The sequence below is a fragment of the Peromyscus leucopus genome, chromosome 13 (assembly GCF_004664715.2).
Source record: "Peromyscus leucopus breed LL Stock chromosome 13, UCI_PerLeu_2.1, whole genome shotgun sequence".
Taxonomy (NCBI): Eukaryota; Metazoa; Chordata; class Mammalia; order Rodentia; family Cricetidae; genus Peromyscus; species Peromyscus leucopus.
Window position 1 is genome coordinate 27197868 of NC_051074.1, and position 144179 is coordinate 27342046.

The 144179-nt window shown below is 44.9% G+C and overlaps 2 protein-coding genes and 1 non-coding gene across 10 annotated transcripts in view; 1 reads left to right on the top strand and 2 right to left on the bottom strand.

Annotated features, from left to right (window-relative positions):
• Positions 1-650: 650 nt before the first annotated feature.
• LOC114696442 lies at positions 651-743 on the bottom strand. Its single transcript, XR_003735024.1, has one exon. It is a non-coding gene; the product is annotated as a small nucleolar RNA SNORA24 (small nucleolar RNA).
• Positions 744-2797: 2054 nt separating this feature from the next.
• Positions 2798-76875, top strand: Lpin2 (lipin 2). 8 transcript variants are annotated; one of them, XM_028874079.2, is made up of 18 exons: positions 2798-2957; positions 9640-9785; positions 47571-47771; positions 54813-54908; positions 59498-59799; positions 62847-62954; positions 63811-63934; positions 64801-65143; positions 65830-65929; positions 69235-69422; positions 70561-70654; positions 71050-71119; positions 71900-71989; positions 72721-72803; positions 73729-73888; positions 74676-74824; positions 75337-75423; positions 76404-76874. In XM_028874079.2, exons 3-18 carry the CDS (start codon positions 47580-47582, stop codon positions 76558-76560), a joined length of 2343 nt encoding a protein of 780 aa, XP_028729912.1. In that variant the 5' UTR covers positions 2798-2957; positions 9640-9785; positions 47571-47579; the 3' UTR covers positions 76561-76874. The 8 variants fall into 8 exon arrangements, with proteins under 8 accessions (XP_028729912.1, XP_037066087.1, XP_037066089.1 ...); XM_037210192.1 differs by lacking the exon at positions 2798-2957 and adding an exon at positions 3270-3358; XM_037210194.1 differs by lacking the exons at positions 2798-2957; positions 9640-9785 and adding an exon at positions 27674-28222.
• An 8236-nt stretch (positions 76876-85111) lies between these two features.
• Positions 85112-144179, bottom strand: part of Emilin2 (elastin microfibril interfacer 2) — a 60467-nt gene continuing 1399 nt past the window's right edge. The window contains exons 3-9 of the mRNA XM_028874065.2: positions 117485-117660; positions 108326-110251; positions 91525-91896; positions 90498-90530; positions 89752-89880; positions 87660-87692; positions 85112-85443 (exon numbers count right to left, since the gene is read on the bottom strand). Coding sequence (XP_028729898.1) covers positions 85112-85443; positions 87660-87692; positions 89752-89880; positions 90498-90530; positions 91525-91896; positions 108326-110251; positions 117485-117660 — 3001 coding nt within the window. The remainder of the gene's footprint in view (positions 85444-87659; positions 87693-89751; positions 89881-90497; positions 90531-91524; positions 91897-108325; positions 110252-117484; positions 117661-144179) is intronic.

A 144179-nucleotide genomic window follows, 5' to 3' on the forward strand; every position in this document is an offset into this window, starting at 1 on the left:
CGAACTCACAGAGATCCGCCTGGTTCTGCCTCCCGAGTGCTGGGATTAAAGGCGTGCTCCACCACCGCCCGGCGACAAGTTAATCTTACATGAAAGATAGCTGATATACATTAGAGCTCCAGATGTTCTATTAGACTGAAACACATCTTGGTGGAAATTACGCCTAATTAAAGTTGGAGGTGCCCTTGCGTGAGCAGTTTACATGCATGTTGATGTCCACTATTTGAGGTCAGTAACTCACATGTGGGGCACAGGCAAGTTCAGGAGCACAATGAGGAGTAAGGGGGAGTTCACTGAAGATGGGATTGGAGAAGAGGCCCACTATTTTTTTCTTTTTAAAACTTTGTCACTTCCTGATCAGGAACCAGATCTTATTTCACACGAGAAAACATCTTTTATAAATATTAGCTGAAATAAAATTCAGATTTATATTGAAAACCGTGGCCTATTAATATTCAAGACACCCATTTTCCAAGATTTAAAGTGAAGAGCATGCAATACTTTAGCCGCTATCATTTTGGGTTTCTTGATACACTGTGTTTTGTTTTGTTTTGTTTTTCATCATGTAACAGCAACAAGCTTAGATATTACCTAGAAACAGTTTATTAATAGTTTAGCGAAGCACGCCTATTCTATTTCTTAACCCTGAAGAATATTATTTGGGCAAATAAACAGGCACCAAATAAATGGAGACAGCTTTGCCAATAAATAAGAATATGCTGTTCCATAGCTTGTAATGGGAGGCTGCCATAGCCAACAAGTTGATGTCCCTTCTTTTTCTTTCGTTCTTTCCTCCTCCTCTTCCAAGATAGGGTTTCTCTGTGTAGCCCTGGCTGTCTTGGAACTCACTCTGTAGACCAGGCTGGACTTGAACTCACAGAGATCCTCCTGCCTCTGCCTCCCAAGTGCTGGGATTAGAGGTGTGCACCACCACTGCCTGGAGAGATGTCCATTCTTAAACCAAACATCGAAATAGCACAAAGCACAAGCCCCAATGGCCAAACATCTTGTACCAAACCACATAAGGGACAACAAGGCCTCCTTCCTTTGAAACAGCGGAAGAAGACTGATTAAAAACAAAACAAAAGACTGAAGAGATGGCTCAGTGGTTAAGAGCACTGGCTGTTCTTCCAGAGGACCCAGGTTCAATTCCCAGCACCCACATAGCAGCTCACAACTGTCTCTAACTCCTATTCCAGGGGATCCCACACCCTCATACAGGCAAAATACCAACATATATAAAAATAAATAAAAATAAAAAATAAATAAACAAAAATCAAAGCTGAGCTACATCTAGACTAGGGACAATTGGTGGGGAAAGACTCCTGGCTATGAAACCAGCAGGTGGTAGGGTCAGAAGGTGAGGTGAGGTACAGGAAAGTTGAGGGACATTCAACAATATTCAGTTCGTCCCTACTCTGCCTCGGGGGCAGTATAAGCCAGGCAGCCACCAGAGAATGAGGAACACACTAGAAACGTGAACCAATCCTTCTGAGTATGTGGGTCAAACCCAGAGGGGGCGGGGGCAGAGGAAGGGCGGCTTGACCAGGGCTTCCTGGATGATGAAAGGAAGGAAGCTTGAGAATATTCCTCTCCCAAGGTAGGAGGTAATAAGGCTAGCCCGAGAGAAACAGGAAAAATCAAGTTGGAGAAGGAAAGGCTAGGAAACAAACCGTAGCAGCGCATTCTACAGTCCATGCTGAAAGTCACCTCTGCCCCTCCACGGGAATCAAGTGTAATACTCAAAGCGCCTGGGTCAGGAAGGTGTCACTGTTCCCAGTGTATTGACTTGGAAATTGAGAACTGGGTTCTTTTTCTGGTTTTAATTGCACTTCTCCATAGTGGAGTAAGATCCTTCGAACAGTTACTGGAAAGTTTAAATCTTTTTAAAAAATTTCTTTCGCCAGTGAATCAGATGAAAAGCCGCCTTGAAGCGAATATTCCTAGTAGGTTAGGGCGTCTCTGTCGGACCTTAGTTACCCGTGATTGAATCGCACACCACGGTTCTTGAACGGAATGGTTGCCTGTGGAGAGAACTGGCTTCCTGGACCCCAGCATAGCCTATGCCCATCATGCTTCCCTGTTATAAAGAAACTGCTGTGTCCAGGGCCCACCCCGGAGAGAGTTTGCATAAACAAATGCATGTTTCTACGGCCCCGAGACTGTATGAATGTTCACGCTCGCTGTGCACACGGAGAAATGAGCAGCCATTTAGAAGTGAAGCCGTGGGCTTCCATCTCTACTTCCCACGACAAGAACCGGCTGCAGAAAAAAAACAAAACAAACAAACAAAAAAAAAAAAAATAGCGGACACCCCTAACACTCACAGTGGCAGCCGTTTCTTAAAGTGTGCTTTTTAAACAGGCGATCTTATAACTGAGCTTGAAGGAGAAATAAGCAAAGACCACGGGTTCTGCCGTGATCAGATCCGCGGCGTGCACTCGTGTTACACGGGCATGACGTTTTCACACCATCATGCAACGGACCGCCTTGCACGCGTTTTTTTGGTTTTTTTTTGGCAGCTGGGCTCTGAACCCCTCCGCGCAGCGCCGCAAGGTTGCCATGGGGACCGGAGGAAACTTTTTAAAAAACGCTCTCTGGAGGCTCCACGTCGCGGGCGGGCGGGCGAGCAGCTCTCTCCTAGCAGGGCCCAGGGCCCGCGGCGCACGGCCCGCGGCGGAGGGGGGGGGCGGGGCGGCTGGGGGAAGGGGGAGGAGTCCGCGTCACGTGGCCGGGGCGGGGCGGGGCGTGCGCGCAGCCCATCGCCAGCTCGGCCGCCGCCGCCGCTGCCGCCGCCGCCGCCGCCGCGTCTCATTCATGAGGCCCGGCGGGCTCGGCTGTGGCCCGCGGCTCCCGAGGCGGCGGCCCCGCCCCCTGCTCGCCCGCTTCTCGCCGCAGCCCGCCCGGGGCCGCGGGGACGTCCGCCGCCGAGTGAGGGCCGCGCGCGGTGCCCGCAGGTAAGCGGGCCGTGGTGGGGCTCTCGGGGTGTGTGTGTGGGGGAGCGGGCTGCTTCCCCGCTCGCGGCCTCGCCTCGCGTGGGCCACGTAGCCGCGGCAGCGCCGCCCGAGGACGCGCGGGCGTCCGAGGGGACCCTCCCTCCCCCGCCACCACCTCAGCCGCGGTCCTCGGGGGGCCCGGCGCGGCGCGGCGCGGTGCGGCAGGGGGATGGCCGCCGAGGCCGTGTCTGCGCCGCCCCCCCCCCCCGCGCCCCCGTCCACGCTCCGGGCCTGGGGGAGGGGGCGCCGGCGCGCGGTCGCGGCCATCCCCCTGCCGGGGCTGGCGAGGTGCTGTTATTCCCTCAGGCCGTTCGTTGGCTGCCCCGCCGCTGCCTCCTGCAGGCCGTGGACCGGTTTCAGATGTGAGTTAGCCTTGCTGCCGTCGACCCTCGGGGGGCGGCGGGGGGGGGGGACGACCCTGGAGAAAGGTCTTGATTGGTGTGGGAGCCGGAGCTCCACGGCCCAGTTTTGAACGCCGCGGATCCACCCCTCCTAGCATAAGAAAATTATTTTCATTCAAATTTAGGATGGCGTTTCCAAGACGTAATTATGCAAAGCAAGACTAGGAACTAGATCGCCCTCGCTTTCAGAAAGTACTGGAACGCTGGGATACTTGGAGAGGCTCTGGGATTACCGAACAAGCGGCCGCGCGTATTTTTTTTTTGTTTTTAAATGCATTTTTTGAGACTTCAAAAAAATTGAAAATGGAAACCGAGTCTCTTGCTTCGGTGCTAAAGCTATTTTGCCCAGCAGTAGGGATGCAGGTTAAGTTGTTACTGAACCTCGGCTCACTAATGTATAGTCTTGTGATAACATACGGTCAATTTTGAAATCGATTTTGGGATTATTGGCCGGTTATTTAGTTTATGTGTTGATCGTCGTGACGTTGATTGTTTTCACTGGCGTAAAACCGAGGAGTGTGGCAGGTGGCTGGGTTAGCACAGCCAGCCACCAGGTGTAGGAGGAGACAGGTGTTTTTTAGCCCTAGTTGGGCTGCCCTGCCCACTGAGCACGGTCGGTCGGTTCGGTCGAGCAACCACTCGCCGGCCAGACCCAGGCAGACTAGAACAGAACAAAGCCGGGCACTGTGGGTGGCTTCTTCCTTCCAGTTAAATGTGTTCTTGATTGTGTGTTATCGGACCCGAGGATCTTCATGTTGAGGCGGTGGTAGAGATAGCTGTAGACCGCCAGGAATGAAATGGCTGGTTCTACTTTCGTATTTGGCACACCGGTTGAGATTCAACAGAGAAGTTCTATACTTAGAGGCTCTGGAGCCTTTGAAAACCCCTGAACGCAGAGTGCAGTTAAGTGGATAGCAGGGTGCCTGGGGCTTTGTTTCTCGTCTTGCCGTACGCTGATTCCCGTCACTTGGCATTGTGAATCTTGGTTCATTGACTGGACTGTATCCTGCACTGGGCACAGAATCCCTGCAGGCAAGAAGACCTCAGTAGCAGAGCATTCCCAGGCTCAGGGGCTGGCTTTTAGAAGAGGTTTGGTTGGTGCTGATTGAATGAACTTAGAAAGCAGCAAGCAGATTGTCCTTGTAGGTCACTGGGAGCCGGTGATCTTCCTTAAATTTTCTTGTATGGCATGCCATGGATGGATAATCTTGGTGCTGCCACAGGTCAGAGGTGGTCAAAGGTTAAGTTAGGCCAATGAACATTACCATGGACATTTTGTAGTGTTGTAAGTATTAATATTCAACTTAAATATAGCATGAATCACTGTGTGAACAGCTATTCTCTTTTGTATTGTATGCATAATATACATCAGACCTGAAACATTGAATGGAATCATTCTTGCTGGGAGGTAGACTGGGCTGCTGCCTCCCTTGGGTGCATACCAGCCTGTTGTCAAGTTTTTAAGTCTAAGTTAAGTCTTGGCGTCTTTTAATTTAAACCCTTTGTACTGACTGCGGGGACTGTCACTTTGTGTGTGTTTGGGAGTAGTGGTTCTCGGATGTGTACCTGTTCTTTTCGGTTGGTAGGCAGTGTTGTAGGAGTTTATTTGGAGCTTTGCTTTGGCTGTCTCTGCCTGCCTTCATTGCTAAATCAGTTAATACTTTTGGCTTAGATGCAGGGTCTTTGGCCCTATCACTTGCCTTCATGGTGAAATAGCTCATAGGTTTGTAGTCAGGGCTGAAGTTGCCTGAATTCTATAAAAATTATGTTTCGTTAAACATGGGAAGAGCTTGAAGATACAGTGTGGAGTGAGAACTCTCTGGTGATGTCTTGATGATAATAGTTTTTGTTGTCTGGGGACAGTCTCATACAGGTAGCTCAGGCCTTGAACTTTGCATTGTATGCTACCACAGTTGGTTCAGGAGGTTCTGGGACTTGAACCCAGGGCTTTGTGCATACTAGGTAACTACTTTACCAACTGAGCTATATCACAAACCTCTTGTAATAAAGTATTTGAATACATTTTCTTATTCACTTTGTTAACAGCTAACCAATTTTGGGATCTACCTCCCCTACCATTACCATAAGTGAATGTGTGCACTTGTGTGCATATAAACAGAGAAATGAGTCAGGTGTCCTCCTCTGTTCCCTTATATCATATTCTTTTGGGACAGGGTCTCTCCTTGGAGGTCATGTATTTAGTTACACTGGTGAGCCAGCAAGTCTGTCTCCACTTGCCCCCCAGTGCTAGGGTAATAGGTGTGTGAGAGACCAGTGGTGCTGGAATCTGAACCCTGGTCTTCATGGTTGTACAGCAAGTTTTTTGTTTGTTGTTTGTTTTTTTAAGCTACGGAGCCATTTCTCCAGCCCCAGCAGTATACTTCAATAACTAAACACTTTACACGTTTAGGTCCTATATTTTTCAAGATGAACATATGAGGGAAAAAAGTCACTCACTCTTGGGGACCACACGCAATCAGTAGGGATCCCCAACTGTTGGTAGCAACCTGTATGTAGTGGTGGGATGGCCAGAATGCTGCCCTGGCCATTCTAATCTGTTAGCCTCACCTTTGCCCCAGGTGTTTATTTATGGCAGGAAGCTTGAGTTGATGATCTCCTCACAATCTGGAAGGAGATAAGAGGGAAGAAAAAAGAAAAGAAAAAAAAAAAAAAAGAAGAAGACAAAGCCTGATTCTGAGGCAGGAGCACCAGTCCCAGGCTCAGCTAGCCTGGGATACACAGTGAGACCTTATCTCAAAATAAACAAACCAAGAATGTGTTAGGAGATGAACTGTTACACTGTAAGGTACATACCTTGTGATGTGACTTAGAGCAACATGAACACTTTTCTAATTTGATCATGGACTACGGTTGAGTCTTGTTTTAAACAACCTTTTACGTTTGTTTTTTTGTGTACTGTACTTCTGAAGCCAGTGTTAATCCACCATGTGGGGTTCTAGGGACCAAACTCAGGTTGTCAAGCTTGCTGGTAAGGGTTTTGCTGACCATCTCACAGGCCTTGAGTCCGTTGCCCTGAAAGCCTTTGGATATTAGCTTTCAGTGATGGTTACGTGTGGACTTAGATGTTAATGATGTTACTAAGAAATGGGGAAAGAAGGTGGATTCTAACTTGCATAGCCTGTCGAAATGATTGGTTATATTGTGAGCTCTTTCCACCTCCATTTTACCTCTGCACAAAGCCAAAGTAGTATTTGATTGCTAATTCTTTTAGAATTCTTTTCGGATTGTTTGGGTCACAACTGAGCAAGGTGGTGTGGTGGGGGAGAACAGCCCTGGAAACAGGAGCTTTTATAAATCTGTTTGTAGGGTGGCACTTTTTCTTACTCTTGGAGCTTAGAATTGTGTGATTTGGTACTTACCTGTAGTGACACACACTTTCAATACGAACCGTCCGGTGTAGGTTTTGTCTCTTTGCTGAGTAGACACTGGCTTCCAGAAGAGCAGACCTGGTGGGGATTGGCAGCCACTGGATTCCTTTTCTCACCCAACCTTGATCCAGTTTCTTCAAAAGCCTTTACTTCTCTAGTAAATTTTATTAGCTATAACGGAACACTAAATTAAATATCACTTGACTGTCTCATGTCATGTCTTCCCTTGCTTCTTGTACCAAATCCCTTAACTTCATGTATTTGCTTAGTAATATGTGTATTGTCTCAACTCTTCATTTTTACCAACCAGAAGTATAGTTAAAGTGTTAAGTGGTGGTTTATAAATTTTTAGTTGTTTTCAAGTCTTATCTTCCCTGTTCTAAAATATGCAGTGATTGATTCCTGGTTTTCATCTTAGTTCTCAGAGTTTTTGGTTTTTCCTCCCCAGATACTAGTACCCCACCTTCCTGTATTTTGATTAACTTCAGCTTTAGGCATTAAACCCCTTCACATAAGATGACTTATGTTACTTTGTGCACCGTGCTTCTTTGGGATTTCTCTGGAATCAGCTGTGGATTCCTCACAGGTTTTAGTCATTATTAGGGTAACTTGGTTGTCTTAACCTTTCTGACATTCTGCTCTCTGTAGACATTGACCTAAAGGGAGCAGTAACATTGAGTCCATATCTTGGGACGGTAGTCCTTGGGTTACAGCATAGTCTAGTGAGAAAGTAGGAGTTTTGGATTGGTGGTAAGTTGGGCTGACCCCTGTGTTGTGGGTGTATTGAGATAGGGTGTGTCAATTGCACATGCTTCTGAAGGGAGAAGAGGAGACCTCAGGTGGATGGACGGGGAATGCTAGCAGGGAGCAGAGGCGTTTGCAGAGACGTGTTACTTCAGTGCATTGGGGTGCTTTTCAAGGGTTGGAGTATTCTCGCATTATTTTTGGAGCAGTAGTTAGTTGAAATATCAGTAGCATTTAGTGGGAACCTGAAGAGACAAGAGTTGTGAAGTTTAAGAAACATGATTAAAGAGCAGTATTTCAACAAGAAGACTCTAGAGTGAAGAACTATTGGATCTGAGTGGTTACATTAGTCGTCTTTATTAAAGAAGAGGAGTTATAGGTGGGAAAAGTGTCCTTCAGAAGTGCCAAGATTGGTCCAGGAAGAGAAGGTAGGTATGTGGTGCTACCAAGTAGCTTCTTTAGTGGCCGGTTGAATCTTTGCTTTTACCTATGTCTGAAATGTAATGGAAGCAAGAGTTGATACGAGAATATTTACTTAAATACCTGTTTTTAAATTTTTTTTTTTTCTTTTTTGGAAACTGGGTCTTATGCAGTACAGACTGGCCTTAGACTCCTGATTTTCCTACTTCACCTCCCATGTGCTCCACCATGCCTTTTTTTTTTTTTTTTTTAAATAAAAAGTTAACAAAATTTTAAACAAAAAGTTCATTGACAAGGATGGAACAAACAGAATTGTCTGATGATTTGATTACATGATTTTTGAGCTGTCACCACTATGCAGGTAGTTAATATGAATTTGAGCCTTGGGTTGGAGCTCCTTGACTTTTGTTACGATATTTTCCCCAGGGGTTGAGTGTGTAAACTTGGGTGCTTCTATTAGGAGTGACTGTAAGTCAAGACTGTCTGGGCTTTGTGAAGCTTCTGTGGAAATAAACTTTTAAAGTGATGGGGCTGGCCTTTATTTTCCTTTTTAAACATACCAAAACATCTATCTGCATAGTAAGTTTCCTTAAAATCTCTTGCCCTTGTTTTCAGTGAATAGAGGCACCTATTTGACATTATAGCCAGAGCATCCAATTAAATATAAAGAATGGCTTAAAAGAGAGAAACTCAATTTACAATGTATATTGGACAAATGCTTATTAGGAAGGATTGATTTTTCAGTTATAGGATTTTCTCATGGCTTATGGCTTACCTAGTTCAAAGTAGCCTACCTAGCCAGCGTGACCTGAAAGGTAGAACCTTGGAATTTGAGGTTTCAGTATGTTCTGTCCACTGGCCTCCTCCATCAGGTGGTACAGATGCCTGCTACTTAGTCTCTTCTAAGGCTGTGCCTTGGTGTCTGTAAAAGCTGTGCTTGCTACTGTAGTCTCTTGATTGAGCACCTTCTTTGGGCAGGCATTGTGCTAAGAGCTTTACACTAATTATGTCTAAAGAGTCACAACAATCCTGCTAGGCAGAGATAATAGCCCTGTTTCCTATGTGAGAATACTGAAGCTAAGAGGTTTCTGGAAGGGCAGGCAATTCCCCATGGTAATAGCCACTCTCCATTGCCCTTGCCTTCCTGGCCGCACTGCCCAAGGATTCACAATTCATATGCATTTATTTGACATCCCTAAATCAACTTTAGGAATCTGTTTTTACTTGACTCGATAGAATAAAGAAACTCCTTAATGCCGGCATTTATGAGTAATCGAAATAGTGCACCTGCTGTGGAGCCTTGGGTTTCTCTAAAGCGTTTCTGTGTGCAAGGCTGATTGAGCCAGGGAGAGAGAGCCAGCTGGGAAAGCAGTGGAGTTGAAGAGGCCCACCATGCCTGCTGGGTACCTGCTCTGGAATGAGTTGAACATCGTTCAGCTCATGTTCCCTGCCTACCTACCCCTCTGCTGAGACTGGGTCAAATGACAGCTATTTTTCAAGAAATGGGACTCTAAATTCAAACATGGAAGATGGTTCTGTGTCGGTATTGGGAAGGAGGAAATGGTTGCTGGACTGCTCTGAGTAGCCACTGCGCTGCCACCTTAAAGGATTCCTTTTGTGAATCTTTCTTTTGTGAATAATTGTGACTGTTGCTGACTTAGGGTGTATGCTCTCCCCCTCGTTTTGTAGGACTGCACTTGCAGGAGGAGTATGAGCGTGCCCGCACTGGATGGAGTGCCCAGCCTTTCCTGTGTTCAGAGTCTTTGTTCCATCACAGTGGTGCACAGCTGAAACCTCAATCAAACCAGTAGAGCGCGTGAATTGTTTCTAAACAGGTTTGTCCTTTAACTTGTAATTTTTCACTGTATCGTTTGACTTGCTCAGTGCCTACATATGCAGATAAGGTCCCTGTGATGGAATTCTACTCTATGTAATAGAATAAGTGAATGACCTAAGAACCTTTCATTAAAGAGAAATATATTCAGAACTATGAATACACTTCAAATGTATTAGCATATGTTAGTTGTGCAAAACAACTGATTTCAGTGTGGCATTTTTTTCTTGCATCCTTTTGGTACCTAGTTGACTCAGTTGTTTCTTTGGAGAGCCACCTGCCTGCTTGGCTAGTTCCAATAGTCGATGAGGGTATGTTAGACCACACCTACCTAGAAGTTGAGAGGCCAGGCTGCAGGCTGAGGACTCCAGCTAGACTAGATGCCAGGGTTGAGAGTCACAGGACAAGGGGAAGTGTTGCTCTTGTCTGAAAGTAGCTTGTAGTGTTGTTGGGGAATGAACTAGTCATCTTAGATAAAAAGCAGAGTTCTCTAAACTGAGTATCGAGGATCAGGAATGGGATTCAGTTTAGGAGATTGAAAGTGAGCAGCAAAACAAATATCTTGGAGAGTGTACTGTGTTTATATTTTTAATGTGCAAATGTTTATTTGAAGGAGTTTTTTTTATATTAAAAAAAAAACATTTGTGTATGTGCTTTCATAGAATTTTTCCCTGGACTCTTAACCTTCCTAGTGTCGGTGTGAGTAGTTTTGTTGCTGTCCGTTGTTAAAGTCACAAATTAGCAATTCTAATTCATCTTAATAAAATTGTGAAATAATTAAAATAATTTTATCCTGTATATTGAAAAACACTAACCTGCGTAACAGTTTTGTCAACTTGATACAACCAGCCTGGGCAAAGCATCTCCATGAAGGATTATCTGCGTCAGGTTGGCCTGTACAGGGGCATGCCTGGGGGGGATTGTCTCTGTTGCTTTAATTGATGTGGGAAGACCCAACCTGGAAGTGGGCTTCACATTCCCTGGTTTGGGGCCCTGAACTGTAAGAGTGATACAAGTTGCCTTGTGATAACTTCTCAGTGAAACTATCTAATATTTTCTCAATTTCCACTGCTTATATTTTCATAACTAAATGTTGTTCAGAACTACGCATGTGCAGTGATTTTACTTTGTACTACACATTATTTTTCCTTTGGTGTGAACAGTGTATGCTGGCTTTAATTCTGGGCACCAGTCATGACTAGGCTCACGTTATCCGACTGGTGATGCAGTGTCTGCCTAGTCCTGAGTATCGGTCATCCCTCCTCTGTTGGCTCACTTGTCCCAATTCTTCACTCATTTTCCCTCTACTTTTTGGAATTGTTACTTTTGAGAAGTCAACTCTTTTTTTTTTTTTTAATGAAAAAAAAAACCTTTTTGTGTTTCTCTTTTCTCCTTCTGATTCTTTCTTCCTCTTCCTCCTTCATCCCTTTTTAAAGTGTGTCTCTTAACTTTATTATTGAAGTGCCTTGGTTTATGACTTGGTGTCTGTGTCCTCAGACCATACAGGGCTAGGAACTAACACCTGGGAAATACCTGCCTTACTCATGGCCTTGTTTTGTTCTCACACATGAACAGGAAGCAGATATGTCGCCAGAGTCTGAGGCCAGAGGCATGAAAACACCAGAGAATCCAGGTGCCTGTTAGTTCCCGAGGCTTCTCCCTACATGGAGAATCATCTGTTCCTGTCCTCATGAAGTTGAGGAGGTGGCTGGCTGGCCCTGGGTTCTGCTCCTCTGATTGGGAACATGTAGCCCTGTCTACATGGGATTCCTGAGGCAGTTGGCACTTTTCTATTATGATTGCCTTTGGTGGAACCCTCAGTGGTGTGGGTATCACTTCATCCTTTGATTCTGGGGTTCTGTGGAGACTTTCCATTTTCAAGGACCTTGACAGTTTCAGTGTATTGTTACTGTTGTGGAGATGAGGACTTGGTGATGTGTGTATGGGGGGGGAGGCGCTCTCACTGTGTTCAAGACCAAAGGGCTTCAGGGATCTTCCTGCGAGCAGCTGGGGCTGCAGGAGTGCACCACCACACCCAGCTGGCCTCAGCACTTCGAGAGAACGAGGCCACATTTTGTAGGACGCTTCACTGTGAGAATTTACCGTACAGTTTTCTTATGCTAAGACTAGGTTATGACTCTTCCTCTTAATGGAGGGTAGATTACCATAATTTGACTCAATGATCACCAGGCTGAGGTTGTGGTTATCAGATTTTTCCCCACTGAAAATCTAATCTGTATTTTTTATAAGATTTTTTTTATTTTATTTTATGTGTATGTGTGTTTTGTCTGCGTGTGTGTGTGTGTGTGTGTGTGTGTACATCATGTGTGTGCTTGGTGCCTGTGAAAGTCAGAAGAGGGTGTTGGATTCCCTGGAACTGGAGTTAGGAATGTTTGTGAGATACCATGTGGGTTCTGAGAACTGAACTCGGGTCCTTTGCAAGAACAACAAGTTGTCTTAACTTCTGAGAGCCAGCTCTCCAGCCGCTGTCTGTCTGTCTGTCATTAATTTATTTACTTGGGAGGATGCATCTCAGTGAGTGGGTGGAGGTCAAAGGACAACTTCCTAGGATTGGTTCTTTTCTGACAATCGTTAGGGATGGGTCTCTTGTTTTTGTTCCTGTGCTGGGTATCAGCCTCCCCCATCTCAGTTCCCTTACCTCTACCTTCTGTCTCCCGTGGGAGTGTTACTCCAGGCCGTCCTCTTGGCCCCTAGTCTGTGTTCTTTAGAAATTACCCTCCCAGCCTGCATCTGAAGGGTGGGGAGTTACTCATTCCATATGTGTTTATAATTTTACATGAGAAATAAGCATCTCACCCCAGTTGATTAGTTCAAGTTATATGCTTACATTGGAATAGACTCATACATAGTCCCTAATGCTGTGGGTTATGATCTCATACTATGTGTGTGTAGTTTGTGAGGGCTAAGTAACCAAGTGTGGGCCGGGTAGCTTGAGCTACCCAATGGAAATGCGTTGTCTTTTATAATTTTTTTTTTAATTTTATGTGTATGTATGTTTTGTCTGCATGTATGTGCGTGCACTATGTGTGTGCTTGGTGCCTGTGGAAGTCAGAAGAGGGTGTTGGATTCCCTGGCAGTATAGTATCATTTTATCTGGATTAGCTATGAAAGTCTTTTTATTGAGTTACGGTCACATTCTGAAGAACTAGAACTTAGAGCTTAGATTTCCTGTTTTGGGGGGCACACTCAACCCCTAATAGGATCAGGAAAGGGTAGATATGCTGTTGTGTGGGCTTAGCAGAGTGTCTAGTTACAGTAATATTTTAAAAGGTGCTTTTAGGCACTGTCTATAATCTTCAAAGAAGATCAGAAAGAAAGCCCTTAGGAAATAATTCTCAGATTATAACTGAAGATTTTTGTTCAGTCTTGTGTAACTGCTAACATTTCTGCTGATTCTCAGATATTTAACAGCTGAGCAGTAGAGTCACCTCATTCTTCATTCTTGCTTTCTTTCTGAAGTAATTCAAAGGTTGGCCAGAGTGAGGAACACAGCATCAGAGCCTAGTGCAACAGAATTAATCTTGTCTCTTTTACAAGATAGTCATGTGACCATAGTCAGCTCATCCCTGTGCTTCCCTTGGGTCTTTATATTGTATTTTCAGGTGGCAACCCTCCCAGAGTTCTGCTTTAAAAATACCCCGCCATACATTTTCTTATTGTGGTCTTTCCTCAAGTAGCCTCCTCCCTCCCTCTTTCTTTCCTCTCTCCCTCTCTCTCTCCCTCTCTCCCTCCCTCCTCCCGTCTTCCCACTCTCCGTCTCCCTCGCCCATTTCCCTTTTTCTAGCTGTCCTAGCATAAGACTTGTTCTTGTTGCCCTCCCTTCTATTAGCATAAAAGCACAGTGCGTGCAGGTGGCTTGTCCTCCAGGTTCACTGTCTGATCCCAGCCTGCAGAAAAGTGTGTGTGGAACCAGTCGGGGAACCACTTGAAGGCCTTTAAGTTGCTACATCCCTGGTGCTTTACTGACTTGGGTTGCTCTTGGACCTGCTGCTCCCTTGTTGAAGTCACTCGGTGTGAGGACCCACCGTTGACAACCCACTCTTAGAGCTGCATCTGGAGTGAGGAGGGGTAGCAGACTTTCCTCTTGGAAGCTGGGGGATAGCTTCTGAGATCCAAAGGCAGAAGAAGTTAGAGATATTTGGAGAAAGGAAATGAGTGTGTGTCAGGGGACACAGAGTTTTGGTTGCTTCTGTGCTAGCAGCCAAGCAAACTGGTGACTCGGTGCCTATTTTGTGCCTAAAAATGACTGTGCTTCTAACAATCCCTGAAGGTCTTCTCCCCCTCCAGGAGTCATTAAGTGATGGCTGATGCCATGTGTGAAGCCACCTTTTTACTAGAGCTACACATGTCTGGATTTTATCATGGCAAACTTCAGGGTGACTGGTACAATGGCTAGGCATTAGGATGCTATCTCAAAGGGGAGTGCTATAGCTTTGACCTCACTAGTGTTCCGTTGTATTTGAGTAAGGTCTTGGAGAAATACAAGCCTCCAAAAATGAAGTGTACACACTTATAAAGTATTGTCAATGACACCTGCTGTTGAAAAGCTTTTGGAGTTTGTAGCAGGTGCAGAGACGTTGGTGGCTGAGGGAAGGTCTTTAGAGAACCAAGTAATACTTGGTGGTGGGGGGTATTGTTCTGTTTGGGGATATATATGTAAATATGTATGTGGGGGAGCGTACACTGTCCTAGGATGTAAGAAAATATCAGTTCTTTCTGCACCTTCTCTACCTGTTGAAATGGGGTATTGATAGCCGTTGCAGATAACATGTAATACTATTAATCTAAACCTCACCTGTGTATCAAATTACTTCAGGTTTTTAGTATTACCCTTTATTTTACACGTGGTAGAAGGAAACTGCCGGTACTATTAATAAAAATGTAATTGTGAAGGAGGATGATTAAAAACAGCCAAATACACAAAGACTGTTATGGTTTTCGTGTGTGTGTGTGTGTGTGTGTGTGTGTGTGTGTGTGTGTGTGTGTGTGTGTATGTGTGTGTAGCGTGTATATCAAACCTTGGGCATGCTAGGCAAACATTCCACCACTGAGTGACACACCTGGCCCCTACTTTGCCCATGTTGTCACCAATATATACATTTCAATTATATTGTCATTCTGGTAAACACCTCTCACTACATCAGTGGTAGAATAAATTTTTGCCCTTTGAGGCAGGTTAAATTTTCAGAAATAGCTAAAAAGTTGTTCACCAGGGCAGTAGTAGCACATGCCTTTAATCCTAGCACTCAGGAGGCAGAGGCAGAGACATCTCTGAGTTGGAGGCCAGCCTGGTCTACAGCGTCAGTCCCAGGACAGCCAAGGCTACACAGAGAAACCCTGTCTCAAAAAACCAAAAAAAAAAAAAAAAAAAGACAGTTAATCATGCGTATAAGAGTAATGAATTAATTTTTGGCTCATAAATATTGTATACCATGTAAATGAAATTGAGGGAGCACTTGTAGGCATTAGATGGCTCAGTGGTTTAGAGTGCTCAGTGCTCTTTTCAGAGCCACATTGGGTTCCCAGTACTCCTGTCAGACGGCTCACAAGCACCTTTAGCCTCAGCTCCAGGGGAATCCAATGCCTCTGACCTCCACAAGCACCTGTACTCATACTCACTACATATTCAGAACTTTAAAATGATAAAAACAAATCTTTAAAAAAAGAAAGAATTCTTTCAGTATGGAAGAGGAGCCAGTAATGTACTAGATGATGATATATTGATTTATCACAACTTTAAGAGGTGACTCAAACATAGCATTCATGTTAAATAGGCTTTGCTTAGATATAAATGTGATTAAAGAGTGTTGCATTTGCTGGGAATTTGCTAGGGAGGGTGCCTTGCTTGGCTAAATACAGGCCTGGGAGAGCTCAGGCTGTTAGTTTCACCTTTACATTGTAGGGGTCTTCTGACCCATTTCAGTCCTTTCTGCCGATTTGTGGCTGGAATGTGAATTAGATCTATCCTGTTGTACGATGAGCTGAAGAGTGGAATTCCATCGATTGAGCTCTTTGGAATGGGAAAATGATTAGTAAAGCTAAAACAGACTCAAAGAACTGTTGATGTCAGTGAGAATTTAGATTTAGTTATTTGTGTGCTTTCCTGTGTCCCTCTCTGAATGGCAGGGGTCTGACCCCAACAGTTACTGGTTAATCACTGACTGTGCATGGGTCTTGGGACTATTTGGCTGATAGTTTTATCCTTCTAGTAGTGTCTGGGCACCACCTCACAGAATCCCGACCACAGTCCTACCTGAAAAGTATTCCTGCCTATTAGGAATATAACTGAGAATGGTTATTTGCTGAGGGTAAGTGGGAGAGCTGTGATGTAAACCATCTTATACCCGCATTTCTAAGGACCTTGTCAGAACAGTCATAAATAAGGTGCTCCATATCATTCATCTAAATGGGTGGTTCTTGTGTTGGGTATGATGGCATACAGCTGTAATCGGATGACTAAGGCAGGAGGAGCATCATGAGCTTGAGGCCAGCCTAGGCTGCCTAGAGAATTCTGCCAGTGCTGAATTGTGAAAGCCTATCTCAAAGCTAACCAACCAACAACACAAACAGAGCTAACTAAATACATAAATGAACAATGCTGGTGATTCCCAAAGAGGAGTAGTTTTGCTGATAGAGGACATTCAAAAGTGACCAGATGTTTTTTGATTGTCACAATTTAGGAGAGGGTGCTGCTGACATCTAGTGGTTGGAGGCCTGGGCCCCTGCATGTCTTTTCATTCCCAGAGAATTATCTGACCCCACATGCAAAGGTGGGAACACCCAGACTTAAAATATTAAAAGCTGCAGATCCAGTCACTCCCATGGCCTGGCCTCCATTCCCACTGACTACCCCACCCCTACCCCACTGCTCTCCTGTTCATCTCCAGCTGTCTTTCTGGTGAGGCAGTCTGACTGATGCTGACCATCAGTTCTCTTAGGTACATTGATGATGTGTTTTAAAACGCTCCTAAAAGTCTGGAAAGAGAAAAGCAAAGTTTGTATTTCAGATGCTCTGATGTTATAGCGCCTTCTAGAGTGCAGGGACCAGGGTTAGAGGCAATAGCCTGTAGTAGGAACTGTTTGGTTAGTGAGTATTTTATTTCCATATCCACATCTTTGAGTGATAAGTTTGCATGTGTGCACATCCTGTGCTGTTTTACTTTAAGAACTGTTGTCATATATGTAAAGCCAGGTTGAACATATGTGATGGCTGTTCTTGTTGTCAACTTGACTACATCTGGACTTAACTAAGACCCTTGTGAGGGATGTTTTTCTTAATTAAGTTATTTGAAGTGGGAAGACTCACTTTTAATCCAGGTCATCTGAGATGAGAAGATCCACCTTTAACCTGGGCCACACCTTCTGCTGGCAGCCTATATAAGGACATGGAAGAAGGGCGCTTGCTCTCCTCTCACTGGCATTAGAACCTACTTCTTTGGAATTCTGGCATATACTGAAGACCAGCTGAGATATTCAGCCTCATAGACTGAACAGCTAACTGGATTCTTGGACCTTTTGTTGGTAAACAGCTTTTGTTGGATTAGCTGGACCACAACCTGTAAGCTGTTATGGAATAATCTTTTTGTACACTGTGAAGATGTGTCTTTGCAAAGGTACCTTCTGATTGGTTTAAAAAGAGCTGAATGGCCAATAGCTAGGCAAGAAGAGGTTAGGTGGGACTTCCGGGCAGAGAGAGAGAGGAAGAGGAGAGATGCCAGAGGACATAGAGAGAAAATAGGAGGTGCAAGATGGAAGAGGGATAAAAAGTCACGAGGCAAAACATAGATTAATAATATAAATGAGTTAAATTAAGTTATAAGAGCTAGTGGAACAAACCTAAGCTATAGGCCAAGGTTTCATAATAATAAGTCTGTGTCATGATTTGGGGGCTGGCGGTCTAAGAAAGCCTGCTACAGTAAGCCATTCTAATAACCCTTTCTATACATATATAGATTTATTCTATAAATTCTGTTCATTTCAAGAACCTTCACTGATAAAACAAATTTTATCTACTTTGCCTCGGGAATGCTTGAACATTTTTCTGCACCTGCATCTTGTTTTGCAGGTAGCAGTTAAATTAGAATCGGAGGTTCTGGAGTTAGGGTGATGGCTCCGTGAGTAAATGCTTACCCTGCAAGCAAAGGACCTTAGTTGAATCTCGACAACTCTACTGTGCAGCTAGACACAGTAGCAGTTGTCTGGAATCTGGTGCTTCTGAGGCAATAGGGGAGGCTGAGACAGGAGATTTGCTTCTGTCCCCATTAGCTGGTCTATGCAACAGTGGACAGTCGAGACCCTGTGACAAACGGTGGAAGGCAGGGACCCAAGGTTGTCCTCTGGCCTCCCTGTTCACACACACGAACATATGAGTACACATATATCAACCGCTACCCCCCACCCTGCAAAGTCACAGATTCGTTCTTAGAATCTACATAAAAGTTAAAGAAGGGCTCTGGGAAAGCTTTGGCCACGAAACACTGTAGTGTGAATATGGACATAACGCTGTCGGTGAGCAAGCACACTGTGAAGAGGGTACATTCCAGAGCTTGCTTGGTTAGGCTTTGAAAAATGAGATTTGTATACCATTGAACTCTGTTCTCCCTGGCTACATAATAGATGCTTAGATATTGGTGAAATTATTAAGGCAACTCCACGTAGTTAAAAGGGAGGTTTATTTTGTGGGGTAACTTACAAGTGAAGGGGTAGGTAACAGGGTCTGGGAAAGGTGTAGTGCCGTCCGGCGGTGTTCTCTGGAGAACTCTGCTCCGTCTACTTCCAGTGTCCAGGGTCCAGGAACCAAGAGAGCTCCCCCATCTGGATTTCGGGTCTTCAGGGGTCCTCTCAGCTCTGCCGGCGTGACAGTTACTGAAGCCTCAAAGTGGGTGGTATTTCCAGGTCACAGCTGGACCGGCTGCCCACTACACTTAGAAGCCTGGTTTAAGGGCTGCAGAGATGGTTCAGTGGGTTAAGAGCACTTATGCTCTTCCAGAGGACAAGAGTTTGATTCACAGCTTCCTGTAACTCCAGCTCCATGGGGATCCAAGTGACCTCTTCTGGCCTTGACAGGCACCCATGCTTGTGTGGTGCGGGCACATACAGACATTCACTTTTAAAAATGCCTAGTGTAAGAATTTGATATCTGTGGGGTGTTTACCCACCAACCCCACAGTTCCCCAGAGTTTTCTTGAGTGTGAGCAGCAGGAAATATTAGATAGAAGGATTTATTGTGGAGATAAACAGATAGAAAATAAAGGATAGCCTCAAGAGGGCCTGGAACCTTTTCCAACGGGCCCTGTCTCTGCCCCAGGGTATTTATAGAGACTCTAAGGGGGTGGAGCAAAAGACCTCCCCCCAGCACAGTCAAGTGCAGACCATCTCAGACACCTGCACTCAGGCCCGTGGTCCTAATCATCCTCTCTATGCAGACCTGCTGGGTAAAGCCACGAGGATCCTGAAAATGGGCTCCCACAGATATCAAAAGTAGGTATGTTTGGTATAGTGTAATTTTTTGTTTATGCGTTTTATTTCTTGAGACAGGGTTTCTCTGTGTAGCTCTGGATGTCATGTAAATCATTTTGTAGACCAGGCTGGCCTGGAACTGACAGAGATCCACCTGCCTCTGCCTCCTTAGTGCTTGGATTAAAGGCATGGGTTACCACACCTGGCCACTCTGTTTTGACTGGAGAAAGAAACTTGTATATAAGTGCACAGGAAACAAAAGGTATATTGTACATTCACCATGTTGGTAATAAATATGAAGTTGTAGGCAATGCTTAGACGCTTTCTGTTTAGTGAAGTTTAATGCTTAGAAAACTTAATTCTTTACAGGGTCAATTTTTTAAAAAAATTTTAAACATAGAAGGGTGCATAGCAATTACTTAGAAGTTCATTTTTAAACAAGGAACCTGAAGGCTAGGGTATTTGGTGTTTGGCTCAAATGACATGGTAAAATAGCAATTCTGTGGCAATAGGTTATACTTTAAGACAGAGTCTTGTTGGTTGCTCAGACTGGCCTTGAACAGATTAGCCCCCTGTCCTTCCCTCCTGGGAGCTGGGGTTACAGGGGTATGCTACTATGCAAAGCCCTGAGGACCATACTTATAGTTAAGAACTAATGTATTCTTTTTTGTTGTTTTGAGACAAAGTTTAGTTGTGTGTGGTGGTTTGAATGAGAATGGCCCCCATAGGCTCCTATATTTGAATGCTTGTTCCCTAGTTGGTGGAACTGTTTGGGAAGGATTAGAAGGTGTAACTTTTTTGGAGGAGGTGTGTAACTGTGGGTGGGCTTTGAGGTTTCAAAAGCTCATGCCATTCCCAGTTTCTCTTCATTTGCTTCCTGCTTGGGGACCAGATGTAAGCTCTCAGCTTCTGCTCCAGCATCATGCCTGCCTGCTGCCTACTAACACACTTCCCACCATGGTGGTGTGGACTCACCCTCTGAAACTGCAAGCAAGCTCCCATTTAAATGCTTTCTTTTGTAAGTAATCTTGGTCATAGTATCTCTTCACAGCACTAGAAGTAACTAAGATAGACTATAGCCAAGAACTAAGATACTCTTTTTATTTTGAAACAAAGTGTTATTGTGTTACCCAGACTCATCTCAACTTGTGTCCTATCACAGCCTGTGCTAGGATTACAGGTGTGCTCCACTAGGCCTAACCCTTGATTGATTTTTAATTCTAGATCATATTAACTAATTACTGGAGCCTCCTCCTCAAGGGTCTCATTTTTAGCTCAGGATGATCCATCAAGCCCATTTGATATTGTTTGAAGTTTTGATTAACATTTCATTGCATTTTCCTTCTTCTTACTTGCTTTCAAGTATACAATTTAGTAGTGATAATTTTTTTGAAAATGCTTTGCAGCCTTTTGCTCTTATTTTTAAAACATTTTTGTGAACCCCAACAAACTCAGTTAAACAGTAACTCTCTATTCCCCTTCTCCTAGTGAAATCTGTACTCTTCGTTTACCTTTTCTTTGTTTGATATATGGTCTTCCTTTGTTGTCCAGGCTAGTCTCAAGCACCTGGGTTCATATCATCCTCCTACCTCACCCTTTTGAGTGGCTGGAACTACAGACTTATATGCACACCCAGCTGTAATCTAGCTTATTAATTTGCCTTTCCTAGATTTTTTTGTTTGACTAAAATAGTTTCATTTAGCATGCTTCAAGGAATGGCCATGTTTACAGCATATATCAGAACTTCATTTGTTTTTGTAGCTAAAAAATAATATACATTTTTAATACATTCCACATTTTTCCTCTATCTGTTAATGGAATGTTGTGGGTTTTCCCTCTAGCCCTTTCAGTATTATGAATAATACTTCAATGAATATATTCTGGATATTAAACTGTCATCAAAGATTTGTTAAAGATTTTCCTGTATCCTTAGGTTATCTTTTTCATGATAATACCCCTTGATATAAAATAATTTCAGTGAGAGAGAGCTAATTTATCTGTGTATTTTACTCACATTCATTCATGTCATTGCAAAAATGTTTTGGTAATAGAGGCCAGAAGAGGGCATCAGATCCTCCCAGAGGTGAAGTTGCTAGCAGTTGTAAATTGCCTTGTGGGTGTTAGAAACCAAACCTGTGTCCTCCAGAAGAACAGCCAGTGCTCTTAACCACTGAGCCATCATTCCAGCTCCTGTGACATCCCTTACTTTGTAATCTGTGAGGCATAGGAGTAAGCAAATTTATTTTTCATCCAGATTCTAGGGATCAGAGATGAATACGTACCAAGGATTAACCCTAGGATATGATTCATTAAGTACTAGATGTCAGGCAGGGGACTGAAGAGATGGCTCAGTGGTTAAGAGCATGTATTGCTCTTCCAGAGGACCTTGGTTCAATTCCCAGCACCCACATGGCAGCTCACAGCTGTCTATAAATAACTCTTAAGTCCAGGGATCTAAGGTCCTCATGTGCCTGCTGTGGGCACCCAGCACACACACTACACATACTTATTTACATGCAAGCAAAGCACTCATATATAAAAATAATAAATCTTAAATGATGTCAGGCAGCTAGGCACGGCAATACATTCTGATAAAATACTTCTTTCAGTCTAAGAGACTAGAACTTTTGCTAGTCCTCAAAGTCAGAGTAAGCACTACGTCTTGAGGTCATTTAAGTCTGCGATTCTACTGTGTACTCAGCCTGTTTGTTTAACCTGACTTTAAGAAAACACTGTAAAAAACAACCTTACTTGCCTTACCCATGTAAACAACTTTTACAACCTAAGCTAGCACATAGCTGTGATCTTAGTCATTTATCATTCCATACCCCTGACCTAGGAGTAATGCATGTGTGTTACAATAATCATTTGCTGAAATCAGGAAATAAGGTTGAAAGTAATCTTGTAAAATGAATACCCGTAATGTTGTATGCAGTGTACAGATGGTTGCTGGTTTATTTGTTACCTGAGTCAATTGGGTCTGGTGGGGTCAGTGACTTAATCCCTTGTAAACCTCTGTTAAAAATTTCTGTAAAGTATCCCTCATTTCTTCTCCGTGTGCTGCTCTCTGTGCTCTTCAATAAATACAAAGCAGAAGCCCTTTGTTAGGGAGAGCAAAATAAAGAGTTCTCTGGGCTCACTCTCAGTCAGAAACCAAGGAGAGGTGTATTATTGATTTCCTCCCTTCAAGAACACCGATGCATCATTGTTAACTCCTGAGTTTATTTTTAATGTGTTCAAACTGATGCAGCCAGGATTGTTTGTTTTAATAATGCATACACATACATACACACATCATATACATATACCCATGTGTATGGTTTGCTATATATTTTAATAAACATTTAACTTAAATTATCTTGTATGCGTAGTCTCTCATATTAAGAAGTTTTTTATAAGCCGGGCGGTGGTGGCGCACGCCTTTAATCCCAGCACTCGGGAGGCAGAGCCAGGCGGATCTCTGTGAGTTCGAGGCCAGCCTGGGCTACCAAGTGAGTTCCAGGAAAGGCGCAAAGCTACACAGAGAAACCCTGTCTCGAAAAAACCAAAAAAAAAAAAAAAAAAAAAAGTTTTTTATAAAAATTTTTCTGAAGAAACAGGCTTGGCTTGTTGGAACGACTGCATTATCCGAGGCTGTACCTCTCAGTGAGGTGTGTAGTTCTTCCTGCCATCTAGATTTTATTTGTCCTCATATATATAATTATTATCTTTTGTGTATAAAACTGAAAATTAAAGCCAAGCAGTGACATCTCAAGGCAGGAAAATTGACAGTTTCAGGCCAGCCTGCGCTGTACTGCAAGGCCTTGTATCATGGAAAAAAAAAAATCCATTATTAATGCTACCCTTTTTTTTTTTCTTAGATATCTTAGACAGTGAGTTTTGGTGGTATTTATTTATTTATGCTTGTTTTGGGGTTTTGCAATGTTGGGAATTGAAGGCAAAGCCTCATGTATCCCAGGCAAGTACTCTAGCACTAAACTTTATCCTTTTAGACAAACTTTTAATTGAAACAGATTCAACTTCTGAAAGAACCAGTTTTAGAGTTCTGATTATTTTCTTTTAATTTAAATTTCACTGATTATATAAAATCATTACGTGGTAGCAAACTTAAACATGATGTTGGCGTTTTCAAATGAGCTGGACATGGTAGTGCATACTAGTAGTACCAGCACTTGGAAGGTGGAGACAAGAGGATCAGGAGGAATTTGAGGCCAACCTGGGCTACTTGAAACTCTTTCTCAGCAAACTAAAAAAAGAAAAATATATAAACATCGTACAAGTAAATATCTTTTTGCCACCTTTTCTCCTAATTATTTCCTGAAGAAGAGATGAAACTGCATGCGAGAGTATGAAATGGGAAGTAGTGGTGATGGGATGCAGTGAGAGAATGAATGTCTTGGGAAGTTGAAAAAAGAAAGGAGCAGAAAGGGCTGACCACCGAACAAGTGTGGTTGCCAGGTCCTGTTGGCCCATTTAAGACAGCAGATCAATGACTATGTTACCATAAAGGAACGGCACTTCCTGGCTGCACTCCTGAGTGTCGCTTTTCAAAGCCTGCTAATACAATGCAGAGCAAACTGTTGGTTGAATATCAGCAGTGTGGTTGAAAACAGAGGCTCTGCAGTCAGCCTGATGTTACCCCGGGCTTCTTGCTCACCAACTGCAGCTAGCACCAGTACTTTCTCACGGTAGTACATAGTTATGTTTATCAGTTGTTTGTATCCTTCACAACTTTATGTTTTGAGTCCCTAGTGTGTTTACTGTTTGAATGAACTTTATATCTGAAAGAATTATTACACTCCTTCCCGAGAGACCACAAACCTGAAAAATATTAATGGGATTTCCAGATTCTAAGTTTGTAGTCTACACTACAGCAGCCTCCGTTTCCCTAGGTGAAAGGAGGAGGGTGCCTGCTAACTACTAATAGTTCTTAAATTTTAAAAAATTGTTTGAAAATGGTGGGAAAAGTCCAGAGAATCTCTTGGTGGCAGTGTTGTGGAGAACCAGTCAAAGAAGGGGAGAGTCCTCTCAGGAGTCCAGGAGTGTAAGTCGGACTGACACCTTCACTGTTTGTTGCAGTTTTCTTTGGAAGTTTTGAGTCACTTCAGTTTGATGGAGGGGGTGAAGTGGGGGGAAAGCATGACACTTAACATGGTTTCCTCCTGTTGTGGCCCCAGTGCTGTTGCTTCTAGAAAATAACACGCCTCTGGAATGATTGAGCCACCACACTTTTAAAATTACATTTTAAAATTTGACAATGAGACTTGTATCTCAACACTTTTTTCTTCCTTTTGCCAGGACTCACTGTGTGGTCCAGGTTGGCCTATAACTCAAGTGCCCCAGTCTCTTGAATGCTGCGATCAAGGGATATGCCGTCTCACCTGTTTTCATAGAACTTGGTGTTTATGAAATGGGATGACATAGACCTTAGCATGTCATTCCTGTGCGTCAGTGTGCAGACTGAGATGATATGAAAGTTAAAGGATGTTGAAACAAAGTTTTATATAGTTAAATAAGCTGTGTCTAGGAAAGAGTCAAGGACACTCCCCCCCCACCCAACACACCCATGCATCCCCATACCCCCTACACTTCCCCATACACCCCATGCACCCCACCCACACATACACCCTCATACCCTCCACACACCTACCCTACACCCCACACCCATACCCTCCACACACCCACACCACACACATACACTACATACCACCTCCACTACCCCCCACTTCCCACATACACACCCATGTCCCTCCACTCCCCTCACATACCCCATACATGCACACCACACACACACACACACACACACACACACACACACACACACACACACACACACACACCCCTCCTAGACAGAGGCTTTCTTCACATCTTCTGGCTTTATATTATGGTAGTGTTGACCAGAAATTCTAGAGAGACCATAATTCTGATCCTTAATTGGACTACCCAGCCTCCCTCTGTTAGTAAGCAGGCATGCTTTACTGCTGCAGCCAGGCAACTCCTCAAAAGGTCAAGGAAAAGCATGACCAAGAGCATCAGTCAGGAAGGGTTAGAGTTCAGAGGTACGCAGAATTCAAACTTTTTAAACTGGGATATGGATATCTAATTTTCTAAGAATATTCCACACAACAGAAGAAGTATAATCTATTAACCTTTGATTAATGGATCAAATACTGGATTGGATGAAAATACTGAGCAGTCACTTTTTTTTATTAACCAATAGACATCAAAGCAAAAGGCAAAGCGTGCTTTATTTTGTTTTTGCCAGACTGCGCATTAAACCCAGGGCCTCATCATGCCTACCACTGTGCTACTTCCTCAGCCCCAAATGTGTTACTTTATATATAAACGAGGACCCTTGAAATAGGCTGTTTAATCTTGGGAGTCATTTAATAATCCTCCAGGAATGTAGTTTCTCTCGCAGGAATCTAATACTTGTAGAGAGTTTTCTCAGACAGCAGGTACACCAGAACTAAAGAGATGACTGCAGAAGGACATAAAGGCCAGGGGGCCTCTGGCCTTTGCTTTGTGGTCTTGGAAAGGCCTGTTTGCATCTTCTTGCTCATTCACAGCTGATGCTGTTCTCTTTAGTTTAGAGATTGAGTTAGAGTGTTAGGAAACACTGAACTTGAGTAAGCCATACAGCTGTTACCTGCTAAACAGTTAGGTGACAGAGGGTGGCTAAACCTGAAAGTGGTAGCTAGAGAATTTTCTCTTGATCTTAAATAAAGCATATCAGTCCCTTCAGGTTGTTTTAATAGTTTTGATAGTGAGTTGTAGCTAATTATAGATAGATGAAGAAACTGTATTTTAGTGTAGACAGTCTTTTCAGAATCAGGAAATCTTACTTCAGGTGAACTCTGGTTCTTTTTTCACTTTGTCATGAGTGACCTTGAAACCATATGAAGATTACAGAATTTTTTCTTTGTTCTTTTTTTAGTGATTTTCTTAACTTTGTTTTATGTGCATTGGTGTGAAGGTGTCAGATCCCCTAGAACTCAAGTTACAGAAGTTGTGAGCTGCCATGTGGGTGCTGGGAATTGAACCCGGTTCATCTGGAAGAGCAGCCAATGCTCTTAACCACTGAGCCATCTCTCCAACCTTTTTTTTTTTTGAGACGGTGTCACGATATAGTTTAGGCTAACCTCAAATTCAAGGCAGTCCTTCCGCCAGCCTCATTGTGTATATCACCACATTTGGCTTGGGATTGTGGGATTCTTTGTAATTGCCACTTAAAAATACTTTCATGATGATTTTTTTTTACTACTCAAAATGCAATATTCTCTAGTTCCTTGTTAATACAAAAGGAAAGTATTGTTGTTCCCCAGTGTGAACACTGGAGGGAGTTGCGTTGTTTTTGTTTTGAACTGAGAGGAGAAATAGCTTGTAGCCTGAAACAATTTCTATTGAGTTAACTTAACACAGTTTCCTTACCTGAAATTTGATCATTTGAAGTTTCAAATCTTTATCCTTGCTTAAGTCCATGACAGAGCAGGTGTGGTGTTGTATGCCTTTATTCCCAGCACTTGGGGAGTTAGAGGGGCAGGCAGATCTCTGTGAGTTCAAGGCTAGCCTGATCTATATAGTGAATTCCAGGACAGTCAGAGCTATATAGTGAGACCCTGTCTTTAAAAGGAGGGGCGGGGAGTAACAAGAGGAGGAGGAAGGGAAAGGAGAAGAAGAAAGAAGCCTTCTACACCTAGTTGTCCCATGTACTTCTGGGGTTAATAATGAAAAAACATCTACAAAGGATGTATGTATGTTACTTAGCATCGTTATCACTTATGGAATCTGAACAGGATTCTGATTCTCCGGACATCATTTTAAACTTTGTTTCTTGAAGCTAGATGATCTTTCGAAAAGTTAAGTCTTAGAAAGAGACTTTCTTTCCCTTCCTCTTTCCCTTTCTATCATTGAGATAGTCTCATTTTATAGCACAGGCTATTCCTAAACTTGCTGTGTGGCCAGAAACAATTTTACCCCTCCTGAATCACCCTCATGAGTGCTGGGCTTAAAGGTATGCACCACCACATCCTGCACCCTACTTTTCTTGTTCTGAAAACCACTGAAGAGCTAACATAGTAGCATTTCCCTAGATTTCCAGCACTTAAGAGGCTGAGATGGGAGTATTGCTTGATCCCAGCCTAGGCAAAATAAAGAGACCAGTCCTAGGGGTAAAAAAAAAAAATGCTATGCAAAAGTAAAGTTTTTCTCAGGATTCAGCTATTTGTATTTTAGTGGGGGCGGTCTCCTTTAGCCCATGCTGGCCTTACTAACTCCCTATGTACCTGAGGATGACATTGGACTTCCTGATTTCCTTCCCTTCCCCTTCTGAGTGTTGAAACTACAGGCATGCACCATCACAGACTACTTTCTCGGCATTGAATCCAGGGCTTCCTGAGGGGTTAGGTAAGCATTCCTACCAAATTGGTATTTCCCCAGCCCTCGGAGTATACTTTTATATTAGCCTGAACAGAAAAGGTTGATGCTTTTATTTGAAAATCGTGGAGCTGAATGAGAGCCATTGGCTTTGATTTTACTGTGTCTTGGGCATGGTGGAAAGTGTCAGCAGGTCAATCTTGGGGGAAACGGTAGGTGTGTGTGCCTGGTGGTGTCATAGCTCATCTCTGATGGGTCCATGGTACATGCTCCTTTGCAGGCAGGACGTTCTGTGAGTTATTCATCAAACAATGACACAACACTGAGGTGGGCAGGAAACCCAACGGCTGCTCTGTTATGTAAGAGGACTTTGGAGGTGAACCTTGTACACAGAGTTTCTACACCCACGGTCATTGCCCTGCCGAGTCTCTGCACTCTTCATCTGTGGAGCTTTACCTCTGGGCCTTGCCAGCTGATTTCCTCCTGCCCCAGCGCATTCTCTCTGGATCTCAGCTGGGCAGAACGAAAACATAAAACCAAATAAAGAACTGGAGAGTTGTAGGGGGTTCTGTGCCTTCTTAAGTGAGTGACCTCTTTTGGGGCCTTCGCTTTTTCATATTTAAAATAGATGATTTTTCTCTTTTCCATCTCTTTTCCCTCCTGCTTAGTTTCTGCTTTTCTGCTTCCTCTCTACATATTTTCTTACCCATATTTTATTTCCTCTGCCTCTGACTTTTCATCTTCTTAGGTGATTTCTCCTCACTCCCCTGTTCTGTTTTCTCCCATTCTTCTTCCCTGGCCTCTCATTTCTTCCAGGCCTCAGAGGGAGGTTTTATTACTCCTGTCCAGTGCCAGGGGCCTGGAACTGCTGCAGGTCATGGAGAAAGAGATTGGAATTTTTGTACATGCCATAACATTTCAGCCATCAAAACTCTGTCACTTTTCTTGTGAAGGAGAGAAGTTGTGTACGTGATGTGTAATTAAATGACAAGTGAGTGTGGATGCATTGTTACTGGTGGCAGTTGGGGAATGAGTTGATATAAGATGGATTTTCCTATTTCTAATGTTGGTGAGATTGACTGTGTTTAATCCTTCCCCTTATTTTTTACATTTTCTTCTGTGGGTCTAGTGCCGCGGCACACATGGGAAGGTCAGAGGGCGATTTATGGAAGTTACTTCTTTCCTTCCACCACGTGAGGTCGGGCGGGGGGGTGGGGGGGTGGGGGGTGGGTAGAACTCAAGTTGTCAGGCTCAGTAAGTGCCTTTACCATGGAGATGGAGCCACCTGTCACTTAACCTTTTATTTACTGTAACTATGGTATGGATCTTGATGAAGTATCGCTGTAGTTAGTATTTCCATCCTTTCCTTGGTCAAAATTTTTGTTTTTGTGAAGTTTCAAGGTAAAAGAAAAGGTTTAGTAATGTGAAGATCAATAAATGTGTGTATCAGCTAGCTGATTAATTAATTAAATACTTGTATAGAATTGTTAGAAATCCTATCATTCAATTCCTTGTTAGGTAAAAGTTTTTGCCTGTATTCCTTTCCTCCCAATGGCATACAGCAGAAATTGAGTGTGAGCTACATATGTAATTTTAAGTTTCTTATGAGTCCCATTATAAAAAGAAGTAGAGGGGCTGGAGAGATGGCTCTTTGTGGAAGAGGGAGCCTGCTGTGCCACACAGGGTCCTGAGTTTGGGTCCCAGTGCGCGCGCGCGCGCGCGCGCACACACACACGCACACACGCTGTATGTGCATTTCTGTAGTACTAGCACTGTCAAAGGCTGTAGCAGTAGGGTCACGGGGGCTTGTTGTCAGACTAGCTCTAGGTTCAGTGACAGACCCTGTCTCAAAGAAAGAAGGAAGAGCAGAGTAATAAAGCAGGATACCTTCCTTAGTCTGTCCTCTGCATGTGTGCACATCTAAGCTTGTGCACCTGTACCACACTTAAACACACACAGTGTAGAAAAAAAAATCCACAAAATCAATCAAAATATTTAATTCAGCATATAGAATATCATTTACACACACACCACAATTTTTCATCACCTTTTTAATTTAAATATCAAATCTTCCAAATCCAGTGGCTGTCTTCACTCATAGTTTATTATACACTTAGTACTAACCTGCTTGCAAATTTAGTAGGCAATATGTGGCTGGAGGGTATTTGTAATAAACTCCAGAGTCTTAGAAAATGGCTTTAATAAAATGTTTTAACTTAAAAATCAAGTATAGTTTTTATGTCTCTGTCTATGTGTGTTAGGTGTGTTAGGTTTAGAAGAGTTTGAATGACGTTCCTTTATAGTGACATCCTGAGAGCTGGTCAGGGATACCAGAACTTAAATACTGCTTTCTCATACTCTTGAAGTCTAGTTTTGTTATTTATAGAGTGCTGAGCTGGGGAATTTTCCAGATTTGTGAGAAATATTGGGTGATACCAATATAATGGAGTAAAAATATTTAGTAGTTGGACTGTAGAAACCTGACTAAGTGGGAAACACGGTGATGCCATCCAAGCATATGTGAATCATTTCCCTTACATGATTACATGAGTTTTTCCTCCCTGTATATAGCTGTTTTTATTTCTACAAATGAAGATGTGATTGGCTTAAGGAATCATTAACTCAATCCCTGTTCTGTGTGATGGGAGCTGTAGTTGACTGTCTTGTGATTGGGCAGGACTTGGTACCTATCAGTGTAAACACATGGCACAGCCTGTCCCATGCCCCTGCTTATCTTCTCTGGAGGATGAGGCTGAGGCAGCAAATCTCATTGGTAAAGTTGTGTGTGCATTGCTTTTTTTTTTTAAAGACCTGTTTGCTTTCAGTTTTAACTATATTCTTGTCTGCAACAGTTAGCAATTGATGGTCCACAGAATAAGTTTCTGTGTGTTGGTGCCTTCACATCTGTAGAGTCATGCTTGATAAGCGTCTTCGGTTTTAAGATGTTTTACTTAGAAGATAACAGTGAAGATGAGAAGGTTCAGGAAAGCTCATTGAGTAAAACTGCAGGTGTTTATCGTGGCAAGGCCCCTGCTGGCATTCTGGTGAGTTCCATTCACCCATGCCTGCCTCTGTAGCCTTGCTTGACGCTGAATCTGGGTAGAACTGAGAAGGGACAGCACCCACTGAGTGAAAGTGGTGGATGCCCTTTGTGTGGAAGATAGGCTGTTGTGGTAACTTTCTAGCTTCTGTGTTGTGTAGGACAGAATTTTTGGCCGCCTGTTCTCGCTCCTTGCCTTTATGCTATCCTTATTCTGTTTGTTGTTGTTATTTAATAACTTTCTGCCTGGAAAAAAATGTGGTTGCTTTAAACTGAGAACTTGTTTACAAGTAGATTCCAGTTCTGTTCTTGCACCTCAGTGTGGTAGCTGAGGGATTAGAAGTCACTTAAGTTTTATGGGTTTTTTTTTTTTTCTTCCTCGCCAAATCTGTAAGGCTAAGCTACTATTTGAAACTGGCATTTTGTTTGGGTATGTGATACAAAAGACTATATAGGCTTTCCCTTTTGTGACTATAAACAAACAAAAAAAAAATGCTTGAAATGTGTGTGGGGGAAGTTAAGTTTGTCTGAATTTTTTAAGTCTAATTTTCTCTTGGTACAAGGTACAAACTAGAACATGTCTTATAAATTTGAGTTCTAGAAGTCCTCTTTAAAGAAACAAAGTCAGGTGATATAAAGATATATTATTTAACTCTGCCAATGGAACCTTAGAAAAATAATGCGTTTAAGTGCTTATTTTTAGTTTATTTAATTGTTTTGTTTTTGTTTTGTATCACGGTCCTGGTATATAGCTCAGACTGACTATTCCCATAGGTTGTCCTTGGACTTACCATCTTCCTGCTTTAGCACTCCTGAGTGTTGGGATAACACACGTGTGCCATTAAACCCGGCTTAAATCCTTAAAGTGAGTCAGGGGCTAATTAATTTTAGATTCAGATACTCAGGAGCTCCAAATGAAAGTATTGATGTTATGTTGTATTCTCTCATTTAATTTAAATTACCTTGGTTATTTTTTAAGTATAATTAAGGTTGAATATTTTATGAAAACTAGATGAAGTCAACAAAACAAAAAATAGATTATTTCTGAAATCTGTTAACCTAGTTGATTTTAGTTTTAAAGTTATAAGAATGTTGTGTCCCCTTTTAGAGGTTATACCATATTCCGTGTGATATTTGCTTCCAGATCTGAGATCACTGGTGTCCATATGCAGATTTTTCACTTACTAGTAACAGCATTATTTGAATATGAATACAAGTCAGATGCTACTGTGGGAGGCAGTTTTATTTTGAAGTCTCTGTTGTAATATAAAGGATATATGCATCTGAATTTGTGCACATTAGTCTTAAAGGTCAGAAGAAAGAATGTGAACATACTTAGTTCTCTATGAAATATTTCTAAAATCCACTTAGTCGCCAGCACACAGACTGGACTGCATTGCAGGAAAAGTTCTTGGATGTCTTGCTGCTGGTGTTTTTCAAAGGGAAGTCAAAGGTGTTTGCTTAGACTGCATTTTGTTAACAGTCCCCTTTGTCATTGATGTTCTGTGAGTCACCACCCCACCACCCCAAGAGAATTTTCTGAATGGCTAATAGCTGGCATACTAGATTTGATATCTTCTTAGTAAGCCATAATGATTATCTAGGAGTTTGACTTTGGAACGAACTTGGGTGTGTGCAGTAAAGTATCCTGGCATTTAAATGTGTTGAACCAGGCAGACGGACAGAAGGATAATAAGGCAAGAAGTCTTCTCTTTTCCTGGCTACCAGACTTATTGAGGAATGTGGCTTTGGAGTGTTCCCACTCTTCCCAGCCAGTACCTGTGATGATCTGAGGTTCCAAGACTTTCCTCCTCCACCCCTTATGTGTTAGGACTAGTGCTAGGTGTTTGCTAGCCCTGTAGAGGTCCTTGCATCTGAGAAAGTGTTGTAGAATACTTAATAAAGTGTGCCTTGAGAAAACCTCAGGCTGCTAGCTTGGTCTTAAAGGAATTAGACACAACTCTTTAAAGGGTTTAAATTAGAATATCACCCTTCTTGGGAAAGCATTTATTTTATACTGTTTATGTATTCTAGCCTAATTCTACTGGGTTACAAAATCCACTCAGTTCTGGACAAGAAAACTATAGGCTCACGTAGAGTAAAGAGTTTCCGTGTGTGATATTGCTTTTTACCTAATAGAAAACAGGGCAATTTTTGTTATTTTTCATTGTTTCATGTCTTACTCTAGAACATGTTTTTCCTTTTCCTTGAATCTTACTTTATACTATAGAGGAATTACCTGAATTTCTTATGTAAGTTATGCTGGGGAAGGGATTTTTTTCAAAAGGTGGTCAGGCAGTCCAGCTGATGTTTTGTCATGGAACATCTTAGCTCTAATGAAATATGTTTGTTACTGGGTGCCTTTGGTGGACCGTCTTAGCATTAGCTGCTATACATCTGAAAGGGAGCTTACCTAGGAATCTGGTACCAAGTATGGTAGCTCTGAGACTTGAAACACAAAAGCAGAGGATGATGAGTTTGAGGCTAGCCTGGCCTACATGGTAAAACTGTCTCAAAATGAAAAGCAAGCAAACAAAAAAGAGATTTAAAAAAAAAAAAAAAAAAAAAAGAATCCACCTAAAGTGAACCCTGGGCAAACCTGAAGAGAGTTGTGTAATCTCAGAGGTGTTATCACATGCACAAATTGACCTGAACACTTAGGAACTGAAAATAAGCAGATCTCCATTAGGTCAAGGGGCACAAGAGATGGGGCTGTAGAAGTTATCCGTCCCCTTATATTCTCTTACATGCTAACAAAGCACAGCACCAGAGCCCTACAGACGGAAATTCAGTCCTAAGATTGAAAAGAGCAAGTCTTTCAAAGACAGTGAAGCAGGAAAGAGAGCAGCAAGTGTTACCTTCGACTTTGGGAACTGGTAGCTTGCCTCTGATGACCGATTTGAAATACTCGGACATTTTTTAGTCACTTGAGGAATTTATAAGTACTGTACCTGTAGTAGGTTTGTATTCTGGTCCTAGGGACTCCTCAGGGCCTCTGATGTGCAGCAGAGCCAGAACACGGGACACGCTGAGCTCTGCTGCCCTTTCCTTGCATATATGGATTTCTCAAATAGGCAGAAGCAGGAGGGAGTCCAAGAATTGGCGTGGTTTTGTTTTTAGTACAAAGAAAGTACATTTTCTGTTTCAGAATCCCCCTGTCTGGTTGCCATGTACCCTCAGTCTCTTCCAACCTTCTTCTCTTTTCATAGCCTTCACGTTTCAGGGAAGACATGTTGTGTCCTTTGTTTTGGTTTGTCTGGTGTCATCAATGTTTTTGACAAAAAGTACCACAGAAGTGATGAATCCTTTTTAGTGAGTTATCTCTTGATTATTTGATAGTAGAGTCTACAGACCCCTGCACTATAAAACAGCTGTTTTCCCTGTTATATAAAAGTGTGGCTCGGAGACAGTAGTCAGAGAATGTTCAGGTGTTCTGCTTCCCCTTAAACCTGTTTTTAAAATACAACCAAATAAACTCAGAATTTCAGTAAAACCAAATTTGTTTTAATTCTAAGTATAGCTTTCTTTCTAAAGCAGATTACTATACTATCAGACTTACTGATAAGAAAGTCCTTAGCTTTGAGCTGTTGGGAATGCCACTGGACTCTGGGCCTGCAAGTGTTAATAGCTGCTTTGTTAGTAGAAGTGCTGTGATAGCCTTTAAACCCCATAGTTCATGTGGCTCATTGCTACCTGAGCTTTACCAAGCTGCCATCGGGTGCAGGGAAAGGGCTGTTAGCCCAGAGAATTCACACAGGTGTGCTTTCTCAGTGTCAGCTTCACTTAGCTGTAGTATTAACTAAGGCTCTTTTTAAGGGGAGGAGAGAGGGTGAGAAAATGGAAGAGAGGAAGATAAGTGAGATTTAAGATATCATTCCCTGGGCCTACAATCTATATGAATGTTAGTCTGTACCCAGGCTGAGGCTATATTTTGACTATAAAAGAGTCATATTAATTCTTGACTTGGAGGTCAGTATATAAATAGAAAAATTCCAGTAGAGAGGGATGTTTCAAAGGAAATTGTAAATTATGCTACTAGCATATTTGGTAGTCATCCCTGAGGTAGAGGGTGTGGTTTCCTGTATTAACTTTCTAAATTTGGGTAACTTTATGTGGCATCCAAAGGATTAGACTTCTGTGTTTATTTTGGAGATCTTACTGTTACTAATGATCACTGCCAAAATAGGTTGGTTGTACAATTATATTGTAGTAGAAGGTTTAAGATGGGGTGGGGGAGAAAGTTGAGAACTTGTCCCTTAAAACATGTATTTCTTTCTGGCAGTGATGGCACATGCCTTCAATCCCAGCACTAAGGAGGCAGAGGCAGGAGGATCTCTGAGTTTGAGGCCAGCCTGGTCTACAGAGTGAGTTCCAGGACTACACAGAGTTTTGTTGAACACACACACATACACACACACATTTCTGATCATAGCATTATATCTAAGTTTACTGGTAATAAAAAGTTTATTGTTTAATGCATGCTACCATGTGGAGAAATCATCATGGCCTTCTAAAGCCTTTTGAAATTTTTTCCTACATCTATCTCAGAAAGTTCCTAGATAAAGTAAAAAGAGAATGGCATGTCAGGACACTTGACTGGTCCTGTCGCTGTGTAGCTGCTTTACTTCAGGTAGAATGCCTGTCCCCTGTGGGCCCTGGTTTTCATACCTAATACAGTCCATAACATATGCCTTGTCTGATGGTGAAGGTTAAACACTCATTTGGAAAGGTGAAGTTGAAGTGCTTTGAGTCATATGTGATTTGTCGAGGATGTACGTGACTAGTGAGGAAATGAAGAATTTGGGCTTTGACCATTAGGAGCACATCTCATATAGGAGCATTAAGTACAGTTAAACAAGTAAACTCACTTTGAAAGTAATTTGAGATTTCTTTTAACAAGAAACTCCCCTGAACACCTTAAAGAAATCTTAAAAAGAGTTTTCATACCTACTTCTAAGCAGTGCAGCCCCATTCCTAAGTGTTTAACTAAATAAATCCTGTACACAGATATTTGTATTACAATTTGTAAGACAATTGCCTTGTAATTGTCGAGAAATAGGAACACCGAGGGTGCAAGGATAAACTAGAGTACATTCACACCACAGTGTGAATACTATGTAATAAAGAACAAACTACTAGCTGGGCATCCCTTTAATCCCAGCACTCCAGAGGCAGAGGCAGATGAGTCTCTCTTGTGAGTTCTAGGCCAACCTGTTCTACATAGTAAGTTTGAGGCCAGCCAAGACTATGTAGTGATATTCTGTCTCTAAAAACCAAAACAAACAAAACCCCACAACACCAACAACAAACTACTAAAGCATATAACACTGAAAACATCTTAGATGCATTGAGCTAAGTACAAGAAGTTACTACATAGTCCATGATTCTTTTTGTGTAAATTCAGACAATACTAAGGATAGAAACGTGCTGGGAAGTTTGAGGAGAGTTTACCACAGAGAGGCATTAGGTACTTAGAGGAGGGTCAATCTGATTGTCCTATATCTTGATTGCCATGATCATATAAGTGCTTACTTAAAATACACAGGATCCCAACATCCACTTAACACCTGAAACTCTCTCCTGGCCTCTGTACAACTCCATACAGACGTGTATATACATGTAAACAAATGCCTTTTTTTTTTTAAAGCACACAGAACTGTATACTACAAAATAATGAATTTTATTATATACAAAGTCTACTTTGAACAGTCCAAAGTACAGATGTTTGAAATCTTAAAATTATATTTCAGAACAGAGTCAATATAAACATGCAGCTAAAAATTTTCCTATGCAGGTATCCATCCATAGGTTGACTTAATAATAGTTCGATAGCTTTCAAAATCTTAAGACTCACTATGTTTCCTAGTGTTTACTTCTTATATTTCTCCTTATTTATCAGCCAAGTTAGATGTTCTCTGTAAGAGCATTGGTCATCTCTTAGAGTAGACGTGAAGACTGGGAATATTTTAGTTGAGAGATGAGAACTAAATTGTTGGAAAACTTCATTATAAGACATTGTTCTGCAGGTGGGAATGAGAAAAATGAAGTGAAAATATAGGTAGGGACATAATTTAATTATATGGAACTATAATGGCATCAAACATGTCTGGTCATGTCAGTGATGTGGGGACTGGGGAAAGAATTTGAGACCTACCTCTTTTATGCTGCTTGCCATGTTAGAATCTGCTCATTTTGAAATTTAAAGGTGTGTACAAGAATAAGCATTTAGTTTTTCCTGCTCTGTTCCAAATATGGTTACTGGAGTAAGTTCCCTGGTACATTGCTGAATGTTAGGCAGTTAAAACTGTAGCTCTTACCATTCTCCTTGAAGTTGTGCTCTGTAGTCATTGAAGTACATTCCTCACCTCCTTTTGAGAGAGGATCTTTTGTAGACCTGGCTAGTCTCAATCTCACAGAGATCCCACGACCTCTGCCTGCAAGTACTGGGATTAAATGAATATACCACCACACCTGACAAAGTCTCCATTTTGTACCATAACTTAAGAATTTGGAGGGTAGGCTAAATAAATCAGTATAGTGTGGTGAGTACCTGGGAGGGAGGTAGAGAAAAAAGGAATGTGAATGCCTCCCTGACCAGTGATGGGCTCTCCCTAACTGTCAGTCATGTAGCCCTTGTGTTCTGAGCAGTACCAATTCCATGATCTTGTCCACTATGCTGTTTTACTCTGCACCCCTTCTTTCTCTCTTTGCTCTTTTGGTCTTTGACTTTAATTTTTTTTAATTATTTTTCATTTGTGTATGTTTGTGTGCAATGCCTACAGACCAGAAAAGGGTGTTGAATCCTCTAGAGCTGCCTTTCGAGGCAGTTGTGTCACCTGATAGGGATCTGGCAGCTCAACTTGAGTCCTCTAGAAAAGCAGAAAGCCTCTTTAGCCCTGGAGCCTTTCTCTAACCCTATCTTTTGCTGTTTTTGAGGCTGGGTCTTATGTACCATGTTAGCCTAGAACTCATTATGTGACTGAGTATGATTTTAAACTGCTGATCCTTCTGCCTCCAGCTCCCAAATGCTAAGTATTTGCCCCAGCACCTGGTCTGGGTGTTCTTAAGATACATAGTCTGTGATGGATATACTTTCCCACTTGATCCAATTTCTTCTGTATTCAGGAGGCCTGAAACATGAATTCACTCTTTTTATAAAGTGGCAGATGGAAAAGAAAACTGGTATTGGATTTTGAAAAATTGACCTGAAAATTATTGGACAAGTGACAGTGTTAGTGTGGAGGGATAAGAGCCAAGGGTTTTTAAAGGTGGAATCAGTGACCTTTTATGGTTAACTCTTTACCTGCTGAAAAGCTGAAGCAAGCAGTGGGGCCACTACTGGGGAAAGAATGTGCATTGCTGTAGTGGCAGAGTATTTTCCCTGTATTGAACCTTACTGTCTTAGTGTTGAAGTGCTGTGAAGAGACACCATGACCAAGGCAACTATTACAAGAAAAAGCATTTAATTGGGGCTGGCTTACAGTTTAGGGATTTAGTCCATTCTCATCATGGCGGGGAGCATGGTGGCATGTGCAGGCATGGTGCTGGAGAAGTAGCTGAGAGTTCTACATCCAGATCCTCAGGCAGCAGGAAGAGAGGAACACTGGGCCTGGCTTGGGCTTTTGAAACCTAAAAGCCCACCCCTAGTGACACACTTCTTCCAACAATGCAACACCTCCTAATCCTTTTCAAGTAGTGCCTCTCCTTGATGACCAAGCATTCAAATTTATGAGCTTATGGGGGGGGGGCATTCAAACCATCACTCTTACTTAGCCAAATCTAGCTCATTTATTTTATAGATAGTAAAAGTGGTCAGTTAAAAAAAATAGAACTCAGTAGCAATGAGTTTTCTATTCCCTTAAAGAAATATGTTGTAGTGAGTGTTATGATGCATAACTGTAATTCCATCACTCTAGGCTGCAGCAGGAGAATCCCAAATTAATTTGTACCACAAACCTAGTCTGTAATAGCCCTGCCTTTTCAAACAAAAGAACATATAGGAAATATGCTTTGATGGAACCAGAATTTACCAACCTTATTTAAGGCCCTGTGTCTTTTAAAACAAACAAACAAACATGAATAGGCTGGTAGCTAGCTCAGTGGTAGATTGCTTGTCTAGCACATAAAGGACCTAGTTTCAATTTCCAACATAACTAACGTTTGAGCTTTAGTTACTTTTGAGCTGTTTGCTTGCTAGTTTTACCAGTGGTTTTTGAAGGGAGTTTGACAGAGGGTTTGAGTTAGCTGTAACAAGTGTGGGCATGTGTCTATCCTTTGTCAGACATTGGAAATAGACTACAAACAGTCCAGGCAAATTGAAATTTATGAGAGATGCTGAGAGGGCAGAAAGCTGCTACATGTGAGGCTGGAGAGACGGCTCAGCGGTTAAGAGCACTGGCTCCTCTTCCAGAGGTCCTGAGTTCAATTCCCAGCACCCACATGGTGGCTCCCAGCCATCCATAATGAGATCTGCTGCCCTCTTCTGCACTGTGCATACATGGAGGCAGAACACTGTATACATAATAACTAAATAAATCTTTTTTAAAAAGCTGCTACATGCAATCTCATTTCTAAACATATCCCAGTTCAAGTGGCACAGCCCTACCAGTGCCTGCTTCTTGTGGCTCTCTGCACACATTCAGGAATGTGTTTGACCCAATTAGAGACATATCTCCCTAGCCCCACCAGTCAGCTTATAGTAGTGCTTCTGTAGACTCAGTTATAGAGGAGCCTCATTCCTGTGTTTGAGAAGGTTCTTGTTGGGTTTTTGGGATTTGTTGTTTTGTCTTTTTAAAGTTTCTCTTATGAGTGTTTTGCCTACATGTAAGTTCGTGTACCATGTACATCCCTGGTGCCCACAGAGGCCAAAAGAGGGCATCATTTCCTCTGTAATTGGAGTTACTGATAGTTGTTTGCCATCATGTAAATGCTGGGAATTGAACCCAGGTACTCTGGAAGATCAGTACATGCTCTCAACCTATGAGCCATCCTGTAGGCAGAGTTTTTCATCAGGACTGGCAGCTCCCCAGATAACCACACAGAAACTTACTATTTAATAAGACCAGCTGATAGCTTAGGCTTGTTACTAACTAGCTCTTTCTTACAACTTAAATTAACCCATATTTCTTATCTACACTCTACCATGTGGTGGCAGTACCTTTTTTCAGGAGGCATATTCATCTCCTGCTTCCTCTGCATCTGGCTGGAGACTGCCCTTCTTCTCTGTGCCCTTTTTTTTTTTTTTTTTTTTTTTTTGCCTGCAAGTCCTACCTAACCTCTACCTGTCTAGCTATTGGCCATTTAGCTCTTTATTAAACCAATGAGAGCTACAAATATTGACAGTGTACAAAAAGGTTGTTCCACAGCACCATCCCTTCAACCCCTTGAGTTTTATATGAAGGAGGAAATCTCTGTAATCTAGGGAACCAGCCCATTTTCTCTAATTCAGCCATTGCATTGCATGCCCTTTTAAACTGTATTTCTTTTGCTGGGGAGATAGAGGTAGGTAAAATGCTTATGCCTGGCTCTCATCTCCTGTTTTACGTTGCAGTGGCTTCCCTCTTCTGGCTCAACCTCCCCATATGATCTGCTGCCAGATCACTCACAGCACCTTTGGGGTTAACTTGTCCTGGATCTGAGGTCATGTGCCATCTCACTTTTGCTTTCCAAACTCCACTTCTTTGTCACATGCTATTGTCTCTGCTGGGAGCCCCCTTTCCCACCCCCATTTAGCCCTTTAGACTTATTTCCACTTATTTCTAGAACAAGTTTGGTTTTCTTTGTTTTTTTCGTCCTGAAGCCTTCTTCACTCTCCCAAGCAGATATTTTTTCCTCTGTTCTAGTCGTCTTCTTTTTTTTTTTAACATGAAATCTAATACGTCTTTTTTTTTTAAAGATTTTATTTATTTATTATGTATACAGCATATATGACAGCAGGCCAGAAGAGGGCACCAGATCTCATTACAGATGGTTGTGAGCCACCATGTGGTTGCTGGGAATTGAACTCAGGACCTCTGGAAGAACAGTCAGTGCTCTTAACCGCTGAGCCATCTCTCCAGCCCCTGTTCTAGTCTTCTTAAAAGTCAGTAAAGGGACTGGCAGTGTGGCTCAGTGCAGAGCCTTCACATCTAATGCTCAGCTTCTAGGTTTGATCCCAGCACCGTTAAAGGAAAACAAGACCACCCCACAGCATTATCACAGGGCACTCTGTAAGCTGAGGCAGTGTCTGTCTTGTTCTCTTGGTGTGTCCAGGCCCTCTGTGTGTTGGGGGCAGGGGGTGGGGAGGAGGGAGGAGGGAGGAGGAGGGTTCTCTTTGGATCTTAAGGACTTGGCATGAAGGAGGTGCTCAGGTTTTTGACTGAATAAAAATTAGCTTCTTCCAGGAACAGGCTGGTAGAGCAGGTATTTGGTTAACGACTACAAATCTATAATTCCTAAAGGAATTACAGTTGTGTGTGATTGTTTTTAAGCTATACCTGCAGGGTTTACATAGAAGGACTTGTCCTGGATAAGGCTTCTTATAGACTTCCTTTTCCATTGTGACAGAACGGCTTGTCTTGGGAACTTTGTGTTCAGGAAGTCACTGGAAGACACTGGGTTTAACTCAGATGTGCTGTGCACAGGGAATACATGTTTCCTGTAGCAAAAGAGAGCGCCACTCAGCTGCACTGTGCTGTGCAGGCAGAACAAGAGAGCATGGGAGCAGTGGATTTTATGTGTGCGGCCTGTATTTCTTGTTCAGTCTTGCTTCCAGGAGAATAAGGGGCCTTCATGGACACCCGTTCTGTGGTGCTCCTTGGGGTAGGGTGGAGTGGTGGTAAACTTGGATCATCCTTGTGCTATCCCTGTTTCTTGTTTTATAAAATAAGGAAAATTGAAGAAACAAACTACCATTTACTGGGGGAGGAAATGACAGTGCAAAGGAGGCACTCATTTGGAGGCAGCTCCTCTCAGGAAGCCATATTCTCTGTCAAGCTCTGTTGTCTGTGGTGCTGCTTCTGTTGACTCAGACTGGGCTCCTTTCTGTCCAGTTGGTCACCTCCTTCCTCCTTTGCTGTCCTTACCACACCAGCTAAGTGTACTGTGAACACTTTATGAAACATCTTCACTCAAGTCCCTACAAGATGTGGGCAAGGCCCTGGGGATTTGATTCCTGCCAGTCCTGGAGAGGCCAGAGAGGAACTTGCATCAGATGTGGTTGGAGAAAAACTGTCAGGATTTAGTGTGTTACAGCTCCGAAGGGAAGGGTATCCTGGCAGTCATAAGCCAAGGAATACCCACAGCTCGGAAAGAAAAGGTATCCCAACAGAAGTGTTAGAACTTTGTTCCAGTGGGGAGTTTTCTTAGCTCCAGGAAAGGTTTCCCTTCTTGCGAATGTAACAACTCTACTCCAGCAGGGGAGGGTCACCGTACTGCTCCGCTCTGCTGCAGAGAAATGTTACAGCTCCACTCATCTTCCCTGGAGTGGAATACTTGGCTCCAGCAAGGAAGTTTCCCCAGCCAAAGTGTTACAGTTCTGTTCTGCTCCTGCTCAATTCAGTTACAGCTCTGCTCACTTAGGTGAAAGTCCACAAACCTCAGTCAAGAGATTTATTGGGAGGGAAGAACCTTGAGTAGCTGCCCCGCCAGGCTGGAAAAGGCAGCCCCAAACTAAACAGGTACAGGGCTTATATAGGGCTTCTTAGGGGCAGAGCTTTCCAAGGTGGAGATTTGCAGGGTGGAAATTAGTAGGATTTCAATTCCTGAGCTTGAGACACGCTCAGAGATTGGTTGGATTTCATGTTCATGGATTGTTTGGTTTTCAATTCCTGAATTGGTTAGGGGCAGGGTGTGTTTCTTTGGCTCTGGTTTTGGGGCCAGGGTTTTCTTTCACTGGCCCTTTTTACCCTACAAGGTAAACTCAGCCCTCAGGAACCCTGGGTTGAGGTGGAACCACCTGGTGTACAGTAGTATACAATAGTGGGACGCAAATGACTTGTCTGTCTCACTCATAAAATAAATTAATAATGCTGGCCTTGCAAACCTGTGTCCTATTTTTGAAGATTGAATGAGGTGCGTTTGATCTTAAAAAGTACTAAGTGGTCATCAAACAATATGTCTTCTTGGGAAGTACTACTACTCTATGATTCAGGTTGTTACTGAACCACTGTGTCTGGTTTGTCATAAAAGTGAGAGGAGCAGCCCAGTCCTTCTTGAAAGAGTAAGGGTGCACAGCCCAGACTAATAAGTAAGATGTAGTTGTGACTGTCAGTGGAGGGTGACTTCTCATGCATCATAAGAAGTAGAGTTGTTTGGGAAAGTGGTCTCTAGCTGGTGGTGTATGTTTCGGGGGTGAAGCGAGGGCAGCGTATGCTGTTTAAGAAGACACTCAGGATGGCTAGAACAAAATGTCATGGATGGCATCTGACCTAAGCGAGTGTGGGTTAACAATAGACATTTATTACAATTCTAGAGTGCCTTGAAGTCCAAGGCTGAGTTGCTGAGAGATTCAGTGTGTGTATGTGTTGGAATGGGGGTCGGGGAGGGGCACCTTTTTACAGGCTTGCAGATGTCTTGCTGTGTCCTCATATGGCAGGGTAAAAGAGAATGCTGACTCTTATCTCTCTTTCTGTGTATATGAGGACACCAGTGAGGGTGAGACTCTTCTAATCACCTTCATGACCTCATCTAAACCTGGTTACCTGCCAAAGGCCCGTCTCCAAATCCCTTCACATTAGGAGTTAGGGCTTCAGTACATGAAGGGAGACACACATAAATATCCACCTTAAAACATCACCTATGCCTCTGAAGTTTGAGTTTCCTTATCTTTTAAAATATTTGCTGGCATGGTGATGCACACCTTTGGTCCTAGCACTCTGGAGGCAGAGGCAGGTCGGTCTCTGAGAGTTTGAGGCTAGTGTAGTCTACATAGTAAGTTCCAGGATAGCCCAGACCATATGGTGAAATCCTGTCTAAAAATAGTCTAAGTTGGGGTATAGTGAGCGTTCTGAAAGTTACTGTTACTAGATATATTGTATAGTCAGCAGGTTTCTCCTGGCCATTTCTAGGGTGTAGTACATGTTAAGACCCTGACCTCTATATACTTTTGTTTTCCTCAGCCTACAAAATATAAACCCAATGGCTTCATGTCTGCCAAGAGAAAAGAAGTTTCTTGACAGCCTGTATTTTTCTACATTTAGCAACCAGCTTTTGCACAATAGATTTTTATGTATAACAGCACATCTCTTAACCACAGTAATTAAAATCATCCTGAATAGATGTTGTTATACTTAATTATGGATTCTGTGCTCTAGTTGATGTAAGCTTGTTACACATTTAGAACATGGTTGTTTATGGCTGAATGTAGATGTTTAAAAGTTGCCATTTTCAGTTTTTTTAAGGTCTATACTGTTATGATTTTTTTTTACAAATTGTAACAATATTCATTTTAGCATTGCCATCCTCAATCAGTCATGTACTGATTCTGTGTGCCACCTAGCTAATATGTTGCAACAGGCAAAACGCATGTTGTGAACATGTGTGACTTAGAAAACAGGAAAACTCAGAGTGTGCTAAGTGACAGTGGAAATTTCTTGGTAAAAGAGGTGACATGATGAACTACCTCCAAATGAATTTCACCTCTGTTCTGGTTTTAGTGATAATCGTTGACCAACTGAGGACAAAGATCTGCATTTCCTTTCCCTCTAAGTGAGACAAGGACTCTTTGAGACTGTAGACAGACACTCACATGGCAGAGAAGTACGTGAATTAGACGTTCAGCATCATTAGCTATTAAAGAAATGCAAATCATTATCTATTGTCATAGCTAAAGTAAACAGTAATGCCACCTTGTGTGAGGTATGCCAGATAATTTTACCTCCCACCTCCCATTGCTAGTGAGAATGTAAAATGACAGTGTGATCTGGAAAGTAGTAGTCTTGACTGTTCCAAAACAGCTAAGCCTGAACTTTGTTTGCAACTGAAAAGTTGCATTCAGTTGTACTCCTAGCATTTATCCTAGAATATGAAAATCCACATTCACACAGACCCTGTATGACATATACTTACAACTATGTCTTTATTTGTAATAGCCAGAAACTGCAGTTAACCTATTCTTCAACTAGTAAATAGGGTTTTTTTTTTGGGGGGGGGGGAGTTGTTTTTTGTTTTTATTTTTTTAATGGTAAGTCTATGCCATGAAATACTATGTAGCAGTAAAATGGAATGAGTTATTGATAGACATCTGGATAAGTCTGCAGTAAAACATGAGGGAAAGAGGGCTGTCCTAAAAGGCTACATACTTTATAATGCTGTTTATATGACTTCCTTTCTAAAATGGCAGACATTTCAGAAATAGAGAACATATTAATGGTTGCTAGGGACTGGGGACAAGGCGGCACTGGTTATGATATTTTGCTGATGCATCCCAAATAGAAGACACTCAGTAGAGGATTTGAATGCAGCCGTATTCTTTCTTAGGTTTTGTGTGTGTGTGGGGGGGGGTTTCGAGACAGGGTTTCTCTGTGTAGCTTTGTGCCTGTCCTGGAACTCACTCTGTAGCCCAGGCTGGCCTCGAACTCACAGATCCACCTGCCTCTGCCTCCTTAGCACTGGGATTAAAGGCGCATGCCACCACTGCCCAGCTGTATAATTGTTTTATATATATATTGTTGTTTTGTTTTTTGAGGTATTCTTTCTTAGAACCCTGCAGGTCTACACAGATCTCACAGTAGAAAGACAGTTTGTTAATTCATTTCTTTATTTGGTGTTTTGGAGATAGTTCAGGCTATCCTTGAACTCCTGATCTAGAAAGGCTAATTTTTAAAAATACAGTGAGCCAGGCCTGGTGGAAATCAGGAGGCAGAAGCAAGTGGATCTCTGTGAATCAAGGCCAGCAGCATCCTCATAGTGAATTCCAGACCAGCCAGGGCTACATAGTGAGACCATTGCAAATGAAACAAAATAAACGAACAAACAAAAAAAAAGAAGGAAGGAAGGAAGGAAATATAATGAGATGATCCATGAGTATTCTGATGGAACAGTATTTCTGCTACACACAGTATATGTTTTTAGCTTGTTGATTGGTCTTAGCTTATTTATTGATAGTTCATTTGATTTTTCCTTTATTCATTCAAGAAGTAATTATTGTCAAATATAGTGACACACACCTGTATTCCCAGCATTTGAGAGGCTAAAATAGGATTTTATTTGGCCTTGAGTTCTAGGCCAACTTGGGCTACAAAGTGAGACCCTGGAGAGAGATTGGCCAGGTGTGGTGGCACAGCCTTTAATCCCAGCATTCAGGAGGCAGATCTCGGTGAGCTCAAAAACAGCTAAGTTTACCTCTCAAATTTCAGGCCAGCCAGGACTACGCAGTGAGACCCTGTCTCAATAAATAAATAAATAAATAAATAAATAAATAAATAAATAAATAAATATTAAAAATTGAGTATTTGATGTATGCTTAACCTGGCCTTGCTATCAAAGCCAAATCAATCATCCTAAAACCAAAACTACTGGTCTGTAATTGTTTCATAATTGTAACATAAAGGACTCCACTTTAGGAGATTATAATAAGTTTGGCTCCTGGTATGTTGCTCAAAGCCAGCTCTTTGGTGTATGCAGTTTGAAGCCTTGGTTACATAAATAACCCAAGGGAATGATCAGGGTTATATGCCTCAGGCTGCCAAGCAGCCAGACCCTGGTTATAGTCATCTCTGTGTAGACTGTTGAATGGAATCTGTGCTACCTTAGGCACTGCTGGTCTCTGGAGAGTAGGGTGAGTTATGTGCAGACAGGAACTGGCAGGTCCCCTTCATTTTCTTAAGAGATCAGCACTTTTTCCCTGTTCCACCTAGGACTTACCTGACAACACAGAATGTCTCTCTAGAACTTTGCAGAGATGGAACTTTGAGCTTAGGGTAACTCCAGAGCTGATTTAGAGAGACCACTGTGCGCACAATTAATAGCTTGGACTCACTTCTAAAGTCTGATAAAAATTGACTTCTGGATTAGCCTAGAACTGGAGGGTTTCTCTGATCCTACATCAAGGGATCGGACTTTCCATGGATTTGGCTTTGACATAACATTACAGTGTCTGCTGAGTGATGGTGTACTCAACCACTGGGATGAGATCTGACAGCCTAAGGACTAAAGGGTTTGTTTCTATGTGGATTGGGTTTCCCAGTGGAAGAATGGGGGTGAGGGGTAGGTACACATCCCCTCCTTCAAATTGCAGAGCTCTGGTGATCATGATTTGAGTAGTGAGTTGAGGTTGAGGAACAAATTAAAAACCCTTTTTGTGCTCTGAATATTGTGGGACATAAGTGTTGTATTGAGGTACTGAAGGAATTTCCCTAAAAAGTAATGTTAGCATGTGTTAGTCCTGGGGCAGCTTACTGTAGTTTGTTTGACGCAGCATGTATCTGAACCAAAACATCTCAACTATCAGTTGCATCCCTTGTTTTCTGTGAGAAGATGGGTCTCCAGTTTCTGGTGGAGGTGACCCCCTGGGCCTTTTTCTGCTTGGCTGCTGTGGTCAGAGTGGATGCAGTAGGCTCCAAACCACCTTGGCAGGGATGCAGCTGTGGCGGTCGGGGTTCTTTAGTTGGTTCTCTACAGGTCCTGAGCTGTTGGTGGAGGGAGATGGAGTTAGTGGACTCCATGATGACAAGTTGGCCCCACCCTTGGGTGTAAAAGGAAATGGAACTTCCGCAGCCTCAGGCCCCACCTAGAGGCAGCCTCCCAGTCTGAGATGTCTGTCCTTTTGTAGAGATGTGTGAACACAGCAGCAGCCGCTGAGAGGAATGGGCTCCGAATAGCAAACAAGAGTATATGTCTAATCAGAACTTTTTTTTGTCATTGTTATTAGTTGTCAAACTCAGTGCTGACATCATATTTGTTTTCTTACAGTCTCAAACCATGAATTATGTGGGCCAGCTGGCTGGGCAGGTGCTCGTCACTGTCAAGGAACTCTACAAGGGCATTAACCAAGCCACGTTGTCTGGGTGCATCGATGTAGTCGTGGTGCGACAGCAGGATGGCACCTATCAGTGCTCACCTTTCCATGTGCGCTTTGGGAAGCTGGGAGTCCTGAGATCCAAGGAGAAAGTGGTAAGTGCCGTGGGTAGCCTGCTTTAAGGTGGGAAGGGGTGTCAGTCCACAAGGCATCGTGGTAATCTGCCCCCCCCCCTTACTTTTTTTTTTAACGGAAATGCTATTGAGAGCAGTGGTAAGGAACCCTTGGCTTTTGAAGTAGCTTCTAAATTCAGAAGATTCTATTACAGGAAGTTTCTCCAAATGAAAAAGAAACTGAAATTGTGAAGATAATCCTACATGTTGAAACTCAGAACAAAACTGAAGATGTGACAAACAAGGAAGTTGGGCTTATTTCAAAAAATAAATTTTCCTTTGCTTAAGACAACACTTTAAAATAGTGTAGGGCCAGCCAGATGACTTGGTGAGTTAAAGCTTTTGCCATCAATCCTGATGACCCAAGTTTAACTTCTGAGACCCACATGGCTGGAACAAGAGAGCATATTGGAAAGCTATTCTCTGACCCCCACACGTATCCTGTGGTGCACATACACGTTTTAAAATCTTAATAAAAAGTCTGTCTAAAAATATACACGAGAGAGAGCTATATGCGCAGGTCATATAATATTTGCATAGATGCACAAAGCCATGGGTTCAGTCACTGTCACTGCGTAAGTCAGACATGTTGGCCAGTGCCTGTAATCTAAGCACTGAGGACAGAGACAGAAGGAACAGGTCAGGATCATCCTCAGCTCAGCCACAAAGCAAATTCGAGGTCAGCTTGGTTGGTTGGTAGGTAGGTAGATAGGGATAGATAGATAGATAGATAGATAGATAGATAGATAGATAGATAGATAGATAGATAGATAGGATAATACTATTATAATGATTATGAGTAAGTAGACTAAGCTCATGTTATCAGGGGTAGATTATATTTGTTTAAAAGAAATTAATTCCCCAATTGAATGTGGTTTTCCTCTTTTGCTTTTATTGGGGGAAGTGTTGTTGGGTTGTTTTTATTTTTATTTTTTTATTATTTTTTTAATAACCTTTTTCTCCCTTGGGTATTGGGCAGTAGGGAGGGTTTTGAAGTTTTAAAACCAGGTTAATGGTTAATTATAAAATTTTGTAGAGCGTGTAGTTGACAACTTTTCACGCCCACATTATCTACCTGGATAATGCCAGACACTCTTACTAAGATTTTGGAGCCCTATGAGAACACTCCTCCACTTCCTGGCACAGGTGGAAATATGTGTCAAAGACCAACATGTATAAATTAAGAGTGATGAGCTTTTAGTTGATATTTTTTTTTTGGTACACATTTCCCTCTTTTTAAACTTAGTTTTTTTTGAAAGTGAAAGAAAATGGGTTTCTCAAACTAGACTCCCCCCCCCCCCCCCCAGGGAGTATGATGGAATCATTTTCCGCTAGATTTTACAGGCTAGCCCTGCTTGATCACCTTTAGAAAGCCAAAGCAGCTACAGTTTTACTTTCTGACCTGGCAGCTCCCGCTCTAGGCAGCATTGTCCAGCCATGGTTGCCTTGGTATTTGTTTTCTTTGTAGTTCTTTTGTTTTGTTTGTTTTTCCGGACAGGGTTTCTCTGTGTAGCTCTGGTTGTCTTGAACTCACTCTGTAGACCAAGCTGGCCTTGAACTCACAGAATCACCTGCCTCTGCCTTCCAAATGCTGACATTAAAGTCTGGGATTAACCGCTGGCTTCTTTGTATTTTTTGTAGTGACACTATTATTAATACTCTCAGATTAGAACTGTTTTGGGGGGACTTGACCCATTTATGCCTTGAATTTCTCATTAGGTGTCTTAGGATCTGTTTGTAAAATTTCTGTGGGGGTCTTCCCAGCAAATCCTCCCCAGTCACACTCAACCCCACCACACCCTGGAACCAGGTTTCTAATTGATAGGTTGCCTCAGTTTTTTGGCCTTTGAGAGCAGAGCTGCAGCAGATGTATGTAAGCACTTGTCCTTGATAGGTGATGAGGGACTGATAGGGGGCCTTCCCTGCGTGCTTTGTAATCAGGGATTGGATTTCTTTACCAGGCCACAGTTAATTCCATTAACGGTTAACTATGAAATACCCAGTCAAAGTTAAATACCTTGTCAAAACTCCAGTACTTTTAGGAACATAATACACAGGCACAAGAAAAGAAAAAATATCTTCTTTCCTGTTCCTTCCTTTATATCCCAGAATCTTAGGGGGTACATTAGGGAAGAAGGCTCACTAGTATATATGTACATACACACACATGCACATGTGTGGTGATATTTTGTTTGTGCTCTAACAAATAAAGCTTGCCTGAAGATCAGAGGGTAGAGCTAGCCATTAGCTAACCTAGAGGTCTGGAGGTCTGTATAGACAACAGACAGGAAGTGATATGGCTGGGCAGAGAGAGAAAGTGATAAGGCAGGGAGGAGACAGCAACTAGGCCCTTTTCAGTCTGAGAAGTCCTGGAGGTCAGAGGTGACTTTGGCTGTTCTTCTCTGATCTTTCAGCATTTACCCCCCTATCTGACTCCAGGTTTTAATTATTAAGACCAATTAGAATTTGTGCTACACACGCATGCTTGAGCACACAAATGTGGCCATTTCCTCTAAAAGATAAAAAGAATGTGTTTGTGTAGGATAATTAGTGTATTATTAACTGTATACTTACTTTTTTGATTGGTTTTTATTAACATATGATAAATTACATATACCTAAAGAATACATGACAAGTTTTAAATATATTTTTATCATGCAAACTCTCTACAACCAGGATGAGAAACATTTTTGTTGGGGAATATTATTTTAAGGTGTGTTACTTTTGTTTATGTTGCATTTGTTTAACTCTGTGAAGCTGTGTTACTGTGCCTCTGTAAAACACCTGATGGTCTAATAAAGAGCAGAATGGCCAATAGCAAGGCAGGAGGAAGGATAGGCAGGGCTGGCAGACAGAGAATATATAGAAGGAGAAATCTGAGAGAAGGAAGAAAGAGATCTAGGAGCAAGCCACCCAACCATCAGTGGAGTAAGAAGTAAAGAAAGGTATACAGAAATAGAGAAAGGTGTAAAAGCCCAGAGGCAAAAGACAGAATAATTTAAGAAAAATTGGTTAGAAACAAGCCAAGCTAAGGCTGGTCATTTATAATTAATAAGTGGTGGTACACACCTTACGCTGGTAAAATCCCAGCACTTGGAAGGCAGAGGCAGATGGATCTCTACAAGTTTGAGGCCAGCCTGGTCTACAGAGTGAGGCTTCCAAAGCTACACAAAGAAACCCTGTCTTGAACCCCCCCCCCCAAAAGCCCTCCATGTGTTTGGTTTATTTGGGAGCTGGGTGGTGCCCCCCCCCCAAAGAGCAAAAACAAACAACAGTGCATTCTGTTGTCCTGTCACCCTAGTCTCCTTTAGTCCCTGATAGTTCCCATGTTTTTGTTTCTTATAATACTTTATTACCTTGTTTGTTTGAAACAGGGTCTCACCATGTGGTCCAAGTTGGCCAGGAGCTCTGTATATAGTCCAGGCTACCTTAAAATTTACTATCTTCCTTCTTCATTCTCCTGGTGCTGGGATATGGACCTGTGTCATGCTAGTCAGCTTTCATTTATTTACTCATTTATTTGTTTGGCTTTTGAGATGCGTCTGTTTTACATCCCTGGCTGTCCTGAAACTTGCTGTGTAGACCAGGCTAGCCTCAAATCCACAGAGATCACCTGCCTCTGCCTCCCAAGTGCCATTGATTATTTTAAGCTTCTTTTTTTTTTTTTTTTTCATTAATTTTTGACTTCCAGGCAAGTCACAAATATAATTAATTCAGAAAAACTTCTCTTAGGTGGGTAAGAATGGTCAGTAGTGACAATGCTTGTCATTCAAGTGTGATGGCCTAAGTTCAGTCCCTGGAACCTGATGGCAGAAAAGAATCAACTCCAGAAAGTTGTTCTTAAACCTCACTGAACACTGTGGCCTCTGCCCTCCTCCCAGTATTCAGAAATTTAAAAAAAAAAAATTAAGAAATAAAAATTAAAAGTTTCTTTTGCCCAATTTCTTCTACTTTATGTTAGCATTTTATATGTCCATTGTACTTTTGCCCAAACCAGAAATTTATTCTTGCTTATACTGTCGACCAGAGACATTCTCCAGATTTCATCAGTTTTCCTAGGACTGTCTGATTTCTGTTCTAGTATCCTTTCTAATGTTATTTTGCACAGCATTTTGTTAATGCTCCTTCCTGACTGTCTGGTAAGGAACACAGCAATATAGGAATTATTGTCTAGGTTGTCCCTCAGTTTGAGTTTGCCATTTGGTCCTTTGAAATAAGAATAGAGAATGATGCTCACTCTTGCTAAAGGGTGCCCATCATCTGTACTGCACATCTTATTACTGTGGATACTAACTTTGAATCCCTTGGTCTCTGCTAGGGTTTCTTCACCATGGATCCACTTGCAGGAGAATGTTTGATTTTTCTCCTCACTAGGCTTACTATGCAAATATTCCTGTTTCCCATATTGTTGCCCATAAATTTTAGCTTACTTCACAGAATTATTAATATGTGTATCTGTTATTTATCTTCACCGTTCTTATTCCAATTCTTTTTTTTAATACAATTTATTTATTTTATATACTTTGGTGTTTTGGTACCCTAGGACTGGAGTTACAGACAGTTGTGAGCTGCCATGTAGGTGCTGGGAATTGAAGCTGGGTCCTCTGGAAGAAAAGTCAGTACTCTTAACCACTGAGCCATCTCTCCAGCCCCCCCTTATTCCAATTCTTTTTTTTTTTTTTTTTTTTGGTTTTTTGAGACAAGGTTTCTCTGTGTAGCCTTGGCTGTCCTGGAACTCACTCTGTAGACCAGGCTGGTGTTGTATAATATTAGTTGAAGATGTGTTATATTTGTTTAATGATGCAAAGATGTGTTGCATTCTTTTATGTTGCATTTGTTTAACTCTGTGAAGCTGTGTTACTGTGCCTGTCTAAAACACCTGATGGTCTAATAAAGAGCTGAATGGCCAATAGCAAGGCAGGAGAAAGGATAGGAGGGGCTGGCAGGCAGAGAGAATAAATAGAAGGAGAAAAAGAGAAGGAGCAGCAGCAGCAAGAAAAGGAGAAGGAGAGGAGGATATCAGGAGACAGCAAGCCACAGAGTAAGAAAGAAAAGTATATAGAAATAGAAAAAGGTAAAAGCCCAGAGGCAAAAGGTAGATGGGATAATTAATTAAGAGAAGCTGGCTAGAAACAAGCCAAGCTAAGCCTGGGCATTTATAAGAAAGGATAAGTTTCTGTGTAATTATTTGGGAACTGGATGCCAGCCCCCCACCCCCACCCCAAAGAGAAAATAATTTTAAAAAATTAACTATAGGCTGGCCTCAAACTCACAGAAATCCACCTACCACTGCCTCCTGAGTTCTGGGATTAAAGACATGTACCACCACTGCCTGGCTAATTCATGACTTCTCTTTTCATTGTTTGTGTGTGTGTGTGTGTGTGTGTGTGTGTGTGTGTGTGTGTTCGTTCTGAAATACATTAAGTGTATCCCACTTAGTCTGTGTAATGTTATTTGTATGTATGTTTTCAGGACAGATCATGATAAGCAATTGGTTTACTCTTGCCTGGAGAAGACTTTCTCACACTCAGCATTCTGTAGTTACCTGTAGTTATGTGTGTAAGGTTGAAGCCTCTTGGTCTCCCCACACCCATTCACATTAGCACGTGTATTGTTGTTGTCTTTGTTCAGCTCATGTTAAGTAGCCACATGTTGGTGAGGCTCTGTAGGGTCACCTCTAACCTTCCTAGAAAACACAGTCAAACAGCAACTCCCTGGTCCTCCGGCTCTTACAGCCTTTCTGCCCCTCTTCCGCAACGTCCCCTGCGTGCAGGAGGTTGGTGTGTACATTGACACTGGGCTCCACAACTCTGCATTGGGAGGTTGTGGTTTTCTGTAGTGGTCTCCATCTGTGGCAAGAAGTTTCCTTGCTGAGGGATGTGGACTAGCTTACCAGGTGAGACCTTAGGAAAGCCAAGTTCTTCTTACAGTGCTATCAGTTCTTTCTTTTTTTCTGTATTTTCATATCTTGGCCAATAACCTCCTCCTTGAATTGTTCATTTTTATAAGATGTTACATGAGGTCTTGAGGAATGGTCAGTCAGTAAAGTGCTTGCTGTACAAGCATGTGGACCCAAGCTTGGTTCTCCAGAACTCACGGGAGTGCTGGGAATGGTAGCATGTGCTTGTTGGTATCAGCTCTGGGGAGACCGACAAGCAGATCCCTAGGACTTTCTGCCCAGCCGGCCTACCCTAATCAGGCAAGCCCCGAGTCCCAGTGAGAGGCCCTGTCTCAAAAAAGGTGAGCAATGCCTAAGGATTCACAACCTGAGGTTGATCTCTGACCTCCATAGAACCACCATACACAAAGATATACATACATATACACACATACACAAAAGTTAGGTATCTATAGCCCCATGCCCCTCAGGCTTTGCTCTGTGGCTGAATGGAATAACAAACACAGTGCCAGTCAGCAGCAGACTCCGCAGAAGACCAGTGATTGCTCACTGGTCCGGACAGCATCTGGTGTTGCCTGGTGACCTGGGAGAACAGTAATAGGGACTTCACTCACAGCTCAACACTAGGGTTACTGAAACATTTGAGTGTTTGAATTCTGTGAGACAAGTCCTGCCCATGCTATAACTTGGGAGGCACAGAAATGTTTGTTAACAATATTTCTCCCATTTCACAGTATTTGGCAGGTTAAGCTAGGCATGGTGACTTACACTTGTAACCGTAGCACTTGAAAAAATCTCAGGCAGAATGCTGTGAGGTCAAGATCAGGGTAGACTACATAGCAGGACCCTGTCCTCCAAAAAGAAAAAGAAAAGAAAATTGAGAGATTAAGCAGTAAACTTGTAAAATGCTGTGAAAACATTTTCTTTCAATCCCTGGCTGCCTGTCTCTCCCAGTACCCAAGTTTCTTTCTTTTGGGGATGGGCTCTAGAGCTAGTAATAGTGTTTCTCTAGGCTGTATCTCTAGAAACCCAGTGCCAAGTTTGGCTTGTGAGCCAAGAATTTAGGTTTAGGTTAGCCTAAATGAAAGGGTCTTTGTACTTAATTATGTTTGTTTCCTCCTTAGATTGATATAGAAATCAATGGCAGTGCAGTGGATCTTCATATGAAATTGGGTGATAATGGAGAAGCCTTCTTTGTAGAGGAGACTGAAGAAGAATATGTAAGTTCTCAAAGGTCACAGACCCTTTGCACTTCGTGTCAGGCTTCTAGAACATGTCTCAAAACAACTGGTCAGCTGTTTCCATGATTGTGTGGATGATTATTACTCACTAAACAAGCTTTCATTGCATGTTGAACCAAACTTCCAAACAAAAAAAAAAAAGGGCTCACACCAGCTTTCAGAGTTTGGAGAATATCATCTAGTACCAAAGGGCTTTCCTGCTTCATGTCCATTAAAGCTTATGGCTTGACTTGAATTTATTCAGTTCCACCTCGAGGCATATCTCTTAGACTATGTGTGGGTATGTACATATGTGACCTTTAAATTTGGAAGACATGTTTACAGGGCCAGAGATGGCTCAGCAGGTAAAGACACGTTCCATACTGGCCTGACAACCTGAATTTGGTATCTGGAGCCATATAAAGATGGAAGGAGAGAACTTCTCCACAAAGTTGTCCTGATGCCATACTGTGGCCATGCTGCACACAACACCCCCACACACTAATAATAAAGTTTTTTTTAAATGATTCTTTTGTTTGGTTAGGAATATTATACCTGTGACCTTAAGAGACACTCAGTTATGATTTCAAGACAGTTAAATTAATTGGCCTCTGTCTTCTTATATATTAGTGTACATGTGGCTTCTTATACAAGACAGCACCGTCTGTACAAGTCCTATGTCCTTGTGCACTCCCAGGTATACCTGAGTTGGAACAAGAACAAACTCTTTTTGATGTAGTCAATATGGCTCTTTTAAAAAAAAATCTGTAGAAGCATCACTGTGTCTTTTTCCATAAGAAATTAAATATTACAGCAAAAATAAGCTTCAAATGATCAGGATACAGAGGCTTTTGGGGTTTGAAGGTGAATGACTAATGTGATATTGTGAATTTACAAAGAAAAAAATGACAACAAAAATAACCAATAGCAAAGCAAAATTATTTTGATTTTTTTTTTTTTTTTTTTTTTAAGCTTGGGAAAGAGCACCAGTGTAGGCAGCTTATAAAAGAACCTTATCCATTTGTTTTCCTGAACATCTTCCTGGTGTTTTATTACCTCATTTGCATTTATATGACCTAAACAAAATTTCACCTCATCAGAAACAAAGGCAAAGAGCAGAGTAAAGCATAGTATATATTAGCTGGCACAAACCTAAAGTATTTTGATGTGTTTCTGAAAATCAAGTGTAACCCCTTTCGCTGATTATTGTTACATAAGCCGGTGATGGGGGTTCTTGACAGGCCTGTGCCTGGTTATAGGTGCTGCCAACAGTTGTAAAGCCTGCTTTAGCAAGGGCAGCCTGAACGTCAAACTTGCAACACTTTTTCTGTTTCATGTATGACTAAATTGATCAGATTTTTCTGCACTATTGTAAATTCTAGGATAGCCAGAGCTATGTACTAAGGCCCTCTTTCAAATAAACAAAAATAATAATACAATAAAAAAGTCCTAATTCACCCAACAAATATTAGAATTACTATTCTATGACACATACTATGAATAAAATAATAATAAATAAAGACCTGCTTTTAAAGGGGATTAAAAGTTAACAAAACCCCATTAGGTGCTATTTAGTTTTTGTTTTATCTGACTTTTTCGCTCATCATCAACATTCCTTTCAGTCAGCAATTCTGAAGCAACCCCTGTTTTTAACAGCTGCACAGTGTCCATGGTGTGGATTTGCCTGGTTTATGAACCATTGTCTTATTAGTGGATGTCTTAATTATGTTTCTATTGCTGTGATCAAGACCATGAATTTATTTCACCCTACTGCTTACTTCATTAAGGGCAGTTGGAGCAGGAACCTGGTGGCAGAAACTAAAGCAGAGGCGATGGAGAATCGCTGCTTACTAGCCTGTTCCTCTGGCTTGCTCTCCTGTACAGCCCAGGACCACCTGCCTACAGCAGCAGGCCCTCCCACATGAATCATCAATCAAGAAAATGCCCCCACAGACTGTGGTGGTGATATATTGCTTGTACACTTAATAAATTGCCCTGAAGTTCAGAGAACAGAACAAGCCACTAGATTAAACATAGATGCCAGGCAGTGGTGTCACACACCTTTAATCCTAGCACTCCAGAGGCAGAGATCTGTCTCGTTTCTGTGAGTTCAAGGCCATGCTGGGCTACAGGAGATTAATCCGGTCTAAAAGAGAAACAGAGCCAGGCAGTGGTAGCACACTCACCTTTAATCCCAGCACTAGGAAAGTTGAGACAGGAGGTGATATGGCTGGGCAGAGAAAGGAATACAAGGCAGGAGGAGACAGGAACTGGCTCTTTCAGGCTGAGGAGTTGGTGAGGTAATAGGTGGTGACTGTGGCTTGCTCTGCTTCTCTGATCTTTCAGCTTTCACCTGATACCTGGCTCCAGGTTTGTAAGGTTTATAAGACCATTTAGGATTTGTGCAACAACAGACTTGTCTAAAGGGCAATCTGATGGAGGCAGTTCCTCAGCTGAAATTCCCTTTGCCCAGATACATCAGGTTTGTGCCAAGTTGACAAAAACCAACCAGCAAAGTAGATATCCGGGTGTTTTCTGCCTCACCTCAAATACTTCCGTAATAAAGCAAGAAGACACTACCAAAAACCAAAACAGCTTTGAAGACAAGTACAGGACAACTTGATATGTAACAAAACCACTAAAAGAAATCTCTAGAAATCAGGGCACATCAGCCTCACCTGGGTGACTTCTGGGTAACTTAGGGGCATTCAGACAGTGTAGTGACAGCTGTATGTTAATGATGAGCCTGGTAAACAAAACTTCCAGCTTTGAAATGTTTACCAGCCAGAGGGTGGTGGCGCACGCCTTTGTGAGTTCAAGGCCAGCCTGGTCTACAGAGTGAGATCCAGGAAAGGCACAAAGCTACACAGAGAAACCCTGTCTTGGAAAAACAAAACAAAACAAAAAAAAAAAAAAAAAAAAGAAATGTTTACCAAATCCAAATTTTAAAATTTTAGTGTGTACCAATTATGGAAATACATGTTTTCTGAACCATTTGTAAAAATTTGACCATTTTAAATTATGAAGTTAATTTATGCATGTCTGTCTACCACTCCTTCCTCGGGATTGAAACAAATGGTCAAGAAGTTCACTCGATTTGATTTATTCGGTATTAAGTTGGAAAGTTTAATTATTCTAAATATTGGGCCGCTTCTTCTTCTTTTAAATTCCTGGAAAGATATCTGGAATGAAATTCATTGATTTCATTCATTGTAAGGTGTTGCCTCTGTCATAACCACTTTCCTCACCCTCTATTCATTCGGCCACTTAGCTGTAAATCCTGCCTGTCCTGGCTTCACTCAGCTGCCCTGCTGCCCTGTCAGATGTGGCCTTGGCCTCTGTTTCACCATGTTCTTACCATTGTGTCAGTCCTTGTAATACTTAGCATGTGGCTGCCACTTTGATAGTACAAATTTCATCAACTCTTAGTACAGAATTTCATCAACTCAGATTTTTTTATTGTTGTTGTTTTTGGTTGTTTGAGACAGGGTTTCTCTGTGTAGCCCTGGCTATCCTGGAATTCACTCTGTAGACCAGGCTGGCCTCAAACTCATAGAGGCCTGCCTCTGCCTCCTGAGTGGCTGGGATTAAAGGCGTGTGTCACCATTGCCACCTGACTGATGGGCTCAGAATTTAATTGCAGCTTTTGTGTGTTCTGTGCTAGCTGACACAGTTGTTCTTGGAAATGTACACAGTTACATACCATCTAATTTCTTACTGTCTAATTCCTGTTGGATGCATAATTAAACAGGTTTTGTTCTAAGGAAATTTCAGGGAAAAAAAAATTCTCCAAAAGGTGGCATTCACAGCTTACTAGTAACCCAAAGGAGAAACAGACCATTAAACTCTGAATGACAGCAGAGGCCCAAGGTCACATGCGCTGTGATGACTTCTTACCAAGCAAGCAGGTGCTGGCAACCATATCAACTGTTACCCAGGAAAGTACCCCAACAGATCTGGTTCATGTAACTTGGAAATGAAAGACATGTATTGATTGACACTGTTGCTTTACAAAATTCCTTTAGCACTTGTGTGTTAAGTAGAGGCTTTGTGTATGCCCTAGAAATGTCATTTCCTGAGATAAAACTGCATATTGTTCAGGGATTCTAAATTTTGGTAATTATTTCAACAAGACACACACACACACACACACATTCAGCCAAACTTTTAGGCTCTGGGGGCAAAAGCATCACTTTGGGCCATTTTTAGTGGATGAAAAATTTTAGCTGCAAAAACATTTGCAGGACTTCACTATAAATAAGATTTTAGAGAACTGTTCCCAGCAGTATAAGACCCAAAAGACTCTCATGGGTTTTTCTTCTGGAGATAAACTGTCTTTGAGAGACTGAAAGCAGGAAAAATAAATGTTTTGATTAAGCAATGGCATGCTTCTGAGTTAATTTTCTTTAGGAATCAAATCAGTTACATACTGAAATGAACTAACGCTTGTTTGAGTCTTAGCAAGGTGACTTTCTTACCTTTGGGGACTAAGCCTTCCTACCTCTGTGAGAATTTGTACACTTGAGAAATTAATTTTTTTTTTGATAGCTGTCCAGTCTGTGTGGTTAACTTTTCTTTTGTTCTTTAAGGAAAAGCTACCTGCTTATCTTGCCACCTCACCCATTCCTACTGAAGACCAGTTCTTTAAAGATATTGACACCCCTTTGGTGAAATCAAGTGGAGATGAAAGACCATCTCAGAGCTCCGACATTCCTCACGCCTTGGAGACAGAGACAGTTTTCACTCCAAGTTCTGTGAAAAAGAAGAAACGGAGGAGAAAGAAGTGCAAACAAGACAGCAGGAAGGAGGAGCAGGCCACTTCTCCTGCTGTGGAGGACACATGCGATGTGGCCGTGAGCTCTGATGACGAGAAGGGGACCCAGACGACAAGGTAAGGTCCCAGGAGGAACAGGGGCCTCTGCGGGCGCCTCCCTGCCCCTGTGCCCAGTAGAGCTCCAAGGAGCTAGTGGCTGCTGTCACTCTTGGAGCTGTGCGGTGAGTCTGATCCCCGCACCCAGCTGGTTATAGAATCCAGTGGAAGAAGCACCACACCACCCCTTACTGCTGGATCTTTGGGTGTGCTGCCAGGTGCTCTTTGCAGCAGTCTGGAGGAAGTTTGGAAAACAAATGGTCAACTCTTATCGAGTGGTTCACTTGGAGTGGGCAGATTCAAGTGGGAACATCATATTCCAGTTGTGTAGCTTTCCAGCCCTAGGATCTTTCCCCCTCCCGCTTCCTCTTCACCTTCCCTGCCCCTTCCTTCTCCCCTCCCCATCTCCTTCCCCTCACTCTCCCTTCCCTTCCCTTTCCTCCTCCCTTCACTCTCCTGTGTTTGGTTCCTACCCACATGGTGGTTGGTACACAACCATCCCTAACTCCAGTTCTAGGAGATCCTGTGTCTTATTCTGACCTCTATAGGTGTAACGTGGTACAGTGACAGGTGTGCAAGTAAAACTTTCATACCCATTTTTTAAAACACAAGCAGTGAAAGATGGAAATAGTGAAAAATACTTCAGGCTCACAGAGCAGCATAAATTATACTGATAACAATTTTAAATCCTGAATAGAGTGTCTTTCTGTTTGTATTAAAACACTGGCCAAGCTGAGTTATGCGTTCCGCTTCTATATATCTTTGATATATAGGACCTAGCCAATGTGAAACCTGAGCCACTGCGTTTCTCAGACTTCCCACATACTTGTTTATAGGCTGGACTGGGTTCAGCATGATGCCAGAGATATGAATATCTTCTGGAATACTGTCTCCAAAGTCCCTGTGGGGCAACCCATTCAGCCAAACAGGCTGAATATAGTCAGCTGTTTTACTGTTTTCTCTTGATGCAGTTAAGGGACACAAAAACACAAGATATACGAGGTAGCAACTGGTAGGTGACAGAATGTGTATAAAACAGTATACTTTCTTTTCTTTTGACATGTATGAATGCATTAAAAAGTAATGATTAAGAGTATAGCAAATATATTAACCAATGATATCATTGTTATCACTATGCAATCTTTCATAATATACATAATTGTGCTTTTTTTTAATTGACAATTTACTACAAGTCTGAGGGAAGAAGCTTTTCAAATTGGATGATATTCTAGTACAATTTTGAGTACATACATATAAAACATAACCTTTCCAAGCATGCCCCAAATACTTAGCATCATTTCCATGCCACTATTGGAAATATTTTAGTAGCCAGCCAACAGTAGCAAAAATAAAGAGCCAAGACCAGGCCATCAGAAAGGAAACATTTAGTTTACTAAAGCAATCTTCCTTATGAAGTTGAATGTGGGAGCTGAGTTCAGGGAGCCTCAGACTTGCCCTCAAGAGCAGCTATGCTACCCCATCAATAGGTAGCTTCTAGAGACTCCCTGGGGTTTCTGTGGTGAGGGTAAGTATTTAAGGGCATGGGTCCTACAATGTCCCTGCTTTGTCCTCCTTTGTTCTCACACAGCAGCAAAGCCACATTTTGCTTGGAGTCCTGAGGTGTGTCTTTTGTGGGAGGTGTCTTGTGTCCAAGTATAGATCATTGACTATACTGATATCCATTGAGTAATACTGCACTAAGATTTCTGGTACCCATAGGATCTTTGGACATGGTACCTAACAATTTCTTTTTATTTCTTATTTCCAGCTAGTTTAAAATGCATTAAGTGCCTATAATTTGGGCTGAGTTCAATTTCCTGTTGATTTCTCCCACTTTTAAAAGAATTGAAGTACAATCTACAGGCATTTATATTCACAGATTTATTTTATTTTGAGGCAGGGCTTCACTATGCCCTCTCTGGTCTGGAACTCACTGTAAAGACTGTTGTTACCTCCAATTCATAGAGCTCTGCCTCTCAAGTGCTGGGATTAAAGGTGTATGCCACTGTGCCTGGCTTGATTATCTCTATTTTTAAAAATTTTACTTATTTAGTTTATGTGAATGGGTGTTTTGCCAGTATGTATGTTTGTACACAACATACATGCCTGGTGCCCATAGAGTGCAGAAGAGGGCATCAGAATCTCTGAAACTGTAATTACACATGGTTGTGAGCTGTCCTTCTTAGGTATGTTTTTCTCCTCTTGAATGGGATTGTGTGACAGTCCTCTAGAGGAAAGAAGATTCCATTGAGGAAAACCTTAAACTAATAGGAAGATCTTAAAAGACATGTAATTGACATGTCTTAAGTGATTTAAATCTGTATGGGAAGGCTGTGTCAAAGAAGTAAAGTAATACCAAAGAACAAAAGGCAGTTTTCTTTCTCTACTCTTAGCCCAACAAATTAAGTGGTGTGATTCCAGTTTACATTCAACACACTATTAGAGCTTGAGTGTTCTGTAAGAAGCTCTTAAACCTGCATTAATGTGCTTTAAGCTTTTCAGAGGTTTTCAGTGATTTCCACTTACTACCCATATAAACCTCATATTGACTGAAAAGTAGACAGGACGTGATAAATTCTCTAAAGATGAAAAGTGAAATCATAGCTTTTTTTACTTTGGACAAATTATTATACTAAAAACTTCTGGATCTTTGATACCTGCTGATTTACAATGGAATTTTATCACCTTAAATTTGGAAGAAGTGAATGAATGTCACCCAGTGAGTAATACTGTGTTAAGGTTGCAGACAACCATATTCTTAACATCAACTTAGTAGGAAGGGGATTGATTGAGCCCAACATTCATGAATATCAGGTAGGTACTTCACCACGAAGCTACATCCCCAGCCTGTCAGGAAATTTTAATCACATTCCTTTTCTATGTCTGTTATATGGTGGTGTTATGAGTGGCGTTGGTGAATACCTTCTTGTTCATATTAGCCCTTTTTCAAAAGATACTACTAATCATGTAGCTTTCTATTTATTAAGAGACTTGTTGGTACCCATTTTAAAGCTGACTTTAAATTACTCTACCCTTCTGGGTTTTGCTCTGTTTTCCCCCTTTTGTAGAGGATCTTCAAATGCTTCCTTAAAGGAGGAAGACTATAAGGACCCTCCACTCTTCCATTCTGGGGATCACTACCCCTTATCTGATGGAGATTGGTCCCCATTAGAAACGTGAGTATCTTTAAAATTTCTATTTTCCTAAGGGAAGGAGGAAGTGCATATTAGTAGCTTTTATGTTATTTGATAGTAGTAGCACTTTTCATTTATGTTACAGTAGAGTAATCATCAGGTAAAATTTAACAGGAATATGAACTGTTTTCAACAGCTGTTTTGTTCCTAAATTTAACTTTACTCTGATGGTGTTTGCCGGTTGTAAATCTGAATAATCATCATAGAATTTGCTCTACCTACTATTAAATTTTAGTTTTTTGGTGTCAAATAATATAGTGAAAGAACATGTGGTCATACTGTTTATTTTCTGTGATCAAACCTTCAGATTTTCAGTGATTTTTCAAAATTTATGTATTTTATGTGTAAAGATGTTTTGTCTGCATATATGGCTGTGCACCATATGCATGCCTGGTGCCTACAGAAGCCAGAAGAGGAAGTTGGATCCCCTAGGATGTTAGAGTTACAGGTGATTACAGCTAGCAGATGATTGTGAGCTGCCATGGAATTCCTGGGTCCACCACTGAGCCATTTCTCCAGTCCCTCATTAACTATTATTAACCCTGCCTTCCTGTGTGTTTTATGTCTTACAACATTGCCTGTGTCATTGGTTTTCTGTGAGAAGCAAACAAATAATACATACCGTGAAGGGTCTACCGGAGACCTGGAAAGTCCTTAATAATCACTAACTGGCATTTTTATTTTATTAAAGAACTCAGGTGGAATGAGTAATTGACATTTCCCTCAATGGAGTGTTTGTACTTGTAGTTGACATATTCAAACTTAATTTACTTTTCTCTGTATACTGCAGCTCCCCAAGACTGAAGCCTTGTTTTTCTTTGTTCTTCTGTGTTTGCAGCACTTATTCCCAGGCAATGTGTCCTAAGAGTGATTCAGAGCTGGAGGTGAAGCCAGCTGAGAGCCTGCTCAGATCTGAGTCTCACATGGAGTGGACTTGGGGCGGGTTCCCAGAGTCTACCAAGGTACTGGGGCTCACTGGAGAGACTAGGATGTGTCTTGTTAAACACCAGGAAAGTCTTTTCCTCTATTAAATGAAGGAAGCAATTTCTTATTGAGCTCACAGAATATAATGATGGCATTGCCCTCTTGTGGTTAAAAATGTAAATAAAAATTAACATTTTTCATAATTTCCACTGTACATTTACTTATAATTGAATACACTATCTTTTGTGTCTCACCCTAACAAATAATGTTGATTACAAATTATTATGGAAAAAATTTAAAGATACCTAAAACAAACTAGGGTTTTCACACTGCAATTTTAAATAAATCACTAAAGTTAGAGTAGGATATAGCGCAGTTGGTAAAAATTTGCCTACTGTGCTCTAGACATTGGGTCCCATCCCCAACATGGGCGGGAGAAAGTTCATAAAACTTTTCAGCTGCTCATAATGAAAGAATAATGTACTGAAAGATCCATTTCTTGAAAGAAAACCATTTAGCTCCTGTTGAATTCAATTTTGTAAGAACAGAAACTTGCTTGTTTATGACTGACTGTTTTAAGTTGCTGTAAGGAGCACTGGGGTCATGAATGAAGTTTTCATGTATGTATAAGCTGTTCCCCTCAAGGTGAGCATTTTCTGCTTTAGATTCTGAAAATTGTCTATACCATTTTCTCCAGTGTTTGATTTTTTGTGATCACAGTTATGAATGTAACTTTTATAAACATCATGACATTGAACAAATTACAGTTATTTTACCAGTTGTGGCCTGTTTCACACAAAATAAAGCTAGTGAATGTGTTACCATATAAATAAAACTAACAGCAGGTTAAGAAATAGGTCATAAATTTGTTTGTAGTAAAATTTTAAACAATTCACCTTTGCAGGTCAGCAAAAGAGAAAGATATGACTATCATCCGAGGACAGCTACAATCACACCATCAGAAAACACTCATTTTAGGGTAATTCCCAGTGAAGACAGCCTCATAAGAGAAGTTGAGAAGGATGCTACTGTTGAAGATACTATCTGTACCATAGTGAAACCCAAACCCAGAGCCCTGTGTAAGCAACTGAGTGATGCAGCTTCTACTCAGCTTCCTGAACTGCCTCTTGAAGCTCCTCAGATTTCATCTATGTTAGATGCAGACCATGTTCCCAGTGCATCCTCAATAGAGGCTCCCTCAGAACCCAAACCAGCTGCTAAAGTAGACTCACCAACAAAGAAGAAAGGTAATTGTGTGATTGATGTCACACCTCATCAGTGTTTCACGTACTGTTTTTACACAATGTAAATCAGCCAACCTGGCCTCTTGGTGCAATCAGGAGATACAAGAAGCATGAAATGATGCTGTTCCAGTATAGGATGACACACTATTTTAGATTTCAGTAGATAGATGGGAGTATGCCCTGAAATAATATATAAGTCACTTATGATCAAGTATTATATCCTGTAAATAATTAGATATGCTATACTAACATAGGACTGGCAGTGCCATAGTACATTTACTCCACCATCATTACAAACATGTCACCGTACGATGCTCCTGCGTGGTGGACATTTGCAGGTGCTTTATGATTCTCTAGGGACCACCATTGTGTATGCATCCACTGAAGTGTCCTCATGTGGTGCAGTGCCCAGCTGTGTCTCCTTGCCATCTCTTGACTCACAAACAGCAAGTTCTAGACATGGTGACATTTCGCCCTTTTAGACCCCGGGATATGCCACCTGAGATACTCTCTGTAGAGCTACAGTGCTATTGACAGACACACAGAAGAAGAAGAAGGAACAGACACAAGCAAGGGCACGGGCAAGGCTTCAGGCCGCTAGCGCCCATCTGTTTAAAACCTCATGTTATTGCAGAATTGTAAACAGAGAACACGTTCTAACCTCCGGTGTGTTTCTCTTTTAAAAACAGGTGTTCACAAAAGAAGTCAGCACCAGGGACCTGATGACATTTACCTTGATGACTTAAAGGCTCTTGAGCCTGAAGTGGCAGCTCTCTATTTCCCTAAAAGGTAATGTGTGTTTGTGCATTGAGGTGTGGACAGCTTGAGAAACTCCAGCTTGAAAAACTTATTTCATCTGAGCAAGAGGAACAGAGTGATAGTCTTTTAGCTAAATCTGCTTATTGCTTCAGGTTTGGGGAAGCTCATAGTGTGTGTTGTTTTGGCTGTCGTGACTTGAAAGTAATATATTGTTTGTAAAATATTTAGTACAATAAGGAGAGAGAGCCACGTAAGAGATTTGACTCTGTGCGTGCGTGTGTTGTGCTGGTGCTGTAGTACACACTTATGGCGGGCAGAGAACAACGGAGTCAGTTCTTTCTTTCCACCACTCAGGTTCCAGGGATCAACCTCAGGTTGTCAGAGTCTCCCAGCAAGCACTTTACCTGCCTCGCCTTCTGGTAGTCCTAGTTTGGTGCTCTTTATAGTCACTCATAACAAACTGAATGTGCTTGAGGAAATTCATTTTATTTGTGTATTTTAAAATACCACATTTTAATTTACAAACATTTTACAAAGAATTTCTTTACTCCTTTGAAGAGTGTGAAGCCACTTCTGAACTTGAGTCTTTTAAGGCCCCATCCAGGGGACTCTGTGTCCCCACATTGCTCATGTCCCTGCCATGTCACAACACCATTCTCCCACCCCTCATTATTTTAAAGTAACTTGACCACGAACCTCAAACACAATATACGTTGACTGTCTCCCCAGGTTAATTGTAACCTAAGAGGGATTACTACTTAATATGCTGATTATAAAACACAATTTATTTTCTCAGAAAACATGGCCTGAATCTACTGTGCTTTATACACAATTATATTCTTTTATATGAATTATTAGGAAAACATACTTCATTTTTACTTGGAATGGAAAAATGGGGATGATATAAATATACTTAAGATTTTTTAATAGATATTTTTAGGAGATTCTTAAAGTTTGTTTCTAACTCTACACACTAGATTATCTTAAAATACCTACATCCTGTATTTGAAGTTATAGGTTTTTAAAGATGAAAAAATTGAAATTGGTCTAGTTTTTTAAGGGTAGGAAAAATTAAAATGTAATCTCTTCGAGTTATGACTTTCTCTTATATTTTCCAGTCTTTTTACTTTACTTTTACACTAGATTTTTAAAATATCCCTATTAAGAAATAGGGAGCAAGGTCAGACATACTGATACATATCTTTAATCTCAGCACTCAGGAGGCAGAAGCAGGTGGATCTCTGTCAATTAGAGGCCAGCCTGGTCTACATAACGAATTTTAGGACAGCCAGATGGAGTTACATAATAGAAAAACCCAAAAAACAAAACAGGAAAAAAGCAAAGGAAAGAAAATAGTCACTGATTCAGTGGAACTTTCCATACTTGGTTATAGTTCTGCTGGTAAAGGTTACTGTCTGTTTATTAGCCACACTTACAAGGAAGGGCTGAAAACAGGGACATGTCCTACACTATTTTATTACAGTAAGTATTCTCTGTCATGATTGTCACTGTGTTACTAAGTAGTCATGTTTTATGCATCCAGTGTTCACAAATGTCCCATCATTCCTGTGTGTTTGCAGCATGCTGAGTCAGATGGCATCCCTCATGGTGACATGCCCTTCCTGGTTGAAGGATGCCAGCTGCTGCAACTGATAAAGCTCCATGTTGTACTGTTGGGATAGCGTTCCAGCACTAGTGTTGGTGGGAGGCCCACATCCAGGCATTCTTCTGTCTCAGGGCTCCACATAGGAACAGACAGGGTTAGGAGAAAGGGCCTTAGTGGGGAGTGGGTAGAACTGTGTCTCCCACATCCACAGCTTAGTCGGGTGGCCTACAGAGACTCCTCGTGTGCCTGGTAAAGACAACACAAGAGTTACAGAACACACAGCCCTCTCTGGTTTTATCCAAGCATGGGTGTTGCCTCTCTGCCCCTCACTGCATGAGTTTGGTGCATTGCCGTGTCTCAGTGGGCTTGGCCGTTCAACCAGTTCTAATGAGGAGACGGTCTCTGTCAGTTTCATTTTAGTTTGAAGCTGTGAACTGCTATTAAGAGAAAATTTCCCCAAACATAAACTAACTTCCTGCTAAGAACATGTCTGCATTTCTACCCTCTGCTGCCACCTACTACTCCTCTCTTAGACTTTTTTCAGAAGTTCATGTTAATTTCACCAGATGGGTCGTGTTTTGCTTTGCTTCAATAAAACTTAAAATCCTGGCTTCTTGGGTTGGAAATGTCACTTAGTGACTGTCACTTAGTGGCCCAGTGCCTGCCTTCCCACACATGAGGGTCCTGGGTTCAATCCCCAGTACTAAAAAAGGAGGGGGAGCTAGCTTCTAGGAAAAAACATCTGAACATCTCAAATATTATACTAAATATTCACCAGAGTTAAAAGTAGTTAACATTTGTGACTAAGGAATGTAATGTGCCATTTCCTTATTTCACATTTATGTTCCATTCCAATGGGTCAATGTGCTCACCTTCTGGCACTGAACTTTCTGTGCCTTATCTCGAGAAAGGTCCAGACCTCACTGCTGTAAAGACAGTCTGCATTGTTCTAGATAGCCTCCTGAGTACTGTTTTCCTGAGTGTTTCTGCTTTTTAAATTAGGTTAGTTTTAGAGAGTGTTAAGATGAATTTAGAAAAAACCTTGGGTTTTGTTTTAAGAAAGCAGCTTTGGACTTAACATTTTCCACAGGCTGCATGTATTACCATGACTTTTTTCTTGGAATGCTGTGATCAAAGGGCTCCCAAGTGTCTTAACTGTCTGTTATTTCATCTTCACAACTGAAGTAACTGCTTCTCACTTCTTTAATTACAGTCAGGAAGGCCCCAGGTGAACAGCGGGCACCATCGGGAGTGGCTTTGTGAAGTGTTTCCTACATGTGTTTCTTAGTGTTCAGATTCTTACTAGTCACTTATGGTGTGGTTTTGAAACACTACTTTAAAAGGCTGTGGAGGGGGTCACTGGGAAGATGGCTTGGTGGATAAGAGCACTTAACTGTGAGAAGCATAAGAGCCCAAGTTCAGATCCCAGGTACCCACATAGAAAGGGCGTGGTGCTTCGTGTGCCTCTAACCCCGGCATTGGGTGCTGGAGACAGGTAGATCCCAGGAGCAGGTAAGTCTGAGAGTGATGGAGGAGGACACCTGACTACACCCTGCTCTACCCTTCACATGTGTGTGGGTTACCCCACACTTACATGCATACATCATGCACTCATACACCCCAAAAGTTATGTTGGGTTTTCCAGCTGTTCCTCGTAGGGTTCTAAGGACCATGTACTAAGGCAAAACCAGACTAAATCCTTGGTTCTCCTTCCTTCCCTCTGCCACAGTGACACAGACCCTGGCTCCCGCCAGTGGCCCGAGTCCGACACCTTCTCTGGCTCTCAGTCCCCACAGTCTGTGGGAAGTGCAGCTGCAGACAGTGGCACCGAGTGCCTCTCAGACTCTGCCATGGACTTGCCTGATGTCACTCTCTCCCTCTGTGGAGGCCTCAGTGAGAATGGAGAGATTTCTAAAGGTATGCTGGACAGCCATGCTTGCCTTCACCTCGGGAGGGTAGCCAGGTCATTTCTTGTTTTAACATGTCTTTGTGCCCAAACCTCTGTTCAATAAATTACTGGCATGAGGGGAAGAAATTAATGAAATCTGCTTTTAAACATGGTATGATATGTGAATTCTTGACTGGCCTTGTGTGAGTATGGGTCCCTTTCCATAAGGCCTTGTCCTTAGAGTTTCACAGTGCCTTTGTGTGGGGTGGTTTTGTGAGGACTTCTGCCTTGAGGACTCTAATATCAGACTCAGAAGTTGATAACTTACAGGCTGTGCTCTCCGCAGAGCAGCAGGGTGGGGTCCTGTGGCGTTGATCGTGTTTGTATGTCAAGCTGCTGACATATCTGAGTGAGGCTGGGGCCCCCAGCTGCCTTCCTGGCAAACCCCAGGACTCAGTGAGGGAGGACCGTGACGCTGTGGGACAGTGGCTGTCCACTAGCAAAAAGTGGGATTACCTTCTTTCTCAGGCTTGAGAGATGTCTGTCCCATGTTCTTCCAGCCTTTGCTCCCCCATCTCCTGTGTTAAATAAACATGCTAGGCAAGCGGTGTGCCATTAGTGAGATCTGCTTCCCTTCTGTCGTAGTTTAAATAACACTGGAACAGGAAGCCTGGGTTGACCTGAGTAGTCCAGGCAGAGCTGGTCCTGCCTGGCAACTTTAGATTCACTTTCAGTTAAGGCTTTTGTCAGTTTGGCCACTGGCCTGTAATGGCTTTTCCTAAAGGGCAGGATTTCCTTTCCATGACTAACACTGTGGTCACATTAGCACTGTCCTTTGTCTCCTCTCCCCTTCAAAGACTAAAGATGTGAAAAAAGAGACTGGGTGAAGAGAGCCCAGAGCTGCCTCACACATGGCATCAGGGCTGCAAGGAGGCTAGAAAGGTGGTGGGGTTTTTCTTATGTTGGTTTGGGGTTTAGGTTGGTTGTTTGAGTCCTAAAAATATTAAAGTGTATTTATATGTGTAATTTATCTTTTGATAAATATGAAAAAGTTTCTTCTAAAAGCCTTTTTAAAAGCTCACAAGTCTTTTAGTGCAGAGTACTGTAACCATCTCCTGCAGGGATCTGTGCATCTCTCACCAAGCTGACGGTTGCTCTCTTTTGCAGAAAAGTTCATGGAGCATATCATCACTTACCATGAGTTTGCAGAAAACCCTGGCCTTATCGACAACCCGAACCTGGTAATACGGATATATAACCGGTAAATACCGTTGCCTGATCATTGCTACGTACTCTACAGTTTTTAACTGTAGTCATTGTTTTCCTTGCTATAAAATGTGTCATCACGTAAATGAGCCAACAAACAATGATTTTCAGATGAGACTGAAGCTCCAGCTTATTTTTAACTGAGTCATTGCAGTGCTCTTACTCTGTTTGATGGATTTTACTGCTTCTCAGCTCACAGAAGTTTGGCTTAAAGCAAATCTTCAAAATTCCATTGCTCATCTATTTATTGGAGAGAATGAACAATTGGATAGATAGTTTTTCTACTTTTCTCTAGTCCCCCGACCCTCTCTCTGCCCCAGCCCTTTCCCCCACCCTACTTTGCTTCTGACTCTCTGTGTAATGGGTTTGCACAATTTTCGTTTCTCATAGTTACTACAACTGGGCTTTGGCTGCTCCCATGATCCTTAGCTTGCAAGTATTCCAGAAGAGTTTGCCTAAGGTGAGTGGTCTGCATTTGAAACCTCCTTCAAAGTATCTGTAACATCTAGCAGTCCAAAAGTTTATATTCTGTATTATTGGGTTCTATTCAAGGTTTTGAGTGTAGTATTTTATATCAGAGATCCAATCTGCTGTGTTCACCCACTAAATCCTAGGCAATTACGTGGCCTGCCACTTTTCCTCATTTTTTGTTAAGTGTTTATTTAGACCAGTTTCAGAGATAGAGACTTAGAGTGCTCAGTGATAGAGCACTTTCCTGAGTGTGTGAAGGTCTGGGTTCAGTTGCCAGTAGCACAAAAGGAATGGGAGTGATAGGTTTTATTAAATCGTCAGTTAAAGATGGACTCGAGGCATAAAATATTTTCTTCTCAATATGGGAAGAAGCAACAAGTGGGTGATGTGCACACTAGAAAGGTGACATTAGTGTGGCTGGGTCAGATGGTGGCTGGAATGCCTGTTATGTAGAACTTTCTGCCCACCTACAAGATATCATTTGCATAATCAGTTTTTGTATCATAAAAGCCACAGGTCCCAAAGATAAGAGGTGAAAGCCGTCTGTCTGCTTGCAGAACCCTAAGGTCCACTGGGTTCACACCACAAAACTGCCCTGAAGCAAAGGAGTGCATTGCCTTTCTTTCTGGGCTCCTGAAAGCGTAGATGGGTTTGAGCGGTGTGTAGAGCATCACTCATTCTATAAGAAGGCAGTGTCCGAGGACGGTAGTGAGGAATCAGTGATTTGCAACCACCAGATCTCCTGTTAACCCACACTGACTGTTTGCAGGCCACGGTCGAGTCCTGGGTTAAAGACAAGATGCCAAAGAAATCTGGTCGGTGGTGGTTTTGGCGTAAGAGAGAAAGCATGACCAAACAGGTAATGACTCCGATTTGATTTAAAACAACTCTTTGTCTGCCACTCATACAAAGTATAGGGTACGGGCGCTGTTTGGCAGGAGGAGTCACTGCATGCAGGTGCTGCACGGGTGCTTTCTACAGACGTTTGAACTGCTGTTTATCGGGAGCTTGGACTTGGTGGGCAGAGCTGGGTGAAGCTGCATGAGTAGTGAGAGTGGAGCTGGAACTAGCCTTGAAGGGACTCCAGAACTGTGCTCTTTGCACTTGTGTAACCTCTCAGGTGTGAACAGGAGCTTACAGTTCTGCACAGAGCCACACACAAGCATGCAGAATATCCCTTTAGCCAAGTAGCAGGAGAGCACATTTGTCCAGAGACCCACACTAAATGAGCCTTCTAAAGAAGAGAATTCTGGGAGTTCCACCTATAGTTTTTCAGATAGCAAAGGGTGGTGCTCCTGCCTTTACCAAGTGCATATCTGTACCAGTGTGGTCTCTGACTGCTTTCCCCCTTCTGCAGGTGACCCAGGAGAAGGCACCAGTAGTCACTTCGGTGGTGGAGTCCAGGTGTCTCTACCATTGGGCCAGTTAGTTATATTTTGTGGACATATATATATGATTTCTGCCCTTCGGCTTCAAGTGGAGAAAGTCCCTCAAGTTTCCAGTTTGGGTTGAGGTTTCTGTTTCCCAGCAAGAATGACAGCTGAAGTCTGGAGAAAACATTGTACACCGACATTATCATCTTTCTTTCAGCTGCCAGAGAGCAAAGAGGGAAAGTCTGAGGTCCCGCCAACAAATGACCTGCCTTCCAGTGCTGAGGAGCCAACCAGTGCCAGGTGGGTCCCTGTCCTTTATCCTAGCTCACAGCACTCTGTCAATCCTGCTTGGGTGTTACATCAAAGTTGATCTTGGCAATTTTGCTGAATTTTTAGCCAGAAATACCTTTTTCCTATAGAGAGACATGACATGACATTAAGTGGCTTGTCAGTGACACTTGGTAGATAAGAACTGCCTTTCCCAATTTACAGACGTCAATACACATCACTGCTTCTAACTACTGTGCCCAGCACAGAGCCAGGCTACTAGGAAAGGCAGAACTTTGGGAAGGGATCCTGGAATGATTGGGGTACCTGTTGTACTGGTACCCCTACTCCCCCTGCTTTTAAGGTGGCAGAAAGGACATGAAAAAGCTTCTAAAGGGTGGGTGTGGGTACATTGTCCTCTCCTTTGGGCATTGGAGTTGGCTCAGCCTGAGGAGAGTTGAGCATGTTGTGTGTGCTTACATTCTCAACCCCACACCCTCGTCTCACTCCCACATGGCAATCCTAGTCTAGGAATTTATCTTCTTGCTCTTCTCACTTTCTGTTAGAAAAGAAGTATAAAGTGAACTTTCTAACTTCAGAAATATGTCCTGCTATCCCAGTGAATACTCATTTTGCCAGTGATGTTTTAAAAGATACAGAAGTAACTTCATGCCACTTACAGGGAGACAGAGAGTGGCCTTTTAAATTTGTGATACTAGTAGTTAAGGCATAAGTAAATGGATATGGATAAGTGATGGAAAAAACAACTCTTGCTGTCCTAGAAAGGGTTGAAGGTTTTTTTGGTTTTTGGAGACCAGGTCTTCCTGTATAGCCAAGGCTTGAGCAGATTCTTCTGCCTCAGCCTTCTAGAGATTGGGATTATGGACATGTGACACTTGTTTATTTTCCATCCTAAATTATAAAAGCTCTATCAAATGCCCTGCCTCTTTGTGACTAGTGTGCTGTTGGCTAGGCCTGCAGAGAACGATACTTCTAGTGACGAGGGCTCCCAGGAGTTGGAAGAAACAATCAAAGTTGACACCATCTCCATCGAGACACTGGGTCACTGTAGCACAGCTTCCTATAAGAAGTCGCTCCGGCTCTCCTCGGACCAGATAGTGAGTACTGTGCAGTAGAGTTGTGCTCTATGAACTTCTCTAGGAGAACAGCACCCCAACCCTGGTGAGCAATTAGGACCGCTCAGGGAGCCTGTGACCCGGGTTCCTGCCCACAGAGAACTATTGCCTCAGTTTCTGGAAATGAACCAAGGAATAGTTTTTTGGTTTTGGTGTTTTGGTGTTGTTGTTTTCCATTGTTTTTGTTGGGGGTGGGGGTGTTGGTTTTTTTTTTTTGTTTGTTTGTTTGTTGTTGTTGTTGTTTTTTGAGACAGGGTTTCTCTGTGTAGCTTTGCACCTTCCCTGGAACTCACTATAGCCCAGGCGGGCCTGGAACTCACAGAGATCCGCCTGCCTCTGCCTCCTGAGTGCTGGGATTAAAGGCGTGTGCCACCACTGCCTGGCTCAGGAATGGGTATTTTTAGCAGGTGTCTTTAGTGAATCTTGCTCCTCACTCAGCACAGGACCACATACTGCCTCTTGGGATTCATAACAGTAGAGCAGTGACATTTTAAATGCAATTTCCTACGTCTCACTTGGACACAGTTTGACTATGAAATGGCTTTACTGGATTGAGCATGAGGCTGTGGCCAGGGCAGCGATTAGTGAGTTTAGGTATGATGGATGATAGGGAGGTTATCAGGAAATCCTTAGAATTGGAAAACAGTTCAAGCAGTGTGGCTTCCTCAACCATTGTTACCATGCTACATGCTAACACCAAGGAAACCACATGCTCTGAGTTCTGTTGTAAAGCTTTAAACTTTCTTTAATACTGTGCTTTTTATAAAAGGCAAAATTGAAGCTGCATGATGGCCCCAATGACGTGGTGTTCAGTATTACAACCCAGTATCAGGGCACCTGTCGCTGTGCGGGTACCATTTACCTGTGGAACTGGAATGACAAAGTGATCATCTCTGACATTGATGGAACAATAACCAAGTGAGCTTGGCATACTGTGGGCGGCAGGAAGGGTGTGGGTTGGGGAAGCAGTCAGCCCTCAGCAATAATGAGTGTCTTTTAAACCATATGCCCTAAGATGTCCTGAAAACAGCCCAAATGGAGTCGTTTTTATGGGTGAGGAGGAGGTCTGTGTAGCCATACAAATGAATTCTCAAAGTAACTTGGAAAGATTTGGCTATTTGGTCCCCAAATTCTAATGTTCAAACAAGACAAACTGTTAAGATTTTTAAGGATGAGAGGAAAAAAAAGATGTGCTAGTAGATTATCCCTGAAAATAAATACTGTGCTTTCCTATAACTCCCTTTTAGGAGCACCTCAGGGTGTATTATTGCAGGACTGCCTTGCAGTTGCACAGAATCAGGATGAAACCAGCTTGGGAGAGTGTCCCCAGCTTGCACCCCCACCTATTGCTTATTGGCAGCAAATATGGAAAATGCTCAGCCTTATATGTTGGTTTCTGATATCTGTTTCTGTTTCTACCCTCTTACCAGGTCTGATGCATTGGGACAGATTCTCCCACAACTGGGTAAAGACTGGACTCATCAGGGTATAGCGAAGCTCTACCATTCTATCAATGAGTAAGTACTCATTCCCATGCATTCTCTTCCCAGTTCTGCTTTGACCAAGAACTCGAGAAAAATAATATACATCTGTATACATTGTGTGTTTGTGGCCTAGATAGTTTTTGGTTGTTTTCAAAAGCGTGGGTGGGTGGTATTAGTGGTTTTACCTGTCATAACTCAGCTAAGTTCTGGGAACCACCGACTTCACTAGGTCGTTAGAACTGTAACTATTTGTGGCTAAGATTTATCAGGAGAGCTGACTTTCATATCTGGTTTATTTACTGGGTAGATAGCATAAGCATGCATGGAAAACAGTTGCTCAAGAGAAGCCATACCGTCCTTTTTGGGATCCTAGCATGTCCATGTGCCACTGATCTGGAGATATATAGTGCCATCTTCAACTTGAGTTGAGAATACCATCTTATGAAAATCAGAATATGTCAGCTACTTGGGTGTGATTATGCCCCCTGTCCTGTGGAATAGTTTGTGACCTACAGACTGAATAAGGCCCCATAGATGGTTCATTTACAGCAGATACCACCTTACAGATAGTCCAGGTCTGTCTACTCTTGGTCTGTTTCTGAACTAGATCAGCATGCATTCTGTCAGGGCTTTGCAGTTTAATACAATCTGGTGGGGGTTTTTGGTTTTTTTTTTTTTTTTTTTTTGGTTTTTCGAGACAGGGTTTCTCTGCGTAGCTTTGCGCCTTTCCTGGAGCTCACTTGGTAGCCCAGGCTGGCCTCGAACTCACAGAGATCCGCCTGGCTCTGCCTCCTGAGTGCTGGGATTAAAGGCGTGTGCCACCACCGCCCGGCTACAATCCAGTTTTCCCATAGTTTCTAACCCTAACTGGTTTCTTTCTAAGGTCAGTAATTTCATTTTCAAAGTAAATGAGAAGACCTTAATTTGAATCTGTTAAAAGGAAAAAAATTGTCTTTCCTTGATCCAAACCCCATGGCTAACCAGGTTGTTTGTATGTGTGTTTGTTGTTTTAGGAACGGTTACAAGTTTCTATACTGTTCCGCACGTGCCATTGGCATGGCCGACATGACCCGTGGCTATCTGCACTGGGTCAATGACAAGGGCACGATCCTGCCCCGAGGCCCTCTGATGCTGTCTCCCAGCAGTTTGTTCTCTGCCTTCCACAGGTAGCCCCAGTGGCTATGCTGGGTTCCTCCAGGGGCTGGGGTGGGGGGAGCATTGGAGCCCAGGGCCCAGTGGAGTATGTGAACAGACAGAACTCTGGACAGGCTCCCAGGCTCTGGAGTGTCTGTTTCTTCATTTGCTGCTCTCTGAAGTGCTCAAAGATGATGAAGGAAAGTGTGACTTCCCACAAGCGTTATCACCCAGACATTCTGTCAGGAGACTGACAAGCCAAAGAGGAAGGATGCTGACCATGCCCAGGATTAAGAAAGGAGGGTGATGTGGGGATGAAGATCTGTCCGAGAACATACTTTAGTAAAACTACCATTTTGTAATGCTTCTTTTTGGTGTTATTTCTTTTTTTTAGGAAAGCAGTGATTATAAAAGAGACAAAGGCCATTTTAGAAGGGTTCTAAAAAACTTTTATGTCTGAATTATGAATAATTAGAGAAAGACTACTTCATGCCACCGTCTCAGACTTGAAACAAGCACCCTTTGTTTATGCCAATTCTGAAGATCTTATGCATTGATGCCTTGAGCAACATACCCGTTCACTTACATCCCATAACGATATCTTCTTGGAAAAGCGATGTCGTTGTTAGTATCTCCTGATGTGAGCAGAATTCAAGCAGCGACCGCCTCGCCTGGCACACGAGCCCTTCATACATGCTTCTTCCAGCACAGATTTTCTCACAGAAAGAGGGGAAAAGTGCCTGCTAATGCCCCCGTTTGGTCGGTTCGTGCTTAAACACCCAATCTGCGCACTCATCATAGCCATGTAATTTACGCGAAGTTGAAGCTGTGATATATTCCAAACCCTTTAAAAAAAATTTATAAATTCATAGTGCAATATGTAAGATACTATTAAATGGTCATACATGTACAATGATTTATATTTAGTTGATACCCAATATGTTCTACTGGTTTATGAATCCAAGACGCAGTCCTGAGTCCTTGGCCGAATGTGCTAGATAAAGTCAGAGAGCAATCCGATCCTTGCAACATTCAAATAGGAAGTCATAGCCGGCTAAAAAGTTTTAGACTTTTGCAGCACCCATAACAATGCTGGAAAATTTTAAAACATTAGGTTCCCTCGCTAAGACAACCTAGTGCTCTTAACCAAATCGAGTATCATCTCCAGTCCCTTTTTTGAGAAATTTTTTGGTGAAACAAGAGCCCAGTAACTTAGCCCAAGCTTGGCCTTGAAAACTCAGATTTTCGAGTCGCATTAAATATAGCCTTATTTGAACTTTAAGATCTCTGCCTTTCAGCCCAACTTGAGTGTATCAGGGTATTACTATTTCTTCAGTAGGCGGTTTATTCGGCAAATTTCCCTGAAGAAAAGCACTGGGCAAGCCTGCTACTTCTATTTTGTAAATCCACACCTAGGAGTATCTACAATCAAGAGAGATATTGTCTTTTCCCCCCCCCCCGCCGACCCCGCCAACGAGAGGCGTCCATATGAATTTAGACTTTCTCAGTTCATTCTGCTGCGGCTCCACTTTCTACACCTTGTTGAGTAACTGTTTCTCTTGGCCCTGCTGACCGGCCTTCCGAGAGTCCTGACAGCCCAGAGAAACTCCACTTTTTGATGCAAGGTTACTGCAGCTCTTCATATGATCCGTTAGGGAACTGTCATCCCGAGTGACAGTTATCCTCGTGAGCTACATCGACGAAATTCGCTGATTGAGGAGAGGGAGAAGCCATCCCTACTGTTTGGGCTGCAAAAATCTAGATGTATACGTTCCAGATAGGCTATCTCTAGGACACAACAGGGAACCTGGCTATCTGCCCGTATGAGCCTTTTTCTGACTACCCAGAAGCAAACTTTCTGTGGCCTCTACATCTAAAGACTCAGGCATCAATCCATGCAATGTGTATCAACTGCTATGAGGAACACAGACTAGATTCTTCTGCTGTTACTTCACCACCAGAGGTAGCTCTAATGCTTACACCACCAAGGCGCGCAAGTTCACAGCACTAATAAATAAGAATAATTCCAACATTGATGAGAGTCCAAAGGGTTGAATTAGATACAAGAAAGGAACCAGGAAAAGAGCAAACCAAACAACGTCATCATAAGCTGACATTCTCCAGGAGACTAGCAACCACCAATTGAGACCTAGAAGGAACAACGTAAAAGAAACATCTATGCACTGGACAGTGGGTTCCACAATGTCGTCCTAAGAGGAAGCAGAGCTATTTTTCGATTGCCATGGTGAGCGTAATGAAAAATCTCTGTTTTTTCATTTTCATGTTTGGTAGAACAGCTCTGGGCACCACTGTGGAAGGTGAGGGCGGCCCAGAAGCTACACAAGAGAAGCATGCTTGAAGAGTAAATGCTGAAGCAGACCCTCTTACTGATTATCTGAAAAGCCAGCCTTCACAGGCCCATGGTCTTGTGCTAGACATAAGATCGTGAAGTTGAACAGTAACTGAGTCGTGTATCTTTTCCCAAATCCCTCTCAGGTATTAAAACAGGCTGAGTGATGGCTTAGGAAAACACGTGTTCCAACTTCGCTCAGGTAAAGAACAGAATTCTGGCACTATTCCCTGCCGCAGACGATTCAAGTTCCTTCCTGCTTCCTGGCGAGACCCAAATTCGGCCACAGTAAGATCGGCGAACCTGCGACGATTGACCTAGCTTTGAACAGTGGGCCTGTGGTTAAAAATATGGGCCTCAGCCTGGGTCACCCTTGGGTTCACTGACACCCTCTCAGCAGGAAAGGCGAACTGGAGGACCCGTCTTAAAACAATAGACTCCAGGGAGCCGGACAGTCATTTAACCTGTTTCCACTTCAACAAGGGACAGAGACTCCCCACGAAGCTGGAGCACTGCGCATATCCCTCTATAAATGTCACCTTACCAGGCCAACCCACTCAGGCAACGCTGGACAGAGAATAAGGGAAACTCAGCCTGAGGTACCAACCTGTGCTCCGTCCACATGGGGGTCCTCACATGCTTCTCCTTGGAACGGACTTTGCTGCTTCTGGCACCACTCACCTGCGATAATTAACATGAAAAGAAGTCAGAAATGAAAAGATGGACCAGCACCTATGAATACAACACCAGTAAAGAGGTAAAAATTTTCCAACTGCTACAGTTGAGATTGTTGTTCTTCTTTGCTACATAGGCCAGGGCTTTCTTCAGATGGTTTCCCAGTCCCTCTTGTATGATTAGCAGAACGATTTTCGTCTACCATGTATCCTCTCCTACAGGACACATCCACTCTTGACACTGAACTAGGGAGACAGCAGTCGAACTATCCGTGGGCTCGAGCCACCCATCCGAAGCACCCACTAGACCCAGCGTGGGCCCTCACATCAGTGTTCCGGACGCGGATAGAGGCTACCGGTAGCAGGATATTCATCATTCTTTATGCTCAACACCTGCGCCGCTGACTGCACAGTGAGGAAATGAGCTGTTTGAGGTTACTGTTCTAAAACCTAGCAGACACGAACAAGATCAGATTAAGCTCTTTGATGTCTTGGAGTAAGAGAGTGAACATCTCCGTTTAAAACATGACCAGAAAGCAAGACATAATAGACTCCTCGCCTGTATACCGTTGAGAGGAGCAGAATATGCCCTGGCGCTCCCTAGGGGAGTGTTGTACCCGTTTATCTTCAGTGGTCCACCTGACATAGTTGGAGCTTTTACAAAGTACAGATCATTAACCTCAAAGCGACAGGTTTTCTGGAAATATCTGCTGGCTTCAGATCGTTGCCAGGCGGAGACACGCCCTCTTGAGCCTCCGCTACTGGCAAAAACCTCGAACCCAGATCAAATTGATAAGCACACATTAGTTAGATCGCAGTTTCCCTGAAGGAGCTTGGCTAGTAGATCCAGTACATAGAGATTGATCCTATTCCCCGAAAGAAGCTAGGCACCCATACCGCGCAAGTGATTTTCCAGTGTCCAGCCTCACAGTCGACTCTCATCTTACAGCTCTAACTCAGTGGACACTGACAGAGCAAGAGGACAACTGTGGCCCGAGAGGGCAATAGCGAAGAAGGCAATCAACCCATTACAATTTCCTCTCTAAGGCGCAGCAGTTCTGCACATGGGCTCTAATGAAGTGTGCCTCCTTGCTCAAAATGTCACGAGAGCAGATCGGCGACCAGTGGGGGGTTGTATCCATGAATCTCCAGGGGACTCACTCTAGTGATCAGAAAGAAGGCTTGGCTGGATCCAAAGGTTCAAACCCCTGCCACGAACCCCATGGACTCTGGGAACATCAACAAGAGAGCCATTGTAGGCCAGAAACCACAATCCAAGAGACCTTCAGTGGTTTCTCTACAGCGTCCCATCACACATAAGACGAAACAAAGTAAACTCCGTCAGCCCGATGCTGGAAGCAAGAGAGAGGAGACTGCAGATAACAAGTGGCAACTATCTCCACGCCTATTTCCCACTCCGTCCTTATTACATGCCCTTTAGTTTAGAACCGATGTGGTGCGATACTGTCCTTGGTCAGTGTTTAGGTAATTTTGCCCTCTCCGAATGAGTAATAATACTCACAGAGAAGTGGTCTTAGAAAGAAGTGGGCAACTGGTGGTGCCCGGTGGTCAATTTTACCAGATGGAGAGTTCTTGTCTACTCTGCGTTTCATTTTTCACCATGATTGCAAAGAGGTGATAGTGCGCGAGGGAGAGACTACTCGTTAGAAATTCTCTTAATAAGGAACGTAACATACTACAAAACCTTCATGGTATAGAAAACATAGTTCGTTCAGTGGTACAAACTGCTTGGAAGCTCGGCAGCTTAGCGTTCCACAGGAAAGACGCAACACAGAAAGGATAGACACCCAGTAAAGCTGCTCTGTACCACCAAGTGAAACTATAGAGCATAGTTGTGCGCATAAAGTAGGTGGTACGTCTCCTTTTCATGACCAAGTTTTATAGTATTGTGTAGCCTAGGCCTAGTATCGACTAATCAAGTTGGTTGATTTGATGTAGGTGGAGACTTTCCCAGTATAGTGAAAGTACAACTTCATGCGTTGTAAATACGACCCATGAGCCACACTTCAATTGAACATCCATGATGGTCAACGCTAACACTCATCGTCACAGCCCCTAGGACTTAAGGCGCCATTAGAGTTTAAGAATCTGAAGGGAGTATCGACCTGCTGTGTTTAGTGTAAACGTGAGCTAAGGTTCAAGCTACAATCTCTGGTAGAGACCAAATTGCTTAGTCGTCTCTCCCCTTCCTATAGACTGTTTTATAATTTGCCCTTATTACTGGTAAGTACTTTGTGCGCTAGGTAGTCATGGTTTGCCTATCTTCTTGACAGACTTGGCTCTCTTTTGGAACATGCCCTTTTTCAGAGCCTCCAGACTATAGGATATGGGGATCACCTGACCATGTTGGCTGATCCTATCTGCCCCATAGTAGCCTTATCCATGCCATAATAGCACCTCCTTCACTTACCCGACTTTTCACGATCAGGGTGGGTATCTAGGTGCTTAAACGAAATGTAACTCTTTTTCCCTTAATTTAAAGGAGATCTTCGTGCTGAAAAGTAGGTATGTATTTTACTATTACTGTTGTGTTTATGTAAAGCGCATTATATGTTCTGTCTGAGAAAAAGTCCATTGCCAAATTTGTTAACAAATTGAACTATTTGTTTTTCTGTGAAAGAGGCAACATGCCTTATCATAGCTGTGTTCATGCACACCTAAAACCCTTTACGCATGGCTTCTTGTGCAAGGTCTCTTTCACCCTTGCCGGTCAGTGACAGATGACTATTGGAAGGGAAGACGCTGCCTGAGGTGAGGATACTGGGCCTCTGAACTTGTTACGATGCAGTGTAATTGCATTTGTGATAATAGGCCCTCAGTCTACCAGCTTCCTGTGACTTCTCACGGTTTATCGCTTCTCTTTGAGTGTTTGCATGTCGTGAAGCTCTGCACAGCTAGTAGGAAAATGATTTGTCTGGCTCTGCCCAGGCTATTGGGGTGAAGTGTATGGCACATTGTGAACCCTTGGGCCTATGTCAATCATTAACCCTTTTTTCTATGCCTCCATATCCTATGAGTAAATAACAACTAGATCTGCACTAGTTCCAGGCTGGCAAGAAATAGTCCATAATTGTGACTGACAACCCAACTCCACAAAGCTGCTATCAAACCATCCATGCAGTAGAAAGTAGGACCAAGACGACAGAGCCACGCAGATTCCTGGGCAGGAAGCTTCTGATCCTAGTCGTAATCCACCTGTATGCCCATGGAAACGGGATCCGTCTTTCTTGTAATGCTTCTGAAATCACTAACTATTCGCTCCCATGAAGGAGAATCGTAACGAAACGGAAAAAGGTATGAGAAGTGAGATAACCAGGTGAGAAATAAAAGACTCATCCTAGAGAACTGGAATAGAGAAATTTTGCCAACAATGAATTGGGGATGAGTAAACGGAGGAGGAGAGAGAGAGGAATACGTTATGATGACAAAGAATGATTAACATACCGTTCTCTTTTGCAAATTGGTTCGTCTGCAAGGAGAGGCTAGTCGACTAGAAACCTTTCATTGTATCAGATCTGGGACACCGAGGCTCCTAACCTAAGCTTAGAGCAAATGCTTGCAAGGGTTATATTAAACTATGGTGGAGTAAGAATGCCTTTTCAGGCTTAGGAAAAAAGACACGTCTCTGTTTATTAGAGACAAGAGAGTAAGCTTTGCTTCTTATAATAAATAAGCTGTTCGCTGATAACATGAGATTTGGTTCAGTCCGGCATGTCAGCTAAGCAGTGTTAAGTTGTGTAACCGTAAAAAAAACACACGATGCAGTTACCTCAGTTATGGCTCAGTGTTTTTTCAGAATATTGAACGGGCCCTCAATATTTATAGGAGAGGAACAATTAACGCCACACGCCACCACCACTTTAGGATACGAGAGGCCACTATGTGTTCGTAATGTCTTTCTGCTATCGCCTTTACATGAAGTTACAAACGAGAAAATGTTTACATAAAGGTAACGACAAACATAAACTTGGGAGTGCATTGGGCTCTTTCCTTACAGGGATTTGAACCATTCTTATTGATTTTGTGCAGAGATTAGACTCTCTAAATTAATCAGTCATATATTGAATAGCATTATATGTCTTTGTCGATGATAAAGTTTACACTACACCAGCAAGGAAACTCTACTTATTTGTTTCGCTACACTTGTGAAACTCTGCATATCAGAAAAGTAGAAGGTCAATTCCACAGGATTATCTGCCGATCCACTGTGGGAATTTTTCTTGCAAGATATGGGACCTATCGACATTAAGAAGGTGGAGACTCATTCTTCTACCATAGTCTCCTGGTCTTCCACATCAGCAGCCTTTAGTGCGAGATTCTCACTAGGGCAGTCTGCAGCTTGTCTTCGTAGCCTCGAATGACCCACTCTCAATTAAGCCTTTTGATTGATTGGCCAGTAAAACGGAGGTCCTGATTTTCTGTCAGAGAAGCAGCCGCACGTGTGGACATGATCGTTGAATCACAAACCCCAAGTAGTTGGTGATCTCATTTTCAGACGATGCACCGCGCATGTATGATAACGTACACCTGTTGGAGTCACAGATTCCTTTTAATGGAATTTGTTGTGGTTGCTGCGGCTCCTTTTCTAATAGGCCACGAGAGGCCTGGTGAGAGAAACCCAGAGTATTCTTTTGTGGCATTGTATACTTTACCTAGAAAGCGAAGAGTTCTGATTAGATAGGAAAATGGGGTTTTCCTCAGAAACAGTTTAAAAGGTTTAACTTGAGAATGGCTAGTAGCAGAGGCGATCCATTTCCTATTTCCGTCAAGAGGACCCTAGAGTTCTCCGAGGCCCCCTCACTGCCGCTAGTGAAAACACCACCCTCTGTGTCTGCGTGTGGGTCTCCTCATACCCGTTCGCGTCAGACAAGATGCGTAAGGAGATACAACAGTCATGGTGTTTGGAAGCGGATAGGGGCGACCTTAGAAGGTCGCGGTCTTGAGAAGCCACAGATGGGCCAAACTATGAGGTGTCTTACTTTCCCCTTTTCCTGCTGCCAGTGTGTGAAGCAAGGGAACAGTTATCACTGGAAATGACCTGGGCCACGTGGGCTGATCTAGCAAAATGACTTAAATACAAACAGCGAACAGGACTTTGCAGTTCCAATTCCTTGGGGGTTCAACTTCATAGCAGGCAATTTTAGTCATTCGACAGTCATGGGATTGGTGGTGAACTTATTGTACATTGTCAGGGCGAGAAATGCCCGGACGTCCTTAATGAACTAGCCCTTTTAATCAGGTACACGCCACAGCGCACAGTGATTTCAAGTTTAGTTTACCGAACTGAAACACAAGTCCCCTATGGCGTGCCATTCTAAGGTGTTCGTGTCCTAGCTTTGGAGGTAGCTTGAACCGGGCACCTTGCACGAGGGACATAACAAGACCAGTTGTCTACAGGAATTTTGTAAATAGCTCAATTGAAAAACCTGCGCCTAGTAGTAACGTAACTTTAATCTCAGTTTATTCCTGTACTCTATTGGGCACAAAGTAATCGACATTGAGCGGTTGTAGGTGATCTACTACGAGGACCGCTCTAGACTCCTTACACTATCCCCCAAGACGTCAAGGATTGCTGTTCCTGACCATCTGTTCTCCTGCCATATGTGCCAGGGCCGCCATGAGCCCGTTCAGGGGCTTCATTTTTCACTTTTTGCCGTGTGTGTCCGGAGAATGTGAACACGGGTACCCTCACCTCTAGATCCACCGGAGAGGGTAGTAAGGTCCACAACCGTATGCCAGTAGGAGTTCGAGTCACACACAACAGGAGGTTCGGAGGAACACGAGGTGGCCCAAACAAAATGCGTTCTTGTGTCAGGTCGCTTGCCTCCAAGCAGCTGAAGCACTTGGGCTGCGTTTCTTGGCACGTGAATAAGTCTTCAAGCAAAGTGTGAGCGAAAGGGAAGAAAGCAACGCAACGGCTCTGCTAGCCCAGTGGGTTTCTACAAAAACACTGCTGCCCCTTCAGATTTTTTCCGTGAGTCAATTCTAGAGACAGGCACATAGCGTGGCATCTGTCTGGATAGACCCTTTAGGAGCAGACTTCCCCAATGCTGTTAATCGAAAACGGAGATACTCTGAGAATACATGATGCTATTGGTCCAGGGCCACCCGTTTGAAATCCCAAGGTTTATTTTCAATACCAAGACACCTATCCTCTGCTTTTGCCAAAAAACTGAAGAACGTAATAAGAGTGCTATTGGCATCCAGTCTGGTTACCGCTAAAACAGCTGCTAGAGCGAACTGATTGCCTCTTTTTACTAGCAGAATCGCTTAGTGTTCAACCTGTAGTATGCAGTGTGGAGGGCGGCTGGGAAAGGAAAAGATTATGCTAGGCCTCCAAATAGACTAATCTGCCGTGTCCTCTCAGATTTGATCATCAGCTCCAGTCAGCCATCCGTTTTTCCTACTGCGGCCCTTTATGTTGCTTAGGACCAGAAGTCTTAGAGCTCGCCTTGTCCCTGCAGCCAGACCATGTGCAGTGGAGCAAATGAGAAAGTCAGGTTGCCTCCATCTCTCCCTGTAAAACCAAGTTCACTACCCTAACACAGACCCACGAGGAGCCCTAACACATCAACCCCGTTAACATTCTTGCCTCTGTTAAACAGCCCAAAATTCAAATAACCCAAAAGTGTACGAGCCTGGAGCTAGCGCAAAGGTTAGCAGTTTAAAGTTTCGGATTAAATTCCTCTATGCAGAGATTCACCTTCTTAAAGTCACTTAAGTTCTCTAGGTTGGCCTCTTTATTATTTTAAATCCCTTTCAACGCAATCACGGTAAAGAAAAAGGAGAATGCAGTAAAAAGTGATTCTCCGACATCGTATTATTGATTGCTCCCTATCTATATGCACTTTAATAATTAGCATGTCTTCAAGGGAGGAGGGCCCAAACAAGGCTCTCAATAAAGATAATGTACTGATATACATTCCCATTTGTAAAGCAGCTGATCCAGCCCTGTAAGCAGAGTATGTAATTTTCCCAGAGTTACGGTACAGGCAGCCCAATGACACACACCCGCGAATTATAACTCATGGGATTCCAGAGCCCCAATCAGCACATTTCAGTGATTGTATATGCTTCCTACGTTGCAGCTTTGTAACTTGAGGAAGCAATCTTCCAGCCTGCCAGTGCTTCCTTACCAGTGAAAGCAAAAATGCGGCCCTAAAAACAACATTCTTCCAAAGGGGCCCAGCAGAGGCGAGCAGCTTGCAACACCTCCCATCAGGGTACAGTACGCATCACCAGGACCCCTTGCCCCACCGAGGAATGCCACTTCTACCAGAGAGGTGAGGTTACAAGTCGTCATCTCGTTGTGCCACAGTTTAGGGTTCCATAAGAAATCGGGGACCACAAACCTTCTCCACCGTGTTCACCTTAATCCCAAGGCTGCCTTTGTAGACAGCGTTGCCCTACGCGCCGTCCAGCAAATACTCAACATGTAGTAAAACCTCTTATGAACCCTGGGGGAAGACAGATAAGGGAGTGTGTTGTAGACAAACGGAATCGATAAGACCAGGCTTCCCCTTACATCCACTCTTACATAATAAACTAGAGCAAATATACTTAATCCCTATCTGGAGTTTCCTTCACAATTTACCACCTTCCTCGAGACTCTCGCTCAAGGGTGGCAGAGAGGAAAGGATACAGAAAACGCCACACTCAAACGTGGAGTACAATTCGTTAACATAGTACGGGCCAAGTCATGTTGAATGCCGGGCATCCCTGAGGCGCAACGTGGCCCCATCCGTCACTCACATACCAATTGAACACCATCGATCCAGCTATCTAAGATGCATAAATGCGTAACTCGGAAAGGCCTTATAAAGGTTCACTCCAAGCCTCTCCTAGCATATCCACTAGAAAAGAGCTAAACCAGCAGCAGCACTGGTGGTCCATATCCAGGGAAACTGCCTCTCCTGTACCCAGCTGTGTGCAGGAATGCAGACCCACAATCCGCTCGCACGAAGGCTAGCCCCATCTTCTGCCAACACAGCTGGGTTTAATATGAGATAACAGACAAGACCGTTCACACCTTAAGGCAATCTCTATTCGTGGTTGTAGGGTGGAGTGAATCTGGCTGAGTGTAGGCTTACGCGCCCACTCGTTGAACGGTGCCGTGAAGATCCCTAAGAAGAGCCAGGCAGACAGGTGAGCTGACAGGGTTGGTGCCACACAAGGCCACTTCAAGTTCCCTCTGACTGCCCCTGGGTTTTAGCTCCCAAAGTCCCGGACAAAGGAGGATGGTTAGTCAGCAAACCTGTAGAAGGCTGGCCGCTTGGGAGATTGTGCCACCTACCCCCACCTGTTTTTCAGTATGAAGATGAACTCCAGTGTGGCTATGAAATGAACACGTCGGTGTGAGCTGCGGGCCGAGCGCAGACCGCTCAGCTCATACCAACGTGTTCCTCAGTTCATAGCCCACTGTCTTAAGCTTGTAACATCCCAAAGATAAGAGCTCCAACAACCCAGGGCTTGGAGTAATGTGATTCTTCTCACCTAAACATAGCAGCAGGTTAGAGAGCAGAAACTGGCCTTGACCCCACTGGGATAAGCAGCCTGTTCCACCAACATTCCTGCTCTGCCAGGTACAATGGCATGTGCTACCTGAAGACTTGGGACCAAGACCCCGCCCTTGCCACGTTAAAAAGCACCTTCCTAAATCCTGGATGTCTCTTGGGGCATTTCTCCTCATTGTGTACACACAAAAGCTGGGCCGCTGGACCCAATTCCTGAGACAGTTGATGAAAAGAAAGCTTGCCCAGCTCAACAAGATGCAGACACTGAACCACCCTAGGAGGCCAAGCTAACTCTCCTCCTCTAGAAGATTCAACCTCTTGAGTACAGGTGATAGCCACTTGTGGCCAGAAGCCCTGCTGTCCACTAATGCAGTGCCCACATGATCTGGGAAGCAAAGAAAGTGGCTAGAGGTGGACCACTCAGCCTCCATCCCAGGGAGGGAGGGTCCTAGGCCGCTATATGCAGAGCCTAGCCTTCAAGTTGGCCTAAGATCACCCTGCCCCCTTCCATGCTTCCTATTTAAATTGTATCCTGTTTATAACTGCTAGAATCTTGAAGTGCCTGACTCTGAGAACAGATCAGGCCCCAGTGTACTGGGCCAGGCTTTTATTTGCCTGTCTGACAGGAGCAAGGGTAGCTCACCGTTACGTGAACTTCCTTGATAGTACCGCCCTGCTCGTGAGACTGGTTCTAGGAATTAAAAAAAAAAAGGTGACTGTTGGCCTGTTGTGAAGATCACCATGTGAGTGAACAAGTGATCCCTACAACCAGTGTAGCCAGAAGTGAAAGAGTCCCCTCATTCTCGGTCAAAACCCCCAACTCTGGCACAAAGCCTCTAAGCATAGATTAGAAAGATGGCTAAGTTTTGCTCCAAACAGTCTGGATACCTCAATTCTTTCTCTGAGGTCTGCCAGTGACTTTGATGCAACTGATATTTCAGAACCAGTGTGACTTAGCCAGATGGTAACCAGGCAGGGAATTGTGGAGAGAATCGTGGCTAAAAACGACCAGGAAGACAATGAAGACCCTGTCCACACAAACAGCAGCAACTGCTAAAGGCAGAGACAGCGCCCCATGGTCCAGACAGGACCATCCTGGGTGGCCAGCGAGGGGCGTAGGAGGGAATTGTTGCCTTTAAGCGGCAGGAAAGCTCCATGTCTGGCTGTCAGGAAGGGGTCTGTGCCAGCATATGGGGGGGGGGGGAGTGAGCAGGTGTATGAGACAGTGCAAACTGGAGAAGGGAAAGAAGGCCATGGAGTCCCAGCTTGTGGCAGGTTCCACCACTCTTCACAGGGTTCTGGAAACAGGCATGAGTGCTGCAGACGCTCTCCACAGTCCACAGTTTAGTTCTGGCTCAGTGCGTCAGCACGTGAGGCCCCTTCCGGAGAGAGCAGAGCCTTTTTTTTTTTTGCCTCTCATCGTAAACAACAAGATTCTGAAGGGAGTCTCTGCCTCTGATGATTGACAGATAAAGCGTGCTTGGTGGCCAGTGTGGTGGGGCCATGTGCTCCCTCCCGCACCTGCAGCCCAGGAGTTGGAGGTTTGGTGGTAAAGCAACTTATGTTCTCCCCAGCACGGGGCGGGTTGGGGGTGGGGGTGGGGAGGATGTGGTGGGGCGGACAGGTACCTGCATTTGGATGAAGCAAGACAGAATCCCAGTTCACTCACCAGTGTTGGGGTTGTATACATCCCCATCGTTGACCAGCACCTTATTAAAGAGGACGACACCTCCATCATTGGGAAAAGGCTTCTGGGTAAGACCGGCTGAAAAGGACACCAGAGCAGGCAGTGGCACTCCTAAGGCAGAGAGAGGCAAGAGCACATGGACTGGCCTGTCTTCTGAAAGTGGTGAGATGTAGACTGGGGTACAAGCTCTGCCTCCCGCCGAAGGTCTCGAGGCTCCCCTTCCCAGACCAACAGCTAGTATAGAAATTGGGGAGTCGGACAGGTGTGAGAGACACTGGACACTTCGTGTGAAAGCCCCAAGGGGATTGTGTATCTAGAGTAGTACACAGGAAGCTGGGTATGTGTGTAAGAAAGAATGCAGTTGTGGGTGAGGCTGTTGGTGCTGCATCAGGGGCTGGTGCTGGGTACATCAAGAGCATCGGCTAGGGAGCTGCTTGTGAGCCAATAAAGCCTGGGCCTCAGAAAGCTCATCAGGACCACACAGGGCCCAGCCCACCCAGTACTCCCTTTGGAAAACATGAACAGAGAAGGTGTAGGAGGAGAAATTCCTGCCTCTGAGCCTCTCGAGGGTTTTCAGTCCATAGAGGCCAGGACCTCAGGGCTGTTGGGTATGTAAGGGCTAGGCTCCAGGCTCTACCCATGCCCACAGCCCAGAGGGAAGAGGCAGGAAGTGCAGGCCAGAGACCACCAAGGGGAACAACTCTGTTCAGAATGCTGAGTTGACATACCTGGGGTGGCTGCAGGAGGTGACTTGGGGTAGCCTGAAAAACAAAGAGTGGGATGTCAGATCCTGAACAGGTATTTTACAGAACTCTCTCCCTTCACCAAAATGTTCAAATTGGGTCTCTGTCACTAAAGAAACAGAGCAAGCATTGCATGACTTGGCTGTTTGAAACTTGAAGCTTATGCAGGGACACTTGGCTCAGTCTGGGAGGAAGGGACTGGACCTGCCTGGACTGAGTCTACCAGGCTGATTGCAGTCCTCGGGGGAGGATTTGCCCTGGAGGAAGAGGGGAGAATAGGGGAACCCGTGGCTGATATGTAGAACTGAATGGAATTGTAAAATTAAATTAAAAAAAGAAAAAGAAACAGAGCAAGAACACAAGCTGAGAGATGGCTTCTTCACCTGCCACCTTATGCTTAGGAGTACAAGCAGTCAGGCAAGGCAAATCCACCCACAGATTCATACACCTTCCTCCACCTGAACACCATGTGGCATTAGATGTGTGCACAAGCATCCATGAAATGAAACAGAAGACGGACTCATTTTAGGAAAAGCCACTGTGACGGCCACAGCCCTGCGGGCTAAGAGCAAGTGTCTCCTCCCCACTGCCCCATCTCACGGGACAGTCCTGGTCCTGAACCAGTCTACTGATGTATCAGATCTCTGGGAGGAGTTAACCCCTGCCCTGCCAGTGGCTGGGTGCTCCTGGAGGCTGGGCAGCCTCATCCGATTGGAAAGGGACTACGCATTGTCCCCAGCAGGTGTGCTTGGTTACATCCGTGTCCCGAGACACATGGGACAAACCCCACCAACACTGGCCTTTGAGTGCTGCTGAGAGGGTTACAGGGAGAGAGGGCATCAGCTCTGACTGTCGGCATCATTGCCCATGGCCGATACATTATTTCTTCCAAACCCCAGCGCCCTTAGAAGCTACCTGGCTGACCTTTGTCCCCTAAAGGTAGAACTCTAGACCCACAGCACACGACAACGGGCAGTCCTGCCCTCCTGTGCCCTCTGAAGGGTGGACTCACCTGGGGCACCTGCATAGCCTTCCGAGCTGGGAATGGGCCCCTGCCCCATCTGTCCATCCACTCCCTGGGGCAGGCCCCTTCCGGACATGACCATCCTTCCTGGAGGCCCAGCTTCTCCAGTCTCCATGATGACCCCACTAGAGCCAGGCAGGTAGGGCAGCCCTGGGCGGCCAGGCCAGGCAGGCAGAGGGGGCGGCTTCAGCGGCCTCTGGGGCAAGATTGGCCGCTGGCCTGTCTGTGGTGGTCTGGAAGAGTCCTCCGGCGGCGGTGGGGTCAGGTGGGGTGGTTCAGTGGGGGCCTCCTCTGAAGGTCTGGTGGGTTCCAGTGGGGTCTTCCCAGATGGTGGCTGGGGTAATTCTGAGGGTTCCTCTGCTAAACAGCGAGAAAGAGAAACAATGTTAAAATGTTTCCAGGTCCCCAGTGTGAGGCCTCCATGGCATAACCCTTGATTAGCTACGCACACCTGTGTAGCTGAGGCATTGTCCCCAACAGGATGTAAAGGATGCCACAGCTTCAGGTCATTGGCCTGGTGTCTCCTGAAGGAACTAGAGTCATACTGCCTCTGATAAGCCAGGGAGAGCTGGGAAGACAGCTGGGCCTCCTCAAGTGTAGATGACGATGCTCTGCAAGAGCCTGATCCCAGCTCCAGCACCCTGGATCTTTTCACTGCATGCTCACATCACAGATCACTCACATTACCGCCAGGATCCAATGTCATTGGCTACCACAGTCTCTAAAGCAGGCTAGCCTCAACATCAGGCTGAGGCCTCACTGCTGGCTCCCGCAGGGCTGCCCAGGCAGATGTCAGGAACCTTGGCTGCCCCTGTGGTTGGCATTGACCTCAAAGCAGCATCACCACCACTTACTTCCCCACACTTTCAGATCACCAGGGAGGGACTTCCCAAGAGGGGAACCTCCTGCTTCATGTGTCTCTGTGGTGGCCATCACAATGACGCAGCCGAGAATACGTTCCTGGAACTAGAATTCCAACGAGCCCTTGCCACGTGCTCACAGGGCATCTGCAAACATACCACTTGCAAAGGCCGCCCACCTCTTCTATTAGTCTGGTGCCTGCTGTGCCCCAGCACGTAGAGCTGGACAGTTACAGTGACAAAATATATATCGTAGGTCAAATACATGGTCCTCTTCCACTCAAGAGCAGGTTTCCAGAGCACCCGCAAAAAGTTCTTCCTCAGCCTCCTCTGACCAGTTTTCATGAGAGAATAAGCTCCACAGAATGATCTGAGTAATCACCATTTCAGTTCTGCCAAGGAGGACGGCTGGATATCCCACTATAGATGCAGGCGGTAGGTATCACTGAAAGTGTGGGGAAGTGGTGGTGATGCTGCTTTGAGGTCAATGCCAACCACAGGGGCAGCCAAGGTTCCTGTCATCCTGGTGTCATTCGGGAGCTGAGCAGGGGGATAAGTTCTAGGCCAGCCAGCACTACCAAAACCTCTCAGGAAAAAAAAAAAATTAAAAACGCAAAAGCATTCTTTTTTTAAAAGCTACAGGGAACAAGGGAGGAAACCATGAAAGAGTTGAGGGTCTTACACAGGACAAAGGTTAAAGGTCATTCTAGGACAATGGTGAAGGACGTCACAGATAGAAATCCAGGTGTAGGGGCTGGAGAGATGGCTCAGCGGTTAAGAGCACTGGCTGTTCTTCCAGAGGTCCTGAGTTCAATTCCCAGCAACCACAAGGTGGCTCACAGCCACCTGTAATGAGATCTGGTGCCCTCTTCTGGCCTGCAGGCATATATGCAAGCAGAATAGTGTATGCATAATAAATAAATCTTAAAAAAAAAAAAGCCAGGTATTGGTGGCGCACATCTTTAATCCCAGCACTCAGGAGGCAGAACCAAACAGATCTCTGAGTTTGAGGCCAGCCTGATCTACAGAGCAAGATCCAGGACAGGCACCAAAACTACACAGAGAAACCCTGTCTTGGAAAAAACAAAACAAAACAAAACAAAACACCAGGTGTATGAGGAAGCAGGAGAGTTCACAGAGGAGACTTGCTAATATTTTAAACATGAGACAGAAAAGTGCCTGGATATATCTTATAATATAGAAAAATGTGTTGAGGGCTGTTGGAAGTTGAGAAGATAGGTTTCCTCACATCTGAAATCTATTTTCATTTTTCCTATATGTGATGTGCATGTATGCATGTTTTTTATATGTGCAGTGCACATGTGAAGAGGTAGAGGCCAGAGGTTAATATCATTGATGTGAGAACCATCCTTAGGGCTCCCCATTATTTATTGGAACAGGCTCTCTCAATCAAACCAAATTAGCTCACTGATAGGGCTAGTTTTTCTAGCCAGCTTGCTCTGGGGATGCCCTGACTCTGCCTTCGGAGGCCGGAATTACAGGCAGGCCTCCACACCCACGTGGCGTTGATGTGAATTACTGGCACTTCTGAGCCTTCTCCCAGCCCCTTGTGAATATGGACTTTTTCATGAGCTAACGATGGTGGCGCACGCCTTTAATCCCAGCACTCAAGAGGCAGAGGCAGGAGGAGCCCGGTGAGTTCGAAGCCAGCCTGGGCTACAGATCAAGCTCTGGATTGCTTAGACTCTGTGGCAAAAACAAATAAATAGAATGGGAAAGCAGTAGAGAGATTATTTTGGAAGAAGAGTAAGAAATGAAAGAGGTGGGTTTCTTAAAGGCATGGAGTCCTAGGGAGACAGCTCTGTGGGTAACGTGCTTGCCAAGCAAGCATGAGACCCTGAGCACCTATGTGAAAAGCCAGTTTCACAGGCACTCCTGCACGCATGATACATGTACATACATGTAGGTGAACACTCACTCTCATAAAAATCTTGGTGGGGGAGAGATTTTTTTTTTCAACATTTAAACACTGGCTACTCTTGTAGAGGACCCAAGTTCAATTCCCAGCATCCACATGGCAGCTTACAACTGTGAGTAAATCCATTCCCAGGGGATTTGATACCCTCCTTGGCTCTGCGTGTATGTATGTGGGGCACCGATATACATGCAGGCAAAACACTCAGACAAAAATAAAGTCTTTTTAGGGAAGGTGCAAAGTAATAGACGTTTGGCCCTGACTTCTAGCCCGCACATGCACACGCACCTACACACATGAATGTGTGTACAAACAAACCTAAAAAGTTGAAATCAATAGAGATGGGGAGGGGAGAATGGAGGGGAGGGGAGATGAAAGATCCAAGTGCGGTGTGCACTCGTGAAAACGTCCTGAAACATTCTGTACGGTCCGTACACACTAATGAAAACTCCGGTTTTCTACTGCCATGAACCCAAACTACATCTCCTCTGTATCCAGTTCCTGCCTCCGTCACTACTGCCAAGCCCTCACTGAGCCTCCCTGGGCCCCCTAAAACCACCTCTTCAGCACCCACCCCTGAAGTCTAGTCCAAACACCACCTCCTCTGTGAAGCCCTGAAGATTTCCCGGGGGCCTGAGCAATCTTGCTTCTAAAGCAGGAAGCAATTTGGGCCACTTTTGATTTGGTCTCTCCCATCTACAGCTGGAGGGGTGGGCGTGCGATCATTTCCTCTGGTCCCCAGGACCTAGCACGTGACACTGAGACAGAGGTTCTCGGAGTATGATGGTTACAACAATTCACCCAGGAACCCTAATTCTACCCCTAAATCACTGCCATTCTAGGGTCATACTTGAGAAGTTTAGGCACACAGGACCATGATGGCTCTTTTTAATTCGTGTCTCTCCACACCAGACTCACCATAACAAGTGGAAGACATTGAAAGCAGGAACCAAAATACCGTCTAAGCAAAGAGCCTCCCATTCATCTTGGGGAAGTCAGGGCTCTAGGGGTGAGCAGAGCTGCATGCTGGGAAACTGCCACCACCTCATAGGGAGATAACAGTGAAAAGCTGGTTCTGACCCAGCTTGGGCTCCACCCAATGTCACATGGTGATTCCACAGATACTTATTACCAAGTCCTAGCAAAGGCTAAGTAGCACTCTCTTCAATCAAGAAAGAACTCTCCTGAATGCACACATTTCTCATCCAGAAAGTGAATTCCTCACCAGAGCCAGGTTTATCGCCTGAGGAGTGTAAGGAACACTTAGCCCCCAGGATACCAGGCCTAGCTGCCAATGGTTGGCTCCAGGAGGACCAAAGGGTCACCACTCCCTGGGTGACCCCCACCCTGTCCTTCAAAGCTCTGATTAAGTTCCATGGCTATAATCTCAGCACTTAGGAAGCTGAGGCAGAAGGATTGGTATGAATTCGAGGCCAGTATGAGTCATATAGTGAGCTCCTGGCCAGCCAGGGATAGTTAGAGAGAGACTATAACTGTCTCAAAAGAAGTGGGGGTGGAGAGCGCGGATTAGAAGCCAATGTCAGCTTTACTAAGACAAGACTTTCCTCAGGAGGCTGCGGTGATATGATGGTGTCTTCAGCTGAGCTGACACCATCCATCCACAGGAGTCCTTGGCTTTTACTGCTGCCTCAGTGCCCCAGGATAGAGGGGCTGAGCTCCTGGCAGAGGCAGGGAGCAGCTGTGCACCTGGCCGCTGGGTAGTGTGTAGTCACAGAAAGACCGAGAAGGCGACCCTCACCGTTACTGCTAGGGTCTGCCTTGCAGGTCTGGCTGTGGGAAGGCAGCATCGCCTCCCTAGTTCTCAGCCTCAGATTCTGCCACACCCCCTCTCGTCATCCAGGCGGGATCCAGACACCTGTCAGACAGGTGCTGACCATAGCACACTGCGTGAATGTCAAGTGCAACCCATCAGAAGACGGTGCTAATATCGGGTGTCCCTGTGTCCGGCAGGTGTAGCCAACCATTTGCTCAAGAACTGAAAGGGAGAGATGGCTCGTTCAGTAAAAGGCCTGCCATGCAAGCCCGAGGACCTGAGTTCAGACCCCAGCACCCACCCCATGCAAAAGAGCCAGGTGCAGGGGCACACGTGGAACCCTTTGGTGCTTTGAGAGGGAGGCAGAGACAGTCAGATCCCTGGAGCTTGTTGTCAACTTGAGAAATTGAGTTCCAGGCTCAGTGAGAGACTCTGTCTCAAAAATATAAGGTAGAGGGATGGAGAGATGCCTTGGTGGTTAGGAGCACAGGATGCCCATGCAAAAGACATTCAGTTTCCAGCACCTATGTTAGTCTCACGAGCGCCTGAAACTCCAGCCCCAGAAACCTCATGCTTCTAGCTTCTGTGGGCATCTGCACTCATGCGCGCACACGTGCGCGTGCGCGCGCACACACACACACACACACACACACTCCTTAAAAAAAGGTGGAGGGGCTGGAGAGATGGCTCAGAGGTTAAGAGCACTGACTGCTCTTCTAGAGATCCTGAGTTCAATTCCCAGCAACCACGTGGTGGCTCACAACCTTCTGTAATGAGATCTGGTGCCCTCTTCTGGCCTGCAAGCATACATGTAAGCAGAACACTATAAACATAATAAATAAACAACATAATAAATAAATAAATATTAAAAAAAGAAAGAAAGAAAATAAGTTTTTAAAAAAAGATGGAGAGTGACTAAGGAAGACACAGAGCTTGACCTCTGACCTCCATACACATGCATAACATGCACATGTACATACACCACATACAAAAATCACACACATAAAAGTCATGTTTTAAGTTTATGGTTATGTGTTGGGCTACATTTATAGCTATTTTTGGCCAACCACATATGGCCTGTGGGTCATGGATTGGACCCGCCGGACAGAGGATGTCCCTTCCATCCATGTACTGAAGCTGGAGAATCTATTCAATGAGATTTCAAACTTTAAAAAAACTCACCATCTAGATGTACTGCACATACCCTCTATGCTCAGCACTTGAAAGTTTGAGGCAGGAGGATTGCAGCGATTTCAAAGCTAACCTGGGCTCCAGAGGAAAATGCCTGGCCAATAAGGGGTACGTAACAAGACACTGTCTTAAAAACAAAAATGACCAAGGGCCAGCAGGATGGCTCAGTGAGTAAACGTGTTTGCTATCCACGCATGGCAACCTGAGTTCCAGCCTTGGAAACTGCATTTTAAAAGACAGATGCCACAGCATCCCAGAACTCCTACAGCAGAAGGAGAGGCAGAAACAGAATTTCCTGGAAGCTTGAGGACCAGCTAGCCTGGAGCATACAACACGGAAGAAACAAGAAACCCCACTTCAACAATGGGAGAAGAGAGAACCACTCCTGAAAGCTGACCTCTGACCTCCCTACATGCCTGCTGTGGCACATGCGTGTGCTCTCTCCTCCATCCCCCCTCGTTTTAATTGTTAAAGTTTAAAAATAAAATGTAAAACAAATGCATCAAAGCTATGGCGCTGCTGAATGCTAAGTGATGAACATAAGATGCTCCCCAGGCAACAGGGCCCGAGTCCTGGGGAAGCCCCTACCACTACAGCCCAAAGCAGGAGAAATGACTGCGTTAGCTCGGAAACATGGGATCCGGAGCTGCAGCGCACAAGGGCCTGGTGACTGACCCTCCTTGCAGGAAGGTGAAGCGGTGACCGCCAGACCGGAGGTGGCATGTGCCAGACCGGAGGTGGCATGTGAAAGGCCCGCTCAGATCTCACAGGCAACCATCCCACGATCTCAACTATTCTCTTGACAGCGTGGTGGGGAAACACACCCAGCAGAAAGAAGGCCTAGCTCTGACCATACTCCTCGCTCGGGTTTCCGGTTTGGGTTACAATGGAAAGAGACGTTCTGAGTTACCTCACCGAGGACAGACCTTCAAGAGAAGGGTCAGAAGTGAAGACACTGGAACCCACAGAGGGCAAAATGGGTACAAGATCTAATTTCTGCTTGGTTCAAACATGTAGAAACAGGAATCCAGTACAGCTGTGTCATGTGTTACTACCTGCGGTGACAACATCTGTATCACACGTTACTACCTGCAGTGACATCAACATCTGTATCACACATTACTATCTGTGGTGACATTAACATCTGTATCACACATGATACTCTCTGCAGTGACATCAACATCTGTATCACACATGATACTATCTGCGGTGACATTAACATCTGTAACACATGTTTCTGTCTTCGGTGACATCGACAGCCGCGTCGCATGTTACTCTCTGCAGTGACATCAGAACTGAAGCCCTTTGTGTTCCAGCCCTCGATCCCATGGCAGAGGGGAAGTGGGTGAGGACCGAAAGGTGAATTCACGGGTAACTCTAGCGTTTATATGAATACGCTGTGAAGGGAGACACATCAGTGGCTGGCGTTGGCTGTGGATGTGGCTCGGTGGTACAGTGCTTGCTGAGCACACGCAAGGCCGTGGGTTCTCTCCTCAGCCCCACAGATGGGCAAAAATAAAAGTTAAAAGCTGAAGACAGCGGAGGCTGTAAGCGGGCTTCCTCCCGTGGCCGACTTTGTGTTGGTGGTGTGGTGTCAGAGTTTATCTGCCCCACCCCGATCTGGGCACCCCTTGCCCTGCACCTCTGCCTGCCCTGCCACGTGTGATGTGACTTTCCTTCCACTTCGAGGACCCGGCTGGGAGTGGCTTTTCGTTTTAACCACCAATTCCCAGTGCTCACCTCACCCTTGCTGAGTGGGAATCTCACGTGATCCGTGTCTTCGGAAGTTACACCCACGTGGCCACGTGGAAGGCTCTGGTCTAGAACGCCTCTGTTCAAATTCAGAATTGTGCTGTTGTTTTTGCATGATTACTGTTAAATAGTGTGCACACACACGCATGTACACAGGCATGTGAATCGGGGTCCCTGAGAAGGCCAGAGGTGTGGAGTCATAGAAGGCTAAGAGCTCCTCCCCAATGCAGGGTCTTGGAACTGAACTCAGTCCTCTGGAAGAGCCATGCCTGCTTTTAATTGCTGAGCTATCTCTCCAGACCCAAAATTCAAATGTTTGATGAATAAAAGCTGCTATTTACAGCCATAGGGTGTAACGAAAACCAGATGCCCCCAGGGAAGAACGGCCTGTGAGTTTTGACTGCCTGACATACATATTCATTTATTTTATGTGAGTTCACAGAATTCTGATAGTCCATCACTGTACCTTGGACTCAAGCTGCCCCTAAACTCAGTGGATTTTAAGGCCAAGGCAAAAGCCAACAGGGTGCTGTTGGCGGCCACCAGGCACAGCCAGACTTTATGGGTCAGTGTTTCAATAGTCTGAGCTTTTTCACTGTTGCAGCCTACCATAGGGAACTCGATAAAAATAGGATCCTTAAGTCTGCATCGTAACAGAATTCCAAGAGGAGGGATTCCCCGGGGGCCAGACCAGGAGCCACAAAATGAGAACCCACATGTTGTCACCACAGGATGTTGAAAGGCCGTCTGTGGTTGTATCTCGGCAGGGCTGCCCCTTCTTGGAAGCATGACAAGAGAGACACACGACAAGAGACTTCCCTGTCCACAGCGGCGTCTCCCTTCCTCAGCGCCAGCACCTCCCCCTCCTCACAAGTTAGAGGGGAAACGCTGGTCCCTGTGAGGTTCATCCTCAGCCAGAGCCTGGGTGATCCTGCAAACCCAGGCTCTGTGGACAGTCACGTTATAGACTAGGGTTATCCTTGGTCCCTGGGAGGAAGGCGGACTCTGCCCTTCATGCTTACCTGGGAGGATTGGCACTCGGCACCAAACGTACATCTACTCAAGGGGATGCAGGTGACTAGCCACAGCTTGAGGAGGATGGAATGAATGAATTGAGGGAAAGAAGGCAAGGGTATTTGAAAGGTGGCTTGGAGGACCAACAGTGCCACCCATGTGGGAAAATGAGACCCAGGAACACGGGGACCCAGGACTGCACCCCAACCCGAAGGTCTTGGTGCACAGAGAACCAAGGGCTCGAAAAACTCTCCATGTGTTCAGAAGGAACAACAAGGGTCTGAGGATGTGATTCTGTGGGTTCTGGCAGGGAGATTTCTAGGCTCTACACTCTCCATTTGGCCCCTAATGTGGAAAAGAAAGAAAAGAGAAACATCACCCTGCAGCTCTCTGTAGGGACTGATTCATCCCAGGCTCCACTCTCCTCTGGGTGATGGCAGGAGGTGTGTGTGTGTGTGCGCGCGCGCGCGCACGCACGCGCAAGTGTTGAGGGCGCCAACAACTTACCCAAAGTCACAAAGCTTCAGTATAGATAGGCTGGAATCAGGTCTGGGAGAGAACCAAGGTCTCCCAGTTGTTTTTCATAATACTTCAGGTCGAGATCCCTGATCATGGCTATATAATTGGCATGACCAGATATCCCACCCCCCCTTTTACCACGCAGCCTCTCATTTCCTGCCTTTTGCTGGTACACTTAGCCAAACTTAGTCTTTCAGAAGAACAAATCCATCCCTGTCCCAGGGAATCCCAGAGTCTCGCCGTTCTGTCTGACCATCTTCCTGCACAGATTGCTACAGGTTTTATGTCCTCAATCTATTCATATCTCAGGGGTCATCTCCATGGTGCCGCCCTCCCTAACAGTGCAGCTAAAACTAATTTCTGCCTCCCGTTATCCATCTATTATATTTCATCCTTCCTCAAGGTACTGATTGCTAACTAAGGTTGGACCTTCACTAGCATGGCTGCTCCTTGTCTTTTCCTCTAGACTCAAGAGTCTAGAGTGTCAGGTCTATGTTGGCCGAGACAGGACATGACTTAGAGATCTGCTAAATAAACTACTGAATCAGGTGTGGCAATACACACCTGTGACTTCAGAACTCAGGATGATTACCTTGAGTTCAAGGACAGCCTGGGATACAGGTAAGAGACTGAATGAATGAATGAATGAATGAATGGAATGGAATGGAATGGGAGTCAGGAGAGCTGAAGGCAAGAGTAACAAAGCACCACAATGGTTAGCCTGCAATCCCAATACTCAGGAGGCAGGGGAGTCTCAAGATTGAGCCCTGTCTACATAATAATATTAATGTGTGTGTGTGTGTGTGTGTACACATACACATATACACATTTTGCATACACTCTTCCAAATCCCTCCTAAGCCCCAGGCAAGAGCACCTGCGTTGATGGGATACAGACAAGACCAACTGAGAGCTGCTGGGTAATTCAGCCCACTCCATGGAGTCACACAAGAATATGATCTATGAGGGCTGGAGAGATGGCTCAGTGGTTAAGAGCACTGGCTGCTCTTCCAGAGGTCATGAGTTCAATTCCCAGCAACCACATGGTGGCTCACAACCATCTATAATGAGATCTGGTGCCCTCTTCTGGCCTGCAGGGACACATGCAGGCAGAACATTGTATACATAATAAATAAATAAATCTTAAAAAAAAAAAACTCAAAAAAAAAAAAAAAAAGAATATGATCTGTGAGCAAACATGAGCTTGGGCTGGGTAGAAACATGAGTTTTATATTTTTATATTTCTATTCCTGACCTGCAACCAGGTTCTGGTCTAAATACAGGTCGGTCCTCGGCCCCTCCTCCGGGCGGGTCCTCACTGTGGGAGAGGTGACCCATCATCAGGACTCTTTGCTCCCAGTATGACAGATGTGTTACCCTGCGAGGGCTGCTTTGCTGCGCCCAGCAGAAGGTGTGTGGCGGAAGTGATGCCCAGCTAACGCTAGTCCCCACCTGCAAGAGCCCAGGGCTTTGCTTCCCCTCTCTAAGCCAGCTGCCACGTTTGGAAGTCAGGCTACTTAAGAGCAGCAGGGAATGAGGAAACCACGCGGACACACGGGGAAAGGGGCCACACGGAGGATCACCAAGACTCCAGGGCTGTGGCCCACGTGAATTTGAACCTTCCCATCAAGCACAAAATAGAGCTAAGGGGGTATGTGACTGACTCGGGCTGACATGACACAGAAGAGCTGCTGAGCCCAGCACTGTGCAAGCTCCTGACCCAGGACTAATGGAAAATCACTACCACCAAGACTGGGGTAGGAGATTACACAGAAAAGAAAAAAAAACAAAAACAAAAACACCCTGTCACACCAAAGTCTTCCCACAAAAGCCTTTTCTTCCTGCTTTTTGAATCCCACCCACTTCTTAGTTATCTGTTCACATTCTTCGAGAAGTTTCTCTCACCTCACTACTCACCCTGCCATCTCTCTCAACTCGATTCAGTGGTTTCTTAAGCTTGGAGGCTCAGCTCTGAGGCTTCTTCCTTTGCGAGGTCCTCTGGGTCTCCACACATCTAGGGAGGCTGGGGAACAGCCAGCTCCTGTGATCCCCTTTGCCTGTCTGGTTCTCCACCAGACGTTTGATTCACAGTTGCCGCCTAGTGAGACACCATCTGCTATGTGTGCGGGGTGCCTGAGAGCAGGACCCCTGCCCAGCCCACTGTGACACCCCTCTTCACTGTGTGCAGCCTGGGCACTTTCTCCATGGGCCTGAGGATGCTTTATGAAGGAGGGAGGTACCTGTGGTCTCTGCACCCCTCACAGAACCTCACACGCAGTCGGTGCTCAGTAAATGTTCTGTTGCCTTTTAACCGTGTGACCTGTGACTTCAACCTTAGCTCCAAAGCCACTCTGGGTCCCAAGTCTCCTGGGCCTGGGGAATCTGGAGGTCACAGAACACCACTCTTTAATTTTTGGCTCCTCTCAATCACAACTTCTCCCAAGCCCACATGACCCCAATCGGAAGGACGGAACATGAAAACCACAGTGTCTCCAGAGTTACTAATCTCCAGCTCTGCCTCAGAATGGACCCAGATTCCCACGCTGTCCAGCACTGCCATTTAACTGGAAATATCTGGCTTGCATCTGTTATTGTAAAGCACAGTCCAGACAGCATTTGGACCACAAGGAACAATTGCCCTGTGAGCACACAGGACTCATGACCTTAACTCTACATTCCAGAGATACAGGGGCTGTGTCCTGCCGATAACTAAGCCTGGGGACAGTGGCCAGTTTCCAGCCCTGCTTGGCCCTGGTGACTCCTTATCTACAAAATGAGTGCCATGCCTAGGGACAAAAGCCAGAGCATGTCTACTCGACTACTATGAATTCTCCCCACACCTCATGAGGTGCCAGGACCTGGCCTTGGCCCTCTCCACAGCTCCTCCTCAGTGGGGGCCTACTCAGAAATGACCACAGGCTCTCAGGAGCCAGGAAGGCTCAGCTCTGTGTCACCTGGAAGCTAACACAATAGAAAAGATGACGGGCTTGCAGGGGAGGCCAGGAGAAGAGAAAGTAAGGAGAGAGGAGGTTGGGAAATGGCTTCCTCAGCACACAGCTGGTGCTCCACAAGCTCTGTGGGCCCTGGAAGTCTGCATCCAACTCTGGAGACCCAAAAGGCCGTGTGCTATGTGGCGACACAATGATCTTTGTGTGCTGTGAGCTCCCGTCACAGCTCCACCTACAAACTATGGAATGTGACACACATTTCCCTCTGGCAGACTCTGCCGTCCATGTGGGGTGGCTTTGGGCTTATAAACTAGTGGCCCTAGAGGCCTAGGACCATGCTGGTGGTACACAGAACTGTTTTATCAACATGACACCTCTGGGCTGGCTAGTCTTGTGTCAACTGACTCAAGCTAAAGTCACTTGGAAGGAGCGAATCTCAGTTAAGAAAATGCCTCCACAACTTAGAGCAAGTCTATAGCTAATACCCACTTAAATGGAGAGAAACTCAAAGCAATTCCACTAAAATCAGGAATAAGACAATAACCGGTCTCTCTATGTCTATTCAATATAGCACTTGAAGTCCTAGCTAGAGCAATTAAGACAATTGGAGATGATCAAAGAAATCCAAATTGTAAAGGAAGAAATCAAGATATCTTTATTTGCACATAAGTGACCCTAAAAAGTCCACTGGGGAACTCCTATAGCTGATAAACACTTTCAGCAAAGTAGTTGGATACAAAAATTAACTCATAAAAGTCAGTAGCCATCCATATATAAATGACAAATGGAATGAGAAAGAAATAAGGAAAACAACACCTTTCAGAATAACCTCAAATAATATAAAATATCTTGAGGTAACTCTAACCAAGCAAATAAAAGACTTGTATGATAAAAACTTCAAGTCACTGAAGAAAGAAATTGAAAAAGATATCAGAAGATGGAAAGACTCCCCTATGCTCATGGATTGGTAGGATTGATATAGTAAATATGGCCATCCTACCAAAAAGCAATCTACAGATTCAATGCACTCCCCATCAAAATCCCAACACAAGTCTTCACATATCTTGGAAGGACAGTTTTCAGCTTCATATGGAAACAGGATATCTAAAACAATCCTGAACAATAAAAGAACTGCCATAGCTGTCACCATTCCTGATTTCAAGCTGTACTACCAAGTTCTAGCAATGGTATTGTCATAAAAACAGACACATTGATCAATGGAATCAAACTAAGACCCAAACATTAAACCCACACACCTATGGACACCTGATTTTTGATCTAAAAAAAAAATGCCAGAAACACACACTGGAAAAAAGACATCTTCAACAAATGATGCTGGTCCAACTGGGTGGCTGCATATAGAAGAATCCAAACAGATTCATACAGCTCATGCTGTCAAGGATGTGGAGCAAGGGGAACCCTCCTCCACTGCTGGTAGAAGTGCAAACTTGTACAGCCACTATGGAAATCAGTATGGTGGTTCCTCAGAAAGATGTGAATCAATCTACCTCAAAATCCAGCTATACCACTCCTGGGCATATACTCAAACAACACTTCATCCTACAACAGAGACACTTGTTCAACCATGCTTGTTGCTGTTCTATTCACAACAGCTAGAGATTAGAAACAATCTGGATGTGCCTCAATAGAAGAATGGACAAAGAAAATGTGGTACATTTATTTATACAATGGAGTATTATTCAGCCCTTAAAAAAAAAATCTTGAAATTCGCAGGCAAATGGATGGAACTAGAAAAAAAAATCATCCTGAGTGGCATAACCCAGACCCAGAAAGATAAATAAGGCATGTATTCATTTATATCTGGGTACCAGCTGTTAAATAAATGATCTAGCTACAATCTGTAGCGTCAGAAGAGGATAGGCATAGAGGAAGGGACTAGGGGACGGGACATACGGATCTCCCTGAGAGAGGGGAAATAGAATAGATTTTATGGGTGGGAGGGGATTTGGAGGGGGAGTGGGAGAGAGACAAGAATGGAAGGATCAGGTGGGAAGGGGAGGGGAGAGAGGATTAAGGGAGGGAATGAAGGAGAGACAGCTAGAATTGAAGGGTATTTGAGGCGGGCAGTATGGGAACCTAATGTAGAGGAAAACAATAAAAAAGTGACTCCTAACAGTGCTCTGCTCTACTCAAAGGTAAGTAAGTGCCTAGGTTCAGCCAGCATCAGAGAGACTTCCTCATGCAGCAGATGGGAACAGATACAGAGACCCACGGCCAGACATGCAGAGACACCCTGGAACACACAGCTCTAAATGAGATGTCTCTGTCAAATCCCTCCTGCTCAGAGCTCAGGGAACCCCAAGGAAGAGGAAGCAGAAGGAGCAGGGGAGACAGAGAGGATGGAGTACACGGGGAGAACAAGGCCCTCTAAATCAACTAAGCGAAGCTCATATGAACTCACAGAGACTGAGGCAAGCAAGTACAGGGCCTGCACGGGTCTGCACCAGGTCCTCTGTGCATGCATTATGGCTTTCAGCTTAGTGTTTCTATGGAACTCCCCAGTGTGTGAATGAGTAGGTCTCTGATTCCTGTGCCTGCTCTTGGGACTCCTGTTTTTCTGTTGTGTAGCTAGAGTTTTCCTGCCTTGCCCACAGTCAGGACAAATCTTTGTCACCCGCCAGTCCCACAGCCGCTCAGACCCAACCAAGTAAACACAGAGACTTATATTGCTTACAAACTGTATGGCCGTGGCAGGCTTCTTGCTAACTGTTCTTATAGCTTAAATTAATCCATTTCTATAAATCTATACCTTGCCACGTGGCTGGTGGCATACCGGCATCTTCACATGCTGCTGGTCATGGCGGCGGCTGCAGTGTCTCTCCGCGTCAGCCTTCCACTTCCCAGAATTCTCCTCTCTCCTGTCCCACCTACTTCCTGCCTGGCCACTAGCCAACTAGTGTTTTATTTATTGACCAATCGGAGCAATTTGACATACAGACCGTCCCACAGCACTGTTGGTTTGGCTAACTTTGCTATAATGGTTTTGTTTTGTCTTATACTTCATTTGTTATGTTTGGTTATCATCTCTTAGAAGCCTGTACTTTTCTAATGAGAGACAGAAAGGGAATGGATCCAGAGGAAAGAGGAGGTGAGTGGGAACTGGGAGGAGTTGGGGGGGGGGGCACTGTATTCAGATTATATTGTATGAGAAAAGAATCTATGTTTAATAAAAGGGGGGGGTACCTCCATAAGATTGGGTTGTAGGCAGACCTGTAAAGCATTTTCTTAATTAGTGATGGGGGAGGGCTCAGCCCATTGTGGGTGGGGCCATTCCTGGGCTGGTAGCTCTGGGTTCTGTAAGAAAGCAGGCTGAGCAAGCCATGAGGAGCAAAGTCAGTAAGCAGCGCTCCTCCATGGCCTCTGCATCCGGTTCCTGCCCTGCTTGAGTTCCTATCCCGACTGCCTTCGATGATGAACAGCGAAGTGTAAGCCAAGGGACCCCTCTCCTCCTCAAGCTGCTTTGTCATGGTGTTTCGTCAAAACAGTAGTGACCCTGACTAGGTCGACCTCTCTTCTTGCCTCCAATTGGAAAGGGCCGGCCTGTTCCTGGGGCCGTGGAGAAGAGAGGATCAGATGCAAGCATCTTTATCCTTCAAGGATTGTGTTTGGCTTAAAGCAAAACTGCCGCTCCGACATACATTCCTCAACACAGTCAAGAAGCTATCACTCAGTCACTCGACAAACATTGGCTGGTGTCTGTGCTCAGTAGGCACTGCTTTCAGCACTATGCCCAGCTTCCTAGGTCACAGCACTACGGGACTTTCCACAGTGGTTGCCCTCACAGTGCTCTCGGCCACGGTCCTGTCTGTATCTAGGAACATAATAGGGTTGTCCCCCTATCGGCCATGACTGGACGAGATCTTAGGAAATGGAAAAGATGGAGACAAAGAAAGAGAAGTAAATGGGTTAGCATAGAGGGGATTCTCTTGGCGCAGGCAGAGGCAATACACACCGCCCCGAGTCTCTGTGTGCCCAAACTGGCCCCCTCACCCCGCCCACCCCGCCCACCCCGCCCACCCCGCCCACCCCGCATGTCGCACAGATCAGTTCTTTGACGTCTGTCTGTGGTGAATTAGATTTTCCTTTCCTGCTTTCAATGTGTTACACACTGACAGTTTTATAAAGCACACAGATCAGGTGCTTGAATGTTGCCATGAAGTTATATAGTCTTAGAAATCCCTGGGGTGTGTGCATGTGTGCATGTGTGTGTGTGTGTGCATGTGAGTGTGTAAGTGTATATGTGTGTGTACACATGGGGGTTGCATATGTGAGCATGTATGTGTGTGAATGCATGTGAGTGTGTATGTGTTTGTGTGTGTTCCTGCGTGTTTCTTTTGAGACGGGTTCACATAATCTAGGTTGGCCTTGAACTTGTGTGTGTGTTGTGTTGGGGGGGTATATGCAAGCCTGTGAATGTGTGTGTATGTTTCTTTTGAGAAAGGGTTTCATGTCACCTAGGTTGGCTGTGAACTTCTAATCTTCCTGTCTTCACCTCCCAAGTTCTAGCCACCATGCCTCCCTTGAGGTGGTGCTGGGAATTGAACTCAGGGCCTCATGCATGCTAGGTAAGCACTCTGCCAGCTAAGCTCCACCCCGAGCCTGGTCAGAATCCTCACGGTCAGCATGTTGCTTCTGATTCACAAACTGTCACTGATCTATGGACCATTTGGGGGGAAGCACTGATGTAGTTAATTCCAAGGCCACCCAAAACGCCAGCAGAGCTCTGCCACGTGCTGTAAACACACACAATGGAACGGGGCTGTCAGGCCACTCACTTGCCGATGGCTGAAACTTGACCAGATCTTGCAGGTCGGTGGAGATCTGGAAGACGTGGCTGTAGAACTGCTGCACGGAGTTCTTGAGGCCAGAAATGTCTCTGGAATGCGACCTGAGCGTCCCGTTCATCTGCCGGACGCAGCTCCACAGGCTGCCCACGTGCTTGCTCAGCCCCTCCTTGATCCTCTGCAGACCCCCGGAGATGGCATCCAGCCTGCTGCATGTCTGCTCCAGCTGAGACACTCTGCCCTCGACCGCGGACACCCCACTCTGAACCCCGTGAGCGCTCTCCTTACATGTGTCCAGCTCGGCCAGCACGTGGGTCTGCAGCCTCTGCCAGCGTTCCTCCAGCTGGCCGCAGCACGGAGCCCCGGGGGCTCCGGGGGCCCCGGGGGCAGGGACAGTCCCCTCTGTCCTCTCTTGTGTCCCTGTCTTAGTAAACCCGCTTGCTTCGGCACTGTCGCCTGGCCCGCCGTCACCCGCCCTGCCCTGCAAACAAGTCCCCTCGCATTCTGAGCGGTTCAGCCGAGAATGAAGAGCGCGGAAGTCCTCCCGGAGCTTTTGGATGCTGCGGCCCGTTTCCCGGAACTGCCTGTGCATCGTCTCATTGAGCGACTCCAAAAGGCTCAGGCTGACATGTGTGAGGTCCTCTCCGCTTGGCAAGGTGCCATCTATCCCATGAGGCAGGCCCTGCAGGCAGATGTCCTCAACCACTTGAACCTTGTCCTTCAGGCGGCTCAGCTCCAGGAGGACCTGCCCATTCCCTGCCCCTGGCTGCCCCGGCAAGGCAGGGCTCACTGGTGTCAACTCCACGTCTGAGCTGTTGGCCACCTGCAGAACGATGCCCAGACGGTCTTCCAGGGAGTGAATTTTCTGGTTGAGGAGCTGCCTCAAGTCATCCACCTCACCGTTGATGGCCCCCCGCAGGGTCTCCTCGATGTAAAAGCAATGCTCCTCTGCGTTCTTCTCCGTCACATTGATCCTCGCATCCAGCTCGTTCCACCTCGCGTCGAAGTCCACATCCGGTTCTGGAACAGAGAGGCGGTCAAACTCGTTGTCCAGCCGTCCATTCAGCATCCTGGTGGCCTCAGCAACTCTCTCGATTTTCTGGTCTAACGTCTTGATCTGTTGGCCAAAGTCGCCGTCCTTTTGACCGCCGCAGCAACTTGGTTGGGCTGAGGGGTCCTGCAGCCGGGCTCGAAGGTCGGCGATGTCTTTTCTCAGGCTCGTCTCCTTCTCCCCAATCAGGTCTATCACCCCCAGGTAGCTGCTCCCATAGTCGTCACACTGCTGCTGCAGACCCACCAGCTTGTACTCGCAGGTGTTCTTCAGGTCGGCCAGCTTCCGGTCCATGCCTTCCATGAGCTCCTCTCTCAGGGTATCTATCTTGCTATCCACATAGGCTTGGTACAGCTCATTGGTTGTCATGGTGACTGTGGGGCCCTGGGCAGCCTCCTGGAGCTGCTTGAGCTGCCCTTCATAGCCCTTTACCTTCCCATCTAGCTCTTCCAGCTTATCACTCTTGGTCTTCAGGGTGTCTTTGACCTCAGCCAATTCAGACTTGATGTCTTTCATACCAGACTCCTTGCTATGGAGGAGGCCAGGAAGCTGGCTCGGCTCTGCCTCTCCCGCAAAGGTGCTGTCGGGGGTCGGCTGAGGGTGCAGGTGACCGAGCCACGGGGCTGGCCCTTTGACGCCGTCATCTTGAATAGAGTGTTTGAGGTTCTCCTTCAGTCCTGCCATGGAGGACTGGAGATCCAGCACCATCCTGGTGAGTCGGACGACCTTCTCCTCCAGCACCTGGACTTTCGTTTGCTGAGGTTCTGGAGGACCTTGTCTTGGGTCTGCTGCTACCTGACCTGGTTGCGCTGCCTCCGTCGGGGACAAAGTTTCCTTAGGCTGTGAGACTCGGCTCGGATCAGTATCTGAAAGAAAGAACAGGACGTGAACGGCCAGTTTCTACCTTAAGCTAGTTTCTACAAGGTGCCTGTAGAAGATACTGAAGCCTTCCATGGCAGCCCCACTGACGGCAGGCTGTTCTGTGGCAGAGAACAGCAGACCTCTTTTCTATCCTGGTTCTGCTGTTTATAGTTCGTGCTCAAGGTTAATTAACTTCTGAGAGCTGCACTGCCCTCCTCTATAAAGAAGATGGGCGCCCCGCCAGGGTTGTTGAAAGTATGCACATGAAGCAAGATAATCAATGATGTCTTTCCCCCTGATGTCATGATAGCATATCATATCATCTACTGTATCATATGAACACATCATTCCCAATGAACTGCAGATACCCGACTAGCTGACTCCTGGTGATAAAATGCAACAAAGCACTTTAGAGAGATCCGACTTCTGGGCAATGACATCCCATAGTTAAGGCTGTCCTCAAAACACCTCCAGAAATCTTCTTTCACTTTGCTTAGCATTCTTATGCTAAGAGTCTTGTTTGCCCTTGTTATGAAGACTGTGGATACTAAATGCAAAGGAGATGTTTGCCTAGCATGTGTGAGTCTTAGGTTCAATCCCTAGCATGCACACGCATGCGCGCGTGCACGCGCGCGCGCGCGCACACACACACACACACACACACACACACAAAAAGGATTAGGAAAAATAAAAAGAAAGAGAGAGATAGAAGCAGATAAACATTCAATTTCTAATAATCTTACTCTGAGAAAAAGAAGCCAGGAAAAACAATCCAAAGGACAAATAAAAATCATGGTAATGAGTCATGAAATGGGATTACATCATCAATAGAGAGCACACTAAGTTAAACAAGAAAGAAAAGAAAGAAGCTACTGAAAAAAGAGTAAGAAGCAAAGCAGCCACACCCTGGATGGCTGTAGGAGCTCTGATGGTAGAGGAACTCTGGACAAGGCTCTCACTGGCAAGCCTGGCTTGGGAAGGGAAAAGTCAAACAACATAGACGCAATCACATACAACGCATGTGTGTCCGTATGTGCATGAAAGACCCTGGAATCCACAATGCTGTAGGGATTTCAGTTTCATGTTTTTTATCTCTTCTCGTAACTTTCACACGAGATTGCAATAGCAAGCACCTTTTATTTATTAAAATCCACTTAGCAGGAAAACAAGACTCAAAACCAAATGCCCAAACTCCTAAGCAAGTGCTTTCCTGCAGAGAACTATAAAGAACATGTTGGGATTTTTTATTCTATCTTAAGATACTAGAAAGAGAACTGGCCCCTGTACTTGAGATATGGCCCCACCCCTTGCAGCAGAAGGTGAACTCAGGGCAAGGGCATAGGGAGCTGATTCTGCCCCCGCCTGAGGCAGGTGGCCCTGGTGGTCAGGACTGAAGGTGTGTGTGCTTCCCAAATACTAGTAGTAAAGGCATGAGATCTCAAGTGCTGGGATTAAAGCTCAACTACCACCCAGGCCCACAGCTGGGCCTTGGGTTAGCTCACCCTAACATCTACCCCATCTAGGACCTGCTGGAGCTCGTGAAGGGACTGGTCCTGTGGACGGATACCCACAGGAGCTCCTTGACTTGGGAACGGCCATGGGATATCCCAGAGGAGTTTGGGTGAGGATCCAGTGATGATGGTGTAACAGAAACCAGAGGCCTTGAACTAGACCAGGGACTCATTGTAATGAACATTTGCTAGTAAAGCTGACTAGACAAAAGGATCAGGACGAATGAAGAGATATTGGACAGGCGAGAAAGAAGAAAAGAGTTTTGTGGTGATATTTTGTTGTACCCTAATAAAATTTGCCTGAAGATCAGGGAACAGAACAAGCCACTAGATGAAACATAGAGGTCAGGCAGTGGTGGCACACACCTTTAATCCTAGCACTCGGGAGGCAGAGATCTGTCTGGATCTCTGTGAGTTCAAAGCCACATGAGATTGATCCAGTCTAGGAGAGAAACAGAGGCAGGCAGTGGTGGCACACACCTCTAATCCCAGTACTTGGGAATCACACACCTTTCTTTAATCATAGCACTTGAGATCTCATACCTCTGCTACCAGTATTTGGGAAGCACACACACCTTTAATCCCAGCACTAAAAAGGAAGTGATATGGCTGGGTGGAGAAAGGCGTGAGACAGGAACTAAAGGCTTTTCAGCTGAAGCCTTTTTAGCTGAGGACTCAGGCTTTGAGTCAGAGGATTCATGGAGTTGGCGATGTAAGAAATGGCTGTGGCTTGTTCCTTTGTCTTTCTGATCTTTCGGCATTTACCCTAATATCTGGCTCTGGGTTTTTATTATAAGACCATTTAGGATTCTGCAATAGAGGTTTATTTTGTTTTGTTCTTGTTTTTCTTTGCTTGCTTGTTTTGTTTTCTTTTGTGTGGGGGGGAGTGCTACAGAGGAGAGGGGAGGATATGGGGGACCAGGAGGTGGCGGAATTGGGGTGCATGATGTGAAACTCCCAAAGAATCAGTAAAGAAGTTAAATTAAAAATAAGTAAATAAAGATACTAGAAAAAAGTAATCTACAGAATCAAAGATTGTGGTGATATTTTGTTTGTGATCTAACAAATAAAGCTTGCCTGAAGATCAGAGTGTGGAGCTAAGCCACTAGTTAGCCATAGAGGCCAGGCAGTGGCGGCACACGCCTTTAATCCCAGCACTCGGAGGCAGATGCAGACGGATTTCTGTGAGTTCAAGGCCACCATGAGCTACACAAAATTGATTCGGTCTGAAAGAGAAACAGAGCCAGGCAGTGGTAGCACACACCTTTGATCCCAGCACTTGGGATCTCATATGCCTTTAATTCCAGCACTAGGGAGGTGGAGACAGGAAGTGATATGGCTGGGTGGAGAGAGGAATATAAGGCAGAGGAGACAGGAGCTCAGGGGTCTCTCAGACTGAGGGGTTCCTAGAGGTAAGAAGTCTTTCTAGTGGCTGCTGCTCTGCTTCTCTGATCTTTCAGCTTTCACCCTGATGTCTGACTCTGGATTTTTTTTTTTTTTTTTTTTTTTTTTTTTTTTTTTTTTTTTTTTTTTTTGGTTTTCCGAGACAGGGTTTCTCTGTGTAGCTTTTCGCCTTTCCTGGAGCTCACTTGGTAGCCCAGGCTGGCCTTGAACTCACAGAGATCCGCCTGGCTCTGCCTCCCGAGTGCTAGGATTAAAGGCGTGCGCCACCACCGCCCGGCCTGACTCTGGATTTTTATTATTAAGACCCATTAGGATTTGTGCTACAATAGATAACTAAAATGCTGTTCTGAGCAAAGGAAACAAAACAAAACACAAGGGCAGCTGGGTACGGTGATGCACACTTTTTAATCTCAGCGCTCAGGAGGCAGAGGCAGAAAACTCTGAATTCTAAGTCAGCCTGGTCTACAGAGTGAGTTCCAGATCAGCCCATAGATACACAGTGAGACCCTGTCTCACACCCTGCTCCCGACAACAACAACAACAAAATACAGTCTCTAATAATGAAACATTATTTATAACCTGAGGGACCAAAACCAGGAGGCCGTCCTTACTGCGCTCTACCGCGGGTAAAGGACACTACAGGAAGTGAAGAGCGGGCATCGGTTTTCGAGACATGGCCTCGCTGTGTGAACCACACTGGCCTCAAACTTCCAGTCCTGCTCTGGCCAGTGCTTCCAAGTGCTGGGACGCGAGTGTGCTGCTCCTTCTAATGAACAGCTAGAAAACAAACATGCTCTTCCCTTTCTCGTAACATTCCATTAATATGGCAATAAAAAGGGAGGGACAAAGACCACCCTCAAAGCACATAAAATTTTGAATCGAGTGTTTTCAGACTGGGCAATAGTAATATCGAAGCCCACAGGAAAACTAAGCAATGTCTTAAAAATTCTGAGGAAAAATTATGTGCCTACACCCCTGGAACCCTGCAAATGCGTGTGTGTGCTATACACACACACACACACACACACACACACACACACACACGCAAAACAAAAGTTTACCTCCCACATAATCTTTTCATGTACTGACTAGAGGGGCTGGGGATATATATATAGCTCAGTGGTAGACTGCTGCCCTTGCCTGCACCAAAGCCCTGGGTTTTATTTACAAAACCTCATGAACCAGGCTTGCTGGCTCACGCCTGTAAACACAGGAGAAACAGATATAGGAGGACCAGAAATTCAAGGTTATTCTTAACTACATAGCGAGTTTGAGGCTAGCCTGGGCTATATGAGACCTCATCTCAAAGGGAAAGAAGGAGGCTGTGTTCAAGCCAGACGAAGAAATGAACCAAGGAAGCAGATTTCAACTAAGAGAGGGGGGTTAAAACCCCAGGGTGATGGACGGAGGGTGATTAGTTATGGTGGGATGTGTGAGAAGATTCCTGAAGAATCTCTTCAGGCAGATGCTGCTGCGGTGCCTGGACATAATGAGGGGACCTAAAGATCACCAGAGATGAGTTCGGGTTGGCATAGGGATAAAAGCATTGAAAACCAAGCAAAGGAAAACACATAAATACTACCTCTAAGGAATTCATAGTGCTCTATGGGGCGGGGTTATTAGTTCTAACAATTCTAATAGTTACTGCATTGTATACAGCAAATATTGATCATGCAAAAAAAAAATGGTGTAACTAGAAAACACTGCTGTGGAGTGGACAAAGGGGAGACCCATCGTCACCTTCCATGACAAGAAGACAACAGAGAAGGAGGTAAATTCCTGGACCCAGCAAGTGCTCCATAAGCTAGAGACATGGCTCCAGGGTAGAGAGCACCTGCCTGCTGTGAACAAGGCCCTGGGTTCAGTCCTGAGCACAGGAAGAAAAACAAAAAGTGTTGACAGTCTGTAGTAGGATATTATTTTAAGGTGTGTTACTTTTGTTTATGTTGTGTCTGTTTAACTCTGTGAAGCTGTGTTACTGTGCCTGTGTGAAACACCTGATAGTGTAATAAAGAACTGGCCGATAGCGAGGCAGGAGAAAGGATAGGCGGGGCTGCAGGCAGAGAGACTATATAGAGGGAGAAATCTGGGAGGAAGGGATGTAAGAACTAGGAGCCAGAGGAGGAGGAGGAGGACTCTAGAGGCCAGCCACCCAGCTACACAGTGAACCACTGAGTAAGAGTAAGATTTACAGAAGTAAGAGAATGGGAAAAGCCCAGTGGCAAAAGATAGACTGGTTAATTTAAGGAAAGCTATCTAGAAACTAAGCCAAGCTAAGGCCAGGCATTCATAAATAAGAATAAGCCTTTGTGTGTGATTTATTGGAGAACTGGGGGTCGGGCCCCCCAAAAGAGCCAAACAACAACCTCCGGGGCAAAAAGTGAAAATGTCATCACTGTCCTTCCCACTAGTCCTCGTAAAAACCGACTGATTTGGGAAGCTACACATCTGTTTAAACTTTGATAACATAAAACCGGAACCTAAACAAATTGTCGGGATCAGCAGGCCCCTGCTTCACACCTCCCAAAGTGTCCGTCTCAATGCCCTGCAATGAATGACTGCCCAACGCTTAGCTTGTATAAGTCGGGAACTGTGTCTGCCTCCTGTTATACTTTTCCTAAGTAGCTAATATCCAGCCTGCCAGATAAGAAGATCGGGAAAGATTGGTAGGGCAGGCATTTTTTTAGACAGGGTCCTTGAACTCACAGTCCTTGTGCCTCTACCTCCTGCATGCTGAGATTAGACATAAAATCCCACAATGGGCCTCTCACTGAAATTCACCTACCGTCGTAACGGTGTTCAGATATGGATACAGGGCTGGAGAGATGGCTTACAGACTAAGAACAGTCGCTGCTCTTCCAGAGAGGACCCAAGTTCAGTTCCCAGCTGCTACAAAGGACAGCTCACAAATAGCTGTAACTCACAACCAAGGGACCTGATGCCCTCTGTGGCCTCTTTAAACATGTGCAACACACGGAGAGACAGACCACACACACACACACACACACACACACACACACACAGACACACACACAGACAGACAGACACACACAGACAGACAGACACACACACAGACACACACAGACATACACACATACAGACAGACACACACACAGACACACAGACACACACAGACAGACACACACAGACAGACACACACAGACACACACACAGACACACACACACACACACACACACACACACACACACGAACATTTAAAGACAAAAGAAAGTCTAGCTACTCATAACAGATAACCTAGAGGACATTGTGTGAAGACTATAACCCAGGCGCAGAAAAATGGAACCTTACTTATGCGTGGAATCTGAACAGTCAAACTCATAGACACAGGAATGGTAGGTACCGGGGCCTGGGGTTGGGGGAAGTGGGGAGATGTTGACACCCCACTCTGGTTATTAATATGAATACATTCTGGGGATCTTAAAATACAGCATGGGTGGTGATTAGTATACTAAATGTGCTCGTCCATCCACATTGTATGTGATGTCAACTCACTGCCTCGTGTATCTTGAACACATTCAATCTCAGAAAATGTACTATTCCAAAGTAAAAAACATATTTTCCTATGTTTTACAAATACTCCCTAGTTTATGTATGTTGTTTTGGTAATGAAATTTATTTAGCAATCTATTTTACAAAAAAAAATATTTTGACACATTACTATTTCCAAACTTAAAACATCTCATGGGAAAATAAAAACCAACAACAATGCAAATATTTAATCTCACAGGAAAAGTTGGTCTGCATTTCTTTGAAATTAAAAAGAGGTGTAAAAAAAAGTTATACAGGGCAAAATAGCAAGGGAAAAGTTACCCACAGAAGTTCATCCTGTCCATTTTGTGCTTAAGAGCAGAGGCGAGCAACGCATGAAAATTCTGACTTCGGCTCAGCTTTGCAAATAGCTCATCCAAACAGAGAGGGGCCAGTCTATTTATTTTTATCTTATTCAGTTTTGGTTGATTCATTTATTGAGACAGAATCTCACAGCCCAGGCTGGCCTCAGACTCTAGTGATCCACCACCTACCTCTGTCTCCCAGATGTGCATCAACACACCTGGCTAATTTTTAACACAGAATCCTAAACTCCTTTAGATTCAGATAGAAGAATAAAGGAAGTGCTTGACACATGGCCCTAAGGAAGCAATTTACTGGCAAGGAAGGGTGCCACCCAACTGTTCCTGCCCTTCAATTACATTTCTACTCTGTGAGGATTGTTCAGCTGTCCATCCTAGACCCCGCCAATTGCATCAGCACCAGGAACAACAAAGGTGAGCACACACAACCGGGCATCAACGAGACATCACCTGTGGCTTTCTTCAGGTTGTTTCTCGGTCGAGCAGGTGGGGGCCGGGGGGTCTTCAGGGGGTCTCTGGGACCTTCTTGGCAGTCTGCTCCTCTAAAGCCAGGACAGCACCTCCATTCCAACTGTGTCACTGTCTTGTACCTAGTGACGAATCTGGGTCTTAAGGTCACCCGATACCTGAAGACAGAGAGGACGGGGTCTCACGTTAGTGACCACTGTTAGGAGCGTCTCCGGCCCTCCCATGCTGGACCTTATTATGATGTGACATGTCCTACACAGGCTCTGTTTTAAATACTTTGTCTCCAGATGGTGGCACTATTTTGTGAGGGTTCCGAAGGCCTGCCTTAGGTGGGGCCTAGCTGGAGGAGGCAGGTGCCTGGGAGTATAGTAACCTTGCCTACTTCTCTCCACGCCCACCCTGCTTCCCGCCCACTGTGTACAACCATTCTCTATCACAGGTTCTCACTGCCAATCCGTTCTGTTCAAGAGTGTGGATCCAAGCAGCCATGGACCTCTGACACTGAGTCAAAATAAATCCATCCACCTCTAAGTTGTGTCCATCAAGCATTTGATTCGGTCATTTGGAGTCCTCCAGACTCTTTATTGTTTTATTTTGGTTTTATGGATAGTTAGGAGGTTTTTTTTGTTTTGTTTATTTTTTTCTTTTTTTTTTTAATTTTCAAGACAGGGTTTCTCTGTGTAGCTTTGAGCCTTTCCTGGGACTCACTTGGTAGCCCAGGCTGGCCTCAAACTCACAGAGATCCGCCTGCCTCTGCCTCCCAAGTGCTGGGATTAAAGGTGTGTGCCACCACCGCCCGGCCTGTTTTGTTTATTTTTGACAGGGTCTTGCTATGTAGCCAAAACTGTCTCCCAACTTGCAATCCTCCTGCCTCAGCCTCCTGAGTGCTGAGACTACAGGTGTATGTCATCAGACCTGGTTCTTCCACATCTTAGATCCAGGGTAACAACATCCCTACACATCTGTTCAATACAAACACTTCCCAGACTGCAAAATGAATTTTCATTTCACCAGCAGTTTCTATTCTACAATTCACAGCTCATCAGGGATACTTTCTAGGTGCAACTCAGGGGCTTGGTGTTGTCAATAAACATCCCTGGGGCCCCTGCCCCTCCCCCCATAGTGTCCTCTGCACCTCCTTCCCCTGGCGGGCTTTGGCAGTTGACACAACTTTTTATAAAGATGTCTTGGCCCACGCTTCCAAGAACAGAAATTCGGAAGCTGCTGTGGTTTGGTTGAACGTCCCCTAGGCCCACGTGACAAGGGTTTGGTCACCAGCCTGTGGTAGAACATTTAGGAGGTGGGACCCAGTGGGAGGGGTTAGGTCATTGGGGGTGCCCTTGAAGTGGGTATTGAAACCTCAGCCCCGCCCACTTGCCTTTCACAGTCTCTGTCATGATCTGCTACCTCACCTCAGGCCCCAAAGCAACAGGGCCAGCCGGGTATTGATACAATATCTGAAACCTGAGTCGAAGCAAACCTCCTCTCCTTGAAAGCTGACTACCAGGTGCTGAAGCCTTGTTTATAGTCCTGTGCCAGGAGTGGGGGGATAGCTCAGGGGTAGAGCCATTACCCAGCATGGACTGGAGATTTGATTTGGAAAATAATAATAATAATAATAATAATAATAATAATAATAATAATAAAGTGTGTTCCTTGACATCAGAGACCTTTTCCAGGGAGCTGTAAAAATCCTCTGGACCCACTTCTGGGCCTGACACACCGACAAGGCAGCATGACAGGCACACATGAGGGCCAGAGACAAGGGGTACAGCCAGGCCGCTGCTCACAGCCCAGACAAAAGCCCAACCCCACAGGAAAGCCTTCCTACACTCAACCCTACTTCCAGTTTCTGGCCTGGAGCCATGTTCTCTTGATCATCTTCACTTTCTCATTTCCACACTAGCGCTAGCCGCTGGCGGCGGACTTCTCTCTGAGCCAATTTCTAGAGAGAAATGGGCTTTGGGCCACTTCCTTGGGGTTGCTGCGGGCTGCTGCTCACAGGGGACCCAGAATGAACACTTGTGGTGTCTCGGGATTGCGGGGCTCAGTCAGACCAGCAACTCCAGGTTAAGCACCAGCTTTGGAGCTGTGCACTCAAAGTTATGTGTCTAGGAAAATCACAAATGGCTACAGGGAACAGTCTTCCGTCTTCCGGGAAGGCTTAATTCCCAGAGCGTTGCTGCTCAGCTGCCCCGCTTCCCTGGAGCCGCGGTTCTCGACTCCAGCCTCAGAACCACCCAAGGATTATGGACAAACAGCTGCATCTCAGAGGCGCTCCTTGGCTGGGCCTGGGGTGGGTCTTGAGGGGACGCATTTCCAAGATGCTCCTGAGAAAACCTCTCCAAGGAAAACCGAACCGGATGCCCAGGGAGTGAAAGAAAAGCAAGGGTGGTCATGGGCGGGGACGAAAACAGAGCGGGCAGACTTTCCCAGGCCCTTCAGAGTGTCATCGTTTGGGCCAGTGAGATGGTTCAGTGCATAAAGGCACCTGTCACCTGGGGGATCCACATGGAGGAAGAGAAGCAGCAACTCTCCCTCTGACATCCACATGTATGTATACACACACTCAGGCACACATACACACACATGCACTCATACACACAAGAACACACGCATGCTGGGCAGTGGTGGCGCACGCCTTTAATCCCAGCACTTGGGAGGCAGAGGTAGGTGGATCTCTATGAGTTCGAGACCAGCCTGGGCTACAGAGTGAGATCCAGGAAAGGCGCAAAGCTACACAGAGAAGCCCTGTCTCAAAAAAAAAAAAACAAACCCAAAAAACAAAAAAAGAACACATGCATGCACACACAAACACATTCATACATACACTCAAACACACATATATGCTAACACATATACTAACACACACGTCACAATACACTCACACAAACATACATTTTCACTCACACACACAGACACACTCACGTGCATACATACCATTGATACACATACCAAACACACAGCATACTCACATACATACACATACCACACAGACACATATACTAAATAAACATGGACATATATGCATGCTTACCACACACAGATAGATACACACACACACACACACACTCATACATACTCACATACATTGTCACACATACATGCACACACACACATGCTCACTCACACACAGAGACACACACAGACACTCACACACACAGACACTCATATATACATATGACATACACTTATACATACTCATACGCACACACTCACAGAGGGAGAGATAAATGTAATTTTAAACATTAAAAAAGAATCGCATTGACCCTGCTAATTATTTTTGCTCTCTTGTCACAAGCAAGAAAACATAGACTGGATGGGTGAAGTGAGTTGCCCAAGTTCATTCTCAAGTGGTTAGAGTGGAAACTTCTGGGGCCTTCGATTCCACACACACCTTCCCAGCATGCAGTAACAGCCAGCCACTCTCTCTGGCAGTTTCTCTGGCCAAAGCAGTGATCCACCTGGAAATATTCCAGAAAGCCCTGAAGCCCAGGGAGGAAGTAACTGACCTCCCCACACAGCAGACGCATGCTTGAGCGTCTACTTCAGTGCAGGTAGACACGTCTCAGGCTCCCTGTCACCCTCACCCACTCACAGAATCCCTGCACACAGAGAAACAATTGCCCTGCACATCTTGCACATTTGAGCAGAGCATCACGCTAGAAGAATGTGTAACCTCAGGAAAAAAAAAAAAAACTCTGCTCCTCAGAGCATTAAGATGGAATGTGAAAATGTGTGTGTGTGTGTGTGTGTCTGCCAGTAGATGACAGGCTGCAGGAACCCTTTCAGATAAGGCTGCACCCAGCAGAACAGACTATCTCCCTCTGGAGAGAAGGGTGTGGTAGGCCGCATCCCACCCCACCCCACCCATCCCTTAACCCTGAGCCAGGAGCTGGAAGGTGAGGGGGGGACTTGCTCCCCCATGTGCCCATGCAAAGGAGGGGTGTAGCTGCCTCCTCCAGCTCACCATCGCCCAGCAAAGTCTCCCAGGTTCCCACCCTGCTCTGACTGCGCGATCCACACCCACCTGGCCCCAGTTGCAGGGGTCTGGTGGTCCCCTTCAGGTCGGCCGCCTGACAACAGCTCAAGTTAGAAATCCTTCCGGCCCGCAGCAACAACTGGAAAAGGTCAGGCAGCCACCTTCAGACACCGGAAAGCTCCGAGGAATTTCCCCGGACATTAAGCGGCAGGCCCCTGAGGTGACCTTGGGGCCTTGCTAGAGGGTCCCCAGGTCTGGGTGAGGGGCCTCCAGGGGCGCAACATAGGATGAGCCAAGCCTCATAAACCTATTGGTATTTTTCCCAGCTGAAGTGGGGTTCTTGCTGACATAACACTAGTCTGAGGGGCTCCAGAGGTTGGGAGGAGCCAGGACAATGTCCAGGAGCCCTCATCACACAGGGAACTGCAAGGGAAAAAAATCCTACCACAGACTTTTACAAACTTTCAGGGGTGTGACTTAGTGACCGAGCGCTTGCTGGCATGAAGGCCGAGTTCCTTCCCACGCGCCACGTAAGAATAGTCAAGGCCTTTACCTCATGCACATTTCAGAACTCCCCAAGCCGATATGAAGTGCAATTGAGTCCGGGAGCCCCAGATCCGGGCTCCATTTCCTCCTTCAGGAAACACACCCATCTCCCTGGTACCTGGGGCCTCCGGGCACTGGGGGAGTGAGGCTGAGCCCACACAGTCTGGTGTCCCCACGTGACGGAGCTGAACTCACAAGGGAGGGGCTCACTAGCTGCTGATGAGACAGTTAGCTCACGTCCCCAGGGTAGGGCAGCCACACCGAGGAAACAGCCAAGGCAGCGATTCCAAGGCTGCTGGGCTAACTCAGGTCACAGCCTGGCTCCCTCCCCAGGCTCTCCCAGTTGGGACCATACATGTCAGTACCCTGTGTGGACGGAGGAGCCCTGTCGACCTCTGAGGCAGACATTTGTTTCAATGAAGGAGCCTGAATACAGGAGCTGGAGAGATCAGTTAAGAGCACTGACTGCTCTTCCAGAGGACGCGGGTTCACTTCCCAGCACCCACCCAGCAGCTCACAACTGTCTAACTCCAGTTCCCTGGGATCTGACATCTTCATGGCAATGCACATAAAGTTAAACAAATCATAAAAAAAAAAAAGAACCCAAATACACACAGCACCATCACCCCGGCCCCTGGTTCACACTGGGGTTCCTGCTTGGCGCTGTGTAGTTGAGAGTTGGAACAGAGTGGCCTGTAGCCATGACTGCAGTGTCTTTCACTCCCCTAAAAGTCCCCTGACTACTTATCTTCCTCATCCTCCTCCCCCGAAGGGACCTTGGTTCTTGCTTTCTCCGTTTTGCCAGAACGTCTCATAGCTGTAACCACTGGGTTCTGGGCCTCTCAATCTGGCTTCCTTTGCTAGGAAGGCCATTTCAAGTTCCTCCTGGCTTTTTGTGGCTTGACAGATTTGCATATAATATGCAGGCAGCCTACCACTGAGCTACACTCCAGCCCGACAGCATGTCTGGTTAAGGCTGAATAATAGCCCATTGTCTAAAACATTATTCCAAAATACAGAGTTGTCCTCTTGCAGGATTCCAATTAATAATTGTTAACCACTAATTGGATCAATAGTTGGTTAATCAAACAAAAGTACATTTGCCAAAGTTTGTGTGATCTAATGTGGTGATATATTGAGTACCCCAATAAAGCTTACCTAGGGATCAGAGGACAGAGGCAGTGGTGGCACACACACACACCTTTAATCCTATCACTCGGAAGGCAGAGATCCATCTGGATCTCTGTGAGTTCAGGGCCACACTGGGCTACAGGAGAGAAACAGAGCAGGCAGTGGTGACACATGCCTTTAATCCCAGGAAATAATTTGGCAGGACACAGAAAGGTATATAAGGTGTGAGGAAACAGGAACTCGATCTCTTGAGACTGAGGATTTCATAGAGGTAAACTAGTGGCTGGCTGTCCTGCTTCTCTGATCTTTCAGCTTTCACCCCAATATATGGCTCTGGGTTTTTTATTATAAGACCTTTTAAGATTTGTGCTATAATCTAATATCCTATTTTCAAAAGAAAACCATTCCTCTGGTCTAAGCAGCTAAGAATTCTTCAGTCTCCTCAGAGCTAAACTGAGCTGCACACCTCTGGGTTCAATATGAACTACACAGCAGCCATATTGGTGACCCACAGGTGACCCAGGGCTGTGCTGTCCAAGGTGCCTACTAGCCATACCAAGCTCTTTAAATTTACATTAAATAAATTTAAACATTTAATTCCAACAGCCACATTTCAAGTATATAACAGCATAAATGTTATCACAGAAAACCCCGCCAGACAGAGCTTGCTGTGGTAGAAATACACAAGATTATTTATGAAGCTGCAGGGGTCATCAGTGAGACCCTGATTTTTCCGACCGCTATCAAACCATCCTTTCCGAGCCCAGTAGACTGCGGGCAGATAGCTTGTACAACAGACCATGTAGAACGCAAAGAGAAAGCTTGCCCGAGAGGACCACTGACTGCTGTTAGGGACCAGCCACACAGTGGACCAACACTGCATTTGACATTCACCTATATTCTATTCACTAAAACATGGCACAGATCCAGAGCCCAGGACCCCCCATGGGGATACACTTCAGCCTGGGACTTTTCCAGAGAACATACTTTCTAGTAAGTTCTTCCCCTTCCATTCACCGGCCTTCCAAAACCTGGAGCCAACTTTTCTGGCTTCATTTGTTACGTCCAGTCCCAGGAACCACACGGAATGAGTCATCTCAGAGCATCCTAGGAAATAAATGTCTATGCCAGCAAGTCACTTTTCCCCGTTTACCCTCAACTCAACCTCATTACATAGCTGAGCACGACCTTGAACTGTGAATCCTTCAGCCTCCATCTTCTGAGTGTTGGGATCACAAACATACACCACCACGCCTAATTGTGTATGGTGCTGGTGAATTAGACTCAGGCCTTTGTGCATGCTAAGCAAAAACTGCTAATAGAGCCATGTCCCAGCCAACAATTCATTCTTTTGTTGAGACAGGGTTTCTCTGTGTAGCCCTAGGTTATCCTGAAACTCACTCTGTAGACCAGGCTAGCCTCACACTCACAGATTCTCTTACCTTTGGCCTCCCGAGTGCTGGGATTAAAGGTGTGCACCACCACCACCCGGCTAGCAATTTACATGTTTCAAAATAAAATTTCAAAATAAAATTCAAAATATGTCGTAACATACATACGACATAAATAAATAAGTAAATGCTAAGATGCTAAATTTTATGTATTTATTAGCCCCGGGGATTCAAACCCAGAGCATCACGTATCCCGGCAAATGCTCCATCTCCGAGCTCACCCGTCTTATGGTAACCACCTTTACGTGATGATTGGCTCTGTGGCACCTGGCACATTGATGGTGTCCCCCTCCAAGCCCTTATCTTCCCAAATGGAAACCCTGTAACCACTGAACAGGAACTCCCTGACCCTCCCTATTCTGTAGCCTTGGCGATCACTTCCTCTGTGAGTTCAACGGCCCTAGGTGCCTCACGCGCAGATTCTTAAAGCGCTTGTCTTTTTGTCTGAATTTTTTTCACCCCCACGTGGTTCTTGCATGTTGCAGGGCGTGCCCACATTTCCTTCCCTTTTTATAAGCAGTTCACTTTTGCAAAATTGGTCTCATTAAGAAACTGACAAGACAGTAGACTGACTTTTCTAGGAACCACTGACATGTTTTTCTTATTTATTTTATTTATTTTTTTTTTTGGTGGGGGTTTTTGGTCAGTGAATGAACAAATAAATGAGCTTTTTCTGGTTGACCCTCTGCCAAAAGCAAACGCAGTCAGGCAGCAAGGGCTGTAAAAGTTGGAAGTGATTTCAAAACTGAGGATTTGGAATTTCAAAACGCTTCCCACTTGAATCTCGTGTCTGACTGAAAATCAAATGGCCATTTTAAACCATGGCTATCTCCAAAGATGGTCTATGAACATTAGGAGGTGGATCTGATCTCTGGGCCCCTCCCATGGCTCCACTCCAAAGTCAAGATCCTCTTTACAGCTTAAAGCACAAACTCAGACTCAAACTCTTCATCCTTTTCTGCTACATTACACATTTTTAATTGGGTCGCTGCACAGAGAACTTCACAGGGGAGCAAAGACATGTGAAATACATCACTTGGCTTTTTAGGAAAATTCTCCTCAACTTTAAAAGGCCAGAATGCTTAGGCCATGATATTTTTTGCAACATAAAATGTAGATGATGAATCTAAATGTCAGGTTAATGAGCCTTGATTAAAGTCAGATTACAAGAAAGTTTTGTGTATGTTTTAAAGTAACAGATCCTAGATCAAAGCAATGTGTTCGGAATGAAAATGTCCTTCTTGAAGGGCCGTCTAGTTCCCAGTACAAAGATACAGTTGTTGGAGAAACCATGATTATAAGCTGATGGCTTTTCTATTTCCTCCTGAATTAATTTCCTTATGTACTTAGGGGCAAGTTAGGTTTCAAAACCCCAAATCCTTTTCACCGAGCAGCATTTTGCCCTGACCATAAAATAAGTAGGTTTCTCCCACAATTTCTAATTATCCTGGGGAAAAAAAGAACAATCTTCATTCCTAAAGAAAGGACTAAAGAAAACCACCGAGGTTCAGTGGGGAGCCTGCCCTGAAGCAGCTGCAGCAGAAAATGGAGCTGTGATCATTAGATTTCCTCAAAGATGGGGACCTGCCTTCTGAGCAAACTCCAGCACTGAAGATGAGGTCATCTGGTGCTGGCCACATCCAGCCGGTTAACTATCGCTTAAGGCTGTGTTCCAACGGGCCACATTCTTAGCTTTGGGAAATGCATCCCCAAATCAAGTCACTGGGTGTTGGGAAAGAGAAGGCGTCTGAGTCTGAGCCAGCTCTCTATGGGAGACCCATCTCTGTTGTGAGCTCCTCCCCCAATCTATACTTTTCCACTTCTCATACCCCTACCCTGTTTCCTCATTCCTCGCAGAAGAATCACAGGGAATCTAGCTCCCAGTCACTCCCTAATGAACTCATCCTTATGTTCCCACAGTGTGAACCATGAGAACATCTGTTGACGGGGGCCGGGGAGCAGACATTCATCATCGATGCAGCTTCTCATGGTCTGTAAGCCCAGCCTTTCTACTCAGAGCCACTGAAGAAGTAATTGATTTTTAGTTATGTGTTGTTGTTGTTTGTTGTTGTTATTGTTGTTGTCGTTGTTATTGTTGGTGGTGGTGGTGATGGTGATGGTGATGGTGGTGTGTGTGTGTGTATGTGTGTGTGCATGTTAACTCCTAGAGCCTACAATGTATGTGTGGAAGTCAACTTGTACAAGTCAGTTCTCTCTTTCCACCACGTAGGGTCTGGGCACCAAATTCTCAATGCCAGCCTTGGTGGCAAGTACCTTTACCCACTAAGTCATCTTGCTGGCCTAAGAATTCTATTTCGATGATTTACCTTCTTTAATTGCTTGGATTCTCCTACAAAAAAAACAAATCACCATAATTGCAAAATTCTGTTTCCTCAACTCAAATGTTCATGACTTTGCAAACTCTGTCCCTCCCCTTTCAAAGCTCAATGCTCTCCATACAATGCACCCCCCCCCATCCATGTTTTCAGAGCTACATTGGGATGGTGGATACTACACAAGATTTGACGGTGCCATCCCACCACTAATTTTTCAGTGAAGTCTCTGAACTGCGGCGAGTCTTTAGCCCACACCTGTAGCCTGGTTGTTAGGATTCTGCCACTCCTACAGCTGCATGACCGTACATGGTCAGCTGAGTAGCCAAGCAAGGGGTCTTACGTCATCCATGCGTGGTCATGGCATACGTGGCGGTGTAGCTCCATAAGTCCACATGTGCTTGTGCAGGGAAATCCTTAAAAAGTCGGTCACAGACTCCTCCCCTCTGTTCTGCTCTCTCCTCCTCCCCCCCTTTCTCTGTCCCTGGCGTGTGTCTTTCACAGGCCTGGTCCCTCTCTTCTTTCTCCCCGCCCCTCCTCCTAATAAAGCTCTGATACTGGGTTTTGTTGTGTCTCGTGACCTTTCTCGAACGGTAACAAGCGCCGCATTTAAAACCAACACTGGCGACAATCACTCAGAAGCGCAGAAAATCTAGGGACTGAAGAAGTTTCTCTGTAGCTACAAGAAGAGGGTCCTCTGCTGGGCCCATTCATTCCCACTTTGAAGTCACCATCATTATCCAAAGACTGAAAATACAAGGACACTTGTATCTGTTGTCTAAGTTAGGACCACACTGGGAAACAGGATGAAAACATTAGAACCAAGAAGTCTGGCGTTTCTCATACCCTGGCCATCCATGAATAATACAATGAGGTGAAGCCATTCTCACTCACCCGCGCTCTGCTGAGAAAGCAGGCGTTTTCTTTGGAAGCATGCTGCCACAGCCCTGGCCTCCACACCAGGTTCTAAGTATATAACAAGTATCATGAGTGGAGGGCACTACTTAGCAAGATAAAAGGAATTTGGGGTCTTGGGAGACAGCTTACTCAGTAAAGTACTTGACATGCAAACAGTTAAGCTTAGATCTCCAGCACATGTACAAAAAGCCTGGCGTGATAGCACACATCTTTAATTATAGTGTGAGGAGACCAGAGACATGGGGATTTCTGGGGCTAGCTGGCCAGTCTAGCCAATCAGGTTCAATGAAAGGCCATATGTTTAAAAAAAAAAAAAAAAAAAAAAAAAAAAAGAGGCAGAAAGCAACTGAAGAATAATTCTCAACATCTACCATTGTTGACCACATGTATATGATGGTTATGTACACACATGGGCACATAGATCTACACCCACATTTTTATCACATAAACAGAATAACTTTATAGGCTCTTAGCAGGGAGGGAGATGGGGTAGGCCCCATAGAAAAATAGGAAGTAAACACTTCCCCCAAGATTTACTGCAGGGTAGTATTGGAGTCCCAGGACACCTATAATATGCTGTACATCATTGGTGTTACAATCTTCAAAATCCTCATGCCTGTGTGGACTAATGGAACTACATTTTTATTAGAAATTTTGAAGGCATTGGGGACCCATTTCTAGGCCAATGCAGTATGGTTCTGAGAACTACCATAGAACCCCAGGTAGCTCAACAAGCCATGGATAGTTGTTCAAATTAACAGCCTCTGTGGAGTATTCCTTTACACTGTGTGAATATACGTCACTGTGATTGGTTTACCAAAGGAGCTGACTGGCCAATAGCTGGACAAGATAAGGTTAGATGGGAGAGCCAAACCAGTAGGATGCTGATAAGAAGGGTGGAGTCTCAGCAGTCACCAGCCAGACACAGAGGAAGAAGGACATGTACAAAATGAGGTAACAAGCCATGAGCCATGTGGTAGAGCATAGATAAAAATATGGGTTCATTGAAAATGTAAGAGTTAGTTAGTAACAATCCTGAGCTACCAGCCAAGCATTTATAATCACTATTGAGTCTCTATGTTGGTTATTTGGGAACTGGCAGGCAGGGAAAAAAAAAAGTCTGCCTACAAGTCTCTATATCTGAGAACTGAAAGCCAAACTCAGTGCATTCAAACTCAGTGCATTCAGTCTTAACAAGAGAAGGAAAATGCACATTCTGCCTCCATACCAGAAGGTACCAGAGTACCCAGGCCTACTCAGTGTCTTTCCTTGAGCCACCAGAATCCAATATGCCAAAGTTTTACCTATCTGGAAACCATATGCACAAGAAACACACAAAATCTGCCACCTAAAACATCAGATGTTTTACCTGTTCCATCATTGCCAAAGGTCAGATTCATCAGAGCAGTCAGGGCCTTTCTCTACTCAGTTGCCACAAACATAAACTGAGACCCAAATTTACCCCCCTTCTGTCTCCCAGATATGAAAGAATTAAATAACAGCCTGGAGAACTTCATACAAATAAAATTTCTATACAGTGGATTTGGTGTGTAAATAAACATGTTTGCTATAAAATTAAAAATACAAGTTCCTTCCATAATAGTGCCTTCAGTTGGCCACATGATGGGGTTAAACCCCAACTATCAAGGGACGAGCAGGGAGGGCACAAAAGCCAATGTCGGAAGCCCAGTGTGGCAATGCACAACTGTGATCCTAGTACATGGGGAGACAGTCAGGAGGGACCGAGAGTTCTAAGTCAGCCTGGACTTTGTAGTGAGATTCTGCCAACACACACACACAATTTTAAATGCAGTCGTTCTGTGACCACCACATAATCCAGAAGCTCCTTCCCCTCCCTTACAACAGACAGCCCTGTCTCTCAAGATCTTTAATAGTAGAGCTGATCAGCATGTCAAGAAACATTCAGAATTGCTTGACCCAGCCCTGGGCTCCCCTCCACATTCTCATTCATTCATTTGCTAAGGAGAGTATGGAGTGGAACTCACTACGTGGCACTGGCTGGGCTAAATTGCGTCCCCACGCCCAAAGGTCTTAGAATCCTAGGCTCCCAGTACCTCCGAAGGTGACCTTACTTGGTAGAGGATCCCATAGCAACTCAAGATTGTCAAATTATGGTGAGGTCACTTGGACAGTGGTTCATATTCATTAAAGGGGGGATTAAAACACAGGGGTATGTACTTAGAGAGATGATGTCATGAGGAGCCACAGGGAGAAGATGGCAGCCTTCGGGAGACCACGGAGGGAGGGCCTAGAATAGATCCGTCCCTCCCTCCTCCCCACCTCTGGAGGAAGCTGCCTTGATGCATTACTCCATCGGGTAGGCTCTTGGCTCATGTCTATGGTGACACCACCCTTCTCTCACACCTGCACACATTCTGCTAGAACCTTCCTTCAAATACCTGCCAAGATGTCAGGGTTTCCAAACAAGTTCTCCGATTCCTCCCGGCTGGGGATGGTTTCTGCCATTTCTGAATATTTCTAACATCTTTCTACAATCTTCCCTTCATTTCATAATCACTGCTCTTGCCTCACTTCATCTAGTGGACATGAATTTCTGACGGGCAGGAGAAGGGTCCTTGGTTGATTCCCATGGCCAACTAGTCTGGGGATCAGATGTAGGCCTGACACAAAAACATTTGTTTAGTCGAATGGAGTAGACAAAGCAATTGAATTACAAGTCTTCTCCTAGCTCCACTGAGCTTCCTGCGAATCACAATGGCTTATGCCACTTAATTTACGCATCCCTAATCTCACTTTTTTTTTTTTTTTTTTGAGACAGGGTTTCTCTGTGCAGCTTTGACTGTCCTGGAACTAGCTCTATAGACTAGACTGTTCTTGAATTCACAGAGATCCACATGCCTCTCTGCCTCCAGAGTACTGGGATTAAAGGCGTGCACCACCACTACCTCACTAATTTCACATTTCTAAGACTATGATTGTGATGTATGTTTTTAAACTCCATTATGGTTTTTAATCTCATGTCTGCATATGTTGTGTGTTTAGCATCTCAGCTGTCCTTCGGAAAAAGTAACTTTATGATCAATGTAAACGATCTACTGCTCTGTAGCTCATGGTAAGTCTTCAGCTAGAGTGTAATTATGTACAAAAGGCAGTGTCTTTATGATGGAAAGACACTTAGCAATGATAGGTTATCAACAACAGGTACAGAGTACAACGCAGATAGAGCTCAAAGGAATTATGCTCAATTTAAAAAGCCAGACCAAATCAAGACCATAGTCCATGTGATAGTGGATTTTGATAGAAATCTAGTGATATTTACAGAAAACTCTAGAACATCCCAAATTGAGCTATAATAATTAAAAAGAAAGCAAATATTGGCAGCTTCTGTTGAAGATTTATTGGTGAGGGCAGGTGGAGGGATTAACAAAAGGTTTGAGAAGATTTGGGGAGCCATGGACACCAGCCCGAAGGTAAACTCACCCACCATGGGGCGGCCCCATCCTACATCAATCACTAAGAAAACAACATACAAGCGTGTGCACAGCCTGATGTTATGGAGGCGTTTTTCTCAATTGAGCCTCCCTCCTCTCCAATGGCTCTAACTTGTACTAAGTTGACAAAAAGCTAGCTGGGACAATTGACCTCTTGTCACCTTGACACACACAGATCACTGTTGAGCCACAACTTTCCCTTTCTTGTTCATCCCAAGATCATACATGAATATCAATATCGCAATAAAAAAAACATTTTACGAACTTGAAAGGGACTGCAGTCTTCATACATTCAAACACTTTAAAAATTCGGGTTCTTGAAGTGATGTGTCAGGGAGCCTGCGTGGGTCTGACCTCGGTCCTTCGCACGTATGTTACGGTTGTGTAGCTTGGTGTTCTGGTGGGACTCCTAACAGTGGCAGTGGGGGCGGTCTCTGACTCTTTTGCCTGTGCTTGGGACCCTGTTCCTCCTACTGCTCTTTTCTGAAGAGAACCAGAGGAGTGGGTCTGGGGGAGAGGGGAAGTGTGGAGGGAGGGGCTGGGAGGAGTGGGGGGAGGGGAGAGTGAGGTTGGGATGGAATACATGAGAGAATAAAAAAATTTGTCTCTTTTAAAATCCAAACCCTTTTTGAGATCAGCCTTGTCTACATAGCAAGTTTCAGAGATAGCCAAGGACCCTGTCTCAAAAAAAAAAAAAAAAAAATCAAAAAGAAAAAAATACAAAATGTTATAAAACTCCAAATTTTCTTTAAATGTTCAAAATTTCTCAAATGTGGGCTCCTGTAAAAATAAAAAAAATAAGTTCATACTTCCAGAGGGAAGAACCAGGGCCCACTGATAATCTAAACAAAGCAAAACCAGACTCCGACGGTGTAAACAGCTCAGTGTCTGGGATCCACTCATGATTTGCTACCCTCTCCAGCACACAGCTTGTCCTCTAGGCTCTGGCTCTCTCCACTCTGTTACCGCTGCTCTTCTTGGTGGTCATCCCGTGGTGCTGGCGTCTCCAAAAGGTTGGGGTCTCTTATTGCAACTAGGCCTTACTTTCACCAGTAACCTCTCCTGGGCTCTCTTCAGGGACAACCTTGCCACACAGTGCCAAGGCTCCACTGCTCTCCACGACCCCTTAATGACGTCAAAATTAGTACCACAAAATTAGTACCAGAGATAGCCAAGGACCCCTCAAAAAAAAAATCAAAAAGAAAAAAATACAAAATGTTATAAAACTCCAAATTTTCTTTAAATGTTCAAAATTTCTCAAATTCTGGGGTGACTCTTACACTACCAAGCTCAGCTGCCAGCACTAGGTAAGACCTTGGCTGCCTCTGGAACACAGTTTCTATGTGCTGACTCTGAGGAAACACTTCCCAGAAGATTTCACCTCAGTGATGCTGGCCTCTTCTTAATTACTTCTAATTTCTCAGCTTCGGCTGACCAGTGTGGATCGTCCCAGCAAAGCAAAGATTTCACTTCATTAGTTCTGGTCTCTTGCTAATCGCAGCCGATTCTTCAGCTGCAGCTGACCAGACACCATATAATCTTAATTCAAAATACCAAATGCCCCCAAAGTTTAAATTTAAATTTCCCTCTAAAACCTCACAAGTCTGGCCTGCATCGTCTGTATTGCCCTCAACATCTGATCTTCCAAACTCCCACAGAACAGCCCGACACTCAATGGCTTTTCTAGCCCACAGTTCCAAAGTCCTTCCACAATCCTCGAAAAACCATGATTAGGTCTGTCACAGCAATACCCCATAATCTTGGTACCAATTTCTGACTTAGGGTTGCATCTTACCTCTGACAGTCAAGATAGGACTTTTCTTTTTTTTTTTTTTTTTGGTTTTTTGAGACAGGGTTTCTCTGTGTAGCTTTGCGCCTTTCCTGGAACTCGCTTTGGAGACCAGGCTGGCCTCGAACTCACAGAGATCCGCCTGCCTCTGCCTCCCGAGTGCTGGGATTAAAGGCGTGCGCCACCACCGCCCCGGCAAAAGCTTTCTTTTATAAGTCGCCTGGATCATGGTGTTTTGTCGTCGTAGAAAAGTAACTAAGGGTTGGGCGGTAGTGGCACACGCCTTTAAACACAGCACTAGGGAGGCAGAGGCAGGCCAGATCTCTGTGAGTTCAAGGCCAGCCTGGTCTACAGAGTGAGATCCAGGACAGGCACCAAAACTGTACAGAGAAACCCTATCTCGAAAACAAAACAACAACAACAAAAAAGTAACTAAGGGCCAGGCAGTGGTGGTGCACACCTTTAATCCCAGCGCTCACAAAGCAGAGGCAGGTAGACATCTCTGAGTTCAAGGCCAGCCTGATCTACAGAGAGAGAGTTCCAGGACAGCCAGGGCTACACAGAGAAACCCTGTCTCAAACAAACAAAAGCAGAAAATTGGCTGATGAGATGCCCTAGTTGGTAAAGCTCCTGCTGCCAAGACTGACAAGTTCCATCCCCAGGACCACATGGTGGGAGGAAAGAACAGATGCCTATAAGTTGTCTTCTGACCTCCACAAGAATGCTGTGACATGCACACATACACACACCCCAAAACATAGTAAAAAGAAAATTAGCGTGTCAGGATTAGTGGCTTTCCAGTGACGGTTTTGATGTGGGGAGTTGGGAAGCATCTCGCTGTCTGGTTCAGAGAACAAGCCACCCATGCCATTCTGTGTTGCCTCCTGTACCAAAGTGAGAGGGAGCTCTGGGGTGTGTCTTTGACTTGCCTTCCCCAGGGATGCAATGTGATGATGCTGTCTCTGTTGCAAGGCCAGGCGATGTCGCAAGGCATTGTGATGGGAGAGAGAACGTGTGGCCTTGCCTGACCGCTTTGTGCTGACCCTGCATGCTGCTTCAGGAAAGTCCCTCCAAGGCTGGAGACACCTGACCACAAACCAGACCCGGTCACTGCCACTCCGGCAGGCTGAAATGTTCAGACTATTAAGAAAGGCTTGCTGCTCATGCTTGAGGACCGGATGAAGACCTGTACTGAGCAGATAGGAGGCCTCCTGTTCATCCCCAGGAAGGAAAAGGAAGGAAGAGCATGGGAGAGCGGCCTGGGCTTTCTGACTGGAGCCAGAGAAAGGCTTTAATGGAGACAAGCCTCCCATGAAGGGCTGGGTTTCATAACCACCCCCGCCCTGCGGTCTGTTGCAATCAGCAGTACAGCTCCAACCTCCTTTTCCCAGATACAGACACCAAAAGGATTCAGTTTGCAAAAAAAAAAAAAACAAGCAGTATTTCCCCCAACTGAGGTTTCGAAGGCATTTTTACCCCTTTATCTCATTATCTATGTCTGGCCTGTACAGTGAAACCATTTTCAGCTTGAAGGGAACTCCCCGCACTTTTTGTTTTAGAACCACCGTCTCCCTGCATGGTCTCGCCTGGCTATGGACAGCAAACGGGCCTCAAACTCACAGAGATCCACCTGCCCCAGCCTCCTGAGCACAGGGAATAGGGGCAAGCATCTCATTCTGTAAGGGGCCACACTGAGCTAGCCTCTACACAAAGGGATAACCAGGGAAGCCCACTCAAATCCAGGAAACAGGGAAACAGAGACGCCACAGCAGATTCTCTATTGTGGAACTGTGGGTTTGCCCAGACTGGTTTCCTCTTAGCCAAATGCATAATGAAATACATTGTCCTGAAAGGCTGACATGGCAAAGCAAACGTTTTAGGCGTAGTCCTCTGTCTTTTGGTATTCTTAGGTGGGAAAAAAAAAAAAAAAAAGAACAACCAGGTCCTTCCAAATGACACACCCCAAAAAGTTCGCCTTCTACAGCTGTTTTGAATGAGGAATTGGGTTTATCTGAACCCTCTCCTCCACTCACCCCCAACACCTCTCACCCCTTTAAATAAGAAAGGGACAAAGTTAGTGGCCAGTTTCATTTGAATCATTTTTCCTCCAGCGTGAACTGCTGTCACATCAAAAACTACTCTGTGACTCCCTGGGTCCCTCGCAGTAAAACCACTCTTTGTAACTACTCTTTTTGGGGGGGAGGGGAGGAAGGAGGGTTGGTTTTTCAAGACAGGGAGGGTTTCTCTATGTAGTCCTGGCTGTCCCAGAATTTACTCTGTAGACCAGGCTCAGAGATCCGCCTGGCTCTGCCTCCTAAGTGCTGGGATTAAAGGCGTGCGCCACCACCTCCTGGCTGTAACTACTCTATGTCATTTTAAAGATACCGTTTGACCCGTGGTTCACCGTTAACTTTAATCCCAGAAAACCTCTTCTTGAAAGAACCAAAGCAGTTAATTCTGAGAAATTGGGGGGGGGGGAGGTCATGTGACCAGCAGTTAGTCAGAACACTGACAGACTGGAAGCAATCTGCGGACTGGCAGGCTATCAGCCTAAGGTTTAAAACTCCTCATGGGAAGCAGGGCGGGACTGTTATGCTCTGTACCTACTGCATTATTTGCACTCAGCAAGCATGAGCGCATCTTAATATTCTCCATATGTGGGAGGTTCCTGAAGAATTAGGGAGGGAGTGTATATCTCAGTGGGTATAAGCTTATGTGCAGCAATTCCCGGATCCAATCCCCAGCACCCACAACCCAACCCAACCCAACCCAACCCAACCCACCAACCAACCAACCAACCAACCAACCAACCAACCAAGCAATGTAGCAGCATTTCAGTGGCCGAGGAAAGATCACTTGGGCACCAGGGCTGGCCAACCACGTCAACATCCTGACTGAGTCTTGATCTAGCACAGATCCTCAGGCGTGCAGAGGCAGGAATCCACACCTGGGGGGGGCGGGAGTCTTTGCTCCAGTGTGACTGCTGATGCGCACTCCCAAATGGACCTCACTGCGGGCTCTGTGCCCAACGCCACCTCCGAGGTCCCAACACTTCCTACAAGTTGGCCTTCAGCCCACCGTTTTCTCACTATCTGGGGTCACTGGGTTCTTTCTCTGTCTTTAGCACTCCCGTGACCTCTCAAGCCTTCAGAGACAGCACCACTGTGAGGCAAGAGCGTGGGGGACACACGAAGCCGATGCGTGGTCTGCCGGGGTGTGCCTCACGTCCTTGTGACAGCGGGGTTTCCAAACTCCTCTCAGCCAGACCGGCTTTCCTCATTTCTGCCTCCTCTCCACAAGCCTGCCTTTTAGTCCTGAAAAAGCACGGGCCTTAGATGCCTGGTAACTTATGGCAATGGTGCTGAGGGTGGTTGGTATCTGGGACCTCAGGCCAACTGCCTGCCGGAACCTCCTGTCTTCTCTGCCAAAACATGTTGCTGCCATCCCGCAAGCTTGGATTGAAGCCACCAAGGGGAGCCTGCCCTGGATGGTTTATCAGTTCCCGGCTCCCCACAGGCCAGGCTACCCACACCCACCTGCCCTTTTCTGGCTACCTCAGTATTTTAACCACGTGCTAACGCAGGGGGAAAATGTCAACAGAGAAAGACTAATTAATGGGATTAAAACACGTTTTAACAAGAAGCAACTGGGTGGTTTTGTTTTTTTTCTCCTTGTTTTTTGTTTTTTCAGACCATAGCTTCTTTTTAAATTGTATTCATTATCTCCAAGATGAAAAAGTTAGGCAGGGAAACACCAAAGTTCGAGTTTTTGTTTTGCTGGGATGTTGGGGACTGAATCCAGGGTCTTACACAGTGAGGTTATTTTTCTGAAGCCCAGCATCTGTCCTACCCACCCTCCTAACTGAGCTGGTAGCAAGAACGAAATAGTAACTAGGGGAATGTTCTGGAGAGAGTTTTCCAAACACAGCAACCTAGAAGGTAAAACAAACAAGAAACTTGGAAGGCAGTTTTGCGTTCTCTAGGAAGATACAGCCCTAAAGGGCTGGAGGATGGGAATCCCCCCAAAAGACTCCACCGCAGCCACGTGACTTTCAGGTTTAAATGCTGGGTCCCTCTGGGTGTCCTCTGACACCATCCCAGCCTTCAGCAGGCGATTTGACGTTCCCTCAATGCTAAGGAGCCAGGCTCCAAACAGCGAGCTGTGTACAAAATGTTTGTTTAAAAGGAGAAATACCCCTCTGAATTAGATGGGATTCTGTTTCTGGAGATGTAGAGAGGGGAAACTGTCTGGAGGAGATGTCAGCCCTTCGGGGTTTTGTTTTAGCCTTAAGCTTCCTGTACTTGAGAAGGGAAGAAAAAAAAATACTGTTTTTCCTGGCGAGGACTGGTCCTTAATAGACAACTTTCTCTCCAACTGGATGACCATCTGTTCCCTTGGAATCTGAAGTTAGAAAGTGTCTTGGAACTTGACCCAGACCCAACACCTGCTGCAGATTCCTGGGGTACGTTTTCCCCAGCAGCCACAGGCTCTGAGAGTACCCCACCCAGATCCCTCTTGGGGCTTGTCTTCTTAATAGGGCTGAGCTGGGGGTGTGGTCAGTGGTAGAATACTGACCTAACCTGTGAAAGGCCCTGGGATGAGGGGGGGGACACACACACTAATATGACAATTGTTGTTAGAGAAGGAGACATACAGAAAAAGCAGAAAGAAGGCAGGTAAAGCCAGGCAGACATGGCGTGGAACTTGAAAGCACTAAGCAAGGAGCCTTCTCCGAAGCCTGCTTGGGTCCCTACTTCCAAAGCCAGCCCTTCTTCTCACAGAGTTCTGCGCAGCAGCCTCAAGCCCCAACCCGCCATCATCCCCATTCTCCTGAGAACAAAGACTGTTCTCTCCCTTTCTCTTGGCAGCATTCTGGACTGTGGCTTTACAGAATGGGTGCTGAGATAGAGCAGCCACAGTGACCGGACACTGGAGCCAATGTCTGTCACCCCAGCCCTCGGGAGACCGAGGGAGGAGGACCTCAAATACAAGGCTAGCCTAGGATACAAACAACAGCAACCAAACAAGAACCAAGGGCCAGACAGGCGGCACTTGCTGCTCTTACAAAAGACCCAGGTTCAGTTCCCGGCACATACCTGGCAGCTCTTGACCATCCATCCGTAACTCTATGGGCTCCAGGCACATGGGTGGTGCACATACATATACTTGCAGGTAAAACACCCCCACACATAAAAAACAAGTCTTAAAAAGAGAGAGAGAGAGAGAGGCAGAACACCTCAGCCGTCATGAGCTTCCATAAATGGGTTCTCAGATTCCAAGTTTTAGAAATGCGTTAGGGCTGCTTAGATGGCTCATTAAGGTAATGAAACTTGCCACCAAACCTGATGACCTGGGCTTAACTCCCAGTACCCACACAAAGGTGGAAAGGAGAGAACCACTTCCTCCAAGTTGCTTTCTGAAGCTGATACAGTGCTGTGGCACACAGTCACACACACACACACACACACACACCGCCCCACATAAACACATACAGTAAAGAAGGAAGAAAGAAGAAACTGACCATGGCAGGAATTCTCTCAGATCTTTGATTTGCTTCCTACCCGATGCAGGAACCAGAAGCGAGCAGCCGAGCGTGCAGGTAAAAGCAATCATTTCCTCAAGAGGAACTTGCCCTCAGCTGACTCTCTCCTGGCTCTCTTGAGCCTCACTCAAGAATCCCAAGCCGGTTCTGGGAATCCGGTGCCTGTGGTGTGACACCTTGCACAGCCTTGGTGCAGTGGGAAGGGGCTTGGACCTGCCTAGGCTCAGTATGCTGGGCTCTGCTGACTCCCCATGGGAGACCTCGATTTGGGGGATGTGGGGATGTGGCGTGGCTTGGGAAAGAGGGCTGGGGTGGGAGGAGGGAGGGGGGTCTGTGGATAGCATGAGAAGTGAGTAGAAAATTTCTTAATAAAGAAAAAAAAAGTCTAGGGGAAAAAAAAAAAGAATCCCAAGCCGGGTGGCTGGAAGTCCTCACTCCTCTATGGAGTGCACCGCAAGGCAACTGTATAACATAAAGGCAGATACTGCTTCCAAATTTGAGGTGTAAGCCCCTGGGGAAGCAAGTACTGCTGCCCTCGGGGAGTTTGCCAGACCAGCCCTCAAGTAACTTGATCCCTCAATGATAAACAGTTGTGTTAAGCACCTAGCTACAGTCACTGAGAAACCCCTGCTCTAACCAGGGCTGGAACAGGATCGGCCTTAGTTCCCTTACTGGGAAACAGTGACGGCCATACTTGTAGGCAGAATTGGAACGGTGTACCACTACATCCTCCTTCGAAGCCAGACTGGCCAGTAAGCTGGGCAGAGGAACATTGACCCAGGCTGTGCCCCGGAATCAGAGTCCTTAGACCAGAAGTTTTCAGCCTGAGCCTAAGAACACTAGAAAATGCAGAAATTTACATTACGATTCATAACAGTAGCAAAATCACAGTTATGAAATAGCAACAAAAATAAATTTACGGCTAGGGGATCACCCCAACATGAGGAAGTATATATTCAAGGGTCGAAGCATTTGGAAGGTTGAGAACCACTGCCTTAGACCCATGTTCCCAGCTGCTTACCATCCTTGATCCTCCCTAGCGTGTCCCACAGACTGAGGTCTTATAGGGTGATTGGTAAAACTGCCCTCTGGAGTGGGCAGCCTGGAGGCCAGAAATCTCAGCGATGAAGCTGTCCTGTCTGGAGGTTAGTCTTGCTTTGGTTTCTGTTTCTCTTGTTTGGTTGGTTCTTGTTGTTTAAATTATGTGTATGCCCGTGTGTCGTGGGCAGATATATGCACATGAGTGCAGTGGTCCTTGGGGCTCAGAAGAGTGTGACAGAGCCCCTAAAGCAGAAGTTCCAGGTGCTTGTGAGCCCCCCAACACAGGGACTAAGAACTAAAGTGGGGTCCTCTGCAACAGCATCTTGTGCTCTTCACTGCTCGAGGCCATTTGCCCAGACTGTTTTTTTTTTCTATTTTTGAGATGGGGTCTCATATAGCCCCACCTGGCCTCAAACTCCCATGGATGGTCTTGAACTTCTGAATCTCCTGTCCGCACCCTCCAAATGCACCACCACGCCTGGCTTGGCCCTAGCATTTGTAAATGCCTTCTCTGCTACCAGATCCAGGCTCTGGACTGTGAGCACAGAGGCATGCTATCAGTCACCTTCCCCCAGAACAACTGTGCCTGAACAGCAGGTTCAGTTCAGGTTTGCAACACCAATATACGGGCCATCGGAGCTATGCACTCTCTCAAAAGTCAAAGCTGGAATGTCCAAACCACAGCTGAGGGGAAGAACCAGACCACACGCCCAGAGAGCTGTAATGAGAGAGTGTCCACAGATACCTGTCTCTGCGTGTTTTCCCAGGCTTCATTCACAACTCCAACAGGAGCAACACAGACAGTCCCCAGATGGTCTGGGACCCATGGAGCCTATCAGCAGCCATACAGTTCCAAGGGCAAAGGTACTGCTTTATCCAACAGTGAACTTGAACAGAGGCTGCCTGACCCACATCGCCTTAAACGTCTACCCTCCCGCCCCTACCGGAAACAGCATGCAAACCTCTAACAAATGGAATAAGGCCACAACTACACATGACACATGATGAATCTCAAATGTCTCAACAGGCCAGGTGTGTTGCTACGCCTGTAGCCCCGGCCACTCAAGAGGCTGAGGAGTCAGCAAGTGGATTGAGTGTAAGCTTTCAGCCTGGGCAATGCAGGGAGACCTCCTCCCAAAAATAGGTAAGTGAGCTAGACATGGCGGTGCCCACCCGCTGCCCCACCACTGAGGAGACTGAGGCAGGGGAATGGAGAGTTCAAGGCCATAGGAGGATTATATAGAGAGACCCTGTCTCAAAACACCAAAAATTAAGACAGGCAGACAGACAGACAGACACACAGGTCTCGTGCTAAGGGAAAGGAAGAAGCTAATGTCAAAAGGTTCCGTTTGTGTCACACCTTCTTCCGGCTAGGCAGTTGGAGAGGACAGCACATTCACTAGCAGGCCGTGGGTACAGGGACTGTCTCCTCGACTGGTCACAGCAGCAACGACCCAGCTGTATTCATTTGCCGTAACACATGGGCTGGGGCGCTTCCCATGGTGACTGCTACAGTATGTGAAGAATACTTTAAAGTGCAAAGGGCGAGGAAGCAAAAGGAAAAAAAATCCTAAGGAACACAAGCAAGGCTGGCCAGAAGGGTGAGGGCAGGGGTCTCTTGATGGTGTGAGAAAGCAGAACAACCCCATCTCAGAAAGCCTGAGCCCTAGGTTTGGGCAGCAAAAGCAAACTCATGATGCTTGCGTCTAGGTTCCCTGGACATCCTCCCCAACGCCAGAGCTGCTCCATGGACTGGACGCCCCCAAATACCACAAATGCTAACAGCTGTTGGTCCAGCAGGAGGTTCTGGAACTATCCAGAATCACTGCCATGAAGCATGAAAGATGCAAGAAAGATGAGATGTGTAGTCCTGTCCAGGGAAGAAATACAGTCATTTTCTCCCCAGCAACCAATCAAACATGAGTACAAGCAGGAGGGCTTCAATCCACAGCAGGCCCTTCCTTCTCCATTCCTGCTGGTCATGGGGGCCAGCAACACACACATACATACACGGGGGTGGGTGGGTGGGGGGTGACAACAGGGACTGTGGAGTTGAGGGTGTGGGAGGAAACTGAGGCGGCGAAAGAAAAGACCTGGACTTGGATGTAGGATCTGCTGCTTTCTAATGACTCTCAGGGATTGCTATAAAAATAGAAAAACACAGAGCACGTATTTCCACCTCAGTTCCAGGGACTTCAGCTGCCCAGTACCCCACAGGAAGATTTCCACGTCATTCAGATTCTCCTGTCTCCCAAAATATATTCCCAAAGTCAGCCTAGGACCAAGAAGGAACCTTTCCACACGTAAGAAGTTCCAGATCTGAGGAGTGCAGGAGGGTGCCAGCACAGCTGGTGTATGCCGTGTGCTGGGGAGTGAACCCCGGGGCTTGTGCATGCCAAGCAAGCACACTACCAACTGAGTTACATTCCCAGCCCCTGATCATCTTTTAAACAGAAAGAAAAGCTGGGAGTAAGGCCTCGTGTCTGTAATTCCAGCATCCCAGAAGCCGGGGCAGGTTAACCTCGAGTTCAAGGCCAGTCTGGGCTACATAGTGAATTTCTACATAGCAACATAGCAAGCCTTGCTTCAAAAAGTCAAATTAAAAAACACTTCAAAAAGTCAAATTAAAAAACAAACAAAACCACAATGACTACTGAGTGTGGTGACACATGATTTTAATCTCAGTACCTCTGGAAGCAGAGATAGGAAGATATGAGTGTAAGGCCAGCCAGGGCTACATAGTAAGACCCTGTCTCAAAAAAAAAAATTGCCTCCAGAAATGCAAATGTCTATGTATGTATGTATGTATGTATGTATGTATGTGTATGTGTGTGTGCAGGTGTGTCCAGTGTGTGTGCAGGTGTGTCCAGTGTGTTCAGTGTGTGTGAAGGTGTGTTCAGTGTGTTGCAGGTGTGTCCGGTGTGTTGCAGGTGTGTCCAGTGTGTTGCAGGTGTGTCCAGTGTGTTGCAGGTTTGTCCAGTGTGTTGCAGGTGTGTCCAGTGTGTTGCAGGTGTGTCCAGTGTGTTGCAGGTGTGTCCAGTATGTGCAGGTGTGTCCAGTGTGTTGCAGGTGTGCTGTGTGTGTGCACATGTGTGCAGTTGCAGTTGCTGATGGAGGTGGAGATGCCAGATAGCCAACTATCACTCTCCATCTTACTCTCTTGAGACAAGGTCTCTCGCTGAACCTGGAGCCGGGCTGGTGGTGAGCACTGGGATTATCTGGTAATCACCACCACCAGCTATTTACATGGGTGCTGGGGATCCCAGCTCAGGCCCTCAGGCTTGTACCACAAGCACTCTTTACCCACTGGGCCATCTCCCCACCCCGCTTCACGTCCCCGTCAAGTTCAATCTTTAGCCACTGAGCCACGGCCCCACCCTGCCTCCCCCAATAAGTTTTACTTTTGACAAAAAAAAAAAATTTGTTTATCTCTGAATTGTCATGGTAGGAATTAACATTATAGAAGAAAATGCAAAATGTAGTTCTGGTATAAAATGAGTGAAATTGTCCTGACTGACAATTCAATTTCTAATTTCAAGCAAATAAATTCTTCCAGATTGTGCTGAAGATTCAGTTTGTGTTTTGGTCACAGTGTAAAATCCTCCCTTGGTTCTCTTGTTACCAGCAGCTAGCCATGAGCTGTGAGGTCTAAATCTAAATATGGACCGATTTAAGGTAGTTCTGAGTCTTTGTGACGGCCAGGGGCTCTGAATCAGCCTCTTCCTCCATATGTTAGAAAGTAGAGACCTCCCGGTGTTTCCTTGAGTTTGTACGGCTTTCTTTTTGCCTCCCGGGAACTTTTAGTCCCTGCGGCTCCCCAGAGCAGCCTGAGTGGAATCCAGGGACCACCTCCTCCCCCCTACGTGTCTTCCGTCTCGTCTATCCCCTGCCCCCTGAAGCAGCTTGCTGGAACACAAGCTCAGCCTGTCCTGAGACTGGCCAGCGGCAGAGCTGACCGCCACTGACCATTCTGTGCAGCCCTGACAATGTGCTCGAAGACAAACAACTTATTCTTACTGGAAACAATCCCTGCCATCACGTGTCCCCAACAGCCTTTTATCCACATCAGCCGTCTCCTGAGATCTGACTTCCACAAAAACTCAAAGACCTTTCTGATCACAACTGGATGCTTACAAATGTGTTTGCAGAATCGGTACACTAACAAATCATTTCCCCTCTGCTTAGTTTTGTTTTTTTTGTTTTTTGTTTTTTGTTTTTCTTTTTTAGATACTGGAATCTTTTATAAGCCAAGAGATGGTTAACTCTTCCGCTTGTCTTCAAGACCATTCTATTCTGAGATCTACCTAGTGAATCCACAGCTCTAACTCGAGAAGAAAAGGAGTGTTCTAAAGCAACCTGGCGGGAGTGGCTGGGGGTTGGGGGGGTTAGTTTAGAAAACTATGATGCTGAAGAGGATAGTTGGGACAAAACTTACCTACGTCAGAACACCAACCAGTCAAACCTCTCAGCT

Excerpts from the sequence above, each read along its gene's own strand:
- Lpin2 (XM_037210187.1), top strand. The coding sequence starts at position 30,282 with ATGGGAGCTGTAGTTGACTGTCTTGTGATTGGGCAGGACTTGGTACCT. Across the intron at positions 72,804-73,728 it reads GAGGAGCCAACCAGTGCCAG|TGTGCTGTTGGCTAGGCCTG; the intron begins GTGGGTCCCTGT and ends CTTTGTGACTAG. Across the intron at positions 74,825-75,336 it reads ATTGATGGAACAATAACCAA|GTCTGATGCATTGGGACAGA; the intron begins GTGAGCTTGGCA and ends CCCTCTTACCAG.